This window comes from Loxodonta africana, chromosome 19, assembly GCF_030014295.1.
Source record: "Loxodonta africana isolate mLoxAfr1 chromosome 19, mLoxAfr1.hap2, whole genome shotgun sequence".
Classification (NCBI taxonomy): Eukaryota; Metazoa; Chordata; class Mammalia; order Proboscidea; family Elephantidae; genus Loxodonta; species Loxodonta africana.
This window is the reverse complement of record NC_087360.1, coordinates 624,981-737,488: the sequence shown is the minus strand read 5'-3', so window position 1 is coordinate 737,488 and position 112,508 is coordinate 624,981. Positions and strand designations below refer to the sequence as shown.

Genomic DNA, 112,508 nt, shown 5'->3' with positions numbered 1-112,508 from the left:
TGGGCTCCGGCTCATAGCAACCCTATGTACAACAGAACAAAACACCGCCGGCTCCCTCACCATCCTTACAGCCCTTGTTATGCTTGAGCCCATTGTTGCAGCCACTGTGTCAATCCACTTTGTTGGGGGTCTTCCTCTTTTTTGCTGACTCTCTACCAAGCATGATGCCCTCTCCAGGGACTTCTCTGTGTCTCTGCTCCACTTTGTAAGACACTACGCAGAAGAGGGAAACCCTGGTGGTGCAGGGGTTAAGTGCTACAGCTGCTAACCAAAGGGTCGGCAGTTCAAATCTGCCAGGCACTCCTTGGAAGCTCTATGGGGCAATTCTACTCTGTCCTATAGGGTCGCTATGAGTCAGAATTGACTCGAAGGCACTGGGTTACTCAGAAGAGATTAGGTTTAGGGCCCACCCTACTCTGGTATGACCTCATTAACATAACAAAAGGAAACCCCTATTTTCACACAGAGTTGTATTTGTAGATACAGGGGTTAGGATTCTCCTAATTTAGGGAGAAATAACTCAATGCACAACAGCAGGTGAGAACGCAAGTGAAGAGTTAGGAAAATGAGAGAGCTCCATGACCTTATTTCATGAAGCTGGCCATTTGTTACATCCTGGTTATTATAGATGAAGGCCTCAGGCCGTGTCAGGGGAGGGGACAGGAACCACCTGGAAGAAAGAGCTTGACAGTAACACAGAACAGGCTCAGGGATGTTTCCAAAACAGGAGGGCACCAAGAGGATGGGAGGTTTGTCAAGGTTCTGAGAAGTAATTTTCTAGGTGTCAGGTTTCCTATGAGATCCTGTGTGGCTTCAGCCTGCAGGCTTTGACTCGACTGTCAATTTGCGTAATGAATTGTAACACAGGCGAGACTCCTAAGTGGAACCTGTGATAGTTTCTATTTTAAGCAACACATTTTACATGCTAATGGATGCCAGATAGCGTGACTTCATCTGGGAAACTTCTGGGTTCCTGGGGACCAGGGCCAGTCCTTGGCTAGTGACTGATGTTTGGGGCCTCACCCCCTGCCAGCCTTTGCCTCCATCCTCTGAATATTTGGGGAAAGGTCTGGGATAGAAAGAGGGTTGTTTGAGATCTGTGTTGGGGCTGCTGGAATTCTGTCGAGAATGGAGGCATTGGGACTCTTGAGAACTTCTTCCAGCAACAGAGAGCAGGGTACTGGGGGGGATAAGGCCGGGACCCCAAGGAAGGAGGTGAGGAGAGGAGCTCTGTGGTGGGGGTACCCAGCTGGCAGAGAACTGGACTTGGGAGGGAGGACCCTGAAGTGTGGACCTGCTGCTTCTCCCCCAGGCAGGAGAGGGGAGAGTGTGTCCCAACATGCCCGGGTGTCTGACCCCTAAAGTTAGGCCAGAGCGCACCTACCCCCAGAGACTCAGGCCTGCCCTTGCGGATTCGCCATGTCTGTCTGCTTCATTCGTCTCATCCACTGGCTAAGAGGGCATAGAGCAGTCACTGCCTCCTGATCTTGGAAACATTTCCCTCAGGGGCCTTCCTGGCACTGCCAGGCAGTACTACCTCACCCCCCACACCCCTCACCCCAAACAAGACTCTCTGGGGCTGATGATGGTTGCCACAGCATGTCTTTAAATGGTGCCCAGGCACTCCGGCCTCCCCCACAGAACAGGCCACCTGCTGCAGCAAGGGAAGAGACCGGCGAGGCCTGCAAACTGCTGCCTTGGGGCCCAGGGTTGGAAACGCTGCCGCCTGCTCTCCAGTTACCACGTGGGAAACAGCAGACTGGAAGGCACTGCCAACGCCCAGTCTGCCTCTGGGAGGAAGGTGGCTGGCTCGGTTTGTGGGAGCCTGGCGTCTGTCTGTCCTCCATTCCCACGCCAAGGGAGCCAGGCTGACTCTGCGGCCCTGATGGCCTGGACAGTAGATGTGTCCACCTCTGGCAGGGGCAGAAGTCAGCAGCGCATCAGGCTAACAAGGACAGGGAGAGGTGAACCCATTCTGCCATCTTCTCCCCATGTCCTGTGATGTGGTCTCACTGCAGATATACGGCACCTCTCGCTCAGAGAGTGAGTGTTGGCAGCCCCCACCCACCAACAGCTCTGAGGGTGTGCTGAGCCTGCACTGTGGGCAGGGGCAGGGGCTCAGCACACAGACAGGATCTCAACATGCAGACAGCATCTTGGCTTCACGGGCAGATAGGTCTCAGCATGGCAGATGGGGTCTTGGTGCTGTGCATATATCTCAGTACCATGTCATGGGCTGGTAGCCCTCTCCCCAGGTACCCTAGGTTCCTTGACTGCCACTGCCCCCTCCAGTGGATGTCCACGCTTCCTGGCTGTGAGAGCACTGTGGGGATGGGCCACAAGGGACAGAGGAGGCCTCGGGGATGGCTCCTGGGGACCTCCTGCCCACAGATCTCAGGAGAGGTGTAGCCTCCTGAGGATGACCAGTGTCCACCTCTTCCTTCTAGCACAGGATCTGGGTCTCAGGTGGGCTGTGGCTGCAGTTAGAGGCTCCCTTTCCCAACCCCCTCCCAGCTAAGTGTGCCCTGTGACAGCAACCTGCCCCCCCCCCCCATGGTGCCAGGACGTGGACACGGTAGGGTCAGCCATCTAGGACCATGAGAACAAGGACACACAGGCTGGCAGACTTTCTCATAAATGCCTTTGAGTTGACTCTGACTCATGGCAACCCTTGTGTATCAGAGTCTTCAAGGCCATGACCTTTTGGAAGAAGATCGCCAGGCCTTTCTTCCAGGGTGCCTCTGGGTGAACTCAAACCTCCAACTTTCCAGTTGGCAGCCAAGCGGTTAACTGTTTGTACCACCCCAAGATTCCAGATAGTATCCGTTTCTGGTTTTGTAGGACACATGGGGAGGGGATGGGGTCTGTGTTGCAATTTCTCTTCCCTGACATTGTGGCGCAATATAGCTGCATACCATCTGTAAACAAATAGGTGTGGCTGTGTGCCCATAAAACTTTATTTACAGACAGGTTGCAGCCACAGGCAGTTTGCTGACCCTTCTCAGCGGTTGGCCAGGCAACAAGCTAGCCAGGGCCTGGGCCCTGGAGGGACCCCACCTAGGAACTGGTAGCTCAGACCTCTATGGAGGAGATGTATCTGTGGGCTCCAGCTACTCTTTATTTGGTCTCCACGAGACAGGTGGGTCAGTCTCCTGGTCTGGGTGTCTCTGGGTGGCCATGGCTGTCCACTTCTTATCCCCTCTCCAGACTGTGGCAGGGCTCTGGGCTCCATTCCTGCCCTCTTTGACTTAGGTCATCTCAAAAACAGCCAAGCAAGGGCCAAGCCAGGGCAGCCGGCTGAGGGACCTCAGTTCTACAGAGGAGGTGTGGGGGCTCTGAGACCCCAGCCTCCTCTCCTGGGGCAGCAGGTGGTTCGCTTCAGTGGGGGCGGTATGTACAGGGCTTGTACGTGCAGAGTGGTGCCGTCCGGTCAGCTGGGCAGGAGACACCGTGGAAAAGGCACGTGGTTCTGGGTCGGAGGCAATGGCAGCCGGTGCCCAGGACGCAGCGCTGGTTCCCAACATCCAGGGCGCCGGCTGGGCCTGACATCCCAGGAGCCACATGAGGCCTAGACAAGCCTGGCTGCTCTGGGTCCCTGCGGCCTCCAGCCCAGGGGCTCTGCCATGCCTCCAAGGTCAGGAGTTTGTGCTGAGCAGAGGGTGGGCGTGGTCAGTGGCGCCCATGCTTGACCCAGTTCCTGATGGCCCACTTCTGTCCCGAGCACCGCTGCACCACCAGCCGCAGCCCGAAGTGGGCATCCTTGACCATCTCCACTTCTAGGCACCGGCCTGTGTCCCGGCTGATGATGGGGCCGCCCTACGAGGGGAGCCGGTCAAGGAGGCCTCGGCCTTTCTGTGTCCGGGCCCCATGCCGATTGCCTGTGAAGACCAAGTTCTCCCTGCCCCCCGACCTGTTCTACCCATCTCACCAACCCATCTTGCTTCCTGGGTACAAAGAGGTGCCCAGATGATGGAACCCAGGGCCCAAGATGGACTTTTCCCTGAGGTGCCCTCCTCAGCTCCCTGACATGTTGTGGGGAAGAGACAGAGAGAAACAGAGAGACAGAAGGGGAGGAAGTGGGGCAGGGCGTTAGGGAGGTGTGGGTAGGAGAGGGTGTCGGGGTGGGGCCCGGCCCAGTGGTCTCAGCCCCCGCCTGCTGACCTGTGTGAAGTCCCACAGCCGCTGGGCTGGCCTGGCCACATCCTCGCACTTCTTCAGGGTGGGCGTGCGGCCCTTACCGTCGTCCACCAGACACTTGGAGTCAGGCAGGAAGGCGGTGGAGCCCAGGGGGCCCAGCTGCAAGAGGCCCTCAGCACTGTACCGCACCAGCTGGTTGGGGGGATGGCATGAGGGCCGGGTGTGAGGGGCCAGGGATGCCAAGGTCCCCCTCCCTGCCTGGGCCAGGAATGAAGATCCCTGTACATGCTGTGCCCTGGCCACCACCAGCCTGTCTCAGCACCTCCACAGAGGCCCCAGTCAGGACCTGCCTTAAACATTCCTTTTCAGAGGGAACTTTGCTTGGAGCCCCACATTCCCAGTTTAGTAATCACATCACCCTGAGTGGTAGGTGCCACTTATGAATCCATTTTATGGGTGAGGAAACTGAGGCACAGGGACGTTCGGTGATTTGCTCAAGGTCTGTTCAAACCGAGGCCTGTTGGATGCCACGGGCCTTGCTCTCAATCTACTGCATTATGTTGCACTTTAGGGTGAGGAGAGATCCAATGGGGGGCCCTGTTCTGCTCCGGGTGCCTGAACTCAGGCCCTAGCAGCATGGTCCTTGGAGTCCCAGGATTCCCAGCGGGCCCATGGGGCCTGAGGGCCGGGTGGGTGGGGGTGCCCACCTCTGCTGCCCTCAAGCTCTGTGCTTCCACCAAGAGCACCACAGAGCACCACCAGGGGCGGCGGTGCTCCTACCTGGGAGGACATCCCATGGCAGGGGTATAGGATGGCTCGGTCATCATCTTCAGCCCCCTGGTCCAAGCAGTAGCCGCTGGCCTTGCTGTTTCTCACCTATGACCAGAGCCACAGAGCAAGCCCAGGTCATCCAGGGGCCTGAGGCGAGGCTGGAGGGATCTTTACCCTCCCCTCTCACTCAGGGGCAGAGAGTGATCTTCTCTGTCACCAGAAAGGCCTGAGCCTGATGCCTGGGATCCTCCCCAGGAGTGGGGCTCAGCCAAGGCTACCCGTGGGGCTCAGAGGCCGCCCTGGACAGGGGATAGGAGGGAAAGCAGGGCCTCTGTCTGGGGTGCTGGTTGGGAGGCATCCTCCAAAGGGATGGCACTGTTGGGGGTAGGATGCAGACAGAACTTGACTGTCACTCAACACGGAAGTTTGCCAATGAGTGCTAGCCTTGGGGCCTTCTGGGGACTGGTCGCACACGACTAGCAATGATGAACGGCCTCCCTGGGTCCACGTCCCTTGCACATGACTTTGCGGCTTCCCTCATCAAGAAGTGCAGGCTGTGCCCTAGCCTCGGGATCTGGGTGGCCTGAGCTTTAGCCAAGAGGATGCAGCAGAAATGACTGCTCTTTGTGCCAGCTCCCAGCCTCAGGGGACCTTGCAGCTTCCACCACTTGGAGAACAAGCCCAGGCCAGCCTGCTGGAGAACGAGACACCGTGTGCCCAGCCAACAGCCAGCCAGTCAGCCTGCAGACAGCAAGGGAGCTAGTCCTAGCAGGCCTGGAGTGGACGACAGACGTGTGGCAAGCTCAGCCGAGACCAGCCCAGCCTGACCCAGAGCGGCAGGCCTGCCCGTGAACCCCCAGACTCGTAAGAATAATCGATGCTTGTTATTTAGGCCCCTGCCCTTCAGGGTGGTTCGTTTTGGATTCCTGGCTAACTGAGATAGCACTGCTACCCCACGAGGTGGTACAAGCCTGAACTCAGACATTTAAGAAGGTTGCAGCAAAGTTTCTCCTGTTATCCAGGAGTGTGGGGGCAGGGGTTGGGAGCTTGGGGGCGTGGGGAGCCTGCCTGACCCAAGCAGGTGCTGTTGGACAGAGTGGTACCTCTCCGTACGTGAGGGTGTCGTTGTAGACCCTCATTTCTGGGTACACGTTCTCCAGGTACCACTTGAAGCTGCGGCATTTCAGCCTCTGACGTAGGGCCAGCCTCTCGGACACGTCCCCAAAGTCCACGCCAGGGTTCTGCAAAGCCAGAAGCAAGGCAGGAGGGGTGCATGATGGGCCAGAGTCCATGACCCAGGCCTCTTTTCATTATGGGTGCTCATATCACCCCTACCTCTGCGCAGGAACCCCAGGACGTTGAGGGCAGCCCCTTCAGAACAGGAGCCTGGCGTTTCCAGCCTGTCTGCTGCTGGGGAGACCGGGCCATTGCCTGGAGTGCAGTGAAGGGCTAACTCAGCAAGCCTGGGTTGGCCAAACCCTGCACATTCCAAACAAAAGACTAGCTTTGACTGGCTCCTGGGAGTAACTACTAGGCCCTTGGAATGTCCTGCCTGATAAGAGTGTCCTTGTTTACCTGGGGCCTTGGGCCACCCCAGATAGTCTTTGCCAACAATGTGTTTACGGTGGGATCCTTGGGCCAAGCCAGATAAATCTAAGTCAACAACAGGATTCATGGTTGGGCCCTTGGACCACGTAGGATAGTCTGTGCCAACAATGGGGCTCATGGTGGGGGCCTTGGGCCATGCAATATCAGCTTGACCTGGAGAGGGGCTGGAGACTAAGGTCAGCAATGCAGGTGCTCCGTATATGACTGACCCCCAGTATAAATAAAGCCTGACACTAGGCTCGGGGGAGCTTCCCTGGTGGGCAGCAATCTGTCACACATGGTGGCTGGGATAAGTAAGTGCTGCCCACTACCCCACTTGGAGAGGACACCTGGACACTGTGCCTGGCTTCCCTGGACCCTACCCCACTCAAGAGCCTCTTCCCTCAGCTGATTCTAACCTGCACCTTTTCCTGCAATAAACTGTGAGCAACTTTTCTTGTAGTAAACCATAACTGTGAGCACCTTTTCCTGTAGTGAACCATGACTGTGTGCACCTTTTCCTGTAATAAACCGTAACTGTGAGCACCTTTTCCTGTAATGAACCATAACTGTGAGCACCTTTTCCTGTAATAAACCATAACTGTGAGCACCTTTTCCTGTAATAAACTGTAACTGTGAGCATCTTTTCCTGTAGTGAACCATAACTGTGAGCACCTTTTCCTGTAATAAACTGTAACTGTGTGCACCTTTTCCTGTAGTGAACCATAACTGTGAGCACCTTTTCCTGTAATAAACTGTAACTGTGAGCATCTTTTCCTGTAGTGAACCATAACTGTGAGCACCTTTTCCTGTAATAAACTGTAACTGTGTGCACCTTTTCCTGTAGTGAACCATAACTGTGAGCACCTTTTCCTGTAATAAACTGTAACTGTGAGCATCTTTTCCTGTAGTGAACCATAACTGTGAGCACCTTTTCCTGTAATAAACTGTAACTGTGTGCACCTTTTCCTGTAGTGAACCATAACTGTGAGCACCTTTTCCTGTAGAGAACCATGACTGTGCACACCTTTTCCTGTAATAAACCATAACTCTGAGCACCTTTTCCTGTAATGAACCATAACTGTGAGTACCTTTTCCTTTAATGAACCGTAACTGTGAGCACCTTTTCCTGTAATGAACCATAACTGTGAGCACCTTTTCCTGTAATGAACTGTAACTGTGAGCACCTTTTCCTGTAGTGAACCATGACTGTGCACACCTTTTCCTGTAATAAGCCATAACTCTGAGCACCTTTTCCTGTAATGAACCATGACTGTGAGTACCTTTTCCTGTAATGAACCGTAACTGTGAGCACCTTTTCCTGTAGTGAACCACAACTGTAAGCACCTTTTCCTGTAGTGAACCATAACAGTGAGCACATTTTCCTGTAATGAACCACAACCGTGAGCACCTTTTCCTGTAATGAACCGTAACTGTGAGCACCTTTTCCTGTAGTGAACCACAACCGTGAGCACCTTTTCCTGTAGCGAGCCATAACTGTGAGCACCTTTTCCTGTAGCGAACCACAACCGTGAGCACCTTTTCCTGTAGCGAACCACAACCGTGAGCACCTTTTCCTGTAGCGAACCACAACCGTGAGCACCTTTTCCTGTAGCGAACCACAACCGTGAGCACCTTTTCCTGTAGTGAACCATAACCGTGAGCACCTTTTCCTGTAATAAACTGTAACTGTGAGCACCTTTTCCTGCAGTGAACCATAACTGTGAGCATCTTTTCCAGTAATGAACCATAACTGTGAGCACCTTTTCCTGTAGTAAACCATAACTGTGAGCACCTCTTCCTGTAATGAACCATAACCATGAGCACCTTTTCCTGTAATAAACTGTAACTGTGAGCACCTTTTCCTGTAATGAACCATAACTGTGAGCACCTTTTTCTGTAATAAAATGTAACTGTGAGCACCTTTGCCTGTAATGAACCGTAACTGTGAGCACCTTTTCCTGTAGTGAACCATAACCTTGAGCACTTTTTCCTGTAATGAACCGTAACTGTGAGCACCTTTTCCTGCAGTGAACCGTAACTGTGAGCACCTTTTCCTGCAGTGAACCGTAACTGTGAGCACCTTTTCCTGTAATGAACCGTAACTGTGAGCACCTTTTCCTGTAATAAACTGTAACTGTGAGCATCTTTTCCTGTAGTGAACCATAACTGTGATCACCTTTTCCTATAGTGAACCATAACTGTGAGCACCTTTTCCTGTAGTGAACCAAAACCGTGAGCACCTTTTCCTGTAATGAACCGTAACTGTGAGCACCTTTTCCTGTAGTGAACCATAACCTTGAGCACTTTTTCCTGTAATGAACCATAACTGTGAGCATCTTTTCCTGTAGTGAACCATAACTGTTAGCATAATGGCATTTCTGAGGCCTGTGAGTTCTCCTAGGAGCTCGTCAAACCTAAGAGTGGCCTTGGGACCCCCACCCCCCTGTAACAGGCACCAAGCCCTTTGGGGACATGAGGTGTGGTGTGACAACAGCTCCCACCACAACTTTGATCTGGGCCCTTGTTCTGCACAGTTGGCAGCAGAGCTGGGTGGCGGAGGGCAGTGATGTGGGATAACTGTGTGGAATCGAATCCCACCACTCATAATGTGTGGCCTTAACCTCTTGATGCCTCAGTGTCCTGACCTGCAGTGTGGGACGATAGTAATAGAAATCTCCTTGTTATGAGGACTGAATAGCTCAGTAGGTGTGAAGGGCTTTCAATAGTACCTGAGTAAAATCAACACATGGAAGGATGTTCACAGGCCTGCAGCCTGGCTAAGCCACGTGGCTCAGGCCGATAAGTCCTCCACACATTGACAACATGCTTGGCTGCTGTGATACCCTAAGCACCCTTCAGGTATTGGCAGGTACGTTGTCATGTTGCACATTTTCCGAGTTGGTTCATTTGATGGAAAGCAAGGTTTTACAAGGGGCGATGTGCCCTTTTTTCGTCCTAACATATGAGTGCACACTTCGGTAGGCTTTCCTTACCAGTTTGGCTCCACACTGCCAGCAGAGCCTTCTGGGGGGTGGAGGAGGGAGGGTTTTAGTGGCTGTCCCTGACCTTCCTGCTCAGTGGAGTGGTACAAGCGAAGGGTCCAGCCAGGTCCCTGCAGACATTGCTATTCAAAGGCTGGGGCATGAACTACTCGTGGGCAGTGACATCATGTAGGAGGCTGCAGGGACAGTTTGTCCAAAACATCAGAGTCTACTGCACATAACAAGAATAGGAACTGTTTGCATTCTGTTGTACGTAGGGTTGCCATGAGTCAGAACCAACCCAACGGTACCTAACAGTAATTGTTTACATAACCTTTTTATTATAAATCAAATCTCCATGCGTTGATGGAGTTCCCAGGTGGTGAAGATGGTCACCTTTCTCAGCTGCTAAAGGTTGGAGGTTGGAGTCCACCCACAAGTGCCTTGAAAAAGGGGGATCTACTTCCAAAAATCAGCCACCAAAAGACCTTTCTCGGTATGGGATTCCTCAGAGCAGCTAGTTATGTCTTGCCTGCCACTTATCAGCTGTGTGTCCTTGGGTGGTTTACTTGACCATTCTGTGCCTCAGTTTCCCTGTCATTAAGGGGGGAAGCAATAGGATCGTTGTGAGTGCTCTGTGCACATTAGCTCACCATCCTCATGATTATAGTTACTGTGGCTATGATGGTGCAGCTAGTGTGTGTGGAGTTTATACTCCCAGCCTAGAGGGGGCCGTGTGTGTGGAGTTTACACTCTCAGCCTAGAGGGGGCCATGTGTGTGGGGTTTATACTCTCAGCCTAGAGGGGGCCATGTGTGTGGAGTTTACACTGTCAGCCTAGAGGGGAAGTGTGTGTGGAGTTTACACTGTCAGCCTAGAGGAGGAGTGTGTGTGGAGTTTACACTCTCAGCCTAGAGGGGGAGTGTGTGTGGAGTTTACACTCTCAGCCTAGAGGGGGCCGTGTGTGGAGTTTACACTCTCAGCCTAGAGGGGGCCGTGTGTGTGGAGTTTACACTGTCAGCCTAGAGGGGGAGTGTGTGTGGAGTTTACACTCTCAGCCTAGAGGGGACCATGTGTGTGGAGTTTACACACTCAGCCTAGAGGGGGCTGTGTGTGTGGAGTTTACACGCTCAGCCTGGAAGGGTTCGTGTGTGTGGAGTTTACACTGTCAGCCTACAGGGGGCCGTGTGTGTGGAGTTTACACTGTCAGCCTAGAGGGGGTGTGTGTTTGGCGTTTACACACTCAGCCTAGAGAGGGGGCCACGTGTGTGGAGTTTACACGCTCAGCCTAGAGGGGACATGCGTGTAGAGTTTACACTCTCAGCGTAGAGGGGGCCATGTGTATGGAGTTGACACTCAGTGAAGGAGGCTGTTGTCACTTTATGGCCACCCCACAACCCCCTCAGCCCACGGCTGCAGCATCCCCCGAGTCTGTGCTGATGATGGTCGAGAGTGTTTAATGGCATTCTCATTGGTGGAGGGAAGGTGTTTTAGTCAACAGCGACCCTGATATTCAAGGATTATGTCCCAGCAGACATGTTTGGAAGCCCTCCGCACCTTGTGTAGACAGAGAACAAGAACCGTGATGTGGGCAGTGATAAACCACACTCCCTGTGACCACGGGCAGCTGGGTCAGTGGGTAATGGAGTGCTTTCCCAAGGGGCCCAATAGGCAAGCAGGCCCGAGGCTGGCCCTAAGGGTGACCCTGAGGCTGCTTCTGGGGTGTGACTACCAGGCTGTGCTCAAGGGTGTTTCCAAGGGTGATGCCCCAAGGCTGTCCCTAAGGGTGACCCTGAGGCTGTCCCTGGAATGTGACCCTGAGACTGTCCCTGGGGGCAGTGTCCACCCTGGCCGATCGACCCTCATTACTCGCCTCTCGTGATTCCCACCCAGAGGTCCAGCTGGGTCCCTCCAGCCCCCCAGCCTCCCTTACCTGCCCCCCCCCAGCCCCCAGCATGACTCACAGTCATGGGGATGTTCCAGGCCATGTACACGTGGGACTTAAAGTCATCCATCCACACCTCCGCTGCCCGAAGGGCGTTGCGCTTTGCGTAGTAATCGATATCATTGTTGTAGGGCTTCTTGGTGCGCTCAATGTGGGCCACGCGGGAGCAGGGCAGCACCTCCATGCTGCCACCGCACTGCCACACCTATGGGGAGAAGTGGCTGGCAGGGGGCACCCAGGGACCTGGCCTGCCCACCAGGGAGCCATGGACACAAGGAGAAGGGCTGTCTTTGGAGATACCAATAAGTGACCAGGAAACCATCCCTTGTTCCACCTTCCCTGGTACCCTGTTCTGGAAGTGGTGTAGGGAGTTCCTGGTGGCTTTAGTTCCTGTGGACACGTTTCAGGGGAAGAGAGTTCCCACCATAGCCACCCCATCTACCCCACTGAGCAGCCCCTCTCTGCAGGGTGGCGGGAGAGCCAGAAAGGGTTCATCTCCATCACCAGCCACTCTACTACCTCCAGCCATCCCGAACAAACCTAACATCTGATTTAAAAAATGAGTGTTTGCTATGCAAACACTCCCCAAATGGCTCTAAATAAACTTACAATCAAAGGGAAAAAAGTACATTTGTTATACAAACATAGCTTCGAGCCACCCCAAATAAACGTGCAATCCCAGTCTACACAGCTTGCTCCCTCTGCAATAAAACTCCAGAGAAGTCTCCTAACCTTCTGAACCACCACCCACAGTGGAAATAAATTTTGCACCATCCTGTCCTTTTCTACATACTTACCTCTATACTGTGCCACGTAAACAATACTTAACCTTACTATGCATGGTTTTTGTTACTCCATCCATACCTCCCATCCCACCCCCTTCCTCCCCCTCCCCTCCCACTGAAAAAGTGCGATCCACCAGGTTAGTTTCACCGAGAACAAGTGGGTCTGATAAACGTGGTTCAATCCTTCCCTTCCAATCAGCTCTTTGCCCCTAAATTCCTCCTAATTTAGACATTTTGGGAGCCCAGTAAGTGTACCAACCATGTGCTACCTGCCTCATCTCACTAGTTCCCCACCACAACCCAGGGTTAGGCACATACCGCAAGCATCATTTTCCCCACTTTTCAGAGGAAGAAACTGAGGGTCAGGAAGGTTAAGCCAGTTGCCCAAGGTCACACAGCATGGTTGAAGCAGAGCTGGGTCTGACCAGCCTGTCTTATCCCAAAGCCTCTCCATGTCAGTGCTGCACTATTGCCCTTCCTCTTGCAGACCCTGTCCTCTGGAACTGCCATCTTTTGTAGCGAACCACAGTACACCTGCTACAAACACAGATCAGCTCAGAAACGAGAATCCATGGTGTCAAATAGTTAATAGTGGTAATTTTTTATTACTAATAGATGAGCATTAATTTCCTTAATTATTGCCCAGTTATTAGACACTTGGATTTTCCTCTATTTAGTTTTTTCACTATTAAGAATAACGGTGCATAAAGAGACCAGACTTAATGGTCTGACTGAGACTAGAGGAATCCTGGCGGTCATGGTCCCCAAACCTTCTGTTGGCCCAGGACAGGAACCATTCCCGAAGACAACTCATCAGACATGGAAGGGACTGGACAATGGGTTGGGGAGAGATGCTGACGAAGACTGAGCTACTTGTAACAGGTGGACACTTGAGACTGTGTTGGCATCTCCTGTCTACAGGGGAGATAGGAGGGTAGAGAGGGTTAGAAACTGGCAAAATTGTCACGAAAGGAGAGACTGGAAGGGCTGACTCATTAGGGGGAGAGTAAGTGGGAGTAAGGAGTAAGGTGTATATAAGCTTATATGTGACAGACTGACTTGATTTGTAAGCGTTCACTTAAAGCTCAATAAAAATTATTATAAAAAAAAAAAGAACAATGGTGCAGTAAACATTTAAAACTTTACTTGGGATGACGTTTGGCCGTAACTTCACAGGCACTGAGTACGTTAAACCACAATCTTCCTGACAAATATCACAGGTGGTTTCCTGCTATTGGAAAATGAATTTTACACTCTTGGGGCTCTCTGGTCTCTTGCTGGGTATTCTTCATAGCCAGAAAGTCTTTCCCTATGCCCAAGAACCCACCACTCATCTGCCCATTTGTTGTACTATGATGGCTTGTATGTGTTACTGTGATGCTGGAAGCCATGCCGCCAGTATTTGAAATACCAGCAGGGTCACCCATGGTAAACAGGTTTCAGAGGAGCTTCCAGACTACAACTAGAAGAAGGACCTGGAAGTCTCCCTCTGAAAAAATTGACCAGTGAAAACCTTATGAATAGCAGCAGAACATTGTCTGATATAGTGCCAGAAGATGAGCCCCTCAGGTTGGAACACACTCAAAATTTGACTGGAGAAGAGCTGCCTCCTGAAAGTAGAGTCAACCTTAATGACATGGATGGAGTCAAACTTTCAGGACCTTCATTTGCTGAGGTGGCACAACTCACAATGAGAAGAAACAGCTGCAAACATCCATTAATAATAGGAACGTGGAATGTACAAAGTATGAATCTAGGAAAATTGGAAGTTGCGAAAAATGAAATGGAACTCATAAACATTGATATCCTAGGCATTAGTAAGCTGAAATGGACTGGTATTGGCCATTATGAATCAGACGATCATATATGGTCTACCATGCCAGGAATGACAGCTTGAAGAGGAATGGTGTCATGTTCATCGTCAAAAAGAACATTTCAAGATCTATCCTGAAGTACAGCTCTATTAGTGATAGGATAATAGCCATACACCTACAAGGATGACCAGTTAATATGACTATTGTTCAAATTTACACACCAACCATTAATGCCAAAGATAAAGAAATTGAAAATTTTTACGAACTTCTGTAGTCTGAAATCAAACATGCAATTGAGATACACTGATAATTACTGGTGACTGGAATACAAAAGTCGGAAACAAAGAAGGATTGGTTGTTGGAAAATATGGCCTTAGTGATAGAAACTAAGCCTGAAATCGCATGATAGAATTTTGTAAGACCAACGACTTATTCATTGCAAATACCTTTTTTCAACAACATAAATTGTGTGGACCTCACCTGACGGAAAACACAGGAAGCAAACTCAGACCATCATTGCTCATATGCAAGTTCAAGTTGAAGCTGAAGAAAATTAAAACAAGTCCACAAGAACCAAATATGACCTTGAGTATATCCCACCTGAATTTAGAGACCATCTCAAAAATGGATTTGATATATTGAACACTAATGACCAAAGACTAGATGAGTTGTGGGATGACATTAAGGATATCATACATGAAGAAAGCAAGAGGTCACTGAAAAGACAGGAAAGAAAGAAAAGACCAAAATGGTGTTAGAAGAGACTCTGAAACTTGCTCTTGAATGCAGAGTAGCTAAAGCAAATGGAAGAAATGATGAGGTAAAAGAGCTGAACAGAAGATTTCAAAGGATGGCTTGAGAAGACAAAGTAAAGTACTATAATGAAATGTGCAAAGACCTGGAGTTAAAAAGCCAAAAGGAAGAACATGTTCAACATTTCTCAGTTGGAAAGAATTGAAGAAAAAATTCAAGCCTCGATTTGCAGTATTGAAGGATTCTATGGGCAAAATATTGAACAACGTAGGTGGCATCAAAAGAAGATGGGAGGAATACAGGGTCATTTTACCAAAAAGAATTGGTCGATGTCCAGTCATTTCAGGAGGTAGCATATGATTAAAAACTGACGGTATTGAAGGAAGAAGTCCAAGCTGCACTGAAGGCATTGGGAAAAAACAAGGCTCCAGGAATTGACGGAATACCAATTAAGATATTTCAACAAATGAATGCAGCGCTGGAGGTGCCTACTCGTCTATGCCAAGAAATTGGGAAGACAGCTACCTGGCCAACCGACTGGAAGAGATCCGTATTTATGCCTATTCCCCAGGAAGATGATGCAACAGTATGAGGAAATTATCAAACAATATCATTAATAATACATGCAAGAAAAATTTTGCTGAAGATTATTCAAAAGCGTCTGCAGCAGTATATCGACAAGGAACTGCCAGAAATTCAAACTGGATTCAGAAGAGGATGTGAAACAAGGAATATCATTGCTGATGTCAGACGGATCCTGGCTGAAAGCAGAGAACAACAGAAAGATGTTTACCTGTGTTTTATTGACTATGCAAAGGCATTGGATTGTGTGAATCCTAAGAACAAATTACGGGTAACATTTCAAAGAATGAGAATTCTGGAACACTTAATTGTGCTCATGAGGAACCTGTACTTAGACCAAGAGGCAGATACTGCATGGCTTAAAGTCAGGAAAGGTGCACAGCATAGTTGTATCCTTTCACCATACCTATTCAATCTGTATGCTGAGCAAATAATCAGAGAAGCTGGACTATATGAAGAAGGATTGGAGGAAGTCTCATTTAACAGCCTGCGTTATGCAGATGACACAACCTTGCTTGCTGAAAGTGAAAAGGACTTGAAGCTATTACTGATGAAGATCAAAGACTATAGCCTTCAGTATGGATTATACCTCAACATAAAACAACAATTCTCACAACTGGACCAGTAATAACAGCCTGATGGACGGGGAAAAGATTGAAGTTATTAAGGATTTCATTTTACTTGGGTCCACAATCAATGCCCAGCAGTCAAGAAATCAGATGATGCATTGCACTGGGCAAATCTGCTGCAAAAGGTCTCTTTAAAGTGTTAAAAAGGAAAGACGTCACTTTAAGGACTAAGGTGCACCTGACCCACTCCGAGGTGTTCTCAGTCACCTCATATACGCATGTGGAAGCTGGACAATGAATAAGGAAGACTGAAGAAGAACTGATGCCTTTGAATTATGATGTTGGTGAAGAATATTGACTATACCATGGACTACCACATCTTGGAAGAAGTACAGCTAGAATGCTCATTAGAAGCAAGGATCGTGAGACTTCATCTCACATACTTTGGACTTGTCAGGAGGGATCAGTCCCTAGAGAAGGACATCATGCTTGGTAAAGTAGAAGGTCAGTGAAAAAGAGGCAGATTCTCAATGAGGTGGATTGACACAGTGGCTGCAACAATGGACTCAAACATAGCAAGGATTGCGAGGATGGCTCAGGACCAAGCAGTGTTTTGTTCTGTTGTACAAAGGGTGACTATGAGTCAGAGCTGACTTGATGACACCTAACAACAACAATAACATGCCTAATTTCGGTCCTGCCTGCTTCATCAAACACTGGTCTTTCTTGACAGTGGCCATGGGGTGGTGACTGCTGTACTTGGGGCTCCAACCCTGATCTCTAGAACCCTGGGTTTGTGGGGAGGCATAGGAGGTGGGCCTCTATAGCGCACATTATCAGAGGCTGTCAGACTGTTCCAGAACTGCCAGAACAAAGTCCCACACACTGGGCGGCCTGAAACAATAGACTCACTCTCTCAGTCCTGGAGGCCAGAAGTCGGATATCAGGGTGTCCACAAGACCATGCTCTCTCTGGGGGCCCTAGAAGGGGATCCTTCCTTGCCTCTCCCAGTTTCTGGTGATCCCAGGCATCCTGGGCTGTGACCGAGTCACTCCATCTCTGTCTCTGTCCTCACATGACTTCCCTCTGTGTAGCAGATCAAACCTCCCTCTCCTTCCTCTTGTAAGGACACTCATTGTTGGATGCAGAGCCCACCCTCAGACAGGATGACCTCGTCTCAGGATTCCAAACAAGGTCATGTTCACAGGTTCCCAGGGGACGGATCTTTGGGGGGCCACCACTCAGCCCACAACAGGAGCCAAACCTCTCATTTCTGGGGAACGTGACGTGGGTCCTGCATCCTCCCTCTGTCCTCCTCTCAGCCTTCAGAACGCCCAGTCCCCCACAGGAGGCAAGGAGCTGGGAGATATCTCCCAGCTGTTTATGGCATCTCCTGACACAACCCATGGCTAGGACAACAAATCATGTTTTGAGCAAGTTATACTCCCTGGACGTGAAAGGGAAGTTGTTCATTCCATCTCTCGGCTTGCTGAGACAGATCGACACGGCAGGCTGCCAGCCCAAGTCTCCCTTCCCCTGTGCAGTCACCCCTGGCCCCTCCCTCCCCAGGCACAGAGCTCTGGCCAGCTCAGCAGGACTCTAAGACCCTCAAGGGGACTGTGAAGGACCTCGGGTTCAGTGGCATCTGGGGAGAAATTTACTTCCATAGACCTTCTGCATCCCTGAAAGAGGAGCTGGCTCTTTCCCACTGTCTCCTCCCTGGGTGGAAGTCGGGTGCTATCTGCCATCTTGTTTTCACGATGGGGCAGCCTGGCTGAGGGTGGAGCTACCATCATAGAAGCTGACTCAGACTCTGAGGGAAGAAAGCAGGTCCTGGACCACGCCTGGGACCAGCCTTGCCTACTGGCTGTCACTGGATTTTCCAGTGACCTGAGCTAATCTGCTCCCCGTTAGTCCCAAGAGTTAGGGCTGGGCTTTCTGTCACTACCTGCTAGACTCTAGGGGTGCACAGGGACACTGGAGGAGGGACATTATCAGGAGATGGGCAGGGAGAAACCCAAACCCAAATCCTGCCCTTTGATCTGGAGGCCCTCTTCAACCTTCTTCTGCTGAGGTCTTGGCATTTAGGTCTCTCATGAGAGCTGAATCCAGCACCGATCCCTGTCCCGGGTCAAGCAATACTGAGAACAAGCAAAGATAACTTAGCCTTTGCTTTGGGAAACACTTGATGCAAATAAAGTAGCCTAACAGCCATGACTGACATGAGGCACTGGTGGCTCAGTGGCAGAGTTCTCGCCTTCCAAAAGGGAGACACAGGTTTGATTCCTGGCCAATGCACGCGCAGCCACCACCTGTCTGTCCGTGGAGGCTTACGTGTTGCTATGATGGTAAACAGGCTACAGCGGAGCTTCCAGACTGAGATGGACTAGGAATGAAGGCCTGGTGATCTACTTCTGAAAATCAGTCAGTGAGAGCCCTGTGGGTTACAACCAGCCAACCCACAACCAATCGTGGGGATGGTGCAGGACAGGGAAGTGTTTTGTCCCGTTGTGCATAGGGTCATCGTGAGTCAGAGGCCAACTCGACAGCCGCCAACAGCAATAACAACAACAACCTCTGACATAAATCACTCATGTATTCCACATTGTCTCTTACCCCCACTAGCATGTAAGCTCCAGGAGGGCGAGGTTTTTTCACTTTCCTTCACAGCCCCATCCCCAGGGCCAGACCCACACCTGGCATAGAGTGGGCGCTTGACAAATGGTCGAATGAAGGAATCACTTTTGGGAATTTGATAGCAATCTTACAGACCAGCACAGTCCTACAGAACTTTCTGCAATGATGGAATGTTCTAGATCTGTTCTGTCCAATATGGTAGCCGTGGCCACACGTAGTCATTGAGCACTTGAAAAGTGGTTAGCGCCACCAAGGGGCTGAAGTTTTCATTTTATTTACTTGCATTTAATCTTGCACAGCCACGTGTGGCTAGTAGTTACTGCATTGGACGGCACAGTTGGAGAGGTCTGAGGGTCTTCCTGGGCCTGGTCCAGGGGTCTTTCTTCCAGCTTTAGTGTGTATGAGGATCGTGAGACACAAGCCTGTATGCTGAGATCTGAGGATGAGGTAAGGGATTTTTCCCTTTAGCCTATCTTTAGAATCTCACCCCCTTCTTTGGTAAAACCCATCCACCGGCATCGTGGCTCTTGGGTCCACACCCCATCTCCAGAGGGAACCAAAGTTACCCCCGTTCTCCTCCTCAGTGGGGAGACAAGGGCAAACATTCCCAGACAGCAGGAGTTCGGGTTGGCGTTGATGTGAGAGGGGCTGGAGCACCATAGCAATATTCCATCTCAGGAGCTAGGGCCCCAGATGCCTGAGGCTGAAGTGGAGGGTCTGGAATATTCCCTAACCTACTGGGTGGCCCACGTGCAGCCAGCTTGGGTGTTTAGGGGTACCATTAGCTCAAGAATTATGAAGTGGGATTCCTGCTCACTCCACAAGCATCCCTACTGTTCAACTTCTGGCAAAACGGCAGGAGCAGCATGGCAGCACACTCAACCCAGCAGATCCTCAGAGTGGCCGGTCTCCAGGCAGCATTCCCACTGCAGGCTAGGCGATTGGATCTACATGTAGCAGCCCTGCTCCAGGGGCATTTTTCTCTCGTACATGAGAGTTAATGACCTTGTAATTTTTTACGTATTTTGATACGAGGGACCAATACATTATCTGACTGGCAGAATTATTTCCTGCTGCGTTCCCTGGGAGATTGATGCTTATGCACAAGCAAGAATTTAAAAGGCTCTAGAATCGCAGCTTTAAAGGAAACAGTTTAACCCCCCTATAAATTCCAGGCAAATATTGGCAGTAAATTCTCTGCTCCACAGGCTGGAGAAGACCAACACCCCAGACTCTCAGGATCAGGACTCAGAGCAAAACCCTCCTGCAGGAGCCAAAGGCGTGGGTCCAGTTCCTAGGGGGCTCTTCTCTTCTGGAGCCCCCACAGAAAATCTGGTGGAAGATCTCCAGAGACTGGCATGGCACTCTTTGGCATGAGCGAGTGGTAGCTAAGGCTGAGGGAACAGCCTGGGGACCCCTGGGCTGAGCTGGGACCTGCCAGGTGTCTTTGCAGGTTCTTCATCAGAGGTGCAGGCTATTCCCCTATCCCTTGAATCTGGGCTGGTCTGTGATTTGCTGGGACTGACAGAATGGGGCAGAACAGGCCCAGGCCAGGTCTGAGTCTGGCCCTGGGAGACCTTGTTCACTTCTGCTTTCTTCCCTGTAACATGAGGACAGGCCTGGGTGAGTTGCTGGAGGATGAAAGACCACATGGAACAGAGATGAGCCTTCCCACCTGAGCCTGTCCTCCAGACCAGCCAACCCACAGCCAACCCACCAGCTGGTCCCAGAGGTCCGATGAGCCCAGCAGAGACCAGAGCCACCCAGCTCAGCTCAGCCCATGTGACCTACCCACAGAATCGTGGGCCAAGTAAATGGTGGTTTTAAGCCACAACGTTTTAGAGTGGTTTGTTACGCAGCCAAGAGCTAAATGATACACGTTGTTTCGGCAAATGCGATTGGTCGTGACCCTCGCTCCTGGGCTTCCCTACATGTGGCAGATCCTAGTAAAGACTGGTGAGGTCTAGGGTGCCTGCGTCCCCACCTGCCCAGGACAGCCATAGTTCACGCCCCTTGTGTGGGGTAACTATTAACAGCATCTCCCCTAACTCTCCAAAGTGTCCTGGTTTGGACAAGTCATATGGTCGCCTTAGTAATATCTGAGTTCTAGGAAGTTCTAGAAAGACTTGAGTGAAGTGGGTGGTGGATTGAAAGCCAAGGGGCTGTCACTAACTGGGGAGGTCAGTGATAGGAAGACCAGCCATCCTGTCATGCCCCTGGGGCCCATCCCTGCCGGCCTGGGGCCTGGGTCCCAATAAGGAGCCCTGGCAGGATTGGGAGTCTTGGGTGAAGAAAAGGGGAGGGTGCCTCCGTGGTGTCTGAAGGAGCTACTGAAGCTGTCAGATCTAAATTCACCCCTGCTCTGTGGACCAAGCACTGGAATTGTCTGTGCGAGGTGGGTAGCACACAGTCAGCATCACGCACCAGGTGCTACATGGTGGGCAGGTGGAACCCAAGACTGTGGGGCTCAGAGCCCCAACCATCTAGCCAAGCCCTGAAGTTGGTTCTTCACTCAGAGCTGTGGAGGTGTTGTCGAGTGGAAGTCACAGGATCTCAGTGTTGCTGCCACACCCACCCCATGTCTCAGTCACTAATTATCTCAATCAAAGGTTAATTGCCACCCAGACAGAAACAGCAAACAGGAAGGGAGAGGAACGGGTGTCGGTTGGGACAGGCAGCTGCTGGAGAGGATCGGGTCCGGGGGCTGCCTCCAGTGTGGGCTGCTCGTGGGAGTTCAGGGCTGTGCGTGACCGTGGACCAAGAGTGGAGGCCCTGGGACTCTCAGTGAACAGGGAGGCTCCACCCAGACCCCTGCTCCAGCAAGTCAGTGTGGCCCGGCAGAGCCAAGGATGGGAAACTGCTGACTCTGAAGGGTGGGGTTCCAAGCTGCCTGACTTTACAGACAAGACCTGGATGTTAACACACCTGAGATAATCCCCCTCAGCATGAAGTCGGTACTGGTGCAAGGTTAGCAGGTTGAGAGAAGCTTGTTTCCTATGCGCTAAAAAATCAAACCAAACCAGGGGCCGTTGAGTTGACCCCGACTCACGGTGACCTCATATGTGTCAGAGTAGAACTGTGTCCCACAGGGTCTTCAGTGACTGATGTTTTTGGAAGTAGATTGCCAGGCCTTTCTTCCAAGGTGTCTCTGGGTGGACTTGAACCCTCCAGCCTTTCAGTTAGCAGCTGAGTGTCTGGCCATTTGCACCACAGGACTCCCTCCTATGCTCTATTCCTGCAGTATTTGAATTTTAATAGAGAATGCTTTGCTTTTATAGCCCAAAAATAAAACAAAGGTCTACACATTAATACCACCCTGTGTGGCCTGTTCTTTGTAAGGGGGTGTAGATTTGGAGGCACCCTTGCACCCCAATGCCACACTGACTTGTGCCTGGGACCCCGTGGTGCCCTCCAGAGCCCAGCCCAGCAGCTCGCCCTCCCCTTCACAGCTGTGTGCGTCCATGTTGATCCTGGAACCAGTCACCATTTCTCCTGCTCTGGCCCTATTTTTCCATGCTGCCGCGATGATCAAAACGACATTTTTCTAGAGTGCCTCCGCTATTAAAAAGCCGGTGCCTCCCGCGGAATGAGCCGGAGAGTGGAAAACAATTATGGGCCGCATGGCGCTGCCCGCCGTCTGTGAGGCAGCGGGAACGGATGTGGTGGTACATCATTTTTATGGAGGAGGTCTCCTGGCTCTGAGTTCATTTAATTTTGTCACACAGCCTCCCTGCAGGGCAAGGCATGGAGCCATCCCCAACGCGCCTGGGCTACTCATAACCCTTCTGTCTTCCTGGGCACCAAGCGGTCCCCTGCAAAGTAATGACCCCAAGGAGACGCGGCCGCAATTGGGACTTCAGACCCCTCTCCAAATGCCTGCATGTCCTTCCTTCATTTGCTGCACTCTCAGGGACCCTGCTCAGCCAAGCCCGAGCCCTGCCTTGGAGAGGGAGGTTCTGGCCCCCACGGGCCCCGTGGTGAAAGCTGACACTACCTCCCACCACAACTCCCCGCCCCCGTCTGTCAGTCTGTCATAGTGCAGAAGCTTGTGTTTCACTGTGATGTGGGAAGCTGTGCCAGCAGTATTTCAAATACCAGCAGGGTCACCCCTGGTGGACAGGTTTCAGTGGACTTTCCAGACTAGGACAGACTAGGGACAAAGGCCTGGTCATCTACTTCAGAAAACCAGCCAATGAAAACTCTACAGATCACAACAGAACAGTGTCTGATATAGTGCTGGAAGATGAGCCCCCTAGATTGAAAGGCACTCAGAAAAACACAACAGTGGACTTGCGCATATCAAGGATCATGAAGATGGCGCAGGACTGGGGTTGCCCTGAGCTGGAGCCAACTCGATGGCTACTAATGGCAACAACCTCCTATGGGGCAGTTTGAGTCTGTGGCTGGTGGCTTGAGGATTGCCCTGAAAGGCATTTGGAAAAGGGAGGCTGGATTCTGGGGCTTCTGGTGCAAACATCCACAAGAGTGGTTCTTGCAGATGGTGGGCCCTGGGGCTGCAGGGACCTCGGGCAGATTGCAGGGGGTGCTGTGCTGCTCCTGCCAGAGGTCGGGGCTGGAAAGTGAGCAGAAAAGAGGGGCTCTGTGGCCTCAGGGGGTCTAGATCTGTGTCAGCAGGATGGGGATAGACTCCCACCTCCACACCATCATCTCACAGAGGTCGCCCGTTATTCCTCCAGGGCTGAGTGGGGGAAAGACTCTGGTGGACATGAAGTTGGCGTGAGACTGAGAGTGGAGACGCAGCTACTTCTGAGCACCTGGCTGGACCGGCTCTAGTTGGCTTGTCAGAGTCCTCTGTCCTGCCTGCGTAAACACAGCACCTTGGGAGGAAGTGCCACACTTAGGCCTTTTGAAGTTTCAGCCTTGAGTCAGGCTTGGCAGCGGCTCCTTGGCCACTTGGGCAGAGCAGCAGTAATTAGATTTCATCAGCATCCTGCCAGGGGTCCTGGACTCTTCCGCATGCAGTTTGCAGGTGACACAGCAGAGCTTCCAGTGACAAAGACACTTGTTCGCACACTGTGCTGGGATTCTATCAGCCCATCTGCCGCTGCACAGCCCTGATCCCAGTGGAGGCCAGGCTCACGCTCCTACTGCACCCCCATGAAGCAGGCCAGGCCCAGGAAGACCTGGAGGGCAGCTGTTTCCTGGGCAGGCTCCTTGATGGGGAGCGTGCAACAAGCTCCTCTGAGGAGAATGCCCCTTCCTCCTGAGCCTGAGACCTGTGTTGAAGGGCAGTCCCTTTGCCATGTCTGTCGTGAGGGGCCACTTGTTCTAATAATCAGTCATTTCCCTGGATTAGCACAATGCAAGTTAGTGCTCACATCACAGCGCAAAGCAGTCAGCAGGCACCTTCTACCCAGTGGCTCCGTGTTCTCCTAGGACCTGAACTCCTGGTGGAGGAGAGAGTGCAAGGGTTTATGGGCCAGGTCTGCAGGGGACGCACAGCACACCCACTCCCCTCCATCATCCAGGACTCCCCCACACCCAACAGGAAGGTGGCTGGGAACATGAAGGGAAGACATGGGGCTCAATGAACACACAGTGGCTCTGCCGTTCTTGATAGAGAGAGGAGAGACAAGGAGAGAGAAGATCGGGAGAGAATCAGAGAGGCAGAGATGGAGAGAGACAGACAGCAGGAAAAGGAAGGTGAGAGAGCCAGCCTGTGAGAGGCCTGAAGGGGATGCGTCCTAGACTATGATGTTTACAGAAGCAGACTGCCACATCGTTCTCCCGAGGAGCAGCTGGTAGGTTCAAACTGCCTACCTTTCAGCGCTTAACCACTGTGCCACCTGGACTCCTTGCTCTGAGGTTAGGGCCATTAAAAAAGACCTGGTGCCAGTGACTCATGAGGCGAGCAAGCATCTTTCTGGGTCTTTGGGGGTCACCTGCCCTTGGAAATGGTGAGGACAATTTGGAGATCGTCTGGTTCACGCTTGACTCACATGTTTAGGTGTGAGATGGACTCTGCATGTTTGTTTCTGGAGTTGGATCCACTGAGCATGGAAAGGTCAGTTTCATCTTGAAAATAGTGAGGATGGGGCTTCACTCCTCAAGTTATGGCCAGGCTTTCCCTAAGTCTGCCTTTCTCCTTTTCCCTTGGTAATGATCAATCCCTGATCCAACAACTGATCAGATGATCCTGCCCTCCTCCAGGCACCTGCTCACACACCCGGTCCACCTACCTATCCATCCATCTTTCCACCTATCCACCCACACACCCACATAGCCATCCACCTATCCATCCATCCATCCATTCATTCATCCGCCAATCCACCCACCCGCCATCCACTCATGGATGTATCCATCCATCATCATAGCCTGTACAACAACAATATGACTATCTGGGCACTGTGACGCCTTATAATCAAGACGCAGAAAGCAAACTGAGAGGCAAGGAAGACCAGTATTCCTAGCTCAGGTCTCCAGCCAAAGACTGTCTGGACCAGAGTGCAGACAGACACGCAGGTATCTTGGTACAAAACCAAGAAGCATCCAACCAGCATCTTCCTTTTCCACCTTTAACAAAAAGACAGGCTTCCTGTTCACTTTGGAGAAAGCTGTGTGTGTTATTTTTAGAGATCCCACATCTGAACCTGATTTAAAAAAAGATTGATGACCTGCTCCCCGTCCCTCCCCATCGCAGCCCAACCCAGGCCAATTTCGGTAAACAATAACTCCTCCAAGGAGCAAGGCTGATGCCGCCCTCCTGTCTCATCAAGCCTCACTCTGCAAGAGCCATTGCTCTCAGAGGCAGAGTTTGACTGGATTTAGCTTTGGAAAGGCAAATCCCATTTCCCAGGGCTCCGTTGGGCTCAATTCATAAATTTTTGACAAGAAAACATCTCTTCCTGGACTGTTTGAGCCTGTATGTACACACGGTGTGCTACAAAAACAGCTGTTCCCGTGTTTCTGTTCTTGGAGCCACAGAAACTTCTGAGCAAGCTCTCCTTTCAGAGCCTCCCGTTTGCTTCACGGAATATTGGGAACATCTCAAACAAATGAATTTTTTTTCTTTTCTTGTAAATGAGTGGCTGTCAAAGTGTGGGCCAGGGACCAGCAGCATCAGCAGCCTCATCTGGAACTTGTTAGAAATGCAAGTTCTCAGGCCCCACTTCAGACCTGCGAAATCAGCTCTGGGGGTGGGGCCCAGCAATCTGCATTTTAACAAGCCCCCTTCCCCCACCCCCAGGGACTCTGAGGTCTGCTGACATTTGACAACCACTCTACAAAGTGCTCTGGGCTCCTCACCCCCTTAGCCCACCCACCTCTCCACTAATACCCACCCGGAGAAGCCCTATAGGACAGAGTAGAACTACTCCATAGGCTTTCCTAGACTGTAATCTTTACGGGAGCAGATCGCCACCTCTTTTTCCCAGGGAACAGCTGGTGGATTTGAACTGCTGACCTTTCCGTTAGCAGCTGAGTGCTTAATCGCTGCACCACCAGGGCTCCTTACTACCTCCCAGCATGAACTTCGCTCTGAAGCTTTGCTCCTTGAGCACCTACTTGATGGCAGAACCACGTCGTCGTTGTCGTTTTTTTTTTTTTTTTCTGCAGTGTGGTTCTGTCCTCAACTGAGGCCTTGGAAAGGCAGATTTAGGTCATGATTTCCACAGAGCACAAACCCCCTGTAGCCAGGAGGGTGGACTTGACATTTGAAGTGAGAAAGAAGATGCCTAGTCTGCTCCAAGTGTATAAAAGTGACAGACTAATTCAAAGCTGAGAGCACGTAGCCGTACTAGACAAGAAGCTGACGTTCTCTGGGGCTCTGGACGAGCAGAGACCCTCTGTGGGGAGTGGGCTGAGCTATGAGGCACAGGCATCTCATCCCCACTGGGGAGTAGGGGGCAGAAATGGGACGTACAGCTGAGATCCTTGCACAAATCCTCGGCTGGGACCAGGCGCCCTGAACTGTTGATAGAAGCTGAACCAGCTCCGATTGATCCCTGGGGCTGCAGCCAGAACAATCTGTGGAGAGAGGAAGCCAAGACACGCAGCACCTGGGACTGGGCCGATGCTTGAGAAGTGGAGCCGGGACATCTTAGGGTGAAAGGTAAGGTCCTAAATTCTGAGCCAAGGATCCCGAGAAGCTGGATGAGATCATCCGAAAGTTCCCTTCCAGGAGGGATGGGTGAGAGTGGAGGGAAAATACAACCCCCTGAAAAATGAGCTCCCAAAAAGAAATTACAAAGCACACGGGGGTGGACTGACCAGTAAGCACAGTACACGCCACCTTGCAGTAAACACAGTACACACGGGCCTAATTGTGTTCACTTACTAACCTGTAGTGCACCGTTTCACATGGGTTTCACCACATCAGGTGCGCACGGGCTTAACTGTATGCTACAGATTAGTAAGTAAACACAATTAAACCCATGCAAAAATATATATATATATATATTTTTTATACCTTGCTTATTGGGTAATCTGTCACGAAAAGCACACAAAATTCAATTCTGTGAGGATAGCCATCCAATCCAGTCAGAGGTGAATTTAAACCCAAGCAAAGAGAAAAAAAAGTTGGAAAAGACTTTAAAAGGAGCGTGTTACGGCCTCTCCCAGACTGAGTCCAGTACAATGAGATGGTGCCTGGCTACCGCCACTGACTGCTGACAGGGATCACTATAGACGTCCTGGACAGAGCTGGAGAAAAATGTAGAACAAAATTCTGACTCAGAAAGAAAGACCAGACTTGCTGGCCTGACGGAGACTGGAGAAACCCTGAGAGTATGGCCCCCAGACACCCTTTCAGCTCAGTAATGAGGCCACTCCTGAGGTTCACCCTTCAGCCCGAGATTGAACAGGCCCACGGAACAAAACAAGACTAAAGGGGCGCACCAGCACTGGGGTGGGGAATGGAAAGTAGGAGGGAACAGGAAAGCTGATAATAGGGAACCCAGGGTTAAGAAGGGAGAGTGTTGACATGTCATGGGATTGTTAACCAGTGTCACACAACAATGTGTATACTAACTGATGAGAAACTAGTTTGTTCTGTAAACCTTCATCTAAAGTTCAATCAAAAAAATAAATAAAAGGAGCGTGTTAAGAATCTTCAAGATGAAAGAAGGAGGGAAAAGCAGTCATCAAACGAGAACAGGGAGTTATGAATCAGAATAGACAGTTCTTTGAGAACAAATAGATATGAAAAGTACCTTTCAAAATAAGTTTCATATAATATACAACAGAGTCAATACAGTTAAAAACCAAAGCTAAATAAGTGGCTTAAAGAGCCACGTGGACACAGCTGAAGGGAGAATTAGTTATTGGTAATACAGAACCAAGGAAACTGCCCAGAAACACATCACACAACAGTAAAGAGGTGGGAAATACGGAAGAGATATTCACGGACCTAGAGGACTGAGAAACTCCCTCAGATACTTAATGGAATTTCCAGGTGGTGTGAAGGTACGTACAGAGAAACAGCATTTTCCGGATTTGTAAGAAGGCCTGAAGTCTTAGATGATGCTGTATGCCAAGACCAAGAAGATAAAGGGAAAAGAACCCACGAAACATCACAGCCTGTGGTGAGAGGCGTTGAGCAGCCCAACACCTAGCACAGTCCACTCTGTGTCTTGCTGCAGTGTGACATTATATAAACTCTACCCATGTGCAAATGGAATAGCCCCCGCCCAGAATTTTGGTTAAATGTTTCTAAAGTTCTTACAGAAGAGTAAAAGCAAGAGAATAGCCAAGAAAACTCTCAAGTAATACTGGGGAATTATGCAATTACTAGACATTAAGGTATTTTCTAAAGGTGATGGCTGAAAGTAGAAAGCTCAAATAGATACAGATACATATATTTGTGTATATGTATTATATATAAAACAAAACCAAATACACTGCCATCAAGTTGAGTCCTAGAACTGCCCCACACGGTTTCCGAGAAGCGGCTGATGGATTCGAACTGCTGACCTTTTGGTTAGCAACCAAGCTCTTAAACACTGCGCCACCAGGGCTCCATGTATATATAAACCTGTTGCTGTCAGGTCAATTCCAACTCATAGAGACCCTGTAGGACAGACTAGAACTGCCCCATAGGGTTTCCAAGGCTGTAATCTTTACGGAAGCAGACTGCCACGTCTTACTCCTGTATAGGCACGTAGGATATAGTAAAAGTGGCATTTCTCAATAGTGAAGAAGGATGAGATACTCGGAGAATGGTGTGAGAACTTAGTTTACTAACAATACAAAGATCGCTACCTTGCTTAAATATATACATATATATATATATTTAATGTGAAAAAAGAGCTGTAAAACCATCAGAAGATATTTGAACAGTCAAATAGTTGGTCAGATAGGCCTTTCTAAGGATGACAACAAAGAAAAAAGATAGATACACTTATGTTAAAATAATTGCTGTGTATAAAACACCCAGTGTCCAACAGCGAGAGTCACGTGACACACAGGGAACGCTGCAGCATCATGTGACAAGGAGTTAACACCCCCGATGCATAAAGAGCTCTTACAACCAACCAGAAGACAGGAACGGCACAAGGAAGAGTTGGCGGAGGAAGAAGAGCATATGGCTAACACACACAGGAAGTCGTTCGAGCTTGTTGGCAACTGGAGAAATGCAAACTCACCCAACAAAGACATCTCCTTTGCGTCTGACATATTTGCAAAAAGTAGAAGTCATATTTGATGGGACCCCACGCATTGCAGGGCCTGGGAAACTGCCTCCTGCATGAACCACAAGTGAGGCACAGCCTTTTGTTTTTGGAGAAGAGAGATGGATTTGGCAAATTTTATCAAAAGCCATAAAAACGTATTTCCTCAGATACAGCAATTCCATTTCTAGAAATTCGTCCTGAAGAACTGACTGAAGCATGAGGAAAGGTTCAGGTACAAGAGGATTCGTTTCAGCGTGGTGTTCAAGAGGGACTCTGAAATGGTCTCAGGGCCCAACAACAGGGCTCCAGGGGCCACACTGCAGTTGGGTACTGTGCTGCCATCCAGTGTGTGGGCGGAGGGCATTTACAGTCCTGAGAAGGTGTCCTCAACCCAGTAACAGGCAGGGCAGGTTATAGAAAGGATGCAGGGGGGCCCCAGCTTAGCAAGAAATGCATGAAGACAACAAAATATGCCTATGTATTATGTATGCCTATATGCACATACATGTACACACACGTGTGGATATGGGCAGGAAAGCTCTGGAAGGATGTACATCTCAGCATTGGCAGAGACAGAATTGTGGGTGATTTTTATTTTGTCCTATTTATCTCCAATGTGCTTATAACAAAAAGTTTCTTACAAAGGAAGGAAAATGGTATGTAATATCTACACATAATAATAATGAGCATTTACGGCATCCGTGTTATAGACCCCACCACTCGTCTGCCAGTTTGTTGTACTGTGGTGGCTTGCATGTTGCTGGAAGCCAGTAAATTTACATTAGTCCTTAAACCAGCCCAAGCCAGATTTGGCCCACCCCACATGCGCAGAAGGGCCAGCTGTGAACACTAATTGACTTCAAAGCAGAAGCGGCAACAGGTGAAATGAATCACAAGGAAAACCAGCATCTGGACCCTATTCCACAGCAAGAGGTCTGACAAGAACCACGTCACCTCCTGTATCCTGGCTGCCTTCTAGAACCTTCCCTCCCCAGTGCGCCTTCACGGTCACCACCTTGCTACCCAAATCACATACAAGCCCTGCTTCCTGGTAGCTCAGGGAGTCAGATCTGAGGAACTTCCTCCAGCTCCTTGCTCTGCCCATTGCAATAAAGTTACTTTCTCTTTCTCAAAGACTGGTGTCTAGATAATCGGCAAGCCTGAACACACCAGACAGGAACCGACCTTTCTGGGTTCAGCAGTATTGGTTTTTCAAAATCAGTAGGCTCCCCCATGGTACACATGTTTCAGCAGAACTTCCAGACTAAGACTAGGAAGAAAGGCCTGGCAATCTACTTCTGAAAACTAGCCTATGTAAACCCTACAGATCACAACAGAACGTTATCTGACGTGCTTGCTTTGGACATGTCATCACAAGGGATCAGTCGCTGGAGGAGGACTTTGTGATTGGTGAAGTAGAGGGCTGGCAAGGCCCCGGGAGGTCCTCGGTGAGACGGACTGGCACAACAACCACGACGATGGAATTGAATGTGCTGTTGATCCTGAGGATGGTGCAGGACTAGGGAACGTTTTGTTCTGTTTATGGGGTCTCTATGAGTTACAGTCAATGGCAGCTATCTATATTACGTTCCAGCTTTCCATCTCATTAATTCTCAAACAGCCCTGTAAGTTAAGTCCTGTCATGTTTCTCAGTGACAGACGGGGAAACTGAGGCTCAGAGAGAGGCAGGGGCTTTCACGAGCCCCCCCCCCCAGACGGAGAGGCGGCTCCAAATGCACATCTCAAGGGATCTTCGAAAGACCCACGTGTGCAGCGAGCAGGGCATCCTCCACAAAGACGTTGAAGCAGAAGGCTTTTTCCCTCTCCCAAGCAATAGCTCCTCACAACTTGGCGGCTTAGTTCATCTGCTCAGGCTGAGCAGGTGTTGGCTGGGCAAGTGAGGAGGCTCACTATCGGGTGGTAGCCTTGTCTTTGGGCTCTGAAGTCTCCACTTGTGGCCTCAGGAGGGCTAGAGCAAGCTCTCCCTGAAGCCAGCACTACAAAACAAAGCAGCACTTCACAGTCCTCCGCCACCCTCTCCCTTCAGCCCACCGCTGAAAGGAAGGTCTAGGATCAGCCTGGGGACCGCTTCCTTTCTGTCCCTCCCATGTTAGATCTTGCTGGGATTCCCTGTCCCCAGTATGGGCAGTGGGGCAGCCATGGGGACACCTCACTATTCCCCGCAGGGAGGAAGGACGTCATTTCTCTTCCTCTGGCAAGGCTGGATGTATCAACAAGATCTTGTATGAATGCACTCTTGGGGGAGCTGGAAAAGAGACGCCACCCAGGGCCCCAGTGTTGGAATACTAAAGCATTCCTTCCAAGTCAGGGGTATGGAAGGCACAGTAATTGCCTTCCTATGGGAGAGGATTTTCCTATGACACCATTTAGGGGCAGTGAGTCTGAAGGCTTTCAGAGAGAGAAGCAAAATTTCCAATTTCTGTCCTTCAGAGGGCTTTCTAAGCAGGACTTTCACTGCCCGGTTTCATCTCGACCTTTATTAAACTTAAGAGACGAGACGGATTCATTTTTCACTTAATTGGCTGCAGGAGTTTCCTCATTAGGGGATGAGCGGTAGGCATTTCTACAACCACACAAACGTAAATTCACCCCGAGACCACGGAATGATCCTCTAATCGGGTGACATCGATCACAAAGTCAGAGAGGCTACACAGGTCACCTGTGCTAATGGCAGATCAAGAACAGCGGGAGTGGGGAGGTCAAGCTGGAGCTGGGATGGGGGTGGGGGAGCTGGGATGGGGGCGGGGGGGCTGGGACGGGGGTGGGGGGGCTGGGGCGGGGGCTGGGGTGGGGGTAGGGGGCTGGGATGGGGGTGGGGGAGCTGGGATGGGGGCGGGGGGGCTGGGACGGGGGTGGGGGGGCTGGGACGGGGCGGGGGCTGGGGTGGGGGTAGGGGGCTGGGATGGGGGTGGGGGAGCAGGGGGCAGCACTCAGCAAAGGGCGCGGGTCACCGCTGTGTGTGAGGGATGTGCCAGGCTCTGTGGTCTCTACAACATGGGTACACAACCACTAGCACCCCCGTCCTCCCTTCCTTCCTTTCCCCTCTTTCCTTCTCTCCTTCCCTCTGTGCTTTTCTTCAAGTTCCAAAGAGCAACTTGATATATTTTTAAGAAAAATAAGTGTCCAACATTATACACACATGGTTAACAGAATCGAAGAAAACCAAACGACATGAGGAAAGCCCCTGCCCACCTCTCCTCACCCCCAATTTCCAAGGTTTCACAGTTTACCTTGAACCCTTTTAGCTGCACCTCCGACAGTTTCCTCCTACGCCTAAATTACGTGCTACACTCATTTCAGGATGCATCAATCTTAGAGATTATCTGTTTACTTCCTTTTATGATGGGTAATGATTTATGTGGTTGATATCAGTCCTCCTTACCTTCCCCAGCATCCCAAATTTGGTTCTCTCTTGATTTTTGTTCAATCAGTAACCAATGTTGACATTAGTAAGACTATGTAAATATTACATAGTGCACTGTGATTGCATTTCTGTATTGTACAGCTTTCATTTCCTTCTGCAGTTTTTCTTTTTCTCGTGTCTTATCTGTTATCCACTGCAAATCTTAATTTTTCCAAATGCTCTATTGGAAACATCTGTCTGTTGTACTGTGGTGGCTCGCGTGTTGCCGTGACATGGGAGCTATGCTACCAATATTTCAAATTCAAGCAGGGTCACCCATGGTGAACAGGTCTCAGCAGAGCTTCCAGACTAAGACAGACTAGGAAGAAAGACCAGGGATCTACATCTAAAAATCAGACCGTGAAGACCCTATGGATCACAATAAAGCATTGTCCTATATAGGCCGGAAGATGAGTCCCCTAGGTTGGAAGGCACTCAAAGTACACAGTGTCTACAGCAATGGACTTGAGCACACCAGTGATAATGAAGACAAACAGGACTGGCCAACATTTCCTTCTGTTGCACATGGGATGCCATGAGTCAGAGGTGACTTGACGACACCTACCACAACCACCATGGAATTTTCTCGAAGTCCTTTCTCTGCTGGATGTTTCTGCTCTTCCTTCTCACTGAGCTCAAGGCTGCTCTGGTCCCAGAGGATGGAGAGATGCCTTCTCTGACTGAGAGAGGGATTGTGATGCAGGGAATGTTTAACAGCTCCTGAAAGGGCTAAGAAGCCAGTCAGGCTCAGGAGGCAGCAGCCTAGGGCAGCACCTGCCCAAGGTGAGAGAAGAGGAGAAATACACCACTCCTCCTGTCCTCTGCCCTGGAGCAGGGTTGGACAGAGCTCCCTAGAGACAGTAAAATTCCCTTTGGATGTCTAGAACAGCCTCACTCCAGGATGTGCAACCTCTATCACTGTGCTTGATATTAAATGGTTCCTCCGCTGAGAACACTGAGGGAGGGGTGCGGGAAATAAGCCTCATCCAAGTCTAGGTCAGAAGAAGACTAGATTGTAAAGAAGGACCAGGTGGTCTACTTCTAAAAAAGAATTAGCCAGTGAAAACCTTATGAATAGCTGTGGAACATTGTCTGATACAGTGCCAGAAGATGAGCCCTTCAGGTTGGAAGGCACTCAGAACCCAACTGGGGAAGAGCTGCCTCCTCAAAGTAGAGTGGACCAAATGACGCGGATGGAGTCAAGCTTTAGGGACCTTCATTTGTTGATGTGGCATGGCTCAAAATGAGAAGAAATAGCTGCAAACATCCATTAATAATTGGAACATGGAATGTGCCAAGTATGAATCTAGGGAAATTGAAAATTATCAAAAATGAAATGGAACACATAAACATCGATATCCTAGGCTTTAGTGAGCTGAAGCGGACTGGTATTGGCCATTTTGAATCAGACAGTCGTATGGTCTACTATCCCGGGAATGACAGCTTGAAGAGGAATGGCATCATGTTTATCTCCAAAAAGAACATTTGAAGATCTATCCTGAAGTCCAGCTCTGTCAGTGATAGGATAATATCCATGTGCCTACGAGGATGACCAATTAATATGGCTGTTATTCAGTTTTATCCACCAACCACTGAGGACAAAAATGAAGAAATTGAAGATTTTCACCAACTTCAGCAGTCTGAAATTGATTGAACATACAATCAGAATGCACTGATAATTACTGATGGTTGGAATTTGAAAGTTAGAAACAAATAAGCAGGATTGGTAGTTGGAAAATATGGCCTTGGTGATAGAAACGATGCCGGAGATTGCATGATACAATTTTCCAGGACAAACGACTTCTTCATTACAAATGCCTTTTTTCAACAATATAAATGGTGACTATACATATGGACCTTACCAGATGGAATACAGAAGAATCAAATCAACTACATCTGTGGAAAGAGATGATAGAAAAGCTCAATATCATCAGTCAGAACAAGGCCAGGGCAGACTGTGGCGGACTGTTGAACTTGCTTATATGCAAGTTCAAGTTGAAGCTGAAGAAAATTAGAAAAAGTTGACGAGAGCTGAAGTACGACCTTGAGTATATCCCACCTGAATTTAGAATCTATCTCAAGAATAGATTTGACATATTGAACACTAATGACCGAAGACCAGATGAGTTCTGGAATGACATTAAGGACATCATATGTGAAGAAAGCAAGAGATCTTTTAAAAGGCAGGAAAGAAAGAAAAGACCAAAATGGATGTCAGAAGAGACTTTGAAAGTTGCTCTTGAACATCAAGTGAACAGAAGAAATGATGAAATAAAAGAGCTGGACAGAAGATTTCAAAGGGCAGCTTGAGAAGACAAAGTATTATAATGACATGTGCAAAGACCTGGAGTTAGAAAAGGAAATGAAAGAGCACGCTCAGCACTTCTCAAGCTGAAAGAACTGAAAAAAGATTCAAGCCTTGAGTTGCAACATTGAAGGATTCTACAGGGAAAGTACTAATTGACGCGGGAAGCATCAAAAGAAGATGGAAGGAATACACAGAGTCACTATACCAAAAAGGACTGGTCAACTTTCAAACATTTCAGGAAGTAGCTTATGATCAGGAACCGATGGTACTGAAGGAAGAGGTCCAAGTTCCTGAAGGCATTGGAGAAAAATAAGACTCCAGGAATTGATGGAATGTCAATTGAGATGTTTCAACAAATGGATGCAGCGCTGGAAGTACTCACTCATCTATGCCAAGAAATTTGGAAAACAGCTACCCGGCCAGCTGACTGGAAGAGATCCATATTTGTGCCTGTTCCCCAAAAAGGTGATCCAACTGAATGCGGAAATTACTGAACAATATCATTAATATCACATGCAAGTAAAATTTTGCTAAGATCATTCAAAAGCAGCTGCAGCCGTACATCGACAGGGAATTGCCAGAAATTCAAGCTGAATTTGGAAGAGGACTTGAAATGAGGGATGTCAGATGGATCCTGGCTGAAAGCAGAGAATACCAGAAAGATGTTTACTTATGTTTTATTGACTATGCAAAGGCATTCGAATGTGCGGATCCTAACAAATTATGGATAACATTGCGAAGAATGGGAATTCCAGAACACTTAATTATGCTCATAAGGAACCCGTACATAGATCAAGAGGCAGTCATTCGAACAGGACAAGGGGAAACTGCATGGTTTAAAGTCAGGAAAGATGTGTGTCAAGGTTGTATCCTTTCCCCATACTTATTCAATCTGTATGTTGAGCAAATAATTCAAGAAGCTGAGCTATATGAAGAAGAATGGGGCATCAGGATTGGAGGAAGACTCATTAACATCCTGCGATATGTAGATGACACAACCTTGCCTGCTGAAAGTGAAGAGGACTTGAAGTACTTACTGATGAAGATCAAAGATTATAGCCTTCAGTGTGGATTACATCTCAACATAAAGAAAAGAAAAATCCTCACAACTGGACCAATAAGCAACATCATGATAAATGGAGAAAAGATTGAAGTTGTCAAGGGTTTCATTTTACTCGGATCCACAATCAACACCCATGGAAATAGCAGTCAAGAAATCAGATGACACATTGTGTTGGGCAAATTTGCTGCAAAAGACCCCTTTAATATGTTAAAAAGCAAAGATATCACCTTGAAGACTAAGGTGAGCCTGACCCAAGCCATGGTATTTTCAATCATCTCATATGCTTGCAAAAGCTAGATGACGAATAAGGAAGACCGAAGAAGAATTGACGCCTTTGAATCGTGTTGGTGAAGAATATTGAATACACCATGGACTGCCAGAAGAATGAACAAATCTGTCTTGGAAGAAGTGCAGCCAGAGTGCTCCTTAGAAGCAAGGAATGTGAAACTACGATTACTACTCACGTACTTTGGACCTGTTGTCAGGAGGGATCAGTCCCTGGAGAAGAACATCATGCTTGATGAAGTAGAGGGTCAGCAAAAAAGAGGAAAGCCCTCAACGAGATGGACTGACACAGTGGCTGCAACAACGGGCTCAAGCATGACAACGATTATGAAGGTGGTGCAGGTCCGGGCAGTGTTTTGTTCTGTTGTGCATAAGGTCGCTATGAGTCAGAACCAACTTGACGGCATCTAACAACAAGTCTAGACCGAGGTTCCTGGTGGCGCATACAGTTTGCACTCGGCTGGAAATGAAGCGTGGGTGATTCGAACCCACCCAATGGTGCCAAGGGAGAAAGGCCTGGCCATCTGCTTCAGAAAGATTACAGCCAAGAAAACCCTGTGGAGCACAGTTCTTCTTTGTAACACATAGGGTTGTCATTAGTCAGAATCGACTCAACGGCACAAGACAACTACAGTTTAAAGCAGGATGGTCAGCGTGGGTTGCCATCCTACAGCATAGGTCTGAGGGGCCACAGTTTTGCTCCTTTCCCACCTCTCGGCCGTGTGGGTCCCAGTGCGTATGGAGACCCTGCTGGAGAACTGTCCCATTAGGCCCACGGTCCCCTTCAGGAGATTCTGCAGGGTATTTATCTGCTTTTGCCTGCCTCCCTGCCTGTAGTCTCCTGTGTTCGCTCCTCTTGCTTGTTTATAATGTACTGTCTTAGTATTTGTTTCTGCATATATACAACTGCACCAGGGAGGGTTGGACTCCACTGTGGGGGTGAAGAGGTACATGAAACACAGAACTGATACTTTTATCTTAGAAGTTCAGGGATGATTCAGAAAGGTTTGGTATTTAATGGTCAAAACATTTAGAGAAGTCGGACATTAAGAGAATCTGTCCAATTAACCTCCTGATTCCATTTAAAATTTGAGGAATTGATTCTAAATTTGTGATTTTAAATTAGACAGTGTTAGAGAATTTCATAATTTGCAAATGATCCTGAAATGCTTAAGAGAATTTGCGATTTGGTGTAAGTTTAATTTATTATCTATACTAGACTTTTTAAAGCACTTGTAGGCTTTTTTGCCATGATATCAGGCATTCGAACTGCTTAAAAAGAAAATATGTTACATTTATAAGTAACATTGAAAAAGGTTCAAGGGAATTTAATTAAAGGTGTAAATGCAACAGGTTGTTTATGGCATTTAATCTGCTCAACGTGAGTTAATCAGAGAGGAGACGATTGTTCTCATTTTATTAGATTTGTGACCATAATAATAGTATTTCTAAGATTCACTTAAAGGCTTAGAACAGATTTTGAAACATGTAACTTTAATAAATTATATATAAATTTTAAAAAACTGGTCTTAAATAATCTTTTCTGTGAATAAACACCCACAGGCAAAAAAGAAAAGGAAATGAAACACTCAAAAACCCCAAACGTTCACATCAACACAGTTTGGCTAGAGAACCCTCCAACTGTTTCATCAGCTCTTCCGCCAACAGGTACTTACTGAGCGCTGACTAAGCCCCAGTCACTGGCTAGCAGTCAGTGAACAGAACGGGCACAGTCCCCACCTTCCCAGAGACAGAAAACCACCACACACAGACACATGTATGTCAGCAGTGCTGCAGAGAACAGTAAAGCTAGTCAGTAACAATGTATCAGCAATGGTTTTCAATTACCAACAAATATATCACACAGGTATCAATAGTAAAAACAGTGTAACAGTGGGCAGGTGGATCTGTATTTTCTGCATAGTTTTTCTGTAAACTTAAAACTGCTCTAAAAAAATAAAGTCTGTAAAAAAAGAAGAACAATAAAGCTGGATAAGGGACTAGAGGGGTGGGAGAAAACCAGTTGCCAGTCAACCCCAACTCACGGTGACCCCATGGTTGTCAGAGTAGAGCTGTGCTCCACAGGGTTTTCTTTTTGTTTTTTAAAAAGCCAGATCTTACAGTAGTCAAAACAGCCTGGTATTGGTACAACAACAGACACATAGACCAATGGAACAGAATTGAGAACCCAGACATAGATCCATCCACGTATGAGCAGCTGATATTTGACAAAGGACCTGTGTCAATTAACTGGGGAAAAGACAGCCTTTTTAACAAATGGTGCTGGCATAACTGGATATCCATTTGCAAAAAAATGAAACAGGACCCATACCTCACACCATGCACAAAAACTAACTCCAAGTGGATCAAAGACCTAAACATAAAGACTAAAACGATAAAGATCATGGAAGAAAAAATTGGGACAACCCTAGGAGCCCTAATACAAGGTATAAACAGAATACAAAACATTACCAAAAATGATGAAGAGAAACCCGATAACTGGGAGCTCCTAAAAATCAAACACCTATGCTCATCTAAAGACTTCACCAAAAGAGTAAAAAGACCACCTACAGATTGGGAAAGAATTTTCAGCTATGACATCTCCGACCAGCGCCTGATCTCTAAAATCTACATGATTCTGTCAAAACTCAACCACAAAAAGACAAACAACCCAATCAAGAAGTGGGCAAAGGATATGAACACACATTTCTCTAAAGAAGATATTCAGGCAGCCAACAGATACATGAGAAAATGCTCTCGATCATTAGCCATTAGAGAAATGCAAATTAAAACTACGATGAGATTCCATCTCACACCAGCAAGGCTGGCATTAATCCAAAAAACACAAAATAATAAATGTTGGAGAGGCTGCGGAGAGATTGGAACTCTCATACACTGCTGGTGGGAATGTAAAATGGTACAACCACTTTGGAAATCCATCTGGCGTTATCTTAAACAGTTAGAAATAGAACTACCATACAACCCAGAAATCCCACTCCTAGGAATATACCCTAGAGATACAAGAGCCTTCATACAAACAGATATATGCACACCCATGTTTATTGCAGCTCTGTTTACAATAGCAAAAAGTTGGAAGCAACCAAGGTGTCCATCAACGGATGAATGGTTAAATAAATTGTGGTATATTCACACAATGGAATACTACGCATCGATAAAGAACAGTGACGAGTCTCTGAAACATTTCATAACATGGAGGAACCTGGAAGGCATTATGCTGAGCGAAATTAGTCAGAGGCAAAAGGACAAATATTGTATAAGACCACTATTATAAGATCTTGAGAAACAGTAAACCTGAGAAGAACACATACTTTTGTGGTTACGAGGGGGGGAGGGAGGGAGGGTGGGAGAGGGTTTTTTTTATTGATTAATCAGTAGATAAGAACTGCTTTAGGTGAAGGGAAAGACAACACTCAATACATGGAAGGTCAGCTCAATTGGACTGGACCAAAAGCAAAGAAGTTTCCGGGATAAAATGAATGCTTCAAAGGTCAGCGGAGCAAGCGCGGGGGTCTGGGGAGCATGGTTTGTGGGGACTTCTAAGTCAATTGGCAAAATAATTCTATTATGAAATCATTCTGCATCCCACTTTGAAATGTGGCGTCTGGGGTCTTAAATGCTAACAAGCAGCCATCTAAGATGCAGCAATTGGTCTCAACCCACCTGGAGCAAAGAAAAATGAAGAACACCAAGCCCACATGACAACTAAGAGCCCAAGAGACAGAAAGGGCCGCATGATCCAGAGACCTACATCATCCTGAGACCAGAAGAACTAGTTGGTGCCCGGCCACAATTGATGACTGCCCTGACAGGGAGCTCAGCAGAGGACCCCTGAGGGAGCAGGAGATCAGTGGGATGCAGACCCCAAATTCTCATAAGAAGACCAAACTTAATGGTTGACTGAGACTAGAGGAATCCCGGCGGCCATGCTCCCCAGACCTTCAGTTGACACAGGACAGGAACCATCCCCGAAGACAACTCATCAGAAATGAAAGGGACTGGTCAGCGGGTGGGAGAGAGATGATGATGAAGAGTGAGCTAATTATATCAGGTGGACACTTGAGATTGTGTTGGCAACTCTTGTCTGGAGGGGGGATGGGAGGATAGAGAGAGAGGGAAGCCGGCAAAATTGTCAAGAAAGGAGAGACTGAAAGGGCTGACTCAAGACGGGGAGAGTAAGTGGGAGTAGGGAGTGAGATGTATGTAAACTTATATGTGACAGACTGATTGGATTTGTAAACGTTCACTTGAAGCTTAATAAAAGTTATTATAAAAAAAAAAAAAAAAAAAGCCAGATCTTTTTATTAGCTTGTTTTGCATGCAAGCTTTTAGGATAAACCTATATTAGTGTCACTTCTAAAGCAGAAAAGGAGTTGTTTTAGGGACAACCTGATTATCTGTTTGTTTATTTTTTGCCAGTTCAACTTTTTGCAGGTGTACAACTTACTGACAGCTGTTATAATCATCAGCTGTGCGGCCCTACCCTTCATCAATGTGATGTTTCTATCATTAGCTCCCCTTCTCCCTCCCTCGCGCCCCTAGTAACCACTAATAAATTTCGTTCTCTATACATTTGCCTTTTCTTGTCCTTTTATATAAGTGAGTTTATATAATATTTGTTCTTTTGTGATTGGTCACTGTGAGCTGGAATTCACTCAGTGGCAGTGGGTTTGTATTTCACTCAGCGTAACGGCTCCCAGCTCCATCCACGTAGCCAGTGTCAAGGCTTCATTTCCCCTGTTGGCTGATCAGGATTGCATTGCATGTCCGTACCACGCTTCGGTTATCCATTCCTCTGCCGACGGGCTTGTTTTCACCTCTTGGCTATTTGAATAGTGCTCCAGGGGACACTGGTGTACAGGCCTCTGAGTCTCAGCTTTCATGTCTTTTGGGTTTATACCTAAAAGTGGAATTGCTGGGTCATATGGTTCTATTTTTAGTTTTTTGAGGAACCACCCCACTGTCTTCCACCACAGCGGTACCATTTTGCATTCCCACCAGCAACAGATAAGGGTTCCAATTTCCTACATCCTTGCTAAGATTTGTTATTTTCTCTTTTTTTTTAATCTTAGCCATTGTATACTATACCATACCACACCCGTTGCTGTCGAGTTGATTCCGACTCATAGCGACCCTACAGGACAGAACAGAACAGAACTGCCCCATAGGGTTTCCAAGGAGTGGCTGGCAATTCTAACTGCCGACCTTTTGGTGAGCAGCCGAGCTGACGCGGTACCTCGTTGTGGCTCTGATTTCATCTCTCTGATGGCTGAGGACACTGAGAGTCTTGTCATGTGTTTGGTGCCCATTTGAAGCTTCACAGGATTTCCAATGGCTGATTTTTTGAAAATAGGTTGCCAGGCCTTTCTTCTGAGGTACCTCTGGGTGGGTTTGAACCGCCTCCTACCTTTTGGTTAGCAGCAGAGCATGTTAATTGCTTGTACCACAAGGGACCCCCCCTGGCCCTAGCTGGTCCTAATTTCTGGCTATGCAGAGGGGAGCCCACTAAGCCAGATGGCTCCCAGAGAACTTGACACAGGACTTGTAAGTGCCTGGCATACCGTAGGTGCCCTGGTGGCACAGTGGTTAAGAGCTCGGCTGTTGACCAAGAGGTTGGCAGTTCAAATCCACCAGCTGCTCCTTGGAAACCCTATGGGACAGCTCTACTCTGTCCTGTAGAATCGCTGTGAGTTGGAATTGACTCGATGGCAATGGGTTTGGCTTTTGGTTTGGCTCATAGTAGGCCATCAGTAGGTATGGCTTTTGGTTCGGCACACAGTAGACCTTCAGTGGGTTTTGCTCGGCGAGGGCTGAGGTCCCGGCTCCGTACCACGTGGTGCACTGAACCAAGTTCCCGGGTGCATGCACGTCCTCGCTCTGGATTTCTGGACAGTTCAGGCTCACCCTGCACGCTTTCCTGCTGGATTCACTGTCCAGCTGTATCTGCATTTTCCTGATCTAAACGAGGAGCTGTGCCTCGAGGAGAAGAGAGCACACATTATAACCTGCTGCCTTCACTGATCTTCCGGCTTCGCCTTTGTGCCTTGGGTTTCCTAGTGACCTCACATGCTGGCGTAGACACAGCCTGCTGGTGGGGGAGGGTCCTGGAGCACCACAGAAAAGCCCCACAGAGGTGGCACCAGCTGTGCTGGGGAGCCCCAGGGGAGGGGTTACTGCGTGCTCTCATGCCGCCCGTGTTCACTAGGCACCTGTGCGTAGCAGAGCTCCTAGTCTCCTGGACTCAGGGAGGGCACAGTCTACTGGGGAGACCAGCGGTGAGCAGACTCGGGCTTCAGGAGGGCCAGTGCCTTAGACTAGACTGTTCCAGATGTTTGCTGTGCTCCAGGGAGTCAGGGTCCATACGTGGAAGTACCGCAGGCTTTGGGGTCAGGAAACCTGGGTCTGAATGCCAGTGCTTCCACTAATGGCTGTGTGGGTGGGACAGTCAGGGACCTCCTGGTGCCTCAGTTTCCTCATTGGTACAGTTGGGGTGGCAATGGGGTCCTTATGCAGGTGAAACAAGACGCCACACTCAGGGCAGTGGCCGCAGGAGTTAGTTATTGTTGCTGTTGTTTTCATGGCCCTGTGCACAGGCCCCAGGGCCACGCACAGACCCCGGGCCACACGCAGACCCCGGGCCACGTGCAGACCCCGGACCACGCGCAGACCCCGGGGTCACGCACAGACCCCGGGCCCCGCACAAACCCCGGGCTGAGCGCAGATCCTGGGGCCGCGCGCAGACCCCGGGCCAAGCACAGACCCTGGGGCCAGCAGGAGAAAAGGAATGTGGGGTAGTACTCAGTCCACTTACCCAGGAGGATGCTGTCGTGGAGGGGTTGTGCCCCCAAAAGATATGTTCACATCCTGACCCTGGTACGAGGAGTGTGACCCTGTTTGGATCTGTGCCTTAGTTTCCACATCTCTGAAATGAGGATAGTAACAGGGCTGACCTCTGGGCCGTCCTGACAGGTGACAGCTGATACGGGCCTGCACATGCAGGTAGATAGTAACAGGGCTGACCTCTGGGCCGTCCTGACGGGTGACAGCTGATATGGGCCTGCACATGCAGGTAGATAGTAACAGGGCTGACCTCTGGGCCGTCCTGACAGGTGACAGCTGATATGGGCCTGCACATGCAGGTAGATAGTAACAGGGCTGACCTGACAGGCCAACGGCTGACACTGAGGTCTCAATCCTGCCACCCCCACGGCAGCTCCCCCCTCAGGAGCACTCACGGGGCATCCAGTGCCCCCTTGGCCTGCCAAGTTCACGCACACATGAGATCCTTCACCTTGTCCCCAAAGCCATCTGAGCCCTAATGCGTGCCTTTGCCTTTTAAGTCGTCACGCAGTCCCACAAGGCAGGCGCTGTCTTGCTCACCACCATATCCCACTACCCAGCACAGCGCTGGGGCGTATAGGTGCTCAGTAAACACAATAAAAAAAGAATGAATCAGCCATCAGTGTCTTTAGGGCTCCATGGCTGGCACAGAGTCCTCCAAGCTAAGCCTCCCACCGTGGAAACCTGGTGGCGGGGCTGTTTTGCTCCACTTTCAGCTAAATCATCGCACTTTCAGAAAATGGACTCAAGAATAATTTTGGCCTCGATTTTCCTTGTGCTATGGCTTTCCACCACAAGGACAGCCCAGAGATGCTCCCAGAAGACGTTCCTCACCTCGGGGCCCTGCTGCCTCCTGCACAGCACTCCCCAGCTAGTTCAGGACCCTGCCTCTCACCTCCCCCTGCCCCAGCCCTGTAACCAGCCCAGCGGTCCTCCCCCGGGTGTACTGGGGGCCTCAGCTCAGCGTCATGGCTAACTGTGAGCTCCTGCCCAGTGATGTTTTACAGACCGGGAAGTCAGTACACAAACTGACCTCCTCTTGCTTTATTTCCTGTGGTGGTTGGGTGGGCAGCTCAGATCTCCACAAGTTCACAGCCCACCCTGCCGCCCCTGAAGAGAGGGGCCAGGACGCCTCTGCAGGCTCCTGTCCACGTGGGTCAGGAGTGGGGTCAGAGGTGACGACATGGGAGTTCTCACGACCCCTCAGGTCAAAGCCACTAGCAGCCTCATCCCAAACACAGCCCATTAGGAAGAGTGGTTAATTCCTGCTCCCGAAGCCATTGCAGCTGAACTGTCTCACTCTCCGGACCCACTCCAGGATCAGCCAGAGGTTCCCCTGGAGACAGCTGTTCACACACTCAGGCAAAACTCACTAAGCCACCCTGCCTGTGGATAACTTACACCTGGTTCCACCAAATAGTCCTTTGTATAATCCACAAAGGTGACGTCCAGAAAATACAATAAACTCACAGAAAAGGCCTGCATTTAGTTATTACATTCAGTGTGTCAGCTGTGTTCCTGTAAAAGTTGCTAACATCGGCTCTCAGTTTGGGGACTGCCTCATCCTTGACAGCTTGCGATCCAGCAACAAGTCCTCCTTAAAGCCATTCTTGTGGGAGGTTGGTGCCACCAAGCCAGGGGCAGCCCCTGGTGCGCCCCCCACCTGGTACGAACCCCATCACAGCCCCACTCACCCGCATGCCCAGCTCAATGTTCTCCCCACCGTACACCTCCATGCCTGGGTCCAGCAGGCCGATGTCCCCGAAATACTCCCGGTCCACCACGAACGAGCAGCCGATCATGGCGGGGGTCCTGGGGGAACAGAGATGGCAGATGAGGACGCAGCAGGCAAAGGGCCCCAAGCACCCTCAGCTTCTCTCCACCGACCCCCATCTCACCCCTCGTGTGGTCGGCCCCAGTCAGTCCCTGTGCCCAGGGACACAAGAGGGGCTGCCTCAGGTGTCCCTCTCCCTCCCTCTGAGCCTGGAAAGTCACTCAGCGTGACCAGAGTGCAAATGCTCGTTGAGTAACTGCCACAGGCGACCAGCGAGCATCAGTTCAGGCAGCTTAGTGTGGGGTTGAAAACACATCAGTGCACCCCATGGGTTGTTGGGTTGAACACCATTCCCCAAGCTTGAGTCACCTGCTTGCCTCCTGCATTGTTTGGTCCTATGTGCTGTATCTGCAGTTGGGGCTGCAGGGGCAGCTGTGTAGGTTGTGCACTGCTCAACTCTGTGGACTCCCATTCACATCAGGCTCTCTGGATGACACCCCTGAAGTTGTGGAGTGCACAGCCTGAGCAACTGTACACAGTGGCCTGCGGAAGTGCTATCATGTCTGTAGTCACTTCTGTAATCGTATCTAAACCTTTAAGACATATCAGTAAATTCGGCCTTGTCCCAGGCCGTTGTATCTGTGAAGTCATGAGTCAATGTGCTAGTTATATTTTTTTCTAATGTACATTAAAAGTCCACCCAAGCATGAGTTCCCCAGGAAGTCATTTCAGAGGGCAGCGGTAGGAAAGCTCGCCTGGAGGAGACAGAGGGGCAGGGAGTAAACGGGCGGTGTCATCGTTCACAGCCCTCACTCATTCATTCACTCACTCCCTTGTTCATTCCCGGGTTCAGGATGTGCTGATGCCTACTAGGTGCTGTGGAGAAATAAAAAAGATGAAGAAAGGAAAAGCGTGACTCCCGCAAGATGCAGACGCCATCTGTGCTGTAGGAAAGCAGGAGCTTCTAAGCTCTGATAAAAGGCTGTGATTCAAAACAGAGACGATTCACTCCTACGGTGGGGTTTAGTTTCTTCCAAGGCCTTCAGAGCTCAGCAGTAATTAGCAAAGCTTCACGTGGTTTCCAACCACCCAGGCAGCCCAGGAGGCCTGGGAATGAAGGTTGAAGCCGTGCCCCTCCTTGAGAAGCTCTCCCACCCCTCCTCCAGGTTTTAAATCTGTCTTCAATAAAAACAACAGCCCAAAATTGGTCTCAATCATAATTTAAAAGCAGTATTTCTGCTCCAGTGACTGGGAGGTCAGAAGCAAATGCCCGTCAATTGTCTGAGAATAACACGCACATTAAAAAGTGATCACCCTTGTATTTCTGCAAAGATCCAGTTCGTTCTGTCATTAGATTCTGGCCACAAACCACACAGTGACGAAATTTTAATACCATTTTTGGTTTTTAACAGCAAGCACTGTACTGGTTAAGTTGTAGTTCATCAACATACAACGGGTATCTCTCTCATTTCCTTAAAAAAGATCTCGGGGTGCTCGCAGATGAACTGAAGTGTGACATTCCCTGCCAAATCTATTACAGCTGGCACTGATTTTTTTTATTATTGCTCAGAGTTCCAAGATAAACTTAAAATAAGCTTGTAAGGTAACGGTAGCACAATCAGCTGGCGGTGAATTTATTTGCATGAAAAATTCCTACTGTGATGACAGAAACAGCGAGGGCTGAGGGACACTGTGGCCCAGGGGTTCTCAGGTTCCGGGGTGGGGGGCCCTTGTCATCACAGGGACAGTATTAACATCTGGCCTGTTCTGAGCATGGGAGGGACAGTGGTCACGGCACGGGTCCTGGTCCCGAGGTCCTGCTCTAAGCATGAGGGGGGACGGTGGTCACGGCACGGGTCCTGGTCCCGAGGTCCTGCTCTAAGCATGAGGGGGGACGGTGGTCACGGCACAGGCCCTGATCCCGAGGTCTTGCTCTGAGCATGAGGGGGAACAGTGGTTACAGCACAGGCCCTGATCCCGAGGTCTTGCTCTGAGCATGAGGAGGGACGGTGGTCCATGGCATGGGCCCTGGTCCCGAGGTCCTGCTCTAAGCATGAGGGGGAACGGTGGTCACGGCACAGGCCCTGATCCCGAGGTCTTGCTCTGAGCATGAGGAGGGACGGTGGTCCATGGCATGGGCCCTGGTCCCAAGGTCCTGCTCTAAGCATGAGGGGGAACAGTGATTACAGCACAGGCCCTGATCCCGAGGTCTTGCTCTGAGCATGAGGGGGGACGGTGGTCCATGGCATAGGTCCTGGTCCCGAGGTCCTGCTCTAAGCATAAGGGGGAACAGTGGTCATGGCACAGGCCCTGATCGCGAGGTCCTGCTCTGTAGAGCTGCCTCTCCCAATGCCCCAAGCTTCTGGCACTTGTCTCCTGGGCCCTTCAAGTTCAGTCAGGCTCCTGTTGTCAGTGTTATTGTTTAGTTTTTTGTTTTTAATGGAGAAGTTAATCTACTTGCCACAGATCTCATGGTTGGTAAGTGACAGAGGAGATTCCAGAATTCGTCTGAACTCAGAGCCTACATTTGTAACCATAGTTCCTGGGTAGCACAGAGGTGAAGTGCTTGGCTACTAACTGAGACGTTAATGGTTCAAATCCACCCAGAGGCGTCTGAAAGAAAAACCTGGTGATCCGCTTCTGAGAAAATCAGCCACTGAAACCCCGGTGACACATGTAGGGTCGCCGTGCATCGGGGCTGACTTGATGGCACCTGGTTTGGGGGTTTATTTGTAACCGTGGCGTTGTGTTATCTGTGGTACTAGCGAAGTAGTTTTTTGTCTGCGTTTTTTTTATTGTGGTAGATGTGTGTGACCGAACATTGACCATCCCAGCGTTCCCCACGTGTACAGTTCAATGGCGTTGACTCTGTTCGTCATGTAGTGTAACCGTGTCATCATCCGCCCCAAATGTTTCCATCACCCTTGATGTCATCGCTTTAATGCTTTAAAAGGATCCATTAAAAATGGAAACAACCCAAATGTCCACCAACAGATGAAGGGACAAATAAAACATAGCCATACAGTGGGGCTTTATTCAGCCACAGCAAGGAATGAAGCCCTGACACACGGTGAACCTGGAAACGTCACGCTAAGGGAGGATGCCAGACGCAAAACCCACACAGTCTGTGATTCCGCCTATGCGGATGGACCCAGACGTCCCACTGGGCATCTCCCCCCGCTGCCTAACTGAGCTAACACCTGCCCATGTGTCATCTGAGCTGAGCGGACCCCCCATCTGCCTGTGTCCACTCTGGCACTGACCCTTGGAGACTGACATTTTAAGTTGTTTTAAAATTGTTTCTAAAAAGGCAGAAAAACATACAATATGATCTACAATTTTTTTTTTTAATCCAAAAAATAAGGCTCGGTATTTAATGATGAGATACTTATCTGAAAATTCAGTTTCAGACTGACATTCCATTCCCAAGGAGATCATATAAATAGGCCCCCATAGCAGGAGTCAGCAAGCTTTTTCTGGAAAGAGCCAAATGGCAAATATTTTAGGCTTTGCAGCTATGCTGCTCCGTTGCAGCTACTCACCTCAGCTGTTGCAGGCAGAAGCAGCCACAGTCTGTAAACAAATGGGCGTGGTTGTGTGCCAATAAAGCTTTATTTACAGAAACATGCTCATGGGCCATAGTTTGCTGACGCTTGCTGTATCCCAGGAACGCACCCTCTCCTGCTTTTCTGTACTCACTGACTTTCAGTTACAGGAATTTCCAAACGTGCACGAGAGTAGAGAGAACAGCACGCGCCCACCACTCAGCGCCAGTAACCATCAGCATCCTTACCCTTCTAATTTCACTTTTTCTGGAAGGTTTTAAAGCAAACCCCAGGCATCCTTCCAGCCACGAGCACCTCCATATGTGGAAGACTTGCATTTTGAAATGTGGGTGTCTGTTCCAGTGCTCATTAAGTGATCCCTGGCACTGAGGACTGAGGAGACCTGCACCACCTTCAAGAAGAACAAGAGATTTCTGAGTCCTGTACCTGGGCCCCCTCCAGGGCCCTCAGGGAGACACGACCAGCAGTACCTGGCTCTGAATGGCCCAGCAGGTGCCTACACACACCCACAGATCACCTTCTATGCCAGACAGTGGGTGTGTGCGGTGTACACAGGCCCAGAGTCAAAACCCTCCCCAGGCCCTACGGGCAACGCTGCCGGAATCGCAGCCTTCGAGTTGCAGATTGCATTTTCTGGTCCTGGACGTGCCAGGGAGGAGCTCTGCTTAACAATTCGAGGCCCCTCGCACCTAACAGAGGAGCCCTGGTGATGCAGTGGTTAAGTGCTTAGCTGCTAACTGAAAGGTGGGTGGTTTCAACCCACCAGCCGCTCCTCGGGAGAAAGATGGGGCAGTCCAACTCTGTAAAGATTACAGCCTTGGAAACTCTGTGGGGCGGTTCTGGTCTGTCCTATAGGGTTGCTATGAGTCGGAACTGACTCGACACCAACGGGTTTGGTTTTTTTGTTTTGCACCTAAGGGTGTGTGTCTGTGTGAGTGTGAGTGAGTGAGTGAGTGAGTGTGTGTGTGTGTGTGTGAATGTGAGTGCTCAGGTACTTCCTAGAGGCAATATAAATTGGGAAATGGATAAAAGTGAGGATCCTAGGCATTTCCCTTAAGCTGTGGTAGACTGACAAGGTGTACAACACTTGAGTGTGCCTGGGATCTGAAAGAAGAATGTATCTCGACAACACCATCAGGCCATTTGTCCAATTCCAATCGGACAACGGCAGGTGCAGGCAGCGGGCACACAAGAGCGCAGGGAGACCCAGCCTCCATCGGACGACGGCAGGTGCAGGCAGCGGGCATACAAGAGCGCAGGGAGACCCAGCCTCCATCGGACGACGGCAGGTGCAGGCAGCGGGCACACAAGAGCGCAGGGAGACCCAGCCTCCATCGGACGACGGCAGGTGCAGGCAGCGGGCACACAAGAGCGCAGGGAGACCCAGCCTCCATCGGACGACGGCAGGTGCAGGCAGCAGGCATACAAGAGCGCAGGGAGACCCAGCCTCCATCGGACGACGGCAGGTGCAGGCAGCGGGCATACAAGAGCGCAGGGAGACCCAGCCTCCCTGGGGACTGCACTGGGCCATTTTCCCACCATGGCCCACACTGAATACCAGGCAAGGTTGTGAAACGGCCCAGTGTCGAGGCAGTGTTAACTTGTGTGGCTCTCTTGGAGAAGTTCGAATCCACGAATGTTGTTGTTGTTGGGTGCCCTCAGGTTGATTTTCAACCTGTGGTGACACCATGCGACAGAGCAGAAATGCCCCATAGGGTTTTCTAGGCTATAATCTTTACGGGAGCAGATCACCAGGTCCTTCTCCAGTGGAGTTGCTGGGTGGGTTCAAACCGCCAACATTTCGGTTAGCAGGTGAGCACTTAACTGTTGCACCACCAGGGTTCCTGAAACTAAGAATAAAGGGCCAGGAATACTTGAGTTCCCTGCGAGAGGCCATTCAGTTTAATGATGGACAGTGGGATTTTAGAGCCAGACCCTGTAGCGTGACACCCTGCTACTCACTAGCTGTGTGGCCTTGGACACCTGGCTTAACCTCTCTGAGCCTCTGCCCTGCGAGCATCACAACAGTGCCTCCCTCGAATGGCTGCTGCAAGAATTTAGTGTTAATGTGTGCAGAGGGCCTGTGAGAGGGTCCGAGCACGGGAACTGTCTGCTATTATTATTCTGCCCCCTAACTCCACTGCTGGCATTTTTCTTGGGGAAACTGACCCAAAAGCCTTTTGCAGAAAACTGTGAATTCAACAGGAGTTATAGTGGCAAAAAGAGAAATAAGCCCAGTGTCCCTCCATGTAGAAATGGCCAGGTGGATTTTGAGCTGTCCCTTGGCGGAACATTACGTAGTCATTTTAAGCATTATGATGCTGGAGGCCAGGCACAGCCACTGGAAGTGATGCTCAGAAAACGTTAGGTGGCAAAGTCAGAGAGTAAAGCGTCCCTATTGTACCACCACAACTAGAGAAACAGATATGTGTGTGTGAGTACGTGTGGGCACAAGCCTGGGAGTGAGTGAGTGTGTGAGCATAAGTGTGTGTTGTGTGTGTGAAGGCACACATAGTTACACTGGATATTTACTGTGTATATATTGTGTATAGATATATAGATATTGGTATATATTTACCTAATGTAAGTTTTACACGGGGACATTGGTGGCTCAGTGGCAGGGTTCTCACCTTCTGTGAGGGAGACACCGGTTCCATTCCCGGCCACTGCACCCTGCTGTCAGTGGAGACTCACGGGGTGCTGTGATGCTGAACAGGTTTCAGCAAAGTGTCAGGACTAAGACAGACTAGGAAGAAAGGCCTGCTGATCTACCCTGAAAGTCAGCCAGTGAAAACCCTGTGGATCAGGATGTGATCCACAGCCTGTCCTGAGGAAGGGCAGGACCAGGCAACGTTTCCTTCTGTTGTGCACAGCGTCTCTGGGAGTCAGGACTGACCGACAGCAGCGGCAACGGCGTTTTTTATAAACATAAAATGTTGGAGTTGACGGTATTCCTGCCCTACCATGAAGCCTAGCACACACAGCAGTGCTCACCCAGCCCATCAGAGATATCGGCTCTGAACTCCTGTTGGGGGCAGGAGCCAAACACTTCTCGTGGGGCTGGTGGTCTCCGAGCCAGCCAGCAGCTGCGTCTGGGTTAGGACACACCAGCTACAGCTAATCGCCCAGAGGGCCCAGGGCAGGGTGGGGGCCTGGAGGAGGGGTGCCCCCTCACCCTGCTCCACGGTGTGTGCAACATGGAGCTGGAGGGTCAGTGGACGGGCACGGATCCTTCTTGTCCAATTTGGCTTCCTTCAAAACACCAGAGTATTTCCATTTCAAATGAAATCCTGCACGCCAGCCAGGTCCCTGAGGGGACCCCAATGGTTCTAGCACCTCCCGAGAGGTGACCACATGCCACAGACCCCTGCAGACCTGACACTGGACCACAGCCAGGATAGAGCCAGTACCTGGCATAACCGAGAACCAACCCCGTCAGTGTTCCTTCTCCAAACATCAGACGCAGAAAGGGAAGACATCTTTCTCCTTCCTGCCAGCAGTGAAATACTTTCCGCCCAGAAGCCGAAGCCTTGTCATTTCTTCTCGTTTTTTTCTTCCTTATGCCTCCGAGTATAATGAATGGCAAGAAGATTTCCTAAAGTAAATCTTCAAGTGTCAGCATCTCCCGGTGTGGAATAATTTCCCCAGCTGGACCTCAACACTCAAGCTGCGTCCTTCAAGGGAAGGACAGTGGTTCCTTCTGTCTGCCCTCCAGGTAAACCCACTGTCACTCAAGGCTACCGCTGCTGCCAAGGCTGGAGGAGCAGATAAGAAATCAAAGAGCAATTTCCAGCCACCTTGCACTGACCCGGGGACTGATCTTTGTCAAGCAATTTTCTACCCAGGGTTTACCTTCTCATAGTCTGTACAATGAGGGAATTAGGTTAGAGGGTTGTGAAGAGGCCTCGACGCAGTGAGGCTGGGTGCGAATGTTTATTTTGAAGGACTTGCCATTGCTGGACTCTCGATGGGAAGAACTTTCCAGACGTGGCCACGCAGCACCAGTTAAACGTGGGGCAGTCCGTCTCGCTAAGGATTTAATTAGCTTCTTCTCAGGCAAAGGTCTGTATCACCGCTTGCTGCCTTGGCTCAGTCTGTGCGGTCAGCCTTCCTGGGCCCATCAGGAAATGACAGCAGCCCGTCCCTACGCTCTGCCACCTGGGAGCCAGGCAGGGTGCTCCTCTGTGCTCAGGTGTGCCTGACTTTCTCTGCTGGCAGGTACCTCATGGAGCCCCACCGGGCCCACTCATCTCCCTTTTGGTGATTCTCCCAGTAGCAGAATAGCCTGTTCCAGTATTCTCTTCCAGTTATCCATTTGGAACTCAGGGGTAACCACAGGGTGGGCTTGGGACCCACTTGGCCCAACGGAGGTGGATCCGAGCCCAGACTCTGCGAGGCCCTGGCGCACGTGCCCCACCTCTGACTGGTGGACCAAGTATCGCTTTGGGTCTCTGGGAATTGGCGTTGATTCAGAGCCAGTGTCCAGCAATCCCCGGAAAGTCTGGTTGTTCCCCTCCCCAGGGCACAATGGTGCTGATAAATGATAAAAGCTGGTGCCCACGTGGATGGCTAGGAGGAAGGTGAGTAGAAGACATTTTGGCTGTTTTGAGGGTCCTTCCACAAGGGGGCCTGGCTTTCCCTTCATTCGAGGGGCTCCATGTGGATCCTACAGCACTAGGAGAGTGATCTCATAACTGGGCATTTGCCCATGACTCTGAGACCCTTCAGTGGGGATTCTGCAAACTTAAATATCTCCAGGGGCCAGCAGACCCAGGACATGAGCTCATGTGACATGCTGAGCATGAAGGAATTAAGACGTCTCTCCGTTTTCTTGAAAATACTCAGTCCACTCTGTCTAGTTCTGGTCTCCCGTTTTCAATGAAGAATTGGGTCTGGGAAATTGTTCTCTGCATTGAGGGGAGACCAGTGACACACAGCTGACAGACAGCTGCGTATGGGGGTCCTTGGGGAGTGGTGGCGGCTGTGGCACGTCCTGGCAGCAGCTCAGCTCCAGGTAAAACTGACCACGCAGGGACGCGAGCCTGGTTTTCTTCCCGTTGACAGGGAGATACAGTAAATCATTTTCACATGACATCTCCTCATATTTAAACATTAGTTCATATTTAAGAATATGTATATGGTACAAGCAAATCAAGCAGATTTGTGTCACAGATGCAGCCTTTTCCTGGGAGACTTGATGGTCGTCTGTGCACAGGCGATGGGTACAGGATGGACTCAAAACGGGAGATACGAGAGCCCTTGTTCATCTCCCCAGGAAGAGTGGCTGGGGGTCCGTGGAGCCCCTCCTTGAGAAACCCACAAGCATTGGGGTGGGCTAGCACTGTCAGTGTAGAGAAGGCCTGCTCTGCATCCTGGTGAGGTCTTCGTGGGGCTGATGGCTGGCTCCCTCTCCCCCTGATTCCCAGGGACCTTTCCAGAGCAATGCTAAACCATTGCATCAGCCCTGTCACCACCAGACCCACACAGTCCCCCTGGTGGACTTTCTGGCCTTCGACTTCCCAGGGGAGCTGCACTCAGGCATATCAAGGACATGCATCTGGGGGCTGGCCATGGTTAGCTAAGCTTTGTGGACACGAGGAGTCTCTGCAAGTTTTAGACTCAGAGTCGACCTTGGGAGCTGTCCCACCTCCCAATGTGGTCTGTTCTCAGATGGCTGCCCTTGGCTCTGTCCCCAGGGAGGGAGGTGCTGCTCGGCCCCACCTTCTGTCCAGGTGCCCCAGCAGACCCGGTCTCCCGGCCTTGGAGGGCTCGCCGGAGGGGCCTGCGCTTGACATTTGTCATTTTTGGCTGCCCTGTGGGTGAGTTTCCTGGGGCACTAGAACAAGTCACCATAATTGAGTGGCTCTAAGCAGCAGAAACCCACTCTCACCCAGTGCTGGGGGCCAGAAGTCCAAAATCGGGGTGCTGGCTCTAAGGGAGGGCCCTTCCTTCTCTTCCAGCTGCTGGCAGTACTTGGCATCCCTGGGCTTGTAGGTTCATCTCCATCCTCACATGGCATCTGTCCTTCCCGTGTGTGTGTCTGTACTTCTCTTTATAAGACGCCACTCAGAGGGACTAGTTTTAGTACCTCATTGTGATTTCTGTGCCTTTTCCTGATGACTAACCGTGCTGAGCACCTTTTCATGAACTTGGCGGCCCTTTGTCTGTCTTCCGTGCTGAAGTATCTGTTCAAGTCTTTGGCCTGTTTTTCAGTGGGGTTGTTGGCATCAGGGCTTTTTAAGGCTCCCCACTGATGCCAATAAGGGGCAAGTCCAGGAACCGCTGCCCGACAAGCCCGACAAGACGTCGGGTTAGGGGACCCGCGTTCACGTCACAGCTCGGGTATCTGGAGCCTGTGAAAGGTGTGGGGGCGCCTCCCACTGTGAGTCTGCATTTCACCGACGCCTCACATGTCGTGCACTAGGCATCTGCTTTGCCGCTAATTGGGGATTATCAAGTGCATTCTGAATGAAGAAAAATAGCCCACGAACCGCTGCTGCCTGCCCCTAGTGGGCCCCGGGGACCCATCGCTCTGCCTCTTCAAAACAGATGAGCTCTGGACCACAGTATGACTGCAAAGCCCGGGAAGGTCCAGCACCTGTTCCCTCAAGCTGACTGCCGTGCAGCTGGCTCTCGAAAGCTTCCGGAGCCCCGTCTCTGAGGGCCAGAGCGAGACCCTGGGGGAGCTGCCCCTTTCGGCTGGGGGCCTCTCCTTAGTCTTATGTGCTTGAGCAAACCTGTCAGGGCAGTGCTTTGTGCCCCCTAGAAATAAATCTGTAAAGTGTGAGACAAGAAACTTCATTGCCAAAGCCCACTACCCTCACTGCTGAGCATCCAGACCCTCGGACGCGGGTTTATCACCGCATGGAGTTCTGTTGGGCAGGGCAGGTGTGCACGCAGGCCGTGAGCCCCATGGGGCAGCCCCAGGCTGGACACAGGCTTCCCAGGTGAGACACCCTCCTGCCCGGACCGGTCTCAGGCACTCGTGAGGAAAAAGCTTCTCTCAGGGGTGTGTCAGCAGGACCAGCACTCTGTGCAGATAAGTCAGCGAGGGGGTCCCAGCCCAAGCCCTTGGAATTCAAAATCACCGTGGGGATACCTATGTCACTAGTGGGGTACAGGGGGTGCAAACTGTACTGGGTGACACCGTCAGAGGGGGTAACACCAAAATGACTGTCTATAAAGTTTTTGTGCAGTGTTTCAGCAGCAATTGGTTATTTTTTGATAAAAGTATTCCTGTAGTTGGTTATAATAACAAAAATATTTTACATAGCACAGCTTACATGTGTCAGTGTACCTACAAGGCTAAAACTCTATGTTCATTTACTTTTTGAACCTTCTAACGCGTATGGTCAGAGCCGTCCTTGTTGCCTAATTACAACGACGCTTCCAATCACGTTTTCGTCTGCAAAGGCTGTAAGCACGAGCTGTTGCTTTCGTTGCTGTTTTTATAGTCGCTGACTTTGTCAATTTTTCTGGTGTTTTAGCTGCAATATTGTGGCAATTAGTATTTGTGAACCTATATCAATAATTTTTTTGAGAATGATGTGGTAATTAAAGGAAAAGGAGGAAAAAAAAACATTAGTACGAAAAACATGACTAAGGATTCTGTATGGCCTGGTACGGGAGAAGGTCCATGGAGTGGGGGTGACATCATGAGTTACCACACTGGGTGGCACCAACCCCAATAAGGCCACTGGGGAGACCTGGCAGTGTTGGGAAAGGTTCCAGGGGTCAGCGGATTCAGGACACGCACATTCATTCTAGGAAAGAGGGAAAAAAGCCTCTATCCTGCTGGATCCCCAGAAGAAAGTGAAGGGGGGGCTGGGTCTTGATGTATTGATTTCTCAGATTTTAATTCGAAGGCTAGGGAGGTCTCAGAAGCTGAGATGAGTGCAGGAGCCCAGCTGACGGTGGGAATGAATAAAGCAAGCCAGGGGTAAGAAAATGACAGTGCAAGTATGATGCTGCAGTGTCAGGGAGACTACGGCGAGTGGTGGGGACTGCAGCAAACTGGAGCCCACGCGTCCTGTCTAAAGAGGAAGCTGTTCTCAGCTCCAGCCAGTGTTGCCCGTGAGAACATGGACCCAGGGCTGCCAGACCTTGCAATTTCTCAAAAGATGCTAGAATTGTGTATTTTTAAAAATGTGAAATATTTCGATTTTTATGTTTGGAAAACAGCTTTGCAGGACAAGCTGTTGGGGCCGTGGCTTCTGTCTTAGCACTCACCATTGTCAGTCTCACTGTCTCCAGCCCTCTGCTCTCTGCCCACGTTTCTGACTTTTCTTGTCGTTGCCTCTGTGTTGTCCCCACTCCCCCTCCCTCTGTCTCTGCTCATGCTCCCCCCTCCATCTCTGTTCCTCTGTGTTGTCCCCACTCTCCCCTCCCCTGTCTCTCTTCTCCTCTATCTCTCCTGCCTCCCCCCTCCCACCCTCTTTCTGTCCCCTGACTCTCCCTCCATCCCTCTCCCCCTCTCTGTCTCTCCCCTGCCTCATCCCTCTGTCTCCCCCCCGCCTCACCTCTCTCTGTCTCTCCCCCCGCCTCACCCCTCTCTCTCTCTCCCCTCTCTCTATCCCCCTTTCTTTCTGTGAGCCCCCCCCCCACACCCACTGTCTCCATCTCTCTTGCTCATCCCCAGCTGGTCTGTTCATGCTGTCCGGTCCCACGTCAGAACCAGCACTGCTGGGCCCTCTTCACCTCACCACATATCCCACCTCACTCCTGGGCAGCCCCCCGTGTGGCCTGCACCACTGTGGTTTTAGCTCCATTTCTGGGCGGCTCAGCTGCCACGCGGGCTGTAGCCTTCTGCAGGGGGACACCCTGGCTCCAGCCCTTGTGCCCCATGCTGCGCCCGTCTGTGGCCCTGCGGGTGCCCCGCTCACCTGATGGGTGCCGACTCATCACCGCGGTCCAGCCAGTCCTGGGGTGGGACGATGTACATGCACCAGAGCCCCCAGTTGTACCCGTGGGCCGCGTTGGCGTACTGCTGCACCTCGAACGTGTTGTACTTGATGTTGTCGATGGCCGGCAGAATGATGCGTCGGCGGTCCTCCCGGATCCTGGTCAGCGCGGGCTCTGCCCTGCGGGGCACACGGGGTGTCAGGGGGCTGAGCCCGGGACCCCACCCGCCAGGGAGGACCCATCCCAGATGTGAGACCAGCTCTGACGCCAGCTGCTGTGAGCCCAGCCCAGCGGCTCGGCCTCCAGAAGTCCCACTTCCCTCGGGTCCTCAGAAGTATTTATTGAGTGCCAACTACTTGCTGGCCCTGTTCCAGGCACTGCAATGGAGCAGGGAGGAAAAGAGGCGAGAACTCTGTCTTCGTGAAACTTGTCCAGTGCACAAAATAGACAACAGTATGTGGCGTCCCTGCTGGGGGTGCACAATACTGCGTAAGTGATGTAATGCGTTAGAAGGTGGTAGATATTGAGGGAAATAAAGAGCACGAGGTAAGCGCGCTTAAAAAACCTACTGCTGTTGAGTCGATTCCAACTCACAGCGACCCTATAGGATAGAGTAGGGTTTCCAAGGAGCGGCTGGTGGATTTGAACTGCTGATCTTTTGTTTAGCAGCCGAACTCTTAACCACTGCGCCAGCAGGGCTCCAAGGGTGCTTAGGAGTTGCAGTTTTCAGTAGGCTCACAGTGTAGGCTGCACTGAGTGGAGACCGGAGGGACAGGTAGGAGAAGCAGGTGGGCAGCTGAGGTGGGCTTTCAGGCAGAGACCCTGGGCATGAATCTGGGGAACAGCCCGGAGGCCAGGTGGCTGGAGCAGAGAAATGAAGGACTGGTAGGCGGTGAGGCCAGCAAGGAAAGTGAGGGTAGATCACGTAGTGACCAGAGGATATGGACTTTCTACTGTGACCGCGACCTCCGAGCCCCTGGCTGGTGCAGATGGTTAACACGCTCGGCTGCTAACTGAAATGTTGGAGGTTGGAGCCCATCCAGAGGCACCTCAGGAGAAAGGCCTGACGATCTTCTGAAAACTGAGCCACTGAAAACCCTGTGGAGTGCGGCTCTGCTCTGACACACATGGCGTCACCAGGAGTCCGTGCCAACTTGGTGCCCTCGAGGGGGTATCAGCTCACACTGCTGACTTGTTTCTCTGTGCAGGGCCTCCCAGGGGCGTCCCTTGTCACTGCAAGGATGAGGTGCCACACACACCCCACCGCCTGGCTGGAATTCCTGGGGGGCATGGGCATTCCCCACATGGGGCTGGGTGGCACAAATGCTACAGCAAGGTGGGGAAGACCTGTGGGCCGCCCAGAGCAGACCTGGGGAGGGGGACAGGCCCAGGCAGGGACACCTGGGAGGCGCATCCTGGGCCCCTGCGTGGCAGGAGCCACACGCCCGACCTCACGCTCCCTCCTTCCAAACCAGAGCGCTGCTATTTACCTGCCTTTCAGCCTGGCGAGGAGGATTAATTAATTAATGTCAGCAAAGTACTTCAGAGACGAGACACTCTCTGCAGATGCTACGTCTGCTGAGAAGGTGGAATATTTTGTGGCAACAGCTTGGGGAGGGGAGGGCTATTTGCAGACGGATAACTCGGTCTCCAGTAGTGAAAACTGAAGTCACACCAGCTTAAAATTGTATCTGACATGACAGGCTCATGGCTCTCCCAGACGCCCCCCAGATCTCTGGGAGGGACAGACAGGCTGCCAAGTACAGCTGTGCAGTGCACAGCCTAGACAACAGTGTGCGGTGGCCCTGGGCAGGGGTAGGTGATAATATATAAGTGATGTGATATATTGGGGTGACAGGTGTCGCAGGAAATAAGAGCTGCCTCATGAGAGTGGGGAGTCAGAGAAGACCAATCAGATGTGGCCTGGATGCAGCCAACCGTCAGGACACACTCTTGGCTCTCAGCCCTCACAGCTTTTGCCCAAGAAGAGCAGCGTCTTCTAGGACGCTCGCTTCCTGTGCCCCACCCCCGCCATTCCTGGCTTCCTGCTGTGTAATTCTGGTGACTTAGTTATTCGACATGCATGTGTACCATGCTTTACGCACATGGACTCTGTGAACCCTCACAGCAGCCCTGGGATGTGGGCTCCATAGCATCCCCCTCCACGGACAGGAAATGGAGCTTGCATCCCTGCACCACGCGCTGTTTCTGCAGGCCGCTCAGCGACGCCACATCCGGATAGGATTTGTGTGGAGGGATTCAGTGTGATAACACCCTGCCCACCTCGAAGGACTGTGCCCTTCTCTCCTAGCATGGAGCACAGGCTCAGGGGATATTCCCAGGTGGAGCTCCCAGGAGGACGTTGAGGAAGCATTTAAGAGCCCGCCCAGGGAGCTGCTTTCAGGGGACTTGGAGCCAAACCCCCGCTGTTCCATGGATGCACCCTCTGCTCCCTGGGCTGCTCCTGCTGTGAGAACAGCCGCCCCGCAGCAGCACCCAGGCAACACCAGGGAACCACTGGGTCAGTCGACGCTTGATGGACTAGTGACCCTGCCCTTAAGGCGACACTCGCTGCCTCAGAGAAGGATGCTGTCCCCCAGAGTCGGGCAGGGCTTCCCTGACTAAAGGGTGGCTAAGAGCCCTGGGCGGGGGAGCTCATAAAACACGATTCCCGCCCCCACTTCTGACTCATGCGGGCTCTGCGTCCCAGCCAGCGCCGAGGTCTGTGGACTGTACTTTTGGTTTTGGGGGTGACAAGACCCCCGCCACTTGGGGCAACCCCAGGACAAGGCTGTGCCCTCTGCTGGAGAGGGCTCCTCTGAGTCACCCCCCTGACACACCCTCCTCCAGGTGTCCTATTCGAGTCTACTTCTCCCCGAGCATGGCAGGGGACAGGAAACACGTGGACCATTGATCTAGAATCTTCCATAAGGATGAGAAGAGGCTTCCAACTCGAGCCAAAGTGCTAAGGCCCCTGGGGCACTCAGAGCTCCCCAAGTGAGGACCAGGGCCGTGCAGACCGTATGTCTACGCAGTGACCTCTCACCACCCGAATGTGACCCCCCACCTGAAGTCCCCTCACACTGATGTCCTCTGGCCGCAGCCTCTGTGATCAGCAGCCAATGCAAATTCTCCTGGGAACAGGACAGGGGGCAGGTCAGTTCTCAAATGTGCACATCAGAACTTCTGCACAGTGTTGTCCAGGACACCAGAAGCCCTGCCCCGTGAAGGCTCTCTGCACTTAGGGAGTGGACTCAATGACTCCTGGTCTCCAAGGCTACCCTCTCTGTCCTAGAACCTCCAAGGAACCCCTGAAGGGGCCCTACTCATGCTTCCCCATCCTTTTTCCCTGGATCCCACAAAGCAGGCACTTGTAGACCCCCACCCGCCAGGGATACCGGTTGTGCCCCCAGCCCACCCTGGCCCTCACCAGCCTGTGTTGAACTCCACGTGGGCGTCGAAGAAGCCGACGACAGGGGCGGTGGCTGCCTTCCAGCCCTGCAGCCGGGCTCGGATCAGGCCTTCACGCTTGCTGTTGCGGACGATCTTTACAAGGCCAGGATACCTCTTGTGGACGTACTGGTCCAGGTTGAACTTGAGCTCAACTGGGGAGAGAGGCAGAGCAGCATCTCAGCGAGCCGGCCTCTGCCAGGTCACCGTGGGCAGGTAGGCACGTGGGCATGTGTGTGCAGGGCCCAGGTCGGTACCCCATAAATGTCCCCCAGGGGACCTAGTGAGGCTGGACATGGTTCAAGGCCCAGGAGCCGCAGAGACAAGACCCTGGCCCTCAGGAAGTCCATGTTCTTGAGGGAGAGGCAACAAGCAAGAACACACACGCACAGGATGGACTCAGAGAGCAGCAGCGCTGCAGAGACCCAGGGAGGGGACAAGTGTGGGCACTTGTGGGAGCATCTGTGGGTCGTTGGGCAGGTGAGGGGGCGGAGAGTTACAGGTGCCGGAAGAGAAGGCTGAGTCCTGAGACTGGAGCCAACAGGCGTTCCAAAAACAGAGGGGGGGGCGGGAGGAGACGGGTCCGGGGGATGGCAATGAGGGGCTCACCAGCTGCTGCTGAGTTGACCTGACTCATGGTGCCCCCATGTGTTACAGAGTAGAACTGCTCCACAGGCTTTTCTTGGCCCTGGTGGCGCAGCAGTTGAGCTCGGCTGCTCACCAAAAATTCAGCGGTTCGAATCCACCAGCCATTCCTTGGAAACCTTATGGGGCAGTTCTGCTCTGTCCTGTAGGGTCGCTGTGAGTTGGAATCGACTCGATGGCACCGAACAGCAATAACAGTCTTTACAGAAGCAGATTGCCGGGCCTTTCTTCTGAGGTATTTCTGGGTGTACTTGAACCTCCAATATTTCGGTTAGCAGCTGAGTGTGTTTACTTTCTGCACCATCCAGGGATGCCACAAGGGGCCTCCCGTAAAAACCCACTGCTGTTGAGTCAATTCCAACTCATAGTGACCCTGTAGGACAGAATAGAACTGCTCCATAGGGTTTCCAAGGAGCGGCTGGTGGACTCAAACTGCTGACCTTTTGGTTAACAGCAGAGCTCTTAGCCATTGTGCCACCGGGGCTCCTGAGGGGCCTCAGGAAGGTTTAAACCAGCAGTCCTCCCTGCCCTGGTGTCCAGCCCCCAGCCCCAGCCGCTCTCACCGTTGTCACTGTTGTCGTCCACCAGAATGACTTCCTTGAGGAGCTGAGAGGGGGTGTGGTTGACCACGCTGTGCACTGAGCGCAGGATGACCGAGAGGGCTTCATTGACAAAGATGAAGACCACGGAGATCTGGGGCAGGCTCTCAGAGTAGGTCATCTGTCTGCACCTGTTGGGACAGGAGGGGCTGGGGTCAGGCTAGGACGTGAGGGGTATGGGAGCCCCTGAAAGAGGCTGACCCGCGCAGCCTTCATCCCACCACAAGTGAAAAGGGAACCACAAGAGCAGTGAGAGAAAACCAAGCAGTTGCACTCGTTTTGGAAGCTGGTCTTCCACGTGCTGCGCCAGCCTGGCTCTCTCCCTGCCAGGAGGGCAGACAGGCTTGCGTGGGTGAGGCGTTACAGTCCTGTGGGCACTGCATGGAGCATTTCCCCCAGGCTTCCAGACGGCTGGTGAAAGCTGCAAGGGAGTGAGACCGCCTACCCGAGGTGCAGTGGGGGGCGGTTCCCTCAGCCCCTGCCTCCTGTTCTGTGCCCTCCGGCATCATCATCTGGAGTCAGATCCAAGCAGGCAGGGTGGGCTGCTCAGAAACATGGGACACACCCATCAGATGAGGGAACTCAAATAGGAGAGCTCACCAGAGCCAGCAGTGCCTCCTAGGCCTCAGCGACCTAGAACTGAGAGGAGGGGGTGCAGGGTGGGGCAGGAAAAGGAATACACCTGAGGACTGCGGTGTGGGAAGTGGAGAGGGCCTGGGGGTGATGATCAGTGTTGTCTTTTCAAAAGGCCGTTAAGAAACGTGTATTTGCTCCTGAGTCGGAGGAAGGCACAGGTAGTATTAGTATGATGTAGTAAATTCACAAGGGGGAAAGGGAAACCAATAGCAACTCGCTAAAACCACCAAAAATAGAGAGAAAAAGAGGAAACAAAACTTCAAGGAAATAATAAGATAAAGCAAGATAGAAGGGATCGAGTCTCAGTTGCTACAGTGAATGGAAATGAACTAAACTTTCTTTTGAAATGGCAGATGCCATTTAATTAAAACACACATGCACACACATTCCGACACCACACACACTCTCATACACACAGACACACACATCTGTACACCACACACACTCACACAGACACACACACCACACACATCTCTACACCACACACATCTCTACACCACACACACACAGACACACATACCACACAACACAGACACACACACCACACACATGCACCACACCACAAAAACTCACCACCCACACACACAGTTTTGCTATTTGTGTTTTTAAAATAAGCATGGTTAAAATATGGTGATAAAGAAAGCTTTAAAATAATGAAATGGGAAAAGCGATAGCAGGCAAATGCCACCACCAAAAACCAGGAGTGCAGCATAAATACCGTAAGGTGGAACTTCACGTTAAACGTGTTAAACTTGATACAGAGGGCTCTTTAGATGGAGAAAAGTTATCAGCCTTTACGCATAAAGCGACCTGAAGCTAAGAATGTAAAGAAAAAGGGCTAGAAACTTAAGGACAGCTGGATGAAACGACGAGTAAGCCTCATTTTCAGAATCTGGCAGCCCTAAACAGTAGGATCATGAAGGAATTACCAGATGTATCCCCTAATTCCTTTGGGGAAAATATATTTTGTTCACGTGCCGTAGAACATTTACAGAAAGTGATCACATATTTGCACGTTTTAGAGAGCAGGGACCTTTCCGCCAGGCCGGCCTCACACGGAGTGACCAGTGGGGTCACAGGCCCACACCCACTGTCTCGGGATTCTTAATGCTCTGCAGTGGACCTGTGGGACCCGGAGCTCTACGGGACTGCCTTGTTTTACTGGGTCTCTCTTTTGACAGAGTGCAGTCTTCTGTCGCTTTCTATTAGTGGAAACTGTGTGCTTTCTGTCTCTGACAGGTTTCCACCTTACAGGGGTTCCGGCTTTCTCAGGTTTCACTGTACTATATCTCTGACCTGGTGTTGTATAAGTAAAGTCCAGTGGGACCACAGAGAGTGGGAGTGAGCAGGGGGAAAGGCGAGAGAAGGTAAACAGCTTTGTATCTGAGTACCTTTAGCAGCACTTTCCCCCGTCTTTTGAACAAGGGGCTCCGCGTTTTCAGTTTGCACTGGGTCCTATGAATTATGCAGCCCGTCCTGTTTAGAGGCGACAGTCTCTCATCACAGCCTAATACGGACCCATTGCCGCCGAGTGAATTCAGACTCGTGGTGACCCCATGTGTGTCAGGGTCTAACTGTGCTTCACAAGGTTTTCTTGACTGTGATCTTTACGGAAACAGATCAGCGGATCTTTCTTCTGTGGGACCTCTGGGTGGGTTTGAACTGCCAGCCTTTTTTAGGTTAGCAGCCAAGGGTAAACTCTTCGTGCCACCTAAACCAAACAAGATCAAACCCATTGCCATAGAGCCACTTCCAACTCCTGGAGACCCTACAGGACAGAGTAGAACACTCCCATAGGGTTTCCAAGGCTGGAATCTTTACAGAAGCTAGCTGCCACATCTTCCTCCCTCGGAACAACAGGTGGGTTGAAACCGCCGACCTTTCGGTTGGCAGCCGAGCACTTTAACCACTGCGCCACCAGGGCTCCTGTTGTACCACCTACGGACCTTTGAATTACAATTATTATTAACGGTTACATTGCACTCGTCACGTGCTCTGCACGTATCAACTCATTTAACCCTCACAGAAACCCTAAAGGCAACCAGTTATTCCCATTTTAAAGACGAGGACCCTGAGGCCCAGGCAGGTAACTTTCCCCTTAACTAGTGGGGCTAGGATTTCAGCCAAGCCCTCTGCCGCCCCGCCCCCCTCCACGCCCACTAAGGAAAGGGCCCTCCATCCTGCAGCCCCAGCGCACACTTCCCCCTTGGATTCGGGCCACCAAGACCCGTCAGTGTGGGACTGCACACAGCATCTGTCCCTGTGCTGACGCGGCAAGCAGGCTGGAGGAGTTCAGCCGTCGGAGAGATGCTTGCTGATGTGGGGACTTCGCTCCGCTTGTCTGTGGAGAAGAGTTGGGTGCACGATTTTCACGAGCTTGCAGAGTGTGTAAAACAGAAAGAGAAAAACCCAAGGGGATGAAACACACCTCAGACCCGAACTTCAGAACCGACTGCAGGAGCAGCTGTGTGCAGGAAAGGAAAGGGTCACAGAGGGAGCTGCTCCTGGAGCCCTGGGCAGGGGGCTGCGTCTTCTCCCACCAACTCCTCTCCCTCACACATCGCCTCCTTTACCTGCTGGCTTCTTCAGGGCCTCTCTCCCCCATCCAGAGCACAAGCTGCTATCACAGAGGGTGGAGGGGGACAGTCCCTATTTATCTTGCTCACTGCCGCATCCAAGACCCTGGTGCAATGCCTGGCATACACTAGGTGCCTAATAAGTATTTGATAAATGAAAGGGTGAATGAGATTCAATACTCCCTCCAGCACTGCCGTAACCAGCTCCCGGCCCTAACCACGCAGCCACCCCGACAGCTAACACGAACCCAACGTCTTGCTGATGAAGCTAGTGGCTGTTTCAGGCATCGATGGAGTTCCATCCCTTTTTTCTCCCGCTTTTCCTGGGTGAGGGGACAAGGGACCTCTTGGGCTTGGTCACTGTGCTACTGCCCTGTTCTAAAGCACCACCACCTACCAAGAACAAATCCTTGCTACCTGTGGTCAAGAAGTCATTCGACAACCAACAGATATCTCTAGGAGATATGCAATCATAAGGCATTGCTCCAAGTGCTAGAGACTCCATATCTACAAGACAGAGGAGCATTCCACAAGACGGAGGAGGGGTTCACAAGACAGGGGAGGGGTTTTCAAGATGAAGGAGGGGTCTATGAGACAGAAGAAGGCTCTATAAGATGTTGGAGGCATCGACCAATATGGAAGAAGGGTCCACAAGACAGAGGAGGGTCTGCAAGACAGACAGAGAAGGGTCCACAAGGTGGAAGAGAGGTCTGCAAGACAGAGCCTGCTCTCACAGTTCCCGTTTTGTGAAAGAGCATAGATAATAAGCAAGCAAACCAACAAATAAGGTCATTTCAGAGAGGGATAAGGGCTGTGATGTTGATGAAGTGGGTGATGGGGTAGAGAGTGCTTTGGGGGACAACTGCTCCAGGGAGAATCCACGAGGAGGCGACCCAGGGTGGGGTGGGATGTGTGATTGGGGTCAGGCTAAGGCTCTCCCCATCTTGGTGGCAAGGTGCTGGCAGTGGTCGAGGACTGTCCACTTCCCACCTTCTGTGAGAGCAGCATCTGAGCCCTGCCCGATGTCCCCAGAGCATTGGCAGAGGGAGCGGGTGGGGCAGCCTGGGCCACTTCACACTCTTGGAGTCCCCGCGTACTTATTTATGGCAGCGCAGAGGAAAGCTGGGGCCTCCCCCATTCCGGGAGGGGCAGAGAAGCCTCACTCCTCACCCTCCTTGCAGCACCATCACGACCTTCCATTTGATTTAGACGTTAGTTCCGGGTCATCTGGTCATACCCAGATATTGATCACCTTTGATTTACTGGCCTCAGCGGCACCCGCTTTATAAAAACGCTGCCTCCATTGACCCAAAGTTGTGTTTTCTGCAGCTCACGGTCACTGTGGTCCATGAGACAGACATGGAGCTCCCTGGGCTACTGACCACTGGGGGAGAGCACGAGGCTCCCAGGAGCTAGTAGAGCATTAGATCTTCCAGATAAGCCCCCAGTCTCTGCTGTGAGTGATTGAAAGGGCATCCCAAACTGGCCTCCACAGAAAGGGTTTGTTTGTTTTTTGCTTACATACATGAAAAGTCCAGGGGTGTATTTGATTTCAGGCCCGGTTTGATCAGGGTTCCAATCACGTCAGCAGAAGATGAGCCTCTTTCTTCTCCTCTCGGCTCCATGTCTTACGGATTGGGTTTAATCTCACGGGCACTCTGTCCTCATCCCATGTAGACCCTTCAGGGCTCAAGTCCAGGTAGAACAAGTCTCTGTCTAGGACATGCCGCTTCTCACTGCATCACTAGCTCTGACTGGATGATGTGCCCTTCCCTGAACCAATCACTGTGGCCAAGGGAAATGGGAGGCACTGATTGGCTTGTACTTGGATTATGTCATTCCTGACTGTGGAATTATGGGAGTAAGACATCACCAAGACCACAGGACCAAGAACTAGGAGTAGAATGAATGGGTGGTGGGAGACCAATGGTCAACAAATGCCCATTGGGGCAGGAAAACAGCACGAGTCAGCCAGATCTGCCTCCAAATCCAGGTCCCCCCACATCAGTGGGAGAGATAGGCCTCCTGAGCCTGAGTTCTCCCCTGTACGATGGGGTCGTAATTGTCCCTGCCTTATAGGATTGTGTAAAGCATAAGTGAGATCATGCGGGTAACCACAAACACTCAGGAGCATTAAGTATTTTTCCCTCCACCACCCATCTGTCAGAGTGTCATACTATGGTGGCGTGAACGTTGCCTTGACGCTGGAAGCTATGCTACCGATGTTTCAAATACCAGCAGGATCACCCATGGTGGACAAGTTTCAGTGCAGCTTCCAGACTAAGGAAGACTAAGAGGAAAGTCCTGTCAATCCACTTCCAAAAATCAGCCACTGAAAACCCCGTGGATCATCACGAAGATGGTGCAGGACCGGGCAACGTTTCATTCTGTTATAAATAGGGTAGCCATGTGTTGGAGCCAGCTTGATGGCGGCTAACGACACCAAGAACAACGTTTATCTCTGTATTACTACACTCACTGCTCACCAGGCAGCAAGTGGCAAACACTGGTAAGAAAATGAAAAGACGTATTATTGACTGGGAGAGAATATTTTCAAAGCATATATCTGATAAAAATAAATATGAAAACAATCCAATTTTAAAATCCTTGGGTTTGAACAGACACTTCACCAGACAAGATCCCAAAAACCAAACCTGTTGCTATTGAGTCGACACATAGCGATCCTATGTGACAGGGTCGAATTGCCCCATAAGGTTTCCAAGGAGTAGATGGTGGATTTGAACTGCTGACCTTTTGGCTAGCAGCCGAGCTGTGAACCACTCTGCCACCAGGGCTCCCATTAGTCATCGGAAACAAAAACCAAACCAAACCCATTGCTGTCAAGTCGATTCCAACTCATAGCGACCCTGTAGGACAGAGTAGAACTGCCCCACAGGGTTTCTAGTCTGCGATCTTCATGGAAGCAGATCTCCAGGTCTTTCTCCAACAGAGCTGCTAAGTGAGTTTGAACCGCCAACTTTCTGGTTAGCAGCCGAGCACTTAACCAGTGTGCGACTAGGGCTCCTAGAATGAGTGTAGATGTAAAGAAAAGAGGTACAAAGATTGATCCCTGGGGTGTGCCAACACTGAGACATCTGAACAAGGAGAGAGACCAGGAGGGAATGGCCTGTGAGGTGGGAAGAAAACCAAGAGCGTGGGGTCAGGCAGCCAAGTTAGGAAAGGGCGTCCAGAGGAGGGAGGGCTGACCTGCAGCAAATGCTGGTGAGTGGCCGTGAGACTCCAGCAGAGGATCTGCCACTGAGGTTGGTCAGTGAGGGTCACTGGTGACCTTAACAAGGACAATTGCAGTGGCATGGTGGACATGGAACCCAAGCGGAGACAACAAAGAGAAAGGGAGACAGGCATGGGGGGATGGTGGCCAAAGACAGCTATTTCCAGGCAGATCAGAGAAATGGGTGGTGGCTAGAATGGGCCATGGGACCCAAAGATTATTTGTAAGTGAGAGAGGTTACGTCACATTTGTAGCTGAGATGGCGCTGGAGGCAGAGGAGAGGTTGTTTGAGTGGCATCCTTGAGTAGGAGAGTGGGGACGGGTCCCAGTGCCCAGCGGAGGGCTTGGCCTCAGCCAGGAGCTGTGACAAGCACGAAGGCAGAGGGGTGTGCAGGGGCTGGTGGGACAGGTGTGGTTTCTGCTCAGACACCAGAAGGGACTGAAAAGAAAGCAGGTGTCCAGTTACACTGCTTGGTGGCCAGTTCTGTGGCTGCTGCTGTGTGCCCCAGGGCAGGGATCATGGCAAACAGTCTGTGATGAGCACACAGGGGCTGGTCTTAGGCAGTCAGTACAGGAATTCAACCTCAGGCTTTCTGACAAAGCAGGTTGGTCTTCCTCCTCAGCACACGGCCAACCTGTGAGGAGCTAGAAATATGTATATGCCACATTAAGCCAGTTATCTGGGTAATTTCAGCTCCATCGACTTTACACACTTAGTTCTGAGTGCCTGGATTACATGAATGGGCCATCTGGACTGGTGGTATTCTCTGGGCAATTCCTCCGTGTTTCTGTCTCTGCCTCAGGAGCCATGGTCTGGAAGAAATCCTTCATGTGAAGTAACACTGTCTCCTGAGATTGCGCTCACTCAGTTCTTCCCACAAGAACATGCCCCATTTAGGGTCACATCTGTTATAGGATGCAGCGCTGTGCAGACGTTTTGTAAGAATAGCCCATTGATTATAGTCAAGACAATTGTGAAATATGGATAGACGAATACAAAGCTTGGCACACAACAAGCAGTTCTAATTCTGGATCTGAGTGACAGAAACTGCGTTGTCATGGATGGGACCAGTGGGCTGAAAAGCAAGCCAAAGCCAGCATCTCTCTGAAACAGGATCATGAAGGACCCCTCTTGAAAGCAAAGGCAAGTGCAGAATCTCTAGAGCCTCACAGAGCCTGGACCAGATGGTGGAACAGCCAGGTGGCTTGTAGGGAATAACCAGCAGGCAGGTTAGTGTGTGCCCTGTTAGCTGTCACTGACTGGGCCCAATCTGCACAATGGAATGAAGCACTGCCCGGTGCTGTGCCATCCCCATGATTGGTTGCAGGTCAGGCCGTTGTGATCCACAGGGTTTTCAGTGGCTGATTTTTGGGAATAGATCACCAGGCCTTTCTTCCTAGTCTGTGCACTGCATCATAGCAACACGCAAGCCTCCACTGACAGATGGGTGGTGGCTGGAGTGAGGCGTATAGGCCAGGAATTAAACCCGGGTCTCCTGCATGGGAGGTGAGAATTCTACCGTGGAACCACCACTGCCCTGCAAGGACACCAGATAAAGCCCAGAGGTAGAGAGCCCAAGGGAACGGCATGTATACTGAGGCGGAAGGAGAGAGAAAGGAAGAAACAACTCCATGAGAAGGAAACTACCCTCATCTCCCATGCATGGGGTTTCCCCACAGTGAATGGTAACATCAAGGTGTGTCTGGGTAATGGCTGACTACAGTACCAAGTTTCTTGAAGTAAAAAAGCATTTAAATCATTGACCAAGTTATTTTCATTTATACAGCCTCCCCCTTTTTGATCTCAGAATAGCTTCCTCTCACCAGGACAGTAGAGTCCCTCTACTGCAGAGGAAGCCTAATCCGTTTTCCTGCTCCAAGTAAAAAACAAACTGTCCCCTTCTTAGAGAACTTATGGCAGAAAATCCCTTCATCATCCTCATAGCTAACTTCTGGAAATACATTAAAGATGGCCGTAAGTTCTTTGCTGGCCCTTCACTGAGAGGAGGAGTCTAATTCTCTCCTTTGGAATCTGGCCTTAGTGGCTTGTTTGAGCAAAAGAATGCAGCAGATGTGGTGTCCTGGGACTCCGAGGACAGGTTATAAAAAGTCTTGAAACACTGACCCAGTCTCTAGGAACACCAGTTCTGGAGGAAGCCAGCCATCGTGTAGGAAGTCTGATTGCCCTGAGACTGCCATGTTGTGAGGAAGCCCAAGCCACATGAAGAGCCCACATGGAGAAATGTGGGGTGAGCACTAGCTTTCCAGCCATCCCAGGCCAGATGCCAAACATATGAGTGAAAAAGCCACCTCAGACACTCCAGCCTCAGAAGATGCAGCCAACTACTCATAATCCAAAAAGAGGTATTAGACCCCACGCAGAAATCAAGAGGAGACTTCTCAAACTGGAGGGCTACGGGCCGAGAGGGGTTGGAAACAGGAAGAGGGTCTTCTTGAGAGAGTGGGCTGTGGATGCACCCCTACTATAACCTGACCCTACGAATGCCAGCAAATTTCCATCCATCCTTAAACTAGCCCAAGCCAGATTTGGCCCACCCCACATGCACAGAAGGGCCAGCTGTGACCGCTGATTGGCCTCAACAGCGGACACAGCAACAGGTGGCATGAAGCAGAAAAATCATCACCCGGATCCTGTTCCAAAGCAAGAGGTCCTACAAGAACCACGTCAGCTCCTGTTTCCCGGCTGGCTCCTAGAATTTTTCCCTCCTCAGCACCCCTGAGCGGCCACCATCTTGGTACCTGAATCACATGTAAGTCCTGCTTCCCTGTAGCTCGGGGAGTCAGATTCAAGGAACTTCTTCCCTTTACTGCATTGTGTACAGTTACTTTCTATTTCTCAAAAACCAGTGTCCAGATCACTGGCAAGTCTGAGTGTGCCAGACAAGGACCCACCTTCCCGGGTTCAGTAACACGACTGTCTTCCTTGTGGGGAGGGGCTGAGGGAGACCGCTCTCCCCTCCGGATGCAGGGAATGGCTTCAGGTGTCCGCTTGCGGGCAGTTTGAGTGAGATGAGGAGACAGAGCCTGACTCCCCTGAGAGGCTAGTGGTGAGGGGCACTGAGCAGGACAGAGGCTCGTAGGGGGGCGTCCCCATGCCATCCCCGTTAATCACTCAGGCATGTTCATGGGGACCCAGTGTGGCCACTCACCAGCAAGTGCCATTAGGGTTACCTCAGGTTCTGTCCTGAGGGTCCCTGGAGTGGCAGGAGATCCAGCAGAAAGAGGCTGGAAGGTATATCAAACTGCAGGGAAGTGGAGGTTGGGACCCCCAGAGGTGTGTGGGGGGCCATGCTTGGGGGCTCGTGTGAGTCAAGGTAAAGCTGAACCCCACAGGTCAGTGCAGGGAACATCAGGAGTGCTGAGAGGGGCCACCTTTCCTTGTACCTTCTTTGCAGTATTTGATTTTTTAATCATATGTGTTATGGATGGAATTGTGTCTCCCAAAGAGGTTCATGGAAATTCTAACCCCTGTACCTGTGAACATGACCCTATTTGGAAATAGGGTTTTTCTTTGCAGATATCATCAGTTAACAAAGTCATACCAGAGTAGGGAGGGGCCTGGTTCCTTCTGAGTGGTGTCTGATAAAGGGCCACCCCCTCTTCTTGACAGGGGAGACAGAATCACAGACAAGGGGAAGGCAGGCATGTGAGGGTGCATCTAGGAGCCATGGAGCACCCACAAACACCAGCGCTACCAGACACTGGAAGAGATGGGAAGAGTCTTCTCCCAGAGGGGACACAGGGCACCCACAAACACCGGGACTACCAGACACTGGAAGAAATGGGGAGAGTCTTCTCCTAGAGGGGACACAGGAAGCACGGCCCTGCCCAACTCCTTGTCCACTGTAAAAGATTGTACCCCATAAAGCGTCCCCGCTGACTTAGCCACGGCCTGCTGGCGGATGCTGAGAGCAGTCACAGGCTGTCGCCACCACACAGGGCTGCAGGGGCACCCTGGGCAGGTCTCGGAGACTGTGCATCTCCTTCCTTCTCTTCCTTTGCTTTCCAAAGGGTAGTACTGGGTCCTGCTCTCTTCTATTAATGCACGTTTAACAAGTTACACTCATTATGGACACTTGCAGCTCACGGACTGTTGTCTACATTGGAAATAGTGCAGTGTATATAGTGTGGTTTTGCCCAGCACTAATTTGCATGCATATAATCTTTTTTTTTTTTTAATAACTTATTAAGCTTCAAGTGAACGTTTACAAATCCAATCAGTCTGTCACATATAAGTTTACATACATCTCACTCCCTACTCCCACTTGCTCTCCCCCTCTTGAGTCAGCCCTTCCAGTCTCTCCTTTCTTGACAATTTTGCCGGCTTCCCTCTCTCTCTATCCTCCCATCCCTCCAGACATGAGTTGCCAACACAATCTCAAGTGTCCACCTGATATAATTAGCTCACTTTTCATCAGTGTCTCTCTCCCACCCGCTGACCAGTCCCTTTCATGTCTGATGAGTTGTCTTCGGGGATGGTTCCTGTCCTGTGTCAACTGAAGGTCTGGGGAGCATGGCCGCCGGGATTCCTCCAGTCTCAGTCAGACCATTAAGTTTGGTCTTTTTATGAGAATTTGGGGTCTGCATCCCACTGATCTCCTGCTCTCTCAGGGGTCCTCTGCTGTGCTCCCTGTCAGGGCAGTCATCGATTGTGGCCGGGCACCAACTAGTTCTTCTGGTCTCCGGATGATGTAGGTCTCTGGTTCATGTGGCCCTTTCTGTCTCTTGGGCTCTTAGTTGTTGTGTGGCCTTGGTGTTCTTCATTTTCCTTTGCTCCAGGTGGGTTGAGACCAATTGCTGCATCTTAGATGGCCGCTTGTTAGCATTTAAGACCCCAGACGCCACATTTCAAAGTGGGATGCAAAATGATTTCATAATAGAATTATTTTGCCAATTGACTTAGAAGTCCCCGCAAACCATGTTCCCCAGACCCCCGCACTTGCTCCGCTGACCTTTGAAGCATTCATTTTATCCCGGAAACTTCTTTGCTTTTGGTCCAGTCCAATTGAGCTGACCTTCCATGTATTGAGTGTTGTCTTTCCCTTCACCTAAAGCAGTTCTTATCTACTGATTAATCAATAAAAAACCCTCTCCCACCCTCCCTCCCTCCCCCCCTCGTAACCACAAAAGTATGTGTTCTTCTCAGGTTTACTATTTCTCAAGATCTTATAATAGTGGTCTTATACAATATTTGTCCTTTTGCCTCTGACTCATTTCGCTCAGCATAATGCCTTCCAGGTTCCTCCATGTTATGAAATGTTTCACAGATTCGTCACTGTTCTTTATCGATGCGTAGTATTCCATTGTGTGAATATACCACAATTTATTTACCCATTCATCCGTTGATGGACACCTTGGTTGCTTCCAACTTTTTGCTATTGTAAACAGAGCTGCAATAAACATGGGTGTGCATATATCTGTTTGTATGAAGGCTCTTGTATCTCTAGGGTATATTCCTAGGAGTGGGATTTCTGGGTTGTATGGTAGTTCTATTTCTAACTGTTTAAGATAACGCCAGATGGATTTCCAAAGTGGTTGTACCATTTTACATTCCCACCAGCAGTGTATGAGAGTTCCAATCTCTCCGCAGCCTCTCCAACATTTATTATTTTGTTTTTTTTGGATTAATGCTAGCCTTGCTGGTGTGAGATGGAATCTCATCGTAGTTTTAATTTGCATTTCTCTAATGGCTAATGATCGAGAGCATTTTCTCATGTATCTGTTGGCTGCCTGAATATCTTCTTTAGAGAAATGTGTGTTCATATCCTTTGCCCACTTCTTGATTGGGTTGTTTGTCTTTTTGTGGTTGAGTTTTGACAGAATCATGTAGATTTTAGAGATCAGGCACTGGTCAGAGATGTCATAGCTGAAAATTCTTTCCCAGTCTGTAGGTGGTCTTTTTACTCTTTTGGAGAAGTCTTTAGATGAGCATAGGTGTTTGATTTTTAGGAGCTCCCAGTTATCGGGTTTCTCTTCATCATTTTTGGTAATGTTTTGTATTCTGTTTATACCTTGTATTAGGGCTCCTAGGGTTGTCCCAATTTTTTCTTCCATGATCTTTATCGTTTTAGTCTTTATGTTTAGGTCTTTGATCCACTTGGAGTTAGTTTTTGTGCATGGTGTGAGGTATGGGTCCTGTTTCATTTTTTTGCAAATGGATATCCAGTTATGCCAGCACCATTTGTTAAAAAGGCTATCTTTTCCCCAGTTAATTGACACTGGTTCTTTGTCAAATATCAGCTGCTCATACGTGGATGGATCTATGTCTGGGTTCTCAATTCTGTTCCATTTGTCTATGTGTCTGTTGTTGTACCAATACCAGGCTGTTTTGACTACTGTGGCTGTATAATAGGTTCTGAAGTCAGGTAAGGTGAGGCCTCCCCCTTTTTTCTTCTTTTTCTGTAGTGCTTTGCTTATCCGGGGCTTCTTTCCCTTCCATATGAAATTGGTGATTTGTTTCTCTATCCCCTTAAAATATGACATTGGAATTTGGATTGGAAGTGCGTTAAATGTATAGATGGCTTTTGGTAGAATAGACATTTTTACTATGTTAAGTCTTCCTATCCATGAGCAGGGTATGTTTTTCCACTTAAGTATGTCCTTTTGAATTTCTTGTAGTAGAGCTTTGTAGTTTTCTTTGTATAGGTCTTTTACATCCTTGGTAAGATTTATTCCTAAGTATCTTATCTTCTTGGGGGCTACTGTGAATGGTATTGATTTGGTTATTTCCTCTTCGGTGTTCTTTTTGTTGATGTAGAGGAATCCAAGTGATTTTTGTATGTTTATTTTATAACCTGAGACTCTGCCAAACTCTTCTATTAGTTTCAGTAGTTTTCTGGAGGATTCCTTAGGGTTTTCTGTGTATATAATCATGTCATCTGCAAATAGTGATAACTTTACTTCTTCCTTGCCAATCCGGATACCTTTTATTTCTTTGTCTAGCCTAATTGCCCTGGCTAGGACTTCCAACACGATGCTGAATAAGAGCGGTGATAAAGAGCATCCTTGTCTGGTTCCCGTTCTCAAGGGAAATGCTTTCAGGTTCTCTCCATTTAGAGTGATATTGGCTGTTGGCTTTGCATAGATGCCCTTTATTATGTTGAGGAATTTTCCTTCAATTCCTATTTTGGTAAGAGTTTTTATCATGAATGGGTGTTGGACTTTGTCAAATGCCTTTTCTGCATCAATTGATAAGATCATGTGGTTTTTGTCTTTTGTTTTATTTATGTGATGGATTACATTAATGGTTTTTCTGATATTAAACCAGCCTTGCATACCTGGTATAAATCCCACTTGATCATGGTGAATTATTTTTTTGATGTGTTGTTGGATTCTATTGGCTAGAATTTTGTTGAGGATTTTTGCATCGATGTTCATGAGGGATATAGGTCTATAATTTTCTTTTTTTTTTAATGTCTTTACCTGGTTTTGGTATCAGGGAGATGGTGGCTTCATAGAATGAGTTGGGTAGTATTCCGTCATTTTCTATACTTTGGAATACCTTTAGTAGTAGTGGTGTTAACTCTTCTCTGAAAGTTTGGTAGAACTCTGCAGTGAAGCCGTCCGGGCCAGGTCTTTTTTTTGTTGGGAGTTTTTTGATTACCGTTTCAATCTCTTTTTTTGTTATGGGTCTATTTAGTTGTTCTACTTCTGAATGTGTTAGTTTATGTAGGTAGTGTTTTTCCAGGAATTCATCCATTTCTTCTAGGTTTTCAAATTTGTTAGAGTACAATTTTTCATAATAATCTGAAATGATTCTTTTAATTTCATTTGGTTCTGTTGTGATGTGGTCCTTCTCATTTCTTATTCGGGTTATTTGTTTCCTTTCCTGTATTTCTTTAGTCAGTCTAGCCAATGGTTTATCAATTTTGTTAATTTTTTCAAAGAACCAGCTTTTGGCTTTGTTAATTCTTTCAATTGTTTTTCTGTTCTCTGATTCATTTAGTTCAGCTCTAATTTTTATTATTTGTTTTCTTCTGGTGCCTGATGGGTTCTTTTGTTGCTCACTTTCTATTTGTTCAAGTTGTAGGGACAGTTCTCTGATTTTGGCTCTTTCTTCTTTTTGTATGTGTGCATTTATTGATATAAATTGGCCTCTGAGCACTGCTTTTGCTGTGTCCCAGAGGTTTTGATAGGAAGTATTTTCATTCTTGTTGCTTTCTATGAATTTCCTTATTCCCTCCTTGATGTCTTCTATAACCCAGTCTTTTTTCAGGAGGGTATTGTTCATTTTCCAAGTATTTGATTTCTTTTCCCTAGTTTTTCTGTTATTGATCTCTAGTTTTATTGCCTTGTGGTCTGAGAAGATGCTTTGTAATATTTCGATGTTTTGGACTCTGCAAAGGTTTGTTTTATGACCTAATATGTGGTCTATTCTAGAGAATGTTCCATGTGCGCTAGAAAAAAAAGTATATTTTGCAGCAGTTGGGTGGAGAGTTCTGTATAAGTCAATGAGGTCAAGTTGGTTGATTGTTGTAATTAGATCTTCCGTGTCTCTGTTGAGCTTCTTACTGGATGTCCTGTCCTTCTCCGAAAGTGGTGTGTTGAAGTCTCCTACTATAATTGTGGAGGTATCTATCTCGCTTTTCAATTCTGTTAAAATTTGATTTATGTATCTTGCATCCCTGTCATTGGGTGCATAAATATTTAATATGGTTATGTCTTCCTGATCAATTGTCCCTTTTATCATTATATAGTGTCCTTCTTTATCCTTTGTGGTGGATTTAAGTCTAAAGTCTATTTTGTCAGAAATTAATATTGCTACTCCTCTTCTTTTTTGCTTATTGTTTGCTTGATATACTTTTTTCCATCCTTTGAGTTTCAGTTTGTTTGTGTCTCTAAGTCTAAGGTGTGTCTCTTGTAGGCAGCATATAGATGGATCGTGTTTCTTTATCCAGTCTGTGACTCTCTGTCTCATTATTGGTGCATTTAGTCCATTTACATTCAGGGTAATTCTAGATAAATAAGTTTTTAGTGCTGTCATTTTGATGCCTTTTTATGTGTGTTGTTGACAATTTCATTTTTCCACATACTTTTTTGTGCTGAGGCGTTTTTCTTAGTAAATTGTGAGATCCTCATTTTCATAGTGCTTGACTTTATGTTAGTTGAGTCGTTACGTTTTTCTTGGTTTTTATCTTGAGTTATAGAGTTGTTATACCTTTTTGTGGTTACCTTATTATTTACCCCTATTTTTCTAAGTAAAAACCTAACTTGTATTGTTCTATATCGCCTTGTATCACTCTCCATATGGCAGTTCAATGCCTCCTGTATTTAGTCCCTCTTTTTGATTATTGTGATCTTTTACCTATTGACTTCCATGATTCCCTGTTATGTGTATTTTTTTTTTTTTAATTAATCTTAATTTGTTTGTTTTTGTGATTTCCCTATTTGAGTTGATATCAGGACGCTCTGTTTTGTGACCTTGTGTTGTGCTGATATCTGATATTATTGGTTCTCTGACCAAACAATATCCTTTAGTATTTCTTGTAGCTTTGGTTTGGTTTTTGCAAATTCTCTAAACTTGTGTTTGTCTGTAAATATCTTAATTTCGCCTTCGTATTTCAGAGAGAGTTTTGCTGGATATATGATCCTTGGCTGGCAGTTTTTCTCCTTCAGTGTTCTGTATATGTCGTCCCATTCCCTTCTTGCCTGCATGGTTTCTGCTGAGTAGTCAGAACATATTCTTATTGATTCTCCCTTGAAGGAAACCTTTCTTTTCTCCCTGGCTGCTTTTAAAATTTTCTGTTTATCTTTGGTTTTGGTGAGTTTGATGATAATATGTCTTGGTGTTTTTCTTTTTGTATCAATCTTAAATGGGGTTCGATGAGCATCTTGGATAGATATCCTTTCGTCTTTCATGATGTCAGGGAAGTTTTGTGTCAGGAGTTCTTCAACTATTTTCTCTGTGTTTTCTGTCCCCCCTCCCTGTTCTGGGACTCCAATCACCCGCAGGTTATCCTTCTTGATAGAGTCCCACATAATTCTTACGGTTTCTTCATTTTTTTTAATTCTTTTATCTGATTTTTTTTCAGCTATGTTGGTGTTGATTCCCTGGTCCTCCAGATGTCCCAGTCTGCATTCTAATTGCTCGAGTCTGCTCCTCTGACTTCCTAGTGCGTTGTCTAATTCTGTTATTTTATTGTTAATCTTTTGGATTTCTGCATGTTGTCTCTCTATGGATTCTTGCAACTTATTCATTTTTCCACTATGTTCTTGAATAATCTTTTTGAGTTCTTCAACAGTTTTATCAGTGTGTTCCTTGGCTTTTTCTGCAGTTATCCTAATTTCATTTGTGATATCATTAAGCATTCTGTAAAGTAGTTTTTTATATTCTGTATCTGATAATTCCAAGATTGTATCTTCATTTGGGAAAGATTTTGATTCTTTTGTTTGGGGGGTTGGAGAAGCTGTCATGGTCTGCTTCTTTAAGTGGTTTGATATGGATTGTTGTCTCCGAGCCATCACTGGGAAACTAGTTTTTCCAGAAAATCCGCTGCGTCTAGTCCAAATCCCTGCAGGACGGTTCCCCAGCTCGGACGCTGCTCTTTCTGCTCCAAGACCAGTCACTGCCTCCCGGGGACTTCTCCTACCGGCTGCATCCCACGCCGCCTGTGGAACCGGCTGGTCCCCCTCCCGGGGTTAGTTCAGGGGGGTGGAGCAGCTCTCTGTGCTTGTGCTGTACCTGACTGGTACGCTGGCTCCAGGCTCTGGAAACAATCGCTGCTTCCCGGTATTAGTTCGTTCTCCGTCTCTAAATCTGTGTTTGTTGTTCAGGGTTCGTAGATTGTTATGTATGTGATCGATTTACTTGTTTTTCTGTGTCTTTGTTGTAAGAGGGATCCGAGGTAGCGTCTGCCTAGTCCGCCATCTTGGCTCCGCCCCCCTAATCTTTTATATATAACATAATTCCCTTCTCGATTTTTTTTGAAATTATTTTTATTAAATATTGAGTAGGTAGAAAGGCAGATTTCTCACACATATGTAAGGTAGCAAGATGAATGAAGCAATAAAAATCCTTGTACCTAAAACTCTGTTTAAGAAAAAGAATATCGGGAAAAACTCGGGAACAGATAGTGGTGGAGATCGTACAACATGGTGAACACAAATGTCACCGACTTGTGTTAAAATGATTGAAACGGCAAATGTTCAGTTATATGTATTTTGCCACAATAGAAAAAAACGTTATCATTACCCCAACGCCCAGTGTGTGTGTGGCACCAACCCCATCTTCTTGCCTCCTTCTGCAGTAGTTGTTACTCTGAACTGTGTCATAATTCCTGCGCTTTTCTTTGCAATTTTAGCACACGTTTGCATTCCCAGTAACATGCTACTCCACGTTGCGTATTTCTAAAATTGGTATGAATCAAAAAAACCAAACCAGCTGCCCTTGAGTTGACTGATTCATGGCAACCCTACGTGTGTCAGAGCAGAGCTGTGCTCCACAGGGTTTTCAATGGCTGGTTTTTGAAAGCAGGTCAATAGGCCTTTCTTCCGAGGCACCTCTGGGTGGATTCGAAAAGCCAGCGTTTTGGTTAGTGGCCCAGTGCTTAGTGTTTGTGCCACCCACGGGGTCCTGAAGTCGATGTAACTGGAAGCGTAATTCATGCATTCTTTAGCATTTTGCCCTTTTCACCCGTTGTTGTTAGTCGCCATCGCGTCGGCTCCGACTCGTTGGGACCTTATGTACAACGGGACAAAATGCTGGCTGGTCCTGCACCATCTTCGTGATTGTTGGTATGTTTATGTCCACTGTTGCAACTGCTGTTTCAGTCCATGTCACTCAGGGTTTCCCTCATTTTGCTGACCCTCTACTTTATCAAACATGATGTCCTTTTTATAGTAATTAGTCTTTCCTGGGGACGTGTCCAAAGTAAGCAAGTTGAAGTCTCACCATCCTCACTTCTAAGGAGCATTCTGGTTGTATTTCTTCAAAGACTAATTTGTTTGTTTCTCTGGAAGTCCACAGTATAGTCAATATTCTTTGCCAGCACTACAATTCGAAGGCATTATTTCTTCTTCTGTCTTGTTTTTCATTGTCCAGCTTTTCCATGCGCATAAGGTGATTGGAAAGACCATGGTTTGGGTCAGGTGCACCTTAGTCATCAAGGCGACATCTTTTCTTCAAAGAGGTCTCTTGCCACAGATTGCTGCTCCCATGGGTGTTGATTGCTGATCCAAGCAGAATGAAATCATTGACAACTTCACAGACAACATTAGGATCCTGGGGTTTCTTCCCTGTCGTATGGTGATTGGCTATGTAAACACGTTATTCTCCTCGTGATGTCCACCACGGCCATGCCCAGTTCTTATTATCTCAAGTGCTGCTGTGAAGTTCTCTGCCCGGCTTCCCTCTGTCCCAGAATTTCTTGTTCTGTTTTGATGCCACACGGCACTCCCCTCCCCTGATGCCTGGCCTGGCTCGCAGCTGACAGCCAGGTGACCTATGCTCCTGCTCTGGGAGGAAGTGGCCTCCCGGCAGGTAGGGGTCTTCAGTGGAAAGGAAGGAAAGGCAGGAAAGGACTTCAGTGGGACAGAGGAAGTGAAAACCAGCTGTTACACTGTAGTCCCGGAATAACTCAGGTTAAGTGGAACCATGGGGTTCTTCTACCAGCTTAAATAGCACCATTTCTGTCAGACAAAATAAACCAAGCTTATGGCGTTTGGAAAAAATTAAAGTTTAACAAGAGCACAGCTCATCGAGCAGCGTGTCCAGCCTGTGACAGGCGGGTGGGAAGGCAGAAGGGCCTGGGCTGGCCCACCATGGTCTGGGAGCACATGAAGAGGCCACGCATGGGCACTGTGGACAGCTCCCACCAAGCAGCCAGCCAGGGTAGCCCCATCTGCCAGACACGTGAGTGAAGATACCCCGAGACGGTTCCGGCCCAGCTGCCCAGCCCCTCAGCTGTTGTGTGCTCCTGCTGGTCCTCCTCCCCAGCCAAGGGCCAGACAGTCCTGCAGAGGGAAGCCGTACCTTCTGCACCATGTCCAAATTCCTGGCCCTCTGAGTCCATGATCACTAAGTGCCCAAACTGCTGCTGGATTCTGGGCTAATTTGTTAAGCAGCAACAGTAGCTGGCACAGGTGCGTTCCCCAAAGCCTGGCCTCTCTGTCTTTTCCGTGGACACACGGTGTCCCTACACAGTGGTGGGCGCATCGCTGGTGCTTCCTGCAGACCAGCTGATTAATGCACACATGTTACAGCCAGGGCAGAAAAGGTTAGCTCAGGTTCGGTTTGTGCTCCTGGAGAGGGAGCTGGGCCAGGTACAGGGGGCAGAGAGATCTGCCTAGGACTTTCATTCCCTACACAGAGCCAAAGGGGGACAGGACAGCCTTGACCACAAACACATTTCTGAGAGAGAGCAGATGCTGTTAGCGGGCTCTGAGGGCCACTTCCGAGGTCTCAGAATGCATGGTAGGTGGTATCCCCACCGCCTCCAATGGGAAACAGGGCCTCAGTGATAGACACTAATGGAGATTTATGGCCATGCCCTTTGTGCCACTGGGAAGGGGATGGAGTGGCAGGTCCCTCCAGGAGAACAGGCGCAGCTTTGTGATGACAGGACGCACACAGATCTCCTGCAGAGGAGACCAGCGGCTCTCTGGGCCTTGGAGTCTGTGAACAATGCTTCTGGGAAGTGCTCACAGAGAGGTTCCTGGAAGGCACATCACGGTGGTGCCTGCCTCACATGCTCTACAGATGTCCCCTGGTAGCAGCATCTGCCTGTGTGTGCGACATGCTCCTGCTCTTGGGAACACCAGGGCAAGCTCAGAATCTGGCGTGAGCAAGGCCTCTGGCAGTTCTGGGCTTCCTGCTGGCTTGGGCAGTGGAGGGCAAAGGCAGGATGCTGGGGGCACACATGGGAGGCAGAGCCAGCCCCAGGGACACCAGCATGTGGACTTGGGGAGGATGCAAACAGAGAGGAGATGCCAAGCCTTCTGCTCCATGCCCCTGTCTTTCCATGACTGAGTCCATCCATTCATCCAGTGCACATGTGTGCACATGCATGAACACACACTCACATGACGCATACATCTACACTCAGGTACACACACATACAGCCGTGCACACATATGCACATGCATGAACACACACCCACACGCACACTCACATCTACACTCAGGTACACACACATACAGCCATACCCACACACGTGCACATGCATGGACATAGATCTACATGCACACACTCATGTACACACAAGCACATCTACACACCGCCTCACTCGTGCACATGCGTGGAACACCCACATGCACATCTACACTCGTGTACACACATGCACATGTACACACAGCCACACACGTGCACATGCATGGACGTACACCCACACACAGGCACAGACACCTACACTCAGGCACACACACATACAACCATGCACATGCATGGACATACACCCACATGCATGCACACACGCTCACATACAGCCACACATGTGCACGCACACACATAAACATGTACACACAAGCATGTGATACTTGCATACACATATAACCACAGGTTATGTGTGCACATTTGTGCCAGGCACACGCAATGGAGACACTGTCCTCAGACTGAGACAGTGATGGCCTGCTGAGGCATTTGCATAGGGTACATGTTCACAAGTGAAGATTGTGCGCAGGTAACCCACAGGCAGAGACCCAAATCCCTGTGGACTCAGGAGATACACACAGACCCCCACACTGCACCTGGCAGTACAAACATCTCTCCCCAGAGGTATGCTTGGTGGACACTGGGAGTGGCCATGTGACTGGAGCTGGACGCCAAGCTGACGGAGCAAGGCACCTTTATATAGGACTTGGGGTCTGTGTCCCTGCAGGGCCGTATTAAGTGGGCTCTGCCCCACAAATCCCACTGAAGCCACATCTGAGTCACCCTCAGGGCAGGTGGCCTCGGCCCCTCTCTCTGGCTCTCACTAACCTTCCACTGCTGCCAGGGTGAGCCTGGCTTTGAGAGGCCGTTGGGGAGGGCCAGGAGACCACTTTTAACGATGCCCACAGGCCAGCGGGAGCTCCTCCCCTCTGGTGACCATCTCAGAGCAAAGGCGGCTCGCCTGGGACCTCTTCCTACCTCCTGGAGTCTCTTCCTTCCTTCCCGGGCTCAGAGGTGGGGCCAGGTGGGTGGGAAGGGCCTCCATGGTGAGGAATTTACTGCCCAGCCAGGAAAGGGCTTTGCTGGCTGTCACCTCCACACCTGGTAGGGAAAGGCACCTGTCCCGTGGAGGAAGCTGCTGACAGCCTTGTTTTCCTGTCCTCATTGAGACACCTGCCTCCACATCCCAGACCCTACCCTAGAGGGGTTAGATGGATCACCTACTTCCAGAGCCTGAATTGGGCACAAGGTACCTGTTCCCACCTCCTCATATCCACCATCCACTAAATCCCCCCTTGTTAGAGCTGACAGCCAAGCTGTTGGCAGCTTCAACAATGAATATGCATGAAGACTTTGCAAACATGTAACAAGGGGGAAATTACTGCAGTGGAATGTAGGGTGGTTCTCAGATAAGGTCATTCATTTTTATGATCCTGTTTAATTTGGATTTGCCAGCCTTCCTCTCACATCCCATGGGCCAGTCTTAATAATCAAGATCGATGTTATGTGCGTTGTGGCATAATTAAAGCCACTGCTTAATTAGAAAAGCTATCTACCTCTAGACAAAGAGAAATCAATAATGCATCTGATGGAAGGGGAGTGAGGACTGCGGGTGGAGAGCGGATGGGGCTGCCCACTGGTGGAGTACATACACATGCTTACACGCACATGCTCACACATGCACACACACACACGTTCACAGGCACGCATGCACACACATACACACATGCACACACACGCAGTCATATACTTTTCAGTTTCCCAAGCCAATATCCTCTTTTTGCTGAGACCAGTTTAAACTGGGTTTTGTCCTACCACTCAGCCACCAGGAGGGTCAGCATCATGAGAGTCTATGCAGATGTCGTTTTGTCTCCCAGGACACTGGATACCTGAGGGGGAGGAGATGCCCACGAGGAGACCCCCACACAGCGTAGGTGTGCCAGGTACCCCTGTGGCCTGGAGATGCTGAGGCTTCTAATGAATAGAACTCACTCACTCTTTGCCACTTCTTCAATCACCCCATCTGTTTCTGAAGCAAAATGCTCCAAAGTGTTTGTGTGGATGTTCCAGTGAGGAAGAAGGAGGCTGCCTGTGCTCCTCACGGAGCCTGGAGAGGGAGGTGTGCGTGGAGAGTGGGTGGTGGCAGAGGGAGAAAGAGCTGCTAATTCTTGAAGCTTGCAGGAGGGAGAAAGTGGGACAAGAGCTGGTCCAAGGCAGAGGAGAGACTCTGGGTGCAGCACCCGCAGGCAGACCACCCAGCCCCCCAGCCCTCCGCCATCTCTTAGGAGAGAGGAGCCTCCTCTCCCACTTTCCTTCAGAATGGCTGGCTCAGTGCTCTTTCCTGTGGTCGTGTTTCTCTGGATGCCTGGGTTTGAATCCCACCTCTGCTACATACTCACTGCGTGACCTCAATCCAGAAACTTAAACCCTTCCCTGCCTCCGTTTCCTCCTCTGTAAAGTGGGTACAATAGTGGTCCTCACTCAAAGGCTTGTTGTGGGAATTAGGCATCTGACCTGTAGGAGGCACTCTACAGGGAGAGATGCTGGCACCATGGCAACCTGCTGGCCACACTGTTCTGCTGTCCCCCTGCGGAACTGCTGGTTTCTCAGCCTGACTTCCTTTACTGAAAGCTGTCCCTGGGATGAGGAACGAGGACCCAGTGCCTACCTGGGCTCCGTGTTCTAAACAATATGCACCTGAGGCTGTCCCCACACAGGAATGAAGTCCGTGAGCCACTCCATTGGTCCACTCCGCTGGTGTGGGAGGGAGCAGAAAGGCCTCTTTCCTATCCTAGCTTATTGTCCATATTGTGTGTGTCGCTGACGTCAAAACTGCCTCGTGTGCTTTGTCAGAAGAAAGGGGACATAGGTAAATGTGCAAATAAGTAAACACAACCCGCATTTGCTAATTCAGGGAGGAGAGAGCTGTACCCCTTCAAGTCAGAGTGTCTGTAAGTCGGGTCACTATCCATTAAGGCCTATTTTAAACACTGGTTATTTAAAAGGTATTCTTTTATAACATTAAAATGACAACCAGAGTTGATCTCTTTTGTCAGTTTTTATTTTGGCAGATTGGGGTTTCTTAAGGAGGAGGGGGGCACTTGCAGTGTGAGGGAAGGAGGGTGGAGCTGCTTCCCCAAGGTGGACTCTGGCCACACAGGCAAAGCCAGCCCAGCAAGGCCCCAGGTGGATGGGGCACCTGGGTAAAGAGGTTGTGCTGTGACATGTTAAGTGAATCAGGTGGACTTTTACTCTTTCAGCTTTGAGAAGCAGGAGACCCGGTCTAAATCTGCTTGAGAAAAATATATATTTGTTGTTGTTGTTAGGTGCTGTTGAGCCAGTTCCGACTCATGATGTCCCCGTAGGACAGAGTAGAACTGCCCCATAGTGTTTCCAAGGAGTAGCTGGTGGATTTGAACTGCCAACCTTTTGGTTAGCAGCTGAGCTCTTAACCACTATGTCCCCAGGGCTCTGTTATATACATAAATCAAAAAAAACAAATAACACTAATTTATCGCAAAGCACAGATGGGCTGGCTTCAGGAACAACTGGATCCAGGTGTCATACTGTGGCACTGGGGCTCAGTTCCCTCTACCTCTCACCTCTGCCACTACTACACTGAGTTCTTTCTTTCTCGGTTTCACAAATGGGCCCTGGGAGCTTCATGCTCTCCCCTCTTGATGATAGAATGGCTGCAGCTGCCCCAGACTCCCAACCTTGCAGTTTCACTTTGTGGGAAAGAGCCTGATTTCTTACACTGATGGCCACAAGTTAATTCTAAGACTCGCTCTAATCGGACTGGTTTAGATCATGTGATAACACCTGAACCAATCCTGGGGCTTGTGGATTGTCATGTTCTGATTGGCTTAGATAGGTTATGTGTTCTGCCCTGCTGCCCGGGCTGGAAATGAATTGGGGGGAGGGGGGAGGGGTTGGATTCCCAGATGGAAAATGAGAGAGAAATGGGAACTGTACATTTTTTAACATGTGCCCCCAGGGTATCCTGAACTCAGGAGGATGGCCTAAAGTTAAGCATCAGGATTAGTATAGCTGCTGAGTTTGGGCTCTGCTCCTGTCTCTGAGCCTCCAGGCAGCCATGGTGATAATGGAAACACCACAGCAGAGTTGGCAAATGTGTGGCCCCAGACGTCTCCTACCTGCCCAGGCCAGCCTCTGCTGGTCACAGCACTCCTTACTATGACCCAGAAGCAGCTTGGGTCTGTGAGGAGAGGATCAGAAGTAGTAAGAGGGTGGCTGTCTGCCCTTCCCTGCGTGTTTCAGTACACAGCACTGTTGTCATGAAGAAAAAACCCAGGTCTTGGGCACTCATTTCTACACTAAATCCATCATTTGTGTTTCTCTATAGAATCTTCTAGAGGCTCCTGGGCATTGCCTCTGCATGACCTCTAATCCTCATAAGATAGACGGGGACTCTGGACGGGGCAAGTCAGGACCCTGAGGAGGTCCTGGCCAAGTCAGGACTGAGCTACAGTGAGGCTTGGAGCCCTTCTGAGGCTCATTTACCAAGAGGTCTCAGCCTGCGAGAGTTGAGAGTTGCTGTATGCCGTTGAGTCGATTCCGACTCATAGCCACCCCGTGTGACACAGTAGAACTGCCCCATAGGGTTTCCTAAGCTATGATCTTTACAGGAGCAGATCGCCAGGTCTTTCTCTCTCAGAGCCATTGGGCGGCTTTGAACCGCCAACCTTTTAGGTAACAGCCTAGCACTTAACCATTGTGCCACCGGGGCTCCTTTATAATTATGCATAACCATATCATGTATAATTATAGGTCCTGGGTGGCATAAGGAAACCCTAGTGGTGTAGTGGTTGAGTGCTACAGCTGTTATCCAAAAGGTTAGCCGTTCAAATCTATCAGGCGCTCCTTGGAAACCCTATGGGGCAGTTCTGCTCTGTCCTGTAGGGTCACTATGAGTCAGAATTGACTCGATGGTAATGGGTTTGTTTTTTTTCGGGGGCGGCACAAATGGCTAAGCACTGGACTACTAGCCAAAAGATCAGCAGTTCAGAGCCACCTTGAGGCACCTCAGAAGACAGGCCTGGTGATCTGCTTTCAAAAAGGCACAGCCTTGAAAACCCTATGGGGCTGTTCTACTCTGCACGCATGACCCTGTGAGTGGGCATCGACTCCACGCAACTAACAACAACAATTATTGTGTGTATAATTACATTTAAATATATTTTTATAAATACATAATTTATTAATTGCAGCCCTGGTGGTGCAGTGGTTAATTTATTATTAACAATTAATTAATTAATTAGTGAGTACATAAGTATAAATATAATCATACAATATGAATTTATATACACCCTGTAAATACAAATATAAAAATATAATATCCTATTATCAGAGACCAGGGTTCAACCCTAAGTGGTGACAACGAGGCCCCAGACACCTCAGCCATGAGGGACCAGACTTGTCACTTTTCTGAGGAGTGAAGAGGACTTGAAGTACTTACTGACAAAACTTGAAGACCACACCCTTCAGTGTGGATTACACTTCAACATAAAGAACACAAAAATCCTCACAGCTGGACCAATAAACAACATCATGATAAAGAGAGAAAAGATTGAAGTTGTGAAGGATTTCATTTTACTTGGATCCACAACCAACACCCATAGAAGCAGCAGTCAGGAAATCAAACAACGTATTGCATTGGGCAAATCCGCTGCAAAGGACCTCTTTAAAGTGTTGAAAAGCAAAGATGTCACCCTGAACACTAAGGTGCGCGTGACCCAACCCATGGTATTTTCAATCCCCTCATATGCATGTGAAAGCTGGACAGTGAATAAGGAAGACCAAAGAAGAATTGACGCCTTTGAATTGTGGTGTCGGCAAAGAATATTGAACATACCATGAACTGCCAGAAGAACGAACAAATCTGTCTTGGAAGAAGTACAATCAGAATGCTCCTTAGAAACAAGGATGGCGAGACTTTGTCTCACTTACTTTGGACATGTTATCAGGAGGGATCAGTCCCTGGAGAAGGTTGTCAGAAAGACCCTTAAGGAGATGGATTGACAAAGTGGCTGCAACAGTGGGCTCAAGCATAACAATGATTGTGAGTGTGGCACAGGACCAGGCAGTGTTTTGTTCTGTTGTACATGGGGGCACTATGAGCTGGAACCTACTTGACAGCACCTACAACAAGGAAACCCTGGTGGTGTAGCAGTTAAGAGCTATGGCTGCTAACCAAAAGGTCAGCAGTTTGAATCCACCATACGCTCCTTGGAAACTCTATGGGGCAGTTCTACTCAGCCTGGTAGGGTCGCTATGAGTCAGAATCCACTGAACAGCAACAGGTTTGTTTGTTTTTGTTTTTTAACAACAGCAACATGGTGAGCACGCCCACCACTGCAGTATGAGCTAACGGAAAGCACCTGGGACCGAGCCTTAGGCGAGCCGACGCCTATCACCTGAGGGCATTTGTGTGTCAGTGGCAACACTGAGCTTCTGCTGGGGAGCCCAGCTCCACAGGTGCTGCACACTGCTACATCAGTCAGCAGGGGGACGCCTCATCCTGCAACTGCCCACACCACGAGGCAAGTGGGGACCAGGGAGGGAGAAGCTCGCTGTGCCCAGGGCCCCCTTCCTTAGGAGTCTCCCTCACAGGAGAAGTGTGAACCTCTTTGTCCCAGAGCCTCAGCCTGTGGTGCGACACCCGGTGTGTACTCACTTTTTGGGCCTGTAGTCGGGGATGCTCCTGTCCAGGGAGATGCGGTCGCTGAGCTGGGCGTTGTAGCCGTACTCCTCATATTTGCCCTCTGTCTCCTGGCTGTCGTCCCGCAGCGTGGCAGCCATGCCACCCTGGCCCAGGCCCCCCGGCCCTTCCACCAGACCTATCGGCTTGGCGAGGCCTGGCAGGAAACAAGAAAAGGGCATTCAGGCAGGTCCCAGGACCACTGGTGTCCTCGCCACCCGCCAGCCTCTGTCCAGCTTGCTGGCTCCTCCCTCCCTGGCCCCCCCCTCCAACCCTTTCCTTCTGGTGCAAGCTCAGCACATTCTGTTCTTTTAAAAAAAATCAGTGCAGAGCAGTTGCTCCCCATCCTCAGCCACGCCACTGTGGCAACCTTTACGACTCAGACTAGCTGTCCGTCCATATAACGGGATGCTACCCGGCCACGAAAAGGAACAAACTATTGACATGCGACCATGTGGGTGAATCTCAGATGCCTTACGTTGAGCCAGAGACGCCAATCTCAAAAGAAAACACACTGTATGAGTCTGTTATGGATTGAAAATATGTGTTGAAATCCTAACCCCTGTACCTGTAAATATGACTTTGACTGGAAGCAAGGGGAAACCCTGGTGGTGTAGTGGTCAACGGTTGGGCTGCTAACCCAAAGATTGGCAGTTCGAACCCACCAGGTGCTCCTTTGAAACTCTATGGGGCAGTTCTACTCTGTCCTGTAGGGTTGGAATCAACTCAGCTGCAGTGGGTTTTTTTCTATTTGGGAAACACGGGTTTTCTTTGTTATGTGAATGAGGTCAGAACAGAGTAGGGTGGGTCCTGAACCTAATCCCTCCTGAGGCATAGAAAGAGCAGAGTTGACACAGACACAGGAAAGACAGTACCACGGTACCACGTGAGGGTCAGCTGCAAGCCAAGGAACCAAGGATCACCTGGAGTCAATGCTGCAGAGACCCTGATTTGGACTTTGAGCCTCCATAACTGTGAGATGATAAATTTCTATTCTTTAAAGCTGCCCACTGTGGAGTCTGTGTTACAACAGCACTGGGAGACTAAGACAGATTCTGTCTGTATAAAGTTCAAGAACAGACAAAAGTAACCCAAAGTGCCAGGGGTGAGAATGGGGGCTAGCTCTGAGGGTGGGGGTGGCACTGACTGGAATGGAGCCCATGGAACTTTCTGGTTGGCCAAGAGGTCCGCCATCTTGATCGGGGCGGTGGAGCCGGGGAGCGCGTGAGTACACGCAGGGCCAGAGGAGGGCCGCCGGGGGCTGTGCTGTTGGACCTGCAGTGCCAGGAGAGGAATCAGACATCGGGACTGCATTCCAGGTGGAGACAGCAGCATCAACCACGCTCCCTCTGAGAAGGAGGCTCTGGGGGCGTCTTGTCTTCCGGAGTGGAGCCCCAGGGAACAGTGCTTTAAGCAGAAAAAGGTGAGACAGGACTCTTGTCCCCAGCGTGCCTTTTATTGGTGGACAGGTCTCTGGTTCTCTCTCTGTTGTCGTTAGCTGCCGTGGGGTTGGTTCTGACTCATGGCGACCCGTGTACAACAGGACAAAACACTGCCTGGTCCTGTACCATCCTCACAATTGTTGGAGAGCTGCAGTCTATTCTTGCAGCCACTGTTGCAGCCTTCCAACCTAGGGGCTCGTCTTCCAGCACTTTAGCAGACGATGTTCTGTCGTGATTCACAGGGTTTTCATTGGCTGATTTCAGAAGGAGACCACCAGGCCTTTTTCCTAGTTCATCTTAGTCTGGGAGCTCCTCTGAAATCTGTTTAGCATCAGAGCAACATGTAAGCTTCCGTGATGGGTGGCGGCTGCACATGAAATGCGTTGGTCAGGATTCGAACCTGGGTCTTCCACATCCAAAAACCAAACCAGACCCACTGCCATCAAGTCGATGCCGACTCATAGCGACCCTATAGGACAGAGTAGAACTGCCCAATAGAGTTTCCAAGGAGCACCTGGCGGATCTGAACTGCCGACCTCTTGGTTAGCAGCTGTAGCACTTAACCACTATGCCACCAGGGTTTCCGGTCTTCCACATGGAAGGTGAGAATTCTACCACTGCATCACCACTGCCCCGAAGAGCCCAGGCTCTATCTCAGACCACCAGAAATGCCAACGATGGGAAATATCCAGAATCGACGTTACACAAATCCCCCACACCGAGGGGAGGTTCTTCCCTTGCAATGCCCACCCCATCCTCAGGACCCACCAGAGAGGGTCCATAGGATTCCTGCTCTGGGGCGGGAAGGACTGGTGCTTTGAGACGATCCCAGCCAAGGGCTGCAGCTGCAGAGCAGGTCTTCCATCCTCAATCAGCCCAGTGGGCTTTCAGCTCACCAGCACCAAGGCGCGGAGGCTCCCTGTACATTCTCTGGGATTCTGTCTTAAATGGGCAAACACGGCGCTGGTATTTATGTAGGATTGAAGGACACACCCTTGGTGTAGAAACGAAAACTGACATGGCAGTCACTTCCACTTCTTATTTTATTTAATATTGCAGAAAACACAACCGCCCCGCTTTGAACATCTGTATTACACTTGCATTTTCCACCTTGAAGCGTCTGTAAATAGGCGTCTCCCAGAGGCAGAAGCGTGGGGACTTCCAGGCTCAGGAGGAGTGCAGAGGCGTGGCTTGGGGCCCCCCCCGGAGTGGATCCTGCCAGAGCGTGGTTGGGGACAGTCCAGAGTGAGTGGCCAGCACTGGTGCTGGGCTTCAGACCCAAGGGGAGACTGCAGGGGAGGAGCAGATCGGGATTTTAGGACCCGCCCGCAGCCATGCTCTGGAAACTCGCTGGGCATTTTTCACTTCACCGTCTCACCTGTAAAAGTCAACTGTGCATGTGCTGAAAATCCAAACAGTCCAGCAAGCTGCTGTTTCTTCCTCCTGCGAAGCCCACTCTGCAGAGGAACTGATTTCTGGTTCTAGCTCTTTTCATTTTGTCCACACATGTGAGTGATAAGCTCTTAGATCTAGTTCTGGCTTCGTCAGCAACAGTCCCCGTCAGCTTCTGGGCATGAAAGACACGGCCTTTCCTACATTTTCAGCACCACCTACGTCCCTTCCCCCTCACCTTCTTCCCTCAATTTTCCCTACTGTTTTATTATTTGGGGTTATTCTGGTGGTTACCTTTGTGAGTTTAAAATAAACACATAAGGCTCTATTTCTGGAAACACCAACTTTGGCTATCATCTGTTGCCTCCCTACCATGTGAGATGAGAAATAGTGCCCTTGGCCCCTCCCTGCCTTGTGGCACCACTGCCTTTATATGGTCAGAGGCCACTTACAGCCTCTACATTTTGTTCAGTGACTGGAACTAAGCTTTCCATAGGATTTGTCTATGGTTTGATTCTAAAATGAAAAAATGAACCAACACTTACCAGATTATGATTGTATAAATATTATTTACTGTTGGAAACTGATGTTACTTTATGTGCTAGGCAGAATGGCCCCCCGGAGCCGTGCACTTCCTAATCCCTGGAGCCTGCGCTTGTGGTACCTTACATGGCTGAATGGCATTACGGTTGTGGACCTTAAGGTAGGGAGATTGTACAGGATTATACAGGGGACCCATCTGACCACGTGAGCCCTTAAAAGCAGAGAAGTCTCTTTGGCAGGAGCAGTGGTGATGTGGCAGAAGGAGAAGCCAGAGAGCTTGAATGGTGGGAAGGACTCCACCCGCGGTTGCTGAGGGGCACATGGGCAGCACCAGAAGGAATGCAGAAATGTGAGCAGGCTCCAGGAGCAAAGACCAGCCTGTGACCAACAGCCAACGTGGAAACGCAGAGCTATTCCACGCTCACGGATAGGAACCCTTGGTGCTATTAAGATACCAGTTCTTCCCAACTTGGTCTACAGGTTCAACGGAACCCTGATCAAAATCCCAGCAAGCTACTTTGTGGATATCAGCAAACTGATTCTACAGCATGTGTGCAAAGGCCAGCGACCCAGAATAACCAGCGCTGTGCTGGTGAGTGCAGTAGGAGGACCAGGACCCGGCTCCGAGATGCACCGGGAAGCCACAGAGGTGAAGGCAGTGTGGTGCTGGTGAAGGAGCAGACAGAAGCAACTGTGCGGAATGGTTGAAGAGCTCTGGCCGTGTCCCCATCCAGCACTCTCCGTGACTCTGTGAAGGTGGGGCCCATTTACAGGTGAAGATGGAGGTCAGAGCAGGGAGCATCTCACCACCATCTCCCTGCTGGTCCATGGGAAAGGCAGAGGTAGAATGGAAGCTTCTAGATTTGCAGCTCAGAGACTCTTCCCTTCTGTGATCTGAGTCACTTAGCAAAATACGCCACCGTTTTAGCACATGCATGGAAGTATGGGTGAGCCCTGCCCTCCCTGAAGCCATTGTCCCAGGAGCCTCGTCTGCTTTGCTCACTGTCATTCTTCTAGCCCCGAAACAGCACCTGGGGTAAAGGTGAGCAGATGAGTGAGTGAGTGGGGAATGAATGAATGGGGGCAACAGAGGAAGTGGCAGCAAGCAGCCCCCTAGTCAGATTGGGGCTGCACCGGAGACCTGCTGACATTAGACCCTGGTGTGGGGGAGGCTCTATGACAAACATCTTCCCTTCCACCAAAACGCCATTTGCTGTGGAGTTGACCCCGACTCCTGGTGCCCCACATATGTCTGAGCAGAACCGTGCTCCATAGGGTTTCCAGTGGCTGGTTTTTCGGGCACTTGTGGGTGGACTTGAACCTCCAACCTTTCTGTGAGCACCCGAGCATGTGAATTGTTTCACACCCAGGGATCTCTTCCCTCAGAGCAGTGGTTCGTTCTCACGTCTGAGCTGTGTTACTTGTTAAAACAGAGGCCTGTCCCACCCTGAGCTTCTGCCTCAGCCAGGCCAGGGCTGTGCGGGAGAACTGGTTTTCGAGAAAGCTCCTAGGTGGTGCTGGTGCTGCGGGTCCAGGGCCCCCTGGAGAGCTTTGGGCTGGACCTGAGGCGTGTCTCCTGTGGAGCTGGGAGGGCGGTGAGAAGAGGCAGGAGTGGGCTGGGAGGGGGGCTGTGCAGGGATGCCCTCGCCCCTGGCCCAGGGCCACCACCTGTCCCTTGAAGGCTGGGGCGGTCCTAAGGAGCTGACGCTGGGAGGGGAGCAGGGTCAGAGCTGTGTGCTGTGGGCCCTGAAGCTGGAAGATCTGTTACAGCTCCACCGACTGAAACCAAAGATTTGATTTTGCATGTCGGGCTCCCCCATAGAACCCGGGCCTCTCATCTTCCTACCTCTTGTCTCATCCCACCCTGGCCCCTATCTTTTTCCACAAAGACTCCCTTCTAAAGAAGTGGGACTACTTGATCCCACTGGGAACTGAGGACAAATGGAAAGAGAAAAACTTGTAAAGATATAAAGACAGCCCTGCCGTGCCCACACAGTTCTGAGGCCATATTTCACTAAGTGGACCAAACCTGCCACGCCTCCAGTGGCCGTGAGAGGAAGGAGACCTTGGCAAGTGGGGCTGGGGGAGTTTGCCTTGGCCTTGCAATCACCTGGGGCCCCAGCTTTCCTGAGCATCTGCCTGCAGGGACAGCATGTGCCTCCATCTGCCTTGTCCCGGGAAACTGATGCTCTGGACAGCAGGAGGAATCACGTGCGTGAGGCACACAGGGCGTGCACACATCGTCCAAGCCACATACCGTGACCACAGCGGGTCTGTCTCCATCTGAGACATCCACACCCAATGGCCAGGGACCAGTCTGGCCTCACAGGGTCATCTGTTCCAAGCGCACAGGGCTCCCTTGGTGAAGTAAAGACAAATCACTCCTCTTATTTGAAATCCTTGACTTCCTGGGAGTCAATAAGCTTGTCACTTCATCCTCAAATGGAGTGCAGCTTTAGAACAATGGGACATTTGCATGCATTAGCTCAGCCTTTGAAATGGCTGACCAGCACCTCTTCCCTGCACACACTGCGGCCAGTGACCTCCACCCGTGACCTCTACCCGTGACCTCCACCCATGACCCTACAGACCTCGGAAGGTCTCGGACTGGTCATGGCCCCTGACTTTTCTTGCACTGACCGCATGTGCTGTTGTGGCTGTTGTTGTTGGCTCCTTTAATCACCATAATCAGTGTCTAAGCCAGGTACTATTACTCCATTTAACAGATGAGGAAACTGAGGCTCCACAAGGTTCCACAACCTGCCCATGGCCACAGAGTCAGCAAACAGTGAAAACATCCCTCCCTCCTAACAACTGTGCTCTAAACTTCAAAACACCTCACAGAGACTTTCACATGGGTGCTGTTGGCAAAGGATATTGACTATACCAAACAAATTGGTCTTAGATAATTATGACCAGAATGTTCCTTAGAGAGAGGATGGCAAGACTTTGGCATGGTTACTTTGGCAAATTATCAGGGCACACCAATCGCTAGAAAGGACATCATGTTTGGTAAAGCAGAGGGTCGGCAAAAATGAGGGAAACCCTCAATGAGATGGATTGATGCAATAGCCGCAACCAAGTACCCAAACATACCAACAATCGTGAGGATGGCACAGAACCAGAGCCGACTCAGTGGAAACTAACAAAAACAAATAAAAGCCACTAACTTATTTTGCCAAGCAAGGATGCTAATTAAATAAGTAATTTAATAATTACATATTACAATGATTAAACTATTTCCTATCACTACTATTTCATAAAACAAAAAAAAATTTCACTATTAAAAAAACATAGGAAGGATGTACTCTCAAAATAAAGGAAATATTTCCATACCCTACCATCCCCTGTCTATAGAAGATCCATACCGACCACCCGTGTCTATAGAAGGTCCATCCCTCACCACCCCATCTCTAGAAGGTCCATCCCCCACCATGCCTGTCTATAGAAGGTCCATCCCCACCAGCTCCTGTCTATAGAAGGTCCATCCTTCACCACCCCTGTCTATAGAAGGTCCATTCCCACCAGCTCCTGTCTATAGAAGGCCCATCCCTCACCACCCCATCTCTAGAAGGTCCCTCCCCCACCACACCTGTCTATAGAAGTTCCATCCCACACCACCCCTGTCTATAGAAGATCCATACCCACCACCCCGTCTATAGAAGATCCATACCCACCACCCCTGTCTATAGAAGATCCATACCTACCACCCCTGTCTATAGAAGGTCCATCCTTCACCATCCCTGTCTATAGAAGGTCCATCCTTCACCACCCCTGTCTATAGAAGGTCCATCCCTCACCACCCCTGTCTATGGAAGATCCATACCCACCACCCCTGTCTATAGAAGGTCCATCCTTCACCACCCCTGTCTATAGAAGGTCCATCCCCCACCACCCCTGCCTATAGAAGATCCATCCCTCACCACCCCTGTCTATAGAAGATCCATACCCACCACCCCTGTCTATAGAAGGTCCATCCTTCACCACCCCTGTCTATAGAAGGTCCATCCCCCACCATGCCTGTCTATAGAAGGTCCATCCCCCACCACGCCTGTCTATAGAAGGTCCATCCCCACCAGCTCCTGTCTATAGAAGTTCTGTCCCTCACCACCCCGTCTCTAGAAGGTCCATCCCCCACCACCCCTGTCTATAGAAGTTCTGTCTCTCACCACCCCGTCTATAGAAGATCCATACCCACTACCCCTGCCTATAGAAGATCCATCCCTCACCACCCCTGTCTATGGAAGATCAATACCCACCACCCCTGTCTATAGAAGGTCCATCCTTCACCACCCCTGTCTATAGAAGGTCCATCCCCCACCACGCCTGTCTATAGAAGGTCCATCCCCACCAGCTCCTGTCTATAGAAGTTCTGTCCCTCACCACCCCGTCTCTAGAAGGTCCATCCCCCACCACCCCTGTCTATAGAAGTTCTGTCCCTCACCACCCCTGTCTATAGAAGATCCATACCCACCACCCCTGTCCATAGAAGGTCCATCCTTCACCACCCCTGTTTATAGAATGTCCATCCCTCACCAGCTCCTGTCTATAGAAGGTCCATCCCCACCATCTCCTGTCTATAGAAGGTCCATCCCCACCAGCTCCTGTCTATAGAAGGTCCATCCCCCACCACCCGTGTCTATAGAGGATCCATCAGGGACACCACTTCTTCCAGATCATTTGAGTGTCAACCTCTTCGAGTGCCCTCTTCGGTGGAAGAAGAGACAGTGATCTGACTGGAGTGAGGAAAGCAGCTCCACTTGAGTCAGGCTGTACCCACGGCTCCCTCCCGTCTGCAAATTCATCATCATTGCTGTAATTGGGAAAGATCGCTCACTTATGTGAAAGGCCGCCTAATGCCCACAGTAATTCTGCTTTTATGGAATAATCATCTGAAGTTCTTTCCCATGACCTGAGGGAAGGCACTTTTCTAATTACAAGAGATAATTTGGGAGACATCACAGGGGAGGAATCAGCTATATCAGAGAGTGGGCGTGAGATACTATTTACACGAAGGAGACTGACTCAGAGGTTGGGAGCAGAATGTCAAGGAAGGGTAACTCAAACATGTGATGAGTGATTTGGATTCCTTTTCCCAGACGTTTTCCTTGGAACACACCCTGAGAAAAATGACAACAGAAGTGCAGTGATACATTGAAACTGTCAGTCTGTGACCAGAGGTGGGCAATAGGGAGTGGTGGAGACTGGGGGAAATGGGGGCAGACAGGCTTTCAGGTCCAGAGATGCCAGAACTTCCAAACTTTCAAGAAAAGGCAGCAGTAGCAGTAAAGATTTGTAGCTTTAGATATAGGCAATGAATGCATGTTTTGGAAAAGAAAACGGCATTAAGTTAACAAACATATTGGGTCTGTATTGTGTTTGTGTTAATCAGGAGAGGTAAGGTTCGATAACAAGCAGGCTCCCAATGGGTGTTGCAAAAGATTAAGCGCTCAGCTCTAACCGAAATGTCGGAGGTTTGAGTCCACCCAGAGGCTCCTTGGAAGAAAAGTCTGGTAATCTACTCTTGAAAAATCAGCCGATGAAAACCCTATGGAGCAGAGTTCTGCTCTGACAAACATGGGGTCACCATGAGTCTGGGCTGAATCTGTGACAGCTGTTTTTTTTTTTTTGGTTAATGTATACTTGTTCAAACACAATACAAGTTTGTGGTCCTCCCTAGCCCTTGAACAACTGTGAACATTCGTAAGTTCTGGAAGACAACAAGCTCAGCCTGAGGTGGCAGGAGAGCAAGATCCGGCCGATGGGATTTAACAGGAATTTGCTGGGTGGGGTTTCTGGGAAATGTATTTAAAAGAGACAGGCTCAGTTAGTATGTGTCTTTTGCCTTTTATCCATAGTCCTTTCCTTTTTTCCTACCTGGAACCAGGGCTCAAAGCCTGGGGGTAATGCAGGCATTGTGTGAGCATGAGGTTGAATGCCTCACAGCAGGAGCAGGGAGCTGGAAGTCCAATGGTGCCCTTGAGGACTTCTACCAGTCCTCTGGATTTCATGCTACATGAAAAAATTAACCACGCTGCAGTTTATCCACTTGAGTTGGTTTTTTTTTTTAATCACTTTGTTGACTTTAGTCCTCCCTGGTAGGGGAACAGAGTCACATAGAGGCCCTGGTTGTCAGGGACCCTGAGTTCTCCCCCTGGAAAAGCAAACGGGTGAGTGTAAGAAGGAGGAGAAAAGCCAGGCTCCCTTTGCCATGGAGCAGCACCCCCTGAGAAGAGCTCAGCTGGGAGCCAAGAGCCCTGCAGGAAGCCAACGAGCTGCCAGGGACTGTGCAATCCCTTCAAACTCCCCTGCCCCAGAAGAGCCATTTCACACTTGGCCAGCCCACCACCCTCCCAGCACATAGTACCTGGATATGTGGGCGGCTGCGATTTTTCAACTTGGAAGGAAGTGTGGCTTTCCAGCTCCCAGCTTCTCTCTGAGTCGGTGATTTCCATCTGTCACAGCAACTTAAGCCAATATTCCGAGAAAAGAGACAGCCCAAATGGAGAGGCTGCCGGTCACAAGCTAATCTGAGAGGAAGAGGCAAAGTGGAGGAGCCTTCCGGAAGGATGGGTGGGATGCTGTCCTCACAAGCAAAGTCAATCGGGGACGTGAGCTAAAGCTTAAACAACTCAAACGCAGCTTTCCCCCATCTTTGGAATTCTGGCCTCCCCATGCTCCTGTCTTTCAGGACGTGCACCCTCCCTGGGAACAGTCAGCTACAAGAAGGGGACTCAGAGCCAGGCTGGGTTTCCCATAATGGCAGGCTAGGTTTGTCAGCCAACCCACCACCCACTGAGAACTGACAGTGTTAGGTTTTTAAAAAACAACAACATCAACTTTTAAAAAGCAATAAATATCTGATAAAATGGCAAGAAATTACTAAACCAAAAGCAAAGGAAAAATGGAAACCTGGAGAGATGAGTTGCTTTTATCCCAAGAAAGTGTTCTGACTACTGCAAATTTGAAATTTTTAAGGGAAAGAAATCAAAGGAGTCAAACAGGAAACTCTTCCTCCAAAAGTGGGGCTCCAAAGGGCTGTGTCCTTGGAGCAAGAGTGAGCCACCAGGGACCCCCCCGCCATGTGTGGATTTGCAGCCAGTGGCCTGGCCTGAGTGATCCTCACACCAAGAACTTGGGTTAGCGTGGACTACTCTGACAGCACCCCCAGGAGCTGGGAGAAGCAAATGCAAATCCTCCCTGGAAGAAAGTACCTTCATCCAAGGCCTCAGATTATGGCTACAAACTAATAATGACTAGCACATAGTTGAATGTAACAAGACACTATGAACAAGAACTAAGAGAAACAACCAATACAAACTAGGGGAGCTGCTGTTGGATGGTGGGTCTTCCCCCTACCCCTGGGTCCCCCAAATACTATCAGTCCTGCACTCCTAACCTTTGTTCAGCAAGTGGAATCCATTCTGTTTGCAGTGGAGAAATTACCTACCAGGGCTCCAGGTACAGCGTCCTTCCTGTGCCTGTGACCTTGGTGCTCTGCGTCATGGGGGGTGTTGGGTGGAGAGAGAAGGGTGGGAACAGTAGCAAGCAGAAAATCCTGCCAGTTCCCTTGTCCCTCCCTTTCTTCACCCTATAAAAATTTAGACCGATTTAACATGGCTGGCTATTAATTCTGATAATTACAGAGCAGAGATAAAAAGAGAGACCCTGGTTTGCCTTTGCAGATAATATCTCTCTCTCCCAGCTTCAATTTTATCCACTCACTCCAAATACAACAGCTAATTTCATTACGGGCAGGTCTTTTAAGATTCCCTGGGGACCCAAACTAATAACATATTGTCAATAGCAAAAAGACTGACTACCCTTCTGAAACTATGAAGTCATGAATATTTTGCAGGACATGGCACTACCTGTAAAATATATTCTCACTGAGACTAACAATGTTTGATAAATCTTCATACATAATACTTGTGTTCAACTAATATGAATATTTATGGGGCCAAAGCCAGGGAGATAAGAAATGGCTGGAAATCTCTGGCAAAATGGATTTCCTGGCTTTTCTTTCTTTCACTCTGTGAAGCAGACGGGGTGTGTGTATGTGTGTGTGTGCACGTGATATCACGAAGCCTGCTCCTGCAGTAATAAATGCTGCCTGACCCATATTTGGTTCTCGTTATTGCTGGGGAGCAAGGATGGGACAGTTGGGTGCCCTGTCACCCACCTTGTGAGGCTGCTGCAGGGCAGAATGGCTGCGTCCCCAGCCCCTCCCCACGCCGTATGGTGTCCTCTGATGGCAGATGTGTTCCATGGCTCCATCAGGCTCAGTTCCTTGCCCAAACCCTGACTCTGGCATCCCCTGGGACACTTGTCCCATGGGAGGCACCTAGGCCTTTGCAGACTAGCCATGCTGTGCTTTGATGTGTCTCAGAGGGGGAGTGACTTGCCTTCACAGACTAGCCTCACTGTGCTTTGATGTGTCTCAGAGGGGGAGTGACTTGCCAAGGCCACTCAGGTGGGATCTGGACTCTGACCTGTCCACCACAATGTGCAGCTCCAATGGCTGTTCGTCCACGGAGCCTTTCTCGTCCCCTGTCCAAACAGCCCTCTGTGCTCCTTTGGGTTTCCTGCATCAGTGACAACTTGCTGCCTTCGGGGCAGACGACGTGGGTTGTTGTTTACCAAAGCCCACTCAGTCATTATTGCTGAGCACTGACCATGGGCCAGCACTGCCTTCATTAATCCTCACAGTAGCCCCAAGAAATAAGTGCTATAATGTCCCCATTTCACAGATGAAGAAACTGCAGGCAGAGGAGTAAACTGACCACAGCGATACCAGGGTAGGCAGTTTCTGACCCCAGCAGTCTGGCTCCAAAGCCCATGGCTTCAACCGCGGTGCTCTATTCCTACCAATTAAGCTAAGTTTATCTGTGTCCCCAGGTGTCCACTGCTAAGTGCTCAGGCATGTGGACTATTAACAGGCGTTTTTCACAATTTTCTCAAAATACTGTGGAAATAGCCCCTTGTCAAACCCTGTTTCATTCTGCTATTTTCTTACTCAAAATTAAATGAAGGCTTGCTGAGGTTTAGGCTGGGGCTACATGTTGGGTGGTTTGACTGAGGAACTCTGCTAAAAATAAGAGCTGTTCAAGGTGGCGTGTAATGCTGCAGCCACTGATCCCACAGGTTTCTTCGAGAGGTGGTACAAGATGGTGTCCAGATGCAGGGTTACCCTGGCTCGGACATGCCTGGGTCCAGCTTCTACCTGTGCCATCCCCGAGTGCTTGGCTTCACTCAGCCCTGTCCCCTCATTGGTAGGATGGAGCTACACAGATGATCGACTTCGTAGGTCACCATTCAGACTGGATGTGTGAGTGTGCCTCCCTCACCCAGCCGCCTCTCCCTCCGGCTCTGCAGGGGCCCCCCTCCCCGGCACACACTGACCATCCGCTCCATGTCACAGACCGGGGTCCTCAGCCCACCCAGATCTAATGTCCCTGTTTACAACACCCATTTTGTAATATCCCACATTCTAAAATGAAGCACAGGCCCTAGATAACTAAACGTATGACTTCAAGAAATCCATTCGAAGCTGACTGTGTAAGAAGGAGCAATACAAGAAAAGCGATTTGTAATTCTCAGCCTCGACTGCTGACCCCGTTTCCTGCCTCCCTGGGGAAAGTGAGAATCAGAGAGACTTCTCCCAGCCCCTATATCCACTCACGTGTGCAGCTCTGCCTGTGAGTGACCCATAGAGGTGGCCTTCAAGCCCAGACGATCACTTACTGGCTCCCCTTGAACACACGTCCATTTGGGGGGCCTGCAGGTGGGAGGCAGGTTTCACTGGGGCCCACTCTGCTTAATGTAGGGCACCCACAGTTACTGGAACAACCAACAACACTTCACAAATGTCCAGGGCCAAGACTTGCCACAGCCTGGCACCTCGTCCATCTCATTACTTCCCTGGCAGGCAGCCAATACCTGGATGGCATTTTAAAGAACATTCATAGTTGGCTTCTTGACTTAACAAGGCATCTAAGCAGGTCCCCCTGGGCAGGAGCTGAGGCCAGGCGGGCACGGTCAGGGTGTCCCAGTGGGGGCAGGGCCCAGGTGACTGACCCAGAAAGACAGGCAAGGTGGTGGTGAGGGGGAGCTTTCTTAGAGCAGGGAGGCAGGGCTGCACATAGTCACAGGCCCCTCTGCCTGGGCCTTTTGGGTCCAAGCCCCAGCCCTGTGACCGCAGACCACCAGGCATACAAACCTGACATCCAGCTGATGTATGTGATACTGTACTTGGACCCTTGCTGAGCTTAAAGGCCTTCAACTTTAGGGCCACACAGGGAGCCTGGTAAAAGCAGCTTCCCGGGCCCCACCCAGACCTACTGGGATGGATGCTGGGAATTTGCACTGTGACCTGTCTCCCATGTGGCTTTAGTAGGCTTATTTATGGCATCAAGCCCACAGCAGTCACCTGGGCTGCCAACCCCAAAGCTGTGCCGCATGCGCTTCTAATTCCCAGGCAGATCCCCAATTTTGTCCAGATATCCACCCTCTTCTATACACTAGTGGTGAGCAGGCCCCGCCTCCGCCCCACCCTAGAGGGAGGGTCATGACTGGGCCTGCCCAGTAGGGTGGCCCTCCCCTCCTCACCTGTGATGGGTCAGGCTAGGGTGCACCTTTTGCTGATGAGAGTGCACCTTCGGAAGTTTTCCTGGCTGCCAAGAAGAGATACAGAGTCCCTGGGTGGTGCAAATGGTGAATGGATGCAGCTGCTGACCGTAAGGTTGGAGGTTTGAGTCCACCCAGAGGCCCCACCCAGAAGGAAGGCCTGGCAATCTACTTCCGAAAATCGGCCATTGAAAACCCTATGAATCACAATAGAACATTGTCCAACACGGTGCTAGAAGATGAGCCCACTAGGTTGGAAGGCACTCAGAATACACAGTGGCTGCAGCAATGGACTCGAGCACACCAGTGATCATGAAGATGGCGCAGGACTAGGCAATGTTTCATTCTGTTGTGCATGGGGCCACCATGAGTCAGAACCAAGTGGATGACAACTAACAATAACAGGTCCGAGTGGAATCATGAACGGGCTTTAAGGACTGACAGAGACACATTGCTATTCCCACCATAAATGGAATATGACTGTTCCTGGGATACAGATGCATGCATCAGACAGCCCTGCTCAAGAACCTACAACTACATCCCAACACCTACAGGATACTCAATGCCTTGTCCAGGGCCCCCGGGCTAAGAGCATTTTGTCCTGCCAACCCCCAAGGCCATCTCCCCCGACACTCTCCCTGGGCCCCCTCTCCAGAACCTGGGACTCTGTCCTGCTGTGAGGATGCCTGCTGCCCCCACCTGCATGCTGTCCTTCAGCCTTCTCATAGCTGGCTCCTCTCTCCATCCAAGGCTCTGTCCAAATATTGTCAGAGAGGAGCCTGATTCCCATCTGAAGATCGCCCTGACCCCTGTTACCCTCCATCACTGTTGTTCTCCCAGCATGCGTCTCATCTGAAATGACCCTGTTTTTGCCACTTGTCCTCCTCACTGGCATCAGCCCCAGAGGCAGGAGCTTATCTGCCGCATTCATGAGGAACCCTCCATGATACAGTATCAAGAGCATCCTCAGGAACGGAGGGACCCCTGGATAAATGGGGTGGAGAGGGACCTTCCTTCTGTGAATGTCGAGCCCACGGACATTCATCCCAGCCCAGGAAGGGCCCCGGTCCCAGTCACTGAGCTCCCACCAGAAACCCTCCCAGGAGGAGGCAGACTGTGCCTAAGGAAGAGGCAGCTTCCTCCCTCCTCCTTCCAACCCCATCTTTGTAATACGCCCCCTCCTGGGTCCAAATGGTGGGAATGACCTGAGGGTGTGAGAGACACCCCCGCTGCCCCCAGCCCCAGCAGGAATAACCAGCAGGAGGACCCAGAATAAGAAGCAAAAACTCTTGGAGACCAGGGCCTGCGACAGTCCATATTGCTCTGCCCCCCTCTCACTACCACACTGTGAGATAATGCAGTTCTTAAGTACCTTTTAAAGAACCCAGAAATGAGTTTCTACTTTCTGTGGGTGGCAATTAATGGGGAAGATTGTCAGACTTGAGCTGACACTGACAACCACCCAATCACCCAGTGGTGTGGTTGGGAAGACGGTCTACCTACGGGGTTCACGAGGGAAATGGGCTCCCTGAGGGCGTATCACGGGACCATCCAGCCATGGGCCTGCCTCACCTCTCCTTCCCGCAGCCACGGGCTTCTGCATCTCCTCCCCCCACAAAGGTGCCTGTGCTTTGTGAGAGCAGAACGAAGATGCTGCCCAGACTGAGCTTCAGACTTGGATCCTATCCTAGGATGTCTTCAGTGGGACATCTGATATGGAAATTTATAGAGATGTGTTTTTGTCGCATTTCCAGCCAGTGAAGGATCTACTGTCCTTTCAGAAAATAGTTCCCAGCCTCTGAAATATGCAGATTGCTGAGCTGAATTGTAAATGCAATCACTGGCCCCCGCAAGCCGGAGTCACTGCCGGCATGAATTATTCCCAGAAATGCTGGCCCACTAGACCTGTACACAAGCTGAGGACAAAGGCAGGCCTGGAGGCCGGCTCCCCACCAATGGGAATGACGTGAGAGGCCTTTGTCAAGGGGTGCGGTGTCACTGCATCTCACCCCACACCGCAACTGTCCATTGTCCAGGTCTGCACGTGAAGGACGGATCCACACGTTCTTACAGATCTGTGGTCTAAAGGGTCTCACGAGAAGAAGCCGGGGTAGGAGCACGCTTAAAGAGGAGAGAAAAGACACAAATAGGAGCACACTTAAAGAGGAGGGAAGATACAAACAGGAGCACACTTAGAGAGGAGAGAAAAGATACAAATAGGAGCATGCTTAAAGAGGAGAGGAAACATACAAATAGGAGCACACTTAAAGAGGAGAGGAAACATACAAATAGGAGCACCTTAAAGAGGAGAGAAGATACAAATAGGAGCATGCTTAAAGAGGAGAGGAAAGATACAAATAGGAGCACACTTAAAGAGGAGGGAAGATACAAATAGGAACACCTTAAAGAGGAGAGGAAAGATACAAAACCAGAAAGCTCTTCCTCTTCTCAGTGGGAACAAAATGTAACCACAGGCGCCTCTGAGGGCCATGGACACAGGACAATGGAGAAGACAGACGAGGCAATCACTGCAACACAGCCCCCGACCTGCCCTCACCACTGGTGGGAGAGATTGTGCTCCCATTGGGGATGTTGTCGTTAGGTGCCGTAGAGTTGGTTCTGACTCATAGCAACCCTACGCACCACGGAATGAAACACTGCCCGGTCCTGCGCCATCCTTACAATCATTGTTATGCTTGAGCTCATTGTTGTGTCAATCCACTTCGTTGAGGGTCTTCCTCTTTTCCGCTGACCCCGTACTTTGCCAAGCATGATGTCCTTCTCAAGGGACTGATCCCTTCTGACAACATGTCCACAGTATGTAAGACACAGTCTCGCCATCCTCGCTTCTAAGGAGCATCCTGGTTGTACTTCCTCCAAGACAGATTTGTTCATTCTTTTGGCAGTCCATGGTATATTCACTATTCTTCGCCAACACCACAATGCAAAGGCATCAATTCTTCTTCGGTCTTTCTTATTCATTGTCCAGCTTTCACATGCATAAATGTGGACGGCATTTTAAAACAAGACTTCAGGATGCACCATTAAGGTGTTGAATGGATCATGGTCATTTTTTCTGGCCCCCACAATGTTGACTGTTTTGAATAGCAATGTAGGGATGTTATAACTCATAAAGTAATACAGGAAAGGGTAACAAGTGCTAGACTCAAGCTGGAAAGGCCCTGAAGCCAGCAGTGGGCCATTTTTGGAAATGAAACTTACAAATTACTGGGCGAAGCTTTCTGGAGGAAATCACATTCACTAACTAGTAGAATATTTGAACGCATTTCCAAAATGGAATTGCTTATGTGTAATGGGAACTTGGAATCCATTTTCTAGAAACTAATGTCTTATCCACACACAGGAGGCTCGTGGGGATGAAGGCACCAGGACAGGCACACAGTGTAGGCCAATAAATGCTCAAAGATGGAGCCATCAGAGCAACCAGACGCCTTCTAGGAATGCTGGGACCCTCTTCTCAGACAGCTATTCCCTTCTCCACAACACACTTCACACTTCACCCAACCCTTTATCCACTGAAACAGTGTTGACAGGCATCCCTTCTGTGCTGGAGGTGACAAGCAGGAGGAACAAGTTCGCTGTCCTCTTGGAACTTATGTCCCAGGGCCGTGTTTGAAAACTTGAGTGAGCAAGAGGCTGTTCATGGGGTGGAGAGACCAGGGGCCTACTGCCCATTTGGGGTGAGGAATCTTTGGATAGATTCCTTTGGGACCCCACATTTGCCTCTCAGCTGTGATGTCTGCCTATCACTCAAGCAAATATCATTACTTTCCACTCAGGTGCAGGAACACATCTTCATACCTAGATGTTTGCCCTTTTGGGTCCAAGGCACCTTTTGGGAAAGTGTGTTATTCTTTCCCCGTTCCCTCCTTTCTCACCTCCCTCTGGGACTTCAGTCCTAGATCAGCAGGAATCTTGATTGTTCATAACTGATGGAGCTGAGACTACTGGTTGGATTTCGGCCTCCTGATCAGATACCTAAGAACCCATCTGGTCGGGGCAGGCTTGGGGACGTGCACCCCTTTTAGTAACCTGACAACTCATTCCCCCAATTCCTCCTACCCTATCCCCGAAGTCCCCCAACAGTGACACCCCCTCAAACCAGGTTTTCCCAGAGTATGGGATCTGATAGGACCAGCGTGCAGAGGTGACTTGGGGTGGGTAATGGACACAGCACTAAAAACAACACCAAATCACACCATGAGAAACACATTCCCTTTTCAAGTCTGTTTCAGCCTTCTGACTTCTTCAAGTAGATGGTCTTAGTCTGGCACTAATAGGGCTCCCACACGCCCCTTGCACTTGTTAGTCTCCCTTTTTGATGAGGGAAGAGCAGGCTATGGGCTCAGGGCCGTCCAGTGGCAACAGTGTCTCACTGGACTCCATTACCTTCATCTGTATAGTCACTTTCTACTTACGGGCATGGTGGTGATACACAGTCTTCCTCTAAGATAAATTCATTTAAGCAAAAGTGGTGAATTGTTTAGAGGAAAGTCCACTCATTTGTTCATTCAAAAAGTATTTATGGAGCTCTGACTATTTCACTGTCTTGGAGGTCATAGCCATGACAAAACAAACTAATGTTCTCACCCTCAGTGGAAAGAACAGTACAGGCATTGTGCATAAATAGGAGAAAACTGTGGAAGTTGTATGTGAGTTTCTGGAGTTGGGGAGAGAGCAGTTTCAGCCTAGGATTTGGAGCCAGCACCCCGGGGGAGGAACAAGGGGGACTGGTGTTTGCAGAGGTACCAGAAGGCTGCCTGCATCCCTGGGAATGTGCTGGTCAGCACCCATTATTCTACCATTGGACCTTCTTGGTTTTTCAACAACGGTGGAAATGTAAATCATTCTAAAGCAAGTACTGCTTTAAGCTGCGGCAACTACTGACTTCCCAGACGGTGTAGGCCAGGTCATTCTGTCTCGCTGCCTCCCAGCCTTCCCACCTGTAAACCGAGAGCCCATACAGCACTGACGTTCTGAAGGTAACATGGTGCTCTGTGAGCTTGTGCTGTGTGGTCCAGATAGGGGGGCTATGAATGCATGCACTGACTTTAGAAACAGCCTTCTTCAAAAAACAAACAAACACAAAGCCAAAACCAAACCCGCCTTCCCTCCCCCAGCTCCATGGGCTCATTCCTCCTGAGGGGTCCTCAGGACATGGCAAAGGCATGAGGAGAATGGGCCTGCCAGAGAGGGCCAAGTTCTTCCCTCTGCTGATCGAGGAGATTTAGACTGATCCAGTCCCTAAGCAAAAATGGTTAACATACTCGGCTGCTAATCAGAAGGCTGGAGGTTAGAGTCTACCCAGAGGTGCCTTGGACGAAGGGCCTGGCAGTCTCCTGAAAAACCAGCCATCAAAGACCCTGTGGAGCACAGTTCTACTCTGTTACACATGGGGTCACCATAAGTCAGAGTTAACTGGTTTTTTTTTGTTTGTTTTTGATGTGCCAGGCCCTATTACTAGGTGCTTACCTATACCTGTTTAATGATGGGACAGCAAAAATGGATGAGCATGTTTTAAATCTGTAGAGGCTTAATATTGGAACACAGAGAGGTAAACTCTGCAAGCAAGCAGGAGCACCTCAGAAGCTCCTGCACCCCTCCTCCCCATCACTAAGGACTGGATAGTCTTCATAAAGGCAGAGGTTGCGAATACCCAGACACCCACAGGAGACATTTCTTTCCTTTCTCCTTTGGTCTAGCTCACTGGTTCTCAAACCGAGTATTCATAAGAATGCTGAACACTGTGTGCAATTTAAGAGATTTTCAGAAGGATGACTTCGTCTATAAACATTTTCGTCTTGCCCTGAGCACTGAATTTCGGGGCTCACACTCAGGCCACACAGGATGTGACTGCACCGTACTTCCTGCAAGAACGTCCAACCAGAACACTGACTTCACGCTCCCTCTACCCCCAGGCCCTATGCATTTGAATCTCACATGCCACTTAATGGTCCTTTGCCAAGGTCAGTAAGACATCGCCAATAAAGGTCACTGGGCCAGCTGAAGAAAGGGCACGGGGTGTTGCCTGCTCCGGCTCACTCCCGTAACCCGCAACCCGCGCACCTCCCTGTCTCGCCTTCTCAGAGCTGGATGTGGCTTCTCCCCCTCCAGGGACACCCTGCTCTTCCCACCAGGCCCTTCAAAAAAGGATGGATATGCCCAGGAGGCAGGCAGGGCAGAGAAAACACAAGCGATAAATCAATTTAGTTTTGGATTTCTCCCTCTCCTTTCTAAACTCAGCAGAATTAGTATCTGGTGGAAACTCCCAGGAATCAATTTTGCATTTTTCAGATCTAAGATAGAGCAGGTCGTGGGGAGAGAGTCAGGCCATGGGGGCAGGCCATGGGAACTGGGCCATGGGGAGAGGGGACAGGCCATGGGGGATAGGGCTTGCCCCTCCAGGAAGCCTCCCTCTGCTTTTCTTAGCACCTTTCAACAAGAGATCTGCACAGACTTGGAGGGGGTACAGTTTTCAGACGGTTCTGTGTGAACAGATGCCAACCCCACTTCTGCACTACCCTCTCCTTGGGGGCCAACCTGGATGTGCATTGGTTTTGTGTGTCTCTTGTCATGTCCAGGGACAAGTGTGAATGACTACCAGGTTCCACACTATGTTGGGCACATGGAATACAGAGGGGATGTGGTACAGCCTCATCAGAAGAGGGCAGAGAGGGCGCAAGGAAGAGGAAGAGGACAGACACAGCCACAGAGAGAGAGAGCAGCGGATGGAGAGGAGGGAGGAGGAGGATACAGGCAGGGGGAGGGAGCTTAGAAAGGGGGGATGGAGAAGAAAGAGAAGGAAGGAAAGGAAAAAGGCCAGGAAGGGGGGCAGGAGAAGAGAAGGAAGGGGGAGGGGTAGGAGGAAGAAGCCAGGAGGAGGGAGGACAGAAGAGCAGAAGGGAGACAGAGGGGACAGGTGGGGGTGTCCCACTTTTTGCACAGCTCCCTTATCTCCCCGTTGTGTCGGGGAGGTAGAGCAAAGGTCCTGGCTCCTTCTCACCTTGAAGGGCGAGGCAAGGAAAGGCCTCACGGAGCCAAAGCTGGCCGCTGTGAGGTTACACAACCCCGCGTGCTGCCAACGTTTTTATATAATCCTCGGGTCCTCCCCATAAAACAGACCATAACAGCGTGGCAAATGCACCTCCATAAAGCACTGTGCTATTACAGGGCATGCCACCTTCCAGGCAACAAATCGCCACCGGAACGGCCAAGCAGCCACTTGAACTCAACTTTTCTCCCCTGTGGCTTCAGCCCAGAAGAGATCAGAAAAGCCATAAAGCTCGTCAGCAGCATCTCCAGGGAAGATCGGGAGTTCTGTGGGTGACAAGGAGGTGCCCGGGAGGCCAGGAGGTTGCTCTCCCCGCAGGGAGCAGTGCTGCAGACTAAACAAAGGCTTTGGCGGTCCTCACAGGGCAGCCCAGCCTGGCGCAGGCTGGGAGCTGCTGCCCAAGGCCTGCCATGATGTCCCCTCCTGGCAGGGACCCCATGACTGCCCTCCTGTCTTCAGGGGCCCTGACACACACCCCAGCAGGACTGCAGACCCTGAGGAGCTGTCTGCGTAGCCCAGCTCCCACACCCCCTACTGGAGCCTGTTACTGATACTTCCTGGAGGAGGTTTGCTGGTGCTGCCGATGCAGAAACCAGGGCTGTCGGCACAGACAAGAAAGAAAAATCCCACTAATTTTGTAAATGCACACAAACTTTCCCCCTCCTTCCTCAGGACCTCCGCGCAGTGCGAGCCTAGGCCAGTGGTGCTTCTCCAATAGCTGCCTCTTCCTGTCTTGCTGCCTCCAAAGTGGAAGAGTGCTCCAGCCCCCAGCTGCAGCTCCTGGCCCTGACCCTCGTGGTCCCAGGCTCTGGCTGACGCACACCAGCACCCACCGCTGAGGAGCTGGACTTTCTGCAGATGCCTCCAAGGACTCTGAGGCCCCACTCACACTACCCTTGAAGTCCATTGGTGATTGATTCCCGTCAGACCCTTGGCTAAGCCCTTCACTGCATTTGTCCACAGTCACCAGCACATGGCTTCACACTTCTCGCACAACAAAACTTTGCAGAGCAGGCCCTGGCTGTCCCCATGGCGGGAGCCCTCTAGACCCGAGTGGCTGTAGGCCAGCATCCTTTCTCCATGGCATTGGTTAATGACCTGGAGCCTTAGAGGCTGAGGACACAATATCAGCAACCATTCTCTCTCCACTTCAGGGGGGAGGGGAGCAACTCCAGTTGAAGCCGTGGCACCTGCAACTACTGGAGAAGTACCACTGGCCCCTCGTCCTCACACCTGGGCATTGCCTGGTCTTAGAGCGGGTCCTCAGAGCTCTGGAGAAGTTCTTTCAAGTTGTCTCAGAGAGTAGGTTTGGCGACATCGAGGGTGAGGAATGGGGAGGGATGTTCTCAAGTATCCACTGGATAAGGAAAGAATGAATGATGGGTCATCCAGGTCAAGCCCTGGATCCCTCAAAGAGCCCTTCTCTTTTCTATCTGCCCCCCCCCATTCCTCCCAAAGTAACAGAGAAGGCGCTTCCACCCAAGGGGCTTCCCTTCAACACGGTTCCAGTGACTCCGAGTGGAGTGTCTCCAGCACCGGGGACAATCTTCCTCCCACTCCCTGCCTGCCCCTTTGTCCTGCGCGGACCGCTGTGGATCTCACCATTCAGCTGGTTGTAGACCACCTCCTCCAGGTGGTCGAGCCGTTGCAGGATGGCCTCCCGGTCCACCAGCGCGCCCACCTTTGCATGCCGGCTGCGCACCCGGCGGTCGGCGCTGCGCACGATCTGCACTAGCTCCTCGGAGCGGTCCTGCAGGCGGCAGTACACGGAGAAGAGGATGATGCCCACGAAAACCAGGATGTTGACCGTCAGCAAAGTTTTGATCTTCCTGGCCACCGCCATGAACGCGGCTGGGAGCTGGGGGCTGCCTCACCCGCGGGGCATCCCCGTGGGCCCGGCGGCTGCAGGAGCCTCCGCCCGGCTCGCCACTTCGGGGACCATGAGCCAGCACCGGCCTCGTCGCGGGGCCGCTGGAGACTGCGGGGGCGAAGAGCCAGCACGCGCCCGGGCGCCCGGGGCGGCGGGAGCTGTCCCCTTCAGCACCACCCGCGCTCCGCGCGCCCTTGGCGCGGCCCCGGCCCGGCTCAGCGCGCCCG

At 50.2% G+C, this 112,508-nt stretch overlaps 1 protein-coding gene across 1 annotated transcript; it reads right to left on the bottom strand.

Moving 5' to 3' along the window:
* Positions 1 to 3,669: 3,669 nt before the first annotated feature.
* On the bottom strand, positions 3,670 to 112,254 carry GALNT9 (polypeptide N-acetylgalactosaminyltransferase 9). The gene is made up of 11 exons (XM_064271947.1): positions 112,014 to 112,254; positions 89,313 to 89,493; positions 62,029 to 62,195; positions 60,801 to 60,975; positions 57,352 to 57,549; positions 44,824 to 44,941; positions 11,443 to 11,628; positions 6,012 to 6,149; positions 4,918 to 5,013; positions 4,162 to 4,329; positions 3,670 to 3,816 (listed from the first exon to the last, which is right to left on the bottom strand). The coding sequence occupies exons 1-11, from the start codon at positions 112,252 to 112,254 to the stop codon at positions 3,670 to 3,672; spliced, it is 1,815 nt and encodes a 604-aa protein (XP_064128017.1).
* Between the last annotated feature and the right edge of the window lie 254 nt (positions 112,255 to 112,508).

Bases quoted from the DNA above. Each gene is read 5' to 3' on its own strand.
- GALNT9 (XM_064271947.1), bottom strand. From the start codon at position 112,254: ATGGCGGTGGCCAGGAAGATCAAAACTTTGCTGACGGTCAACATCCTG. The intron at 5,014-6,011 runs GTACCACTCTGT...CTCTGGTCATAG, and splicing joins ACACCCTCACGTACGGAGAG to GTGAGAAACAGCAAGGCCAG. The intron at 4,330-4,917 runs GTAGGAGCACCG...CCCCCCAACCAG, and splicing joins GCCATGGGATGTCCTCCCAG to CTGGTGCGGTACAGTGCTGA.